The 111657-nt window shown below is 49.1% G+C and overlaps 1 protein-coding gene and 1 long non-coding RNA gene across 5 annotated transcripts; one reads left to right on the top strand and one right to left on the bottom strand.

Moving 5' to 3' along the window:
* The first annotated feature begins 713 nt into the window (after nucleotides 1–713).
* On the top strand, nucleotides 714–98238 carry PID1 (phosphotyrosine interaction domain containing 1). 4 transcript variants are annotated; one of them, XM_064165092.1, is made up of 3 exons: nucleotides 714–736; nucleotides 40206–40352; nucleotides 96650–98238. In XM_064165092.1, the coding sequence occupies exons 2-3, from the start codon at nucleotides 40218–40220 to the stop codon at nucleotides 97124–97126; spliced, it is 612 nt and encodes a 203-aa protein (XP_064021162.1). In that variant the 5' UTR covers nucleotides 714–736; nucleotides 40206–40217; the 3' UTR covers nucleotides 97127–98238. The 4 variants fall into 4 exon arrangements, with proteins under 4 accessions (XP_064021162.1, XP_064021161.1, XP_064021163.1 ...); XM_064165091.1 differs by lacking the exon at nucleotides 714–736 and adding an exon at nucleotides 2336–2426; XM_064165093.1 differs by lacking the exon at nucleotides 714–736 and adding an exon at nucleotides 2445–2767.
* A 61-nt stretch (nucleotides 98239–98299) lies between these two features.
* LOC135186915 (uncharacterized) lies at nucleotides 98300–111429 on the bottom strand. The gene is made up of 3 exons (XR_010307145.1): nucleotides 111300–111429; nucleotides 106039–106165; nucleotides 98300–98539 (listed from the first exon to the last, which is right to left on the bottom strand). It is a non-coding gene; the product is annotated as an uncharacterized LOC135186915 (long non-coding RNA).
* Nucleotides 111430–111657: the final 228 nt, after the last annotated feature.

The following is a 111657-nucleotide window of genomic DNA, read 5'->3' as shown; positions in this document are numbered from 1 at the left end:
CTGGACCTTCTGCAGCAGATCCCTGTCCCTCTTAAACTGGGGAACCCAAACCTGAACACAGTATTCAAGATGAGTTCTCAGCAGGGCAGAGTAGAAGGGAAGGAGAATCTCCCTTGATCTGCTGGACACACTCTTCCTAATACACCCCAGGATCCCATTGCCCTTCTTGGCCACAAGGGCACATTGCTGTGCCATGGGTAACTTGTTCTCCACCAGCACCCCCAGGACCCTCTCCACAGGACTGCTCTCCAGCAGATCACCTCCCGCCCTGTCCTGGTGCAGTTTATTATTCCTCCCCAGGTGCAGGACTCTGCACTTGTCCTTGTTGAACCTCATTTGGTTCCTCTGTGCCCAGCTCTCCAGTCTGTTGTTCCAATACCCTGTCACCCATCTTCCAGCACACACAGATTTTCCCCTACGTGTTTCAGTGTGTATTGAAGTTGTGTAACGAGAGAAGCAGCCATCAGCTCTACAGTTGCTCTCCTTCTCCTAACTGCAGATCCTAATCTTCCCCCGTGCACCATGGCTACTGGCAGCTGGACTGTGCCTGTGCCCAGCAGGGCCTGGTGGTAATGGTGGCTGGATTTATCCATGTGGGAAGGATGAGGGACACTGCTCCGGCGGTCACTTCAGGACAAGCAAGGCTCTCGCAAAATGCCTTCATGCAAGAGTGTAAACTTCAGCTGGGAAGAAACAAGAGGCTGGAAGGGACACAGGACAAGTGGAGAAAGCTCTGGTCAGTGCCTCTTAAAGCAACAACATTGCTTAGATATTTTGGGATGTTTTGTCTTTAACCTCCTCAAGAATAGAAGAGGGCTCAGGTCTGGAGTTTTGCCTTTTACTGCTCCGAGGCACGTCCTGTGGTGGTGCAGGGTGCTGTTAGGCAACAGCTTGTTTGAGGCCAGTGACAGCGTTGTCCACTTGCCAAGCAGGTGCTGTGGAGCAGGTCCGTTTAAGGAGATGGAAACATCAGATAATTGTGAGGGTGATGTGAATGTTGCAATTCATATGTTATTTTCATAGCAGTGACGTTTTCCCCTACACATCTGTGTGGCAGTAGGAGCTGAGAGCGGTGCTGTAGCCATGTTGTGGCTGGGGAAGGCTGCAGTGTGGGTCTGCCTCAGCAGGTCCAGGTGTGGGGTGTGTGTGCTGTGGAACCGAAGGAGATGAGCGTTTGCACATGGGTGTTTGAAGACAAGCCTGTCAACTGCAAGTGCTGTGCTTAGTCTACTGCTCCTTAGGCTGCCCGGGTTAGAGGCTGAGAACGGTGGTGTTTTGGGTGCTGCTGCGGCCCAGGCCTTGCACAGGGCAGAGAGATGGAGGAGCTAAAGCTTGCAAAGATGAACACCATGCTGCTTGCTGCAGCTTCAGCTGGGCTGGGGCAGCTCCCCATAGCACTGTGACCCTGCTGCTCCTTCTGCACCCAAATGCAGCATCAGACGTGCAAGCTGCTTTTGGAGAAGGGTGTTTGAGAAAGTGGTTCTCTCTACAGCTACCTGACAAGAGGCTGCAGTTGAGGTCGGGGTTGGGCTCTTTTCCCTAGGTGATGGAACAAGAGGAAATGGCCTGAAATTGTGCCACGGGAGGTTTAGGTCGGGTACTAGTTTACCATTTATTTCGTGCAAGAGCGGCCAGGGAATGGCACAGGCTGCCCAGGGAGGCGGTGCAGTCACTGTCCCTGGAGTTGTTCAAGAACCATGCGAACGTGGCACATCAGGACATGGTTTCATGGCCGTGGTAGCGTTAGATCGACGTTTGGACTCGATGACCTTTGAGGTCTCTTCCATGGGGTACGGAGGAAGAGGTAGATCCCAAAGTCTCTCTTTTTCCTGCCAGAGCTGCCCGCTGAGCGTGGCCTTGTGGCTAGCGATGTGAGAAACTCTCAGTCACCCCAGAGGACCAACAAGGCAGGAGACACCCTGGCCCGGCCGGTGGCTCCTTGTGCTCCATGTCCCTTCAGTGGCAGCAGCAGCCTCTGCAGCGACAGGGCCTTAAGGACCAGGGTAGCGTCCTGCCGCCTTGGCAGCAGCCTGGCAGAACGGGGAGGGGGGAAGAAGTTTCAGCTGCTGCGACGGAGGCGGCCTCTGGGGACGGCTCACCGGAGGAGCTCTCTATCCTCCCAGGGGCGAACGACGCCGGCGACCGGCCAGCTGGGCTGGGCTGTAAGCCAGGGCGCGCTGCGCCACTCCCCTCCGCGAGGAGCGGCCGCAGGTGCCGGCAATAACGAGCCAGGGAGGCAGCGCAGCAGAGGCTGCCGCGCCGGAGGGTGTCCCCGGGCAGCCCCCGCCCCGCCGCGGCGGCGGTGGGTGGGCGGGGCGCCGGGCGGGGCGCGCGGCCGGCGGAGAGCGAGCGGCGCAGCTGGGCCGCTCGGCAGCGCCTCCCGCCGCTGCGGCACCATGTGGCAGCCGGCCACGGAGCGCCTGCAGGTAACGGGCGCGGGGGGGCCGGCGCGGGAGGCAGCGGAGCTGCGCTGCGGCGGGGGGAGCCTGGCCGGCCGGCCGGCTACCGGGAGTTTGTTGCAACTTCTTCGCCGCCTTGCCCCCGCGGTTGGGTATTCGGGAGAGACACGGGACACGCAGTGCTGGGGGAAGGGAGACGCTGCCCTGGCGGTGTCCCGGCTGCCGCTGCCCGGTGGCTCCGACGCTCCCCGCGGAGCTTAGGTTGCCAGCCGGAGAGGTCGGCTGCGGCCACCTGGGTCCCGCGGGGCGGCTCGGCTTGGTCCAGGGGGAGCGCTCTGGTTGGGGGCCTCTCGCCGCGCACCCCTCAGGTGAGGAGATCCCTGCCTGCCTGGCCGGCTGCCGCTTGCGCTGCGTTACGGGAGGGTCCGTCCGGGATGTGTGGGGTCACAGTATCCCTACTGGAGCCCTTTGCCACCCCCGAATCCAGGGGTCCGGGCGATCGGTGGGAGCTTGCTCCTCCCCCGTCCCTGCGCCGCCTCTTCGCACCCTGCGGGCGGTGAGTCGTGCTCCGTTAGCCCCGGCTCGGTCCTTTGGTGTGTGCTGCTGGGCGCGTTTCGTGCTCTGGGCCACACCGGCACAAGCGGAGCGCACAGCGAAACCAAACTCGCTTAGTAGTTTGGCAAGAAAAGGTTATTATTGTTTTTGAGAGTCAAATCGAGGGTTTGCTTCTCTCTCATCGAGCTTTGGTCTGAGTTGATAGTAGAGGCAAGCTGAGCACATCAGAGAACTACGGAATGGTAGGGGCTGGAAGTGACCTCCAGAGATCATCGACTCCAACTGCCTCTGCCACAGCAGGATCACCTAGGGCGGGCGAGGCCCGAACGCATCCAGGCGGGTGTTGAAAGTCTCCAGAGGAGGCTCCACGGCCTCTCTGGGTACCCTGTTCCTAGGCTCCATGGCTCTTACAGTAGAGAAGTTTTTCCTCACGTTGAGGTGGAACTTCGTGTATTGCAGTTTGTGTTCAGTGCCCCTCGTGTTATCAGGACGCAGGTCTGAGAGCTTTAATCTGCATCAGCCAGCAACAGGACTCTTTACTTCTCTTGACAAGATCTCTTTTTTTCCTGCATTAAGAATCTGGATTCTGAGTGGGTAGGAAGGATGTGCCACATCCATAGTTAGTGGACTCCAGGCTGATAACTCTCTGAGTATACTGTTATTTGTTTGCCAGTGTTAGCTGGAAACTGAACTGCAAATAGCAAGGACTACCCAATTTCCCTGGGGGATGTTTCTCCAGGGGGAGAATCTGAGGTGAAGCTGCACCCAATAGTTAGGAAGAAAAAGAGGAGGTGAGGGAAGGCAAGGAGAAGGAGAGAGCTGAGATTAGCAGTGTTGTGCTGGTCTGAATTATAAAGGCCCCCTTGGTGTAATTTCGAGGTGTTAAGAATAACAAGATGCAGCTGTCACAAATACTTGATGATGCCTGCAAGAGCGTGCAGGGCTAAGAGAACTAAGCGCCTGTGTTTTGCAGGGTAGGGTTGAGTGTGTGCCGTTATTTGGGTGTCTCAGGTACCACTCACACTGGTGGGGTCTGGATGTTAATGCCTGTGTGCTGTGGGGAGCTTGGGCTGTCTGGAGAGGGAGTGCTCCTGGGGCCTCTCACTTACCTTCTGCAGCACAGCCAGGGGAGGCCATGCTCCTGTGGTCTGCTGGAGGGCAGCCACGAGCACCAAAGTTCTCAGCTGTGGCCACTGACGTTGTTCATCCTACTACTGATTGCTTTCAGCTGGAGGCTCCAGGCATCCTGAGCCCTTCAAAATTCTGAGAGCCTGTAAATGCAGTCATTGCCCACGGGAGTTGCTGTGGAAGTATATGAAGAGCTGTAGCTACTCTTTAAAACAAAACAAGCCAGAGTGATCCAAAACTGCAGAATGAAATTGCCTCACACCCTAAAACGGGGAGAAGTGGAAAGCCTTAGAAAAGTCACAAGGAGCCTATAATAATTCTGTGTATAATGGCACAGTGAACAGTGGGTGAAACAAATGCAGTGAACACAAGGATGCTGAGAAGTAATCGCATCGCAAGGATGTGATCCTGAAATTGGAAGCTGGATCCTCTGCATCCATATACAGAAGCCAGAGTTGCATGGGCAACAGGTTACCTAATATCCTCAGCCACACTGGGGTTTTTGTTTGCTTTTGCCAAAGAAATACCCACTTTGAATCCTCCTCACTTCAGGAGCCATTGATCTTCTGTCTTCCAAGAACCACTTGTTGTGCATTGCCACCTGGGCCAGAGCTGCTGGCTGTGCTGCCCAGCTCCTCCTGAGGAGAGTTTGGGCAAGGTAACAAATGCATATTGTTTTTCCCCCGTACTTCTAGAGAACCTCAACATCTTGATTCCATTTCAGACATCCCATGTTGTTGTCTTTGTCCCATACTCACTCTCTCCTGGCACCCAGCTGCTGTCAAAGAAATCTTAGTGCTGTTGAGGAGTTGAAAGGTGGCACTCTGCTTGTCCCTGGCATCACAAGTGGTCACCATGGCTGGCAAGCATGTTTTGGGAGGGTGCTGAGCATGGGATTTTGATTGTAGCAGGGAAGTACTTAGTCATGAAGTAGAGCAGATGAAGTTTTATGGTCTGTATTTGTGCATTGTGCAATTGCAGCTTATGCCAAGTGACTGGAGTCTTCATCTCTGGAGACATTTAAAACCCTCCTGGATGTGTTCCTGTGTCACTTTTTCTGGGTGAACTTCCCTTGGCAGGGAGGTTGGACTTGATCTCCAGATGTCCCTTCCAACCCCTACCATGCTGTGGTTTGGGGATTATATAATGGCTGGTCCAGCCCTGCCTTCTGTAGGTTGGGCTTTGAGCAGATGTGTGGGTGCAGAAGGTGTGGAGCTGGCACAACTGTCTTGGTGTTTTAATGTACAAGTTGTATGTGGCATAATTTTGACCTGAACATGTCTTGCCCTGACTCCAGCTGTGGCAAAGTGCAGGTCTGTTGATAGTCCATGCAATACCTCTGTGCTGAGGAAAACGGCAGAGAAAATATTCTGCTCTTTCGTGTGTGTGCCTGGCCTTGTTCAGCAAGGGAAAGTATGGGCTGAGTTTTGGAAGCAGATGCCCCTTGGTAAGGGTCAGTCCTGCCTGCATTGCTAAGGCGAGCTGTGGGTGTTTATGGCAGCAAGCATCGCGGTGTAAAGGCTCCTGTTGTGTTCTGACCGAGCGTGCAGTGGTCATCTGTTTCTTGCAGGTCTCCCTTCCTAGTCCCATGCGTTGTAAGACAAGGCTGCACATTCCTGGTCTGTGGCCACTTGTCTAAAAGCTACTTCTGTTCCAAATGGGCTCAGTCCTGTCAAGTGTCACAGTTTGTACTGAAGTTTTTGGTGTTGGCTAGACAGTACGATTGCGGTGGTGAGCTCAGCAGCAGAGCTCATGCATACGCAATGGCAATGAGGAGCTGTCATCAGCTGCTCCATTATGAAACTGGTGAGCTGGGCCATGAGCTGGGCTGGTCCCTGCTGCTGTCGTGGCCATGCACTGCTGAGAAGTGCTGCCCTTCCTGTGCTTTTGCTGGAATTATCTGTTATCACTTGTTCACTGATTTAGATTCGTGGGTTTTGGTCACTCTGTTTCATACTCTTTGGTGGGAGCTTTTCCTGTTATCCCTGTTCCTGTGAGTTACGTTGAGCTGAGTTAAATGGAATAGAAAAATGAACTAGAAAAAGTGTAAATATCCATATTTCTGGAATTCCCTTGGAAGTATAGTGAAGCATGCTTTTGCTTCTGCTGTTCCTTTCACTGTGGTTCTTTCACCTGTAGTGACTTGGCAATTAGGTGTGTTTTCTCCAGAGCTAGTGGGACAGTGAGATACGTGGGAAGCTGCAGAGCTGGGCCCCTGCAGGAATGTACCAGAGGGATCACCGAGTCTCTGTTGTGGTGCTTGAGAAAACTGTGATTTGGCAGGTAATGCAGGCATTAGCCTTATTCACACTTAATATAAGAGAGATGGGCGAGGAGTGGCCTGAGAGCAGTCTTGAGGAGAAGGGCTTAGGGGTGTCAGCTGATGAAAAACTCTGCATCAGGTGGCAGTGTGCACCAGCTGTGCTGCATCAAAAGGAATGTGATCAACAGGATGCAGGTGATTCTCCCCCTCTACTCTGGCGAGACCCTGCCTGGAGCATTGCATCCAATTCTGGGGCCCCCAGCACAAGAAGGATGAGGAACTGTTGGAGCAGGTCCACGGGAGGCGATCAGAGGGCTGGAACACCTTCCCTATGAGGACAGGCTGCAAGAATTGGATGTGTTCAGCATGGAGAAGAGAAGGCTTTGGGAAGAACCTATAGCAGGCTTCCAGTGCCTGAAGTGGGCCTGCAAGAAAGCTTGTAGTGGTTTGTAGTGCTGGGATGAATAGGAATGGCTTTAAGATGGAAAAGGATAGATTTTGTCTGGAGATTAAAGTGAGGAGGGGAAAGACACTGGAACAGGTTGTCCAGAGGTCTGGAAAACAAGATCTATGAGGAGCAGCTGAGAGAATTGGGGTTGTTTAGTCTGGAGAAGAGGAGGCTGAGAGGGGACCTTATTGCCCTCTACAACTACCTAAAAGGAGGTTGTAGTGAGGCTGGGGCTGGTCTCTTCTCCCTAATTACTAATGATAGGACAAGAGGAAATGGCCTCAAGTTGCATCAGGGGAGGCTTAGGTTGGCTGTTCAGAGGAAATTCTTTACTGAGTGAGTGGTCAGGCACTGGAACAGGCTGCCCAGGGAGGTGGTGGAGTCCCCATCCCTGGAGGTGTTTAAAAGGAGAGTGGATGTGGTGCTTGAGGCTGTGGTCCAGTGCTGAAGGATGCTGGGATGAAGGTTGGACTGGCTAATCCTGGTGGTCCTTTCCAACCACAGTGATTCATAGTGCTTAGATGTTGTGCTGAGGGATTTGGTTTAGTCATGGACTTGTCAGTGTGAAACTAATGATTGGACTCAATGGTCTTGAAGGGCTTTTCCAATCTAAGAAATTCTGTGTTCAATGCCAGGCTGGACAGAGCTTTGAGCAACTTATTCTAGAAGGTGTCCCTACAGAGGGTTGTAACTAGATGATCTTTAATGTTCCTTCCAACCCAAACCATTCTTTGATTCTAAGATTTGAGACTGTGTCTTATTTGAAGACTTTTTCTTCTCTGGTTTCTGTGGCAGTGTTCCTGGTTCACATCCAGTAAGATGTGGGTTTAGATACTGAACATGCATGTGCCTCCCTGTCTCCTCTGCTGGAGCATTGCCTCGGGGAGCTCCAGGGGTTTCAGGGTTATTCTCCCTGCAGCAGGGCTTGCTTTGCTTTATAGGTGTGGTTTGTGTTGCTGTGCTTGCAGCAGGATCTTATTGATGGTTGTAAGTAGTGCTCAGACTTCTGGCTTGGCATTGGTGGCAGCAACACTGATTGAAATGATGCTGAAAATCTTCTGAAGTCTTTTCAAGAAAGAGTTTCTAGATGTACCTCCTGTGCCTGGCAGTGCAGCTGAGACTTGAGAGCTGCCAGCCTCAGCAGTGCTCATGTGAGGACTGTGAGGTGTTTTCTGGAAACAGGCTAGATCTGCCCGTGCTTCTGTGTGCCTGCCTGAGAGATGACTGCTGTTTGCTGTGAAACCCAAGCTTCCCTGAAGCTCCATGACAGCCACTGTTTCTGGATAATGAATCCCAGGGGGGGCACAGTTTGCGAGGTCATGCTGTTTATCAGTTTGCCTGCCTTTCTTAACATGTGTGGGGGACAGGGATCGCTGCCCCCGAGTATGTTTTCCCCTGGAGTGGGACAGTGGTGCTGGTGCTGCTTGGCCTCATTCTGCAGTGCATCTCAGACATGCGTGTTCATGAGCCCTCCTTCTGGAGAAGCTCATGGTGTTCTGCAGGTGGTACACTAGTGGTGTTCCCCAGGGATCAGTGCTGGGCCCAGTCCTGTTCAATATCTTTACTGATGACCTGGACGAGGGGATTGAGTCCAGCATCAGTAAGTTTGCAGATGACACCAAGCTAGGAGCAGGTGTTGATCTGTTGGAAGGTAGGAGAGCCCTGCAGAGAGGGATCTGGACAGGCTGGATGGGTGGGCAGAGGCCAGCAGGATGAGATTGAACAAGGCCAAGTGCAGGGTTCTGCACTTTGGCCACAACAACCCCAAGCAGCACTACAGGCTGGGGACTGAGTGGCTGGAGAGCAGCCAGGAGGAAAGGGACCTTGGGGTACTGATAGATAGTAAGCTGAAGATGAGGCAGCAGTGTGCCCAGGTGGCCAAGAGAGCCAGTGGCATCCTGGCCTGCATCAGGAACAGTGTGGCCAGTAGGACAAGGGAGGTTATTCTGCCCCTGTACTCAGCACTGCTCAGGCCACACCTTGAGTGCTGTGTCCAGTTCTGGGCTCCTCAATTCAAGAGAGATGTTGAGGTGCTGGAATGTGTCCAGAGAATGGCAACAAAGCTGGTGAGGGGCCTGGAACACAAATCCTATGAGGAGAGGCTGAGGGAACTGGGGGTGTGCAGCCTGTAGAAGAGGAAGCTCAGGGGTGATCTTATTACTGTCTACAAGTACCTGAAGGGACATTTTAGCCAGGTGGGGGGTGGCCTCTTCTCTCAGACAACCAGCAATAGAACAAGGGGACACAGGCTCAAGTTGTGCCAGGGTAGGTATAGGCTGGATATTAGGAGGAAGTTCTCAGAGAGAGTGATTGGCATTGGAATGGGCTGCCCAGGGAGGTGGTGGAGGCACCATCCCCTGAAGGTCTTCAAGAAAAGACTGGCTGGGGCACTTAGTGCCATGGTCTGGTTGATTGGATAGGGCTGGGTGCTAGGTTGGACTGGATGATCTTGGAGGTCTCTTCCAACCTGGTTGGTTGATTCTATGATTCTACAGCTGCTGAGCTCCCGTGAGCAGGGAGCAGAATGAGGGTGCTGTGTCCCGGAGCTGGCTCTGTCCCTGTCTGCAGTCCTGGGTGGGACCATGCAGTTGCTTCAGATGCTTTTCTTGGGCACCCAGTTGTCTCTGGCTCAGCCTCTGTGGTTGGAATGTGTTTCTGTGCTTTGTAACTACTTCTTGAATCTGCTGATACTTTGACTTTGGGATGAGAGACAGTGTTGATAAATTGCATCCTGGCCTGGATCAGGAATAGCTAATGTGGCCAGCAGAAGGGGGGAAGTGATTGTGCCCCTGTGCTTGGCAATGGTGAGGCCACACCTCGAATACCAGGTTCAGTTTTGGGTCCCTCACTACAAGAAGAACACTGAGGTGCTGGAGCATGTCTAGAGAAGGGCAACAAAGCTGGCAAAGGGTCTACAAGAACAGGTCTTGTAAGGAGTGGCTGAGAGAACAGGGGTTGTTTAGTCTGGAGAGGAGGCAGCTGAGGGTAGAATCATAGAATGGTTTAGGTTGGAAGGGACCTCAAAGATCATCTAGTTCCAACCCCAGGCCATAGACAGGGACACCTCCCACTAGAACAGGTCACTCATTGCTCTCTACAACTCCCTGACAGGAGGTTGGAGTGAGGTGAGGGTTGGATTCTCCTCCTGTTCAGGTGATAGCACAAGAGGAGATGGCCTGAAACTGTGCTAGGGAGGCTAGTTTGGATATCAGGAAGTATTTTTTTTGCTGCAAGGGTAATGAGGCATTGGAACAGGCTGCCTAGGGAGGTGGTGGAGTCACTGTCCCTGGAAGCGTTCGCAAAACCTGTGGACGTGGCACTGTGGGACATGGTTTAATGACCATGGTGGTCTTGGGTTGAAGGTTGGACTTGATGATCTTTGAGTTTCTTTCCAATCAAACCAGTTCTGTGATATTTTGTGCATCCACTACCACCTAGTACAGACAGCAACTGTGTTTCCCATGATGGGAACACTGAAACTGTCCCCTAAAGCAAGGCAGCTGTGGGCAGGCGTACATGCGTGCCTGCTTCCAAGCAGCCATGGGCGCAGCGTGCCTTCAGATGTCGTGTGCATTTAGGTGCAGATGCTGCTGGATGCACAATCCACTTCTCTCTGTTACACAGAACCCTGTGCATGTATCACAGTATCATCAGGGTTGGAAGAGACCTCACAGATCATCAGGTCCAACCCTTTACCACAGAGCTCAAGGCTAGACCATGGCACCAAGTGCCACGTCCAGTCCTGCCTTGAACAGCTCCAGGGACGGCGACTCCACCACCTCCCCGGGCAGCCCATTCCGGTGTCCAGTGACTCTCTCAGTGAAGAACTTTCTCCTCACCTCCAGCCTAAATCTCCCCTGGCACAGCCTGAGGCTATGTCCTCTCGTTCTGGTGCTGGCCACCTGAGAGAAGAGAGCAACCTCCTCCTGGCCACAACCACCCTTCAGGTAGTTGTAGACAGCAATAAGGTCACCCCTGAGCCTCCTCTTCTCCAGGCTAACCAATCCCAGCTCCCTCAGCCTCTCCTCGTAGGGCTGTGCTCAAGGCCTCTCCCCAGCCTCATCGCCCTTCTCTGGACACGCTCAAGCATCTCAATGTCCCTCCTAAACTGGGGGGCCCAGAACTGAACACAGCACTCAAGGTGTGGTCTAACCAGTGCAGAGTACAGGGGCAGAATGACCTCCCTGCTCCTGCTGACCACACCATTCCTGATGCAGGCCAGGATGCCACTGGCTCTCTTGGCCACCTGGGCACACTGCTGGCTCATGTTCAGGTGGGTATCAATCAGCACCCCCAGATCCCTCTCTGTCTGGCTGCTCTCCAGCCACTCTGACCCCAGCCTGTATCTCTGCATGGGGTTGCTGTGGCCGAAGTGCAGCACCCTGCACTTGGAGCTATTGAACTCCATCCCATTGGACTCTGCCCATCTGTCCAGGCAGTGAAGGTCCTGCTGCAGAGCCCTTCTGCCCTCCAACCCAGCCACATCTGCCCCCAGCTTAGTGTCATCTGCAAACTTGCAGTCATCTGCAAACTTGCAAACTTAGTGTCATCTGCAAACTTGCAAAAAATGCAGTGTACAGCCAGCTGAAGGAATAGTTTCCCAGTTGTTAAAAGCATGTGGAAAAGCTCCTTTGTAAAACCCTCACACCAAGATGTTGTCAGCGCAAGGCACACAAAGGGCTGTCTAGGCAGAATCTGCTGCAGGACGTGCGTAGCAGGGCCGGTACTACTGCTGAGCTCTGGTTTCATTAAATGTTGTGTCAGAAGGAAAAAGTGAAAAGTATTTGAAATTTAAGCTTAAGTCATGTGGATGCAAATGTCTGGGAAGTCTTACAGCCCGGAGTTTTGGCAGGGTATAGCTTCAAGTATCTTTCAAGGCATCAAAGTTCTTGCCCAAGTTTGCTGCTATGACTTTACAGCAGTCAAAGATCTTTATAGCAAAGCTCTGTGATTCCAGCAAGCTCATCTGGCACTACTTAGCTTGGGCAGTTCCTTTTTTTTTCCCCCTCTCTGTGTTATTTATTCTTCATACAAAATGAATGGCTGGAAAAATGGTAACTTTGGGAAGCATTCTATGACCAAAAGAAAATGAAAATCAGTGACTGCCTTGTGGAAGGTCCCCTGGGAAATGATCTGAAGGGTTCATTTGTAGTGTACTACGACAGCCTGTTTGACCAAGAAAAATAAAACAAAAAGAATAAAGCAGTGATTTCCTTGAAGGAAAACAAACCCAAGTGTTGAGTCTGAGTGGTCCAGCACTTTAACTGCCTGTTTCTCATTCTTTCTGTCACTTGTGGCAGCCAGCAGTGCTGTGCCCAGCGCTTTGCACTTCCTTCCCAGTGCAATGTGTTTACAGCACAGACCTTCAGCATGGGGACGAGAGGTGTGCTGTACTGGACAGGCTTTGGGCCAGTATCCTGCATGCCCAGAGGGCAGCACAGTGCTGTCTTCCTTTGTGATTTGACTCTTTGTGCAAGCAAGATGAGAGTAAATGTGTCACTGAGAGGTCCTTTTAAGTAAGTGTGCCCCCCCCTTCCCCCCCACACACTTTTTTTTCCTTGGTTGGTTGTTTTTTTTTCCCTCCACGGTGCTTTCCTGTATAATAATTGAACTTATTTGCACTTCAAATAATAGCTGGAAAAAATGCAGGTGACAGTAGTGTTACTTTTCTGGACTGTTTCCGAGTAAGTACATCAAAGCTCTTTCACTGAAGATTTTAGACGTGGGTGGTTGTAAATGTGACCTGAGAAGACCTACTATGGCTTTTCTTAGTTCACAGCATCACAGAATTTCCCAGATTGGAAAAGCTCTTCAAGACCATCGAGTCCAATCATTAGTTTCACACTGACAAGTCCTTGACTAAACCAAATCCCTCAGCACAACATCTAATCGCTGTGGTTGGAAAGGACCACCAGGATCATCCAGTCCAGCCTTCACCCCAGCATCCTTCATCATGAAAATGAAGTGATGAATACAAATCTTTGATGCATAGAGACATAAGGGGTAAAAAAACAACCCAAACCCAACACGAGGCTGTGTCTTGCTGGAGTTTACTCTTTTAATGACAGCACTTCAGAATTATTGTTGATCCTGCTGCACTGACCCTATCTCAGCAGTTCAGCAGTGGCTTCTGAAGTGTTGTTTCTGAAGAACCTCCATACATATTTTCATTAAATGGTAACAGCTTTTGTGAGAAAATGACTATGAGCAGTAATAATTTCAGCGTTGGTTTAGAGATGTAAATTTTTTGCCATTCCAGCTGTTTGCCTCTGTTCCCTCCCACTCTTCCCTTGCTCTGGTGTGCTGAGTGCTTTAAAGGAGTGGGTGGGAGGTCTGAAGCAGGTTGATGTCCTTTTTTTGAGCTGTTTTACTCCTGTTCCAGCTTCATGTCTGGCTGTGCTTCGCAGCAATCTTAAGAGCTACATTTCTGACCTGAGTTACTGATAGTGAGCTTTACTGACTGAGCTGTGCTGCGAGTGCAGTGCTGTGGGGTCTGGGGTCTCTGTGCTGTAGCACCAGTACAGTTGCTGCTCTTATGTGGCCCTTCGATGTCTTCAGCCTGTGTCATGCTGGATAATTTTAAGAAGTCTTTTCATGTGTGTAGCCAGGTGGGGGGTGGTCTCTTCTCCCAGGTAACCAGCAATAGAACAAGGGGACACAGTCTCAAGTTGTGCCAGGGTAGGTATAGGCTGGATGTTAGGAAGAAGTTCTTCACAGAGAGAGTGATTGGCATTGGAATGGGCTGCCCAGGGAGGTGGTGGAGGCACTGTCCCTGGGGGTCTTCAAGCAAAGCCTGGATGAGGCACTTAGTGCCATGGTCTGGTTGACTGGATAGGGCTGGGTGCTAGGTTGGACTGGCTGATCTTGGAGGTCTCTTCCAACCTGGTTGATTCTATGTGGAAACATTTTCTGCAAGTATGTTTGATGGGGAACTGCTAAGGACATTGAAAGCAAGTGGAAACTTTGTGAAGTGTCCTGAAGCTAACATTTTATGGCCACTTCTTTCTTCTTTTGGGGTTTGGGAGATGTTTATTCCTTAGGCTTTTTGCAAAGCTTTCAGACTGACCCTAGAGTAAGTTGCCAAGTGTTTTCAAACCCTCCATTTAACGTTAGGCTTTTCCAGAGAGTGTTTTGCTTGGTGGGCATCTCTTCCAAAAACTTGCCCACTCATTCAGTACCTGGAGAGGATAAATTATGTTCAGAGTGTGGTTCCACCAGTGGAATAGCTGCCCCTGAAGATCTTCTTGTGGAATCTGGTCCAAGCTCCACTGGGGTCAGCACCAGCTTTGAGCCATCCTGTATTGTAGAGCAGGGCAGCAATCCTGCCTACTGAGATGTTAGAGAAGATCTAGGAGGTTTGCATACTCTCACTTAAAGCATTTCTCTGTGGTATTGAGCTTCTTTCTGAGAGAGTCTGGTGGCTGCAGGTCAGGACCATGGAGTTTGACATCTGCAGGGTGCTGAGGACAAGGGACCTCCGTGGTGGTGGTGGTAGCAACATCAACGTAATCATCTGAACCTGCACATTTCTGTCTCTCCATTCCCTCACTGAGCCTGAGTTTTGACAGAATGAGTGGTTGGACACAGCATTTCTCTCTCCAGAATGAATCTCAGCTGCTCTGCAGCTTTTCTGTAGCTGGAGATGAGCTTTCTTGCTGTCAGAATTAATTTGTGCCAGTCCAGATTAATAGGCTAAACTCAGTTTCTAGTGTTATGTTGAGAAACACTGTCCTTAGTTTGCTAAGTTACTTCCTTCTACTGGGGAGAGGAACAGCATGAGGAGAGTTGTGTCATGGTGTGCTGGTTCTTCTGGCTCCAGGCTGGAGCTGGAGAGCATGAAGACAAACACCAAAACTGTTAGAAAAGAATGTCAGACTTCAAAACAAGGGATTTAGTATTTGTTTTTCTGGTTGGAAAGTATTTAACAGAACCTTTTGCCCATTTTTAGCTTTACCAGGTGTATAGTTTTTAACCAGAAAAGTATTTTTTGGAGCTTAGACAAACAACAAACTGCAGCTCCTCAGGCTGTCTGGGTTTTGGGGCACTGTGAGTAGCTCTGCCCCAGCTCTCTGCACAGTGCATCAGCAGGAAGATGGCAGTGAATTTCTCCTCTTTTAGAAAACTGTCAGCTTAAGCATCTTTTGCTTTTCCCCTAATCCATGGGAATTTTGTGTGCCTGACTATATATTTTGATCAGAAAATGTAGAAGCTTGAGTCTTGTCTCCTAGTGCTTTTAGGGAGAAGCACAGATCTGCACAGGTTTCAGTTTTTGCAGCTGTGTTCTGATCTTTGGATAGAAGCAGGAAGAAGAGTGTTTCAACATTTTTGTCTTCTTCCTCTTTAGAGTTTGAGCTTGGTGCTGTCTGTTTGAGAACATCCCAACAGAAGAGATGGTTTCGGTTCGCCTGCTAAAATGAGCTGCTGGAAGGACATGCAGAGCTGTAGAGAGCGATGAGTGGTTAACTTTTTGGTAGGCAGCTAAGGGCAAACTCAGCTGTGATTCATAGAATCAACCAGGTTGGAAGAGACCTCCAAGATCATCCAGTCCAACCCATCCCCCAGCCCTATCCAGTCAACTAGACCATGGCACTAAGTGCCCCAGCCAGGCTTTGCTTCAACACCTCCAGGGACGGTGCCTCCACCACCTCCCTGGGCAGCCCATTCCTGAGACCCCAAAGCCTGGTGATCCTCCAGCTGAGGAGAAGGCTCTGAACTGGGACTCTGTGCAGGCCAGGCTGCCCCAGAAACTGTGCATCTGTGTTTTGGCTCCCTCCTGGTTGTGCCACATGGCCACCATGACAGCTGCATGTTGGGATAACTGCAGAAGCGAAGCCTTCTCTGTCCCCTTCTTGTTGATGGAGCGTCAGTGTCTGCAGAAGGGATGTTATTTTCTGGGAGCTTGGACAGTTTGCTTTGATAAAGGTGTGTTAAGTCAGAATGCAGTCTAATCTCCATGCCTTTGAACCCACTAACTTTTATCTTGCCGTTCATGATGGCAGTGTTAACTTCTCAGTAGCTTATAAGGAATGTTCAGAAGCGTTTCTTCACGGCTGCTTTGGTTTGATTTGGTGTTTAGAGGCTTTCCCTTTCATTGGAGCCCCTGAAGCTTTGTGCTAGAATGTGCCACGTTTTCAAAGGGCAATGTTTTAATCTTCTACCACTAAAATACAGAGTTGCTGTAGAACAAAGAGTTTGAAAGGCTGCAAGAGCTAAGGTAGGTCCTGCTGTTGCCTTTTCCTGCAGATCAGTGGTGCCCAGTGGCAGGACAAGTGGTAATGGGCGCAGGTTTGAACGTAAGAAGCTCCATCTAAACACAAGGAGGATCTTCTTTAATTTAAAGTTGGTGGAGCCCTGCAGTAGCCTGCCCAGAGGGGTGGTAGAATGTCCATCTCTGAAGTCATTCAAAACCCTCCTGGATGTGTTCTTGCGTGACCTTCTGTAGGTGAATGTGCCTTGGCAGAGGGGTTGGACTCGATCTCCAACCACTGCCCTACCATGACATTGTGATTTAATGTCTAACAGAGCTGACCTGAGTGTTTCTGTGTGACTTTTTTTGGAGAGCACATGCTTTTGAAGACATTCTGGCCCAGGTCCTGTTGCTGTTTGGCTAAGGGGCTGCTACATACCCAACAGAGGAATGTCAGTGCTACACTCATCTTCTTCTTGCCTTGGGGTGGGGGGAAAACCATTTAATTGTGGAAGTGTTGAATAGCCTCGCAGGCACATGGTTGCTCCCCTCTGCGAGGGGGAAAAGGTGATGCCTTCTGGGGCAGAAGCTCAGAGCACCATGAAATGGTTTAGGTTGGAAGGAACCTCAAAGCTCATCCAGTTCCAACCTCTTGCCATAGGCAGGGACACCTCTTGATGCTTGAGCCTGTCCAGAGAAGGGCGACGAGGCTGGTGATGCCAGCGAGGACCGAGACAAAAAAGTTGTTGAGAATCTCAGCCTTCTTCTTGTCTGTTCTTACTAGTTCACCACTGCTGCATCTGCAGCCTGCAGGTGTCTTGCCAAGGGCCTGCTTTCTTTTTTCCCCATCTAAAAATCAAAGCTCTGTCTCCCTTGACCACTTAACCAACAGAAAGATGTTATTTAGACAATGTGTGGGGATTATCTGTGTCCTGAGCTACCACAGTAAACAAGGAATTAATTCTTTTCAAAATGTACACAGTGCTCTGTCTGTTGACTGATGTGTTGTTTTTTTTTATGGAGTAGTCTGGAAAACAAAATGTTTTTCTGTCTGAAAAGCATTTCCTACCCAGTGACCAGTGGTGAAAGAAACTCCAGCGTTTCCTGTCTGAGGGTTGGTGCATACCTTTGGTTTGCCACTGTGGTTAGCTTCACTATGTGCTTTTGTAGCACTGTCTAATTCCCCCCCTGCCCCCAGTTTTATGTACTTAGTGTCAGTAAACATAGGCACAGAAATAACTCTCTGTCCGAGCCAACCAGTTGGTGCTTTTCTTCTGGTGCTGGGATTTTGCAGAGGATAAGCTGAGGATTCACTTTTGGCTTTGTGCCTGCTCAAAATAGAACTGTAGGATGGTTTGGGTTGGAAGGGACCGTAAAGATCATCTAGTTCCAACCCCACAGTCACAGGCTCAATGGTCTTAGAGGTCTTTTCCAGCTGAAACAGCTCTGTGCTTGTGTTCTGTGACGTGCAGCAGCTGGTTTGTGGAGCTTAGATGGTTTTTATACTGTCACAGGCCAGGAAAGGGAATTCCAAATTTGGCAATACTGATATTTCCAGAACATGAGAAATCAAAGGTGGGCAAACACCTGTCCTCAGGAGTTTTGCTGAGCCTCCCTGTCAGTACAGGGGTTTTGCTGTAGTCCTCTGGCTTCTCCAGTTGCAGTTCTCCATGGGCCAGTGTTGGGTCTTCTGACATTGCTCCCTCTCAGCAAGCTGCCCTGCAGGCCACCCAGCTACCTGGAGCTCAGAAGGATGAAATTGCTCCAGACTGAGTGGGCTTTTTTGGTCTGACTTTCCCAGGTTTCCTTGGCTCCTTCTACTTCTGCCCTGTCCTGGCCAGGGCTTGGCAAAGCTGGGCAAGGCTGTGCTGGGTATATTTCCCAGCTCTCTGCTTTTGGGGCAGCTCTGCAGTGTGGCTGTTTCCTGAGGTGTCCTGACACTAAGGTTTAGATCTCACTTTGTTTTTGTGTTTTACTGGAAGTGACTGCTTAACTCCTTGTCTGATTTCCTTGCTTATTCCTGGCAGAGCTGTTTGCCTTCTTCCAAACCATGCATTGCCATAGCCTGGTCTTCATAGTCTGAGTTTTCTGTAGTGCCTCATTAGTGTGTGATTAAATTGCTGTTCCTTTTTTTAGTTGGCTTTTATCTGTCACTGTCACAGACAGCATCTAAAACTGTGATTTTGAGGTGCTTATAAACTTGGAGGCAAATGAGAAGATTCCTAAAGTTATTCATCCCTTGCACTCCTTTGATTTCTGTACTAATGGATATAACATCTTGAATACTGTGTTCAGTTTTGGGCTCCCCCGTTGAAGAGGGTCAGGGATCTGCTGGAGAGGGTCCAGTGGAGAGCTACAAGGGTGATGAGGAGACTGGAGGGCATGGTTTAGGAGGAGAGGCTGAGGGACCTGGGGCTGTTTAGTCTGAGAAAGAGAAGACTGAGAGGAGATTTGATAAATGTTTATAAACTTCTGAGGGCTGCTCAGGAGGGAGGAATAGGCTGTGCTCACTGCTCCCCAGGATAGGACAAGGAGCAATGGGTGTAAGTTGCAGCACAAGAGGTTCCACCTCAACACAAGGGGGAACTTCTTGACTGTAAGGGTCACAGAGCACTGGCACAGGCTCTCCAGAGAGGTTGTGGAGTCTCCTTCTCTGGAGCCTTTCAAGGCCTGTCTGGATGTGTTCCTGTGTGATCTGTGTTAGATAGCATTGTCCTGCTCTGGCAGGGGGGTTGGACTCGATGATCTTCTTGGGTCCCTTCCAACCCCTAACATCCTGTGAGCCTGTGAACATTGGGAGAGTCAGGTGAAAGCAGGAACTGTTAGGGATGGTGACCTCTGTAGTACCAAAAGGCAAGCTAGACAGTCACAGTGGTCCTTGGGTAGCTGCATTCTTTGTCAAAAATAAGATTTGAAATGTTTTTGAAGGCCACAAACAGAGTAAGAGCCACAAATACATCCTGTAAGCTTGCCCCGAAGACACATCTGAGTGGAATGAACTTAAAACCCACGAGCTGTTCGTGCCGTACGTAGTCGTACGTGAGCATACCGCAGTGAAATGCTCCCAAAGCTGGAACTAAAGCAAGCTGTGAGTGGAAGAACTCTGCCAATCAAAATACTGAAAAGAGAGGACGTGCCCCTAACGAGATCTATGAAGTGTTCATGTATTTACAATAACCAGAATGTCATCTCTGCAGCACTTCAGCCGCGTGTCTCTTGTGAGCTGACCCCAGCGCCCGGAGCCGTGCATGGCGGGCAGGGAGGCAGCGATTTCCCGCAGGACGCCTTGCCGAGTGCTCGGCCTTCCAATGCACAGGGGTTTTCTCCGGAATTGAAAACATCTTTTATTCCCTGGGCTGAGTTGGCAGCCAGCACAGAAGGCAGTTTGCTTGCTGTTCATCGATCGAGGCACAAGTCTGGCTTTCCTGAGCCAAGCGCATCAGTAGAAAGTGGAACTGTCTTCCACTCTCCCTTTTTCAGTCAAATATTGCCCTTTGGGGAGGTGTTTAATTCTTGCCATAGGATGAGAAATGGGTTGAAGGCTTCATCCCTGAATTTCCAAGGCTTTGCTGGCAGTCGCTGCAGTTAGTGGCTGGATGTGTGAATTGCAGCATCATAGAATTGTTTGGGTTGGAAGGGAGCTGTAAGATTGAATCCAACCTTCAACCTAAGACCACCACGGCCGTTACACTGTGTCCCAAAGTGGCATGTCCAGGTGCTTCTTGAACACCTTCAGGAAAGGTGGCTCCAACCCCTAGGCAGCCTATTCCAGGGTCTGACCACTCTTGCAGGGAAAAAAAGTTTTCCTAATCATAGAATAGAATCACAGAATCAACCAGGTTGGAAGAGACCTCCAAGACCATCCAGTCCAACCTAGCACCCAGCCCTCTCATCCAACCTAAGCTTCATCTGGCACAATTTTAGACTATTTCCTCTTGTTCTATCACCACCATCTCTGGAGGTGTTCAAGAAATGTGCAGACGTGATACTTTGGAACGTGGTTTAATGGCCAAGGTGATCTTAGGTTGGCAGTTGGACTTGATGATCTTAGAGCTCTTTTCCAACCAAAGCAATTCTCTCATTCTGTGGTTCTATGTGTGTAAAATTTGGCCTTGATTGTTTTGAGGGTTGGCTGAAACCCAGCAGGTACAGGGCTGTAAATAAACACCTGGCAGTGCACACATGCCAGAGAGTCTTTCCAGGTGATCCTTGTGCCCATGTTCGGAGGAACAGGAACGTGTGGAAGATTTCTCTTCCAGCTGAGGCCATTTTACAAGTCTGTAGTAACTCATTTTGCTATCAGCATTTCTCAATGACTGGAGTTCTAGCAGGCAAATCTCTTTCATAGATTGTGGCAGCCCGTTTCGCTCCTTCCCAGCAGGTTTATCACGATGTGAATGTGATAATTAGTTTGTCATCCGTGCGTGGGCGTTTTATCCTCACTGAGAATAATTTGTCTTTTGAGGGTGGGGGTGGTTGTGGGTTTGGTTTTTTTTCAAACAGAACTCCCATTCATGATGGGAACAGCAAATGTAGTAAAACACTGTCATAGCTGGGATTAGTTGTATGCTATGGATTTATGTCAAGAATGTTAATGATTTGTTTATGAATAAGTAAGCCTGTAGTATTGTGAAACAGGATCTGGCAGGGCTGCTGAATGGACATTTCAAAAGCAGAGAATTCTTGAACTGAATAAGCTGTGGATACTTGTGTGCCTCAAACTGGTCAGGAGTAGGTTTATGGGTTTTAAACAGAAGTGTTTCTTTAGTGCATTACCATCATCTGCAGCTCTCGTCTGGCGTATGCATGGTCCACTCTGATAACAGGCAAGGAGGTTGTTAAGGATTTTTTTAAGGTCAGTTAATTTCCTTCTGATGGGCTCTAGTTTAAAAATAAGGTGGTCTTGGGAAAGCAACACACATCCTTAGGCAGAGCAGTGTGATGTTTGCTGAGTCAGTGTGAACCTGGAAGGTACTTTGGGTCTACAGTATCTTGTCTCATCCCAGGTAAGGATTCTGTGCTTTGCTTGTTATGGTTTGCATGGTCAGGGTGTGGGGGTCTGGTCCCTGGGCTATCAAATTGATAGACCAACAACCAATATCCATCAGCACAAAGTATGAGCTCTTTCACTGTTCTGGGCTCAGCTGTTCAATCCAGCCAATGTGTGCCTTTTTGTACATCATAAAGCTTTGGTATTTGTCTTCTCTTCGACCATCCTTCCTGTAATGAGCTTTTCAACTGGTTAAACAGGTGATAATTCTTAACCTGAAGAAGAGATTGTCACCTTAATGGGATTCATGCATTTTTAAACCTCTTGAAAGACTGCAGGTAGAAGATGATGCATTTGTCACTGTAGCAGAAAGCTTTGCCATCTAACTTCATGCACCGTAGGCAGCAGAGCCCAAACCTGAGGGACTTGAGAGCTGTGTTCAGGAACTGTCAGAGGCAGTTGGTGCTGCGCATCCAGGCTGCTGTGTGGAGCGTGACCAAACTCTGCCTGATGAATTATGGCACCTCTTGAAATAGCACCGTGTACCTTTTAATGAGTTCTGCATCAGTGCACGGCTGAAATGAAGCAAGAATTGCTTCAGCATTAAAACTGTGCCTGGAGGAGTTCTCTGAGCAATTGCTTGTGATTATTAAGTGAATATAACATGTCAGGTCTACCTTACTGCTTTGCTGTGCTGCCTTTTAAAAGGCTGATTGCCGTTTTGAAAGCTGAAACCTGTGCAGATGGGAAGTAATGTTCAAATGGGAATGGTTTTGGAAGCCGTGCTGTGCTCCCCTCCTTTGAACGTGGGTAGGGAAGAGAGGTAAACACCATTTATTGAGATGCAACTTTTATAGCAGAATTGGCTTTCCTCTAAACACAGCTTGATTGCCTGCCAAATGGGAAAGAGGCCAAAGCCAAAGTACTTCGTGTGCCAAACTGGAGAAGGATCTTTTCCAAATCGAATGAGCTGGGGGGAAAATGAGCCTCATACTGCTGGTTCCTTCTCTTGTGTATGCACACGTGCAGTGAAATACACTGAGAGATAGCCACCCTCTGTGACAGCTCTGTAGCAGCCATGGGGAGCAGTCACACTAACAGCAACTTAACTTACCATGGGGCAGCAACCCCCTGGCGGTGTTTTGCACAGCTGAAGACAGGTGATGTGGGTTGCTCTAGGTATGTCTGCTAAGTTGCCTCAGGGATTAACTCTGATCCTGTGCATGCTGTTTTTTTCAGTGGTGTATTTGTTGCTTAACATGTTTTCATAGACTCACAGAATTGTTTCAGTTGGAAAAGGAGCAGTTGCCATCCCTGGAGGTGTTCATGCAAAGCCTGGATGAGGCACTTGGTGCCATGGTCTGGTTGATTGGACAGGGCTGGCTGCTAGGTTGGACTGGATGGACTTGGAGGTCTTTTCCAACGTGGTTGATTCTGTGATCCTAAGACCACTATGGTCATTAAGCCATTCCCCAAAGTGCCATGTGCAGATGTTTTTTGATCACCTTCTGGGACAGTGACTCCCCTGGGCAGCCTATTCCAACGCCAGACAAGACATTGTCTGGTCTGTTTCTTCCCCAGAATTGTTTCCTGTAAGGTGATACTACAGCAAATAAACAAACCACAAGCTGCAAGTTACTGCCATTCCCCAGTACAGCAGCATGTGTCTGGAGGGGAAACTGTACTATAGCTGATGAAGCAATTTATTCTCTAGATGGATGCTTGCATCCTTTCCCCATTCAGGAACATGCTGCACCATTGAACACTATTAAATATTGTCAGCTTCACAGCAAGCTGCCTTTGTGATTTGTCTACTGTATAAGCAGAGCAGGCAATCCCAGATCTGCTTCAGGAATGGATTTACTCTGCCAGGTTAGCAATATCAGTGATAGTCACCAGTGTGTTAATTTCTGATTGTAATGGTGACAAAACATGAAAGTGGGAGCACTCATGTCATAGGGCAGGAGCTGGAACTAATCACTTCTCTACAGATGCCACATGGAGAATAGATTATAACCACAGCCTTGTTTTATGTGCTGGTTGAAGCTGGCTCCCTTTTAATCTTCATGCTAGTGCTGGAGTGCTGCATGGAATATCACTGCTTTCAAATGATTCCTAGCTTTTCTTTCTAAAACTTAATTCTTAACACTCTTTAAGCAGGCTTTCCGAATACAGGTTGGTGTTCTTTTTTGTTGTTGTGGTGCCACAGTTAAAACTTGTGGTCATTCTTAGTGGATAAAGACTGCACCACTTGCCTGGCTGAACAACAGAAAACGTTGGTAGCTTGTGTTTCTAGATCTGTGGGGAGATGCTGTAGCTCTTCAGCCTCTGATTTTCTTTGTTGTGCTTGTGATGCTGTGAGATGCACATGGTAGCAGCTTGTGCTTCAAAACAAATCAAAACTTAGCAGACTTTGCTAAGTGGTTGCTGGATTGTACCTGGGAGGGAACAGACTTTCTTGAACTGAACAATCAGTTGTGTGAAGTTTAACAAGGCCAAGTGCTGAGTCTTGCATATGGGTCACAGCAACTCCAGGCAATGCTACAGACTTGGCATGTAGGGGCTAGAAAGTTGCCCAGCAGAAAAAAGACCTGGGATGCTGGTTGACAGCCAGATGAACATGAGCCAGCAGTGTGCTCAGGTGGCCAAGAAGGCCAACAGCAGCCTAGCCTGGATCAGGACTAGTGTAGCCAGCAGGACCAGGGAAGTGATCATGCCCCTGTTCTCAGCATTGATGAGGCTGCACCTCAGGTACTGAGAACAGTTTTGGATCCCTCACTACAGATAAGACATTGAGGTGCTGAAGCATGTCCAGAGAACAGCAGCAAAGCTGTTGAAGGGACTGGAGAACAAGTGGCTGAGAGAACTGCATAGTTTAGTCTGGAGAAGAGGAGGCTGAGGGGAGACCTTATTGCTCTCTACAGTTCCCTGAAAGGAGGTTGGAGTGAGGTGGGGGTCAGTGTCCTTTCCCTACTATCAGGTGATAGAATAAAAGGAAATGATCTGAAATTGCACCAGTGGAGGTTTGGGTTGGTTATTAGGAAAGATTGATTTCCTGCAAGAGTGGTCAGGCATTGGAGCAGGCTGCCCAGGGAGGTGGTGGAGTCACCATCCCTGGTTCAAAAACTGTGTGGACATGGCGCTTTGGGACATGGTTTAATGGCCACAGCAGTGTTAGGTTGCCTGTTGGACTTGATGATCTTTGAGGTGTCTTCCAGCTGAAAAGAATGGTATGATTCTTTGTGCAAGCAGTCACATAAGCATAGCTGAGAAGCTGTCGTGAGGGCTGCAGCTTGATCAGTTTCAAGTATTAAAAACAATAAATGGTAAGATTGATAACCTTTGTGCTTAGTGGTCAGAAAGAAAACAACAAAAGCTGCAGATCTGGGCAGAAAGTCGTGGTATAAAAATCATTATTGCAAGAGTAAGGTGTAGAGGACACATTTTTGCATGGTAGTCTCCTGGATTTATCGTGACCTTTATTTGTGGTGGCTGTGAGAGTGGAACAGTCTTGCTGTAATTACAGGGGACTGAATTTCTAAAGCTCCTCAAAGATTTTTGCCCTCACAGTTGTGTGGGGCTTTCTTCAGACAAATACTTGCCTTTAATTTAAAAAGGAAATCATACAATCATTAAGGCCTGAAAAGACTTACAAGATCATCAAGTCCAACCTTCATCCCAACGCCTCCAGTGCCACTAGGCCATGTCCCAAAGTGCCACATCTACTTGTTTCTTGCACACCTCCAGGGATGGCGACTACCACCTCCCTGAGCAGCCTGTTCCAATGCCTGACCACTCTTCCAGTAAAGAATTTCTTCCTAATATCCAACCTAAGCCTCCCTGGCACAATTTCAAGCCATTTCTTCCTGTTGTTAGTGACTTGGATGAAGAGGCCAATGCCAGCCTCAGTTTTTGTCTTGAAACTTTTTCCCCAGAGAAATGATTAATTGATATTTGCAACATTCAGTGCTTTACAGATTTATCAGAGGCTGCCAAATTCTTTACCTCTTCTCTTGCAGAGTAAATAATTTAGATTTCAGGTGCATCAAATTTGATAAGCCACCTCGTTAGCATCTTCTGTAGAATTGAAGTTCAGTGTGCTTTGAAGGATGCTGCAGTAACTACATCATTAATTCTTCTAAGCTAAATCAAATGGGCTGAAGGAAGAAGAAAGTGGGGAAATGCTGGCTAGACACTTCACTTACTTGAGTTTTGCTTGTTCTTTCACATCTTTTTGACTGGCTGCCTGACACAGGTACACTGGAGACTGTAAATGTCAAGTGTATTTAGAGTACTTCCATTGACCTGTTCAACATCTTTGTCAGTGCCATGGATAGAGGCACTGAGTGCAGGCTCAGCAAGTTTGCTGATGACACCAAGCTGTGTGGTGCAGCAGACAGGCTGGAGGGCAGGGATCCATCCAGAGGGACCTGGACAGGCTGCAGAGGTGGGCACAAGCCAACCTCAGGAGGTTCAACAAGACCAAGTGCAAGATCCTGCATCTGGGTCAAGACAATGCCAAGCACAAATCCAGGCTGGGCAGCGAGTGGCTGGAGAGCAGCCCTGAGGAGAGGAACTTGGGGGTGCTGGTGGAGGAGAAGCTCAACATGAGCCAGCAGTGTGCACTTGCAGCCCAGAAAGCCAAGCAGAGCCTGGGCTGCAGCTGAAGTGTGGCCAGCAGGGCCAAGGAGGTGATTCTCCCCCTCTACTCCCCTCTACTGAGACCTCACCTGGAGCACTGCATCCAGTTCTGCAGCCCCTATTACAAAAAAGATGTGGATGTGCTGGAGTGTGTCCAGAGCAGGGCCAAGAGGATGCTCAGAGGGCTGCAGCAGCTCTGCTGTGAGCACAGACTGAAAGAGTTGGGGCTGTGCAGTCTGGAGAAGAGGAGGCTCCCAGGTGACCTTCTTGTGGCCTTCCAGGGTCTGAAGGTGCCTACAAAAAAGCTGGGGAGGAACTTTTTAGGCTGTCAGGGAGTGACAGGACTGGGGGGAATGGAGCAAAGCTGGAGGTGAGGAGGAAGTTGTTCATCATGAGAGTGGTGAGAGCCTGGAATGGGTTGCCCAGGGAGGTGGTTGTGGCCCCATCCCTGGAGGTGTTTAAGGCCAGGCTGGCTGAGGCTGTGGGCAGCCTGCTCTAGGGTAGGGTGTCCCTGGGCATGGCAGGGGGGTTGGAACTGGCTGATCCTTGTGGTCCCTTTCAACCCTGACTGATTCTACGATGTGCCTGAGACATCTTACAACTGGATGCAGTACTTGGTGTGGTATTATCAGTGCTCAGTACAGAGGCACAGCAATTCAGTAATAGAAAACAAACAAGCAAAACAAAAAACCAAACCCACAAAAACCAAACTAAAAAAAAAAACAACCAAACAACAAAAATCCCCAAAATCTCTCATTTACATCCCTTCTGCAACTTAATTTCTCCAAGTTGAGACAGCTTGCAGATTCAAACTCGACTGACTTTTAGCAATGTGAAGTGGCTGAGAAGGGATGGTGTTTCAGTGGCCAGCAGTCAGTAGAGGTGAGAAGAGAACTGAGGCTGTACTTAGCATGAGGATGTTCTTAATTGCAGGATTGTTTATTCTGCAGCTGTATGGAAAACTTGCAAATCATTGCTGTGAACAAAGTTTGGAGTGATTTGGGTGAAAGTGAGAGTATAATTACTGGAAGAATCATAGAATGAACCAGGTTGGAAGAGACCTCCAAGATCATCCAGGCCAACCTATCACCCAGCCCTATCCAATCAACCAGACCATGGCACTAAGTGCCTCATCCAGGCTTTTCTTGAAGACCCCCAGGGACGGTGCCTCCACCACCTCCCTGGGCAGCCCATTCCAATGCCAATCACTCTCTCTAAGAACTTATTCCTAACATCCAGCCTATACCTACCCTGGCACAACTTGAGACTGTGTCCCCTTGTTCTATTGCTGGTTACCTGGGAGAAGAGGCCACCCCCCCACCTGGCTACAATGCCCCTTCAGGTAGTTGTAGACAGTAATAAGATCACCCCTGAGCCTCCTCTTCTCCAGGCTAAAGAGACCTTCATAGTGCAAAGAGGAAGGAACCATGGGTAGTGTTTTAGCTGCTCCTATATTCATAGTGAATTCAATACTTCCATTGTTCAGTGCTCTTCATTTCATTGCCAATGTAGAATTATAAAGCTGAAATAGCAGTTTATTTACTACCCTACAAAGCAGTAATAGTTCCTCATGCAGGTGTGTAGTAGTCCAGCAGTAAAGATGTGGGTAGTTCTGTCCAGTGCAGCTTCAAATTTGTTTTGTCACAGATCTCTGTGGAAGCAGAGAGATTTTTTTTTTTTCTCTCATGGTGTTTGAGATTCCTAAAGACTGGAACTTGGGTATCAATGAGCACATGGTTCCAGAATGGAATTACTTGCATTTGTTTATCAGGTTTGGGTTCCTCCGGAGTGATGTGGCAGTGCCTGTGTGAGGAGTTAATGTTTTACAATTGGTCCCATATGTCCTGGCAGGCAATATATGAACCATTGCTTTGGGGAGGTGTGGGCATCTAGCTCAATCTCCTGGGGCATGTTTTATTTCTTCTCCTGAGGGATTTACTTCTTCCTTTGTTTCCTCCACGTTTGTTCTAACAGCAACAGGTGTGTAGGTATGTGTCTAGCCACCAGCATTTTCATAGAATCAGCCAGCTTGGAAGAGACCTCCAAGCTCACCCAGTCCAGCCTATCCCCCAGCCCTATCCAGTCATCTACACTGTGGCACTAAGTGCCTCATCCAGGCTTTTCATCAACACCTCCAGGGATGGCAACACCACCACCTCCCTGGGCAGCTCATTCCAATGCCAATCACTCTCTCTGGCAACAACTCCCTCCTAACATCCAGCCTAAATCTCCCCTAGCACAAGTAGAAACTGTGTCCCCTTGTTCTATTGCTGGTTGTCTGGCAGAGGAGACCAACCCCACCTGGCTACAGCCTCCCTTCAGGTAGTTGTAGACAGCAATGAGGTCTGCCCTGAGCCTCCTCTTGTCCAGGCTGCACACCCCCAGCTCCCTCAGCCTCTCCTCACAGGGCTGTGCTCCAGGCCCCTCACCAGCTTTGTTGCCCTTCTCTGGACACATTCCAGCACCTCAACATCTCTCTTGAATTGAGGGGCCCAGAACTGGGCACAGCTCTCAAGGTGTGGCCTGAGCAGTGCTGAGTCCAGGGGCAGAATAACCTCCCTTGTCCTGCTGGCCACACTGTCCCTGAGCCAGCCCAGGATGCCATTAATATTCAGTTAAGTGGTTAGTTAAGCTTCTGCAAAGTTATCTGAACTTGGACAAGAAGAAGAAACAAAGGTCTTACAGAGAGGGTGGAGTTTCTGAGAATCTCTGGATTTGGGCAGTGAAATGGCAAGAATTTGAGCCTTAATCTCCTGCCTGAAGCACTAAGGCCTTGTCCTTTAATATCAGGGAGGGGAAAAAAAGGAGACATCAGAAGAAGCTAATTTCATTTTGCAAGCCTTGAAAACACCATGCAGATTTAACCTTCATCTCTGGAGGATGTGGATACAAGAGGGCTGTCCTGTCCTTGGGTGACATAGGTTAGTCCCAGGAAAGGGGAGTGCCATCCTCAGCTGCTTAACTTGACTCCTCTTGCACTGGAAAAGCAGAGGCATTTTACAGCTGGCTGTTCTGGCTCAGCTCAATCTGTGAAGTAGCTGCAGGAGAAAGAGGAATGGCAATGACTTGGTTCAGTTTTCTTTTGTAAAGGTTTGGTGCAAGTCCTCTCAATCATCCAACTCTAAACTTTGCTGTGTGAATGAGACATGTTGTAGAAAGGTATGTTTGAGCACTTCCTCTGGATTCTGTTATTCCTGATGTGGGGCTCTTGGTGTGCTACTCATATTTGTGGTCTTAAGGAGTGGGAAGGCCTGCTGTGTGAAGTCCCTGTGCAGATAGGGGTTACTGACTTGCACTACAGCAGGGCCAAACTTTGTCTACATTCTGCATCATCTGCTCAGAGGTTTGTGCAGCCATAAATCCTGACTGAGTTTCCCCACGGTGAGTAATTTGCTGGTGGAGGCAAGAAAGGAGATAAAATGCCTGTGAGTGCACTTTGCCCCTGGAAAGTCTCGTTGGGAACATGTATTTGATGGGAGGGCAGTGCTGGCCAGACTGGGTTCCTCTAGGGATGCTCTGGGGTGTGTACTGATGGTGCTTATGGGGGTATGTTGGGAGGGAAGGAAGGGTAAAGGCGTCAGGCTGCTTTCTTTGCCCTCTACAAGGTCCAGTGCACCCTGATGGAAGCCTTCCAAAAAGGCTGGCTTGCTGCAGGAGCAGATTTGCTCACTTGGAAGTGGATTGTGTCCATGGGACACAATCTGAGAGGGCCCCCTCTCAGCCTCAGGAGTGCCAGGCTCAGATCCTGGACTTGTTTCAGACCTGGAGTGGTCAGTGCCAAAAACCAGCATCAAAGGAGTCAGTGATCAAATGGATGGCCTTAGAGGAAAGAATGGATTCTCATTATCCTGTAGCTGTAAATACAAGAATTCATTAGACCAGAAGTTCTTTTGGTTTATATTTAAGCAATACCTGAACTTTTTCAGCAAGAATTTATACCCTTTGCTCCTGCACAGTATTAGGCACAAGGTTACCTCTAGCAAGCCATCTGGGCAAATTCCCTGCTTGTAACAGGCACCTGTGTCACCTAGACCATATCCCTGCCTTGGGCAGCAAGCTTTGGAAAGGGAGGAGAGAGTTCACCAAGCTGCATGGCTGCTTCACAAGTTACAGATCTGCTGTGAAAAACCAAGAGTGAGGAAGTGGACTCTGCTTTGCAGTGGGCTGTGCTGGGGAACACACTGGCAGGTATTGCATGAGATGGGCTTGCTCTGCCAGGCACAGTGGGTGGAGAAAGACCTTTTTAGAGCATCCTCTGACACAGAAATTACTGGAAGCCTTCCAAGAGCAAATTGAAGAAGCAACGTCTGCCTTCATGCTGCAGGATTCCATTGTTTTAATACTGGGCCAACCACACCAAATAATACATCTACTGGAGACTGATGTTAGGGGAAAAATATGCTGGAGAGCAGCTAAGGGCTCAGCTCAAAATCAGTGAATGGACTTGACAGATCTATGCTGCTGCAAGGGGCTCGGCAGGACTGTGCTGCTGCCTGTCCTCTTTTGGTCGTTCCCTTCTTGTCAGCTCTTATCTCTTATTTCCCCCTCCTATTTTTTAATTAGTTTAGGCTTTGGGCTTGGGTCTCTCTCTTTTTGGGCTTGGGTCTCTCTCTTTTTGGGCTTGGGTCTCTCTCTTTTTGGGCTTGGGTCTCTCTCTTTTTGGGCTTGGGTCTCTCTTTTTTGGGTTTGGGTCTCTCTTTTTTGGGTTTGGGTCTCTCTTTTTTGGGTTTGGGTCTCTCTTTTTTGGGTTTGGGTCTCTCTTTTTTGGGTTTGGGTCTCTCTTTTTTGGGTTTGGGTCTCTCTTTTTTGGGTTTGGGTCTCTCTTTTTTGGGTTTGGGTCTCTCTTTTTTGGGTTTGGGTCTCTCTTTTTTGGGTTTGGGTCTCTCTTTTTTGGGTTTGGGTCTCTCTTTTTGGGTTTGGGTCTCTCTTTTTTTGTTTTTTTTTTCCTTTTGTCTGCCATTTGTCCTGAAAAAATACTGATACTAATAAATACCTCAGCTTGCACAGAGCCGTTCTATTCTACTGGTAATTTTGAAGCTGTTAATTAGTTTAAAATTCCAGACTTGCACACAGATGAGGTGTTTTTGGGGAGGTGCAGTGGCTCTCTTGCTGAGAAGATGAACAGCAGATAACAAGGCTGAGTTTTTTGCTTTCCCTCAGTGCTGTGTAATGGAGCAGTGCTTCCCTGAGTAGTTTTGTTTTTTGGACTCCTAAGCATAGCTCGAAGACCAGCATCAGGGACAGGATGGGAGAAAAAGACAGATCTGTTACTGCAGGTGTAAATACTATTCACAGTGACTACATTTTAATAAGTACCCAACAAAGCTGCCTGTTAATTTGGTTTGGGTGATGTGAGAGCCAGCTCATTTGTTGCGGAGAGTTGATGTCTGGCCACAGAAATCACTGTTTGGGAAGCAGTTGTTTGTGAGCAGCTCAGCTGATAGATTGGTGAAAGCCATTATGTTTTATTTCTATTGATGTTAAAAATACATTGATCTCATATTAAAATATGTGCCTTGAGCACCAGGCATTGGAAACTACGGCTCACTGCAAAATAAGTTTAGCAGCCGTCAGTAATAGACTGGAAAGGCTGAAATCCAAGCAGACGTATTTAGATGTTCATCTTTCATCCCTGTGCCTAATTTCCACTGAAAGAACGAACTGGGGAGTTTGGTACTGTAATCACAGAACTGTTTTGGTTGGAAGAGATCTCCAAGATCATTTGAGTCCAACCATCAACCTACGACCACCACGGCCATTAAACCATATCCTAAAGTGCCATGTCCGCATGTTTCTTCAACACCTCCAGGGACAGGTGTGGAGACTGATGAAAGGAATGTTTTACTGTAGTGCTGTGACCTCTTTTACCTCTTTCACTGGCATTTTGGGAAGGTTTTATTTTGTTTTCATGAGTGTTCTGAAGTATTGTCTGTAGTCTTGTTGTATAGGGTTAACACTCCTGGGGGAGTAACCCTGAACCTGACCTTGGGGGTCTTGGCCCCTCCCCAGGGGTGGGCCACACTCCAGGTGATGGTTAGCCCACTCCCCCCACTTCCTGTGGTATAAAAGAGGAGCACTTCCTTCTCCTCATCCTCTTTTGCCTTGGCTCCCTCTTGACCCACACACTCATACTGCATACCAGCACACCACGTGGCAGCCACGAAGCAGAGACACCATCACATTGCTCGGGTTGTATCCATCCCTGTTTGTATTTTGCTGTTTTCCCTTCCTTATCCTTTGTAAACTTCCCTACCTCCAATACCTTTTCTAAGTTATTGTTAAACTTTTCCTTTTTAACTTCCAAATCGAGTGAGATTGATTTATTTGGGTGTCCCTACCTTTCTCTCTCTCCCTGTCTTTTGAGAAAAGGAGGGGGAAAAGGGGAGGGCACTCTATAAATTCTATAAATTGTCATTGGGTCTATTAAATTTATTAGAGTCTCTGGGAACCTGCATTTTGAACCCAAGACACTTGTTTTCATGAGTGTCTTGATATATTGATTCCTTCTTTCTCTGGTGTGGATCTCCATAGAGGACCTAAAAATTTGAGCTATTGTGGTTGAACCGAGAGCATAGTCTCTGAATATCCTGCATGTTTAGATTTGCTTAGGTGGGGGGTTTAGTTTGGCTGAGCATAGAGAGATGTTAGAGGATCAGTCATGAAATTCTCATCTGGCTCTGAAGCTCCCTGTAGTTTGGAGGGTGTTTGTATCTGGGATTGTGTTTTGTTTGGGCGGCAATCCTGCTGATTGGAATAGCATAAGCTTGGCAGTGGAGCAGAGGCATCTAGCCAGAGCAAACTCCAAGTACACAGGGTCTGAGAACAAAACGTTTCACATGAATTAAATTATGAGGAAACAGCAATTCTTTATGCTCGTAAGAAAACAAGGCGCTCGTAAGAAATCAGGGCTGTCCATGTGGGTTGCAAGTTGTGTGTATGAAATGTGGGCAGTTGTGTGTTTTTAAGAGATGTGTTTTGCCACCACAGCAAAAAAAAAAGGGTATTATGTCCCAGAGAAACTGGTATGAAAGCGAGGTGGAATAACTGTTGGTGCTCACAGGCAAAGATCTAGTAGCATCTTTCTGAAAGGCTTTTTGATGCTCAGTCGATTCTGATTTCCACTGCAGCTGGGCTTGCCACCCTGTAAAGGTTCCTTGTGTCCTTGTTCTGCCTCTGTATCTGCAGTCTTGTGTCCCTCCTTCCTGTCATTCCTCCGTTTTCCCTGTGTATTAGACGTTTATCTGTCTGTCCATGCTGTGCTCAGGAGGGGCAGGAGGAGGCCAGGGGGCTGCTGTGCCCGGCAGCACTGCTTGCAGCTTGCTGGGTCCTGGCATTGCCCTGTCTCCAGTCTTGAGCCTCGCTTGCTTTGGTGCCATCATCTGCTTGGCATTTGGTCACACGGAGTAGAGTTTACTCTGGCAATGCAGATTGCCTTTTTAATGTGCCAAATCAGTCTCTTCTACCCCTGCCTCTCCTCTGTGATACCTGATGGGAAGAGGAAGAAGCACAGGGACCTTAGGAGGGGAATCATAGAATTCTAGAGTGGTTTTGGTTGGAAGGAAGGGACCTTAAAGAGCATCTACTTCCAGTCCTCACACCATGGGCAGGGACACCTCCCACTAGACCATGTTGCTCAAGATCATAGAATCAACCAGGTTGGAAGAGACCTCCAAGATCACCCAGTCCAACCTATCACCCAGCCCTATCCAATCAACCAGACCATGGCACTAAGTGCCTCCTCCAGTCTTTTCTTGAAGATCCCCAGGGACGGTGCCTCCACCACCTCCCTGGGCAGCCCATTCCAATGCCAATCACTCTCTCTGTGAAGAACTTCTTCCTAATATCCAGCCTATACCTACCCTGGCACAACTTGAGACTGTGTCCCCTTGTTCTATTGCTGGTTGCCTGGGGTCCCATCCAGCTTGGCCTTGAATACCTCCAGGCAGGGAGCAGCCAGACCCTGGGTGGCTGTGGTAGGTTCTGTGGCACTGGTTGAGTTTCTCGTGTGTAATTTTGCAGGGTGGCATTGAGCACATGCAGAGGTGACAAAAGTTTGGGGGTTTGGTTGTTTGGGTGCATTTTATTTAGTTGTGGTACACTTCCCAGATTCTTTGCCCCCAGATCCCTGGGAGTGCCATGCCCCCAGATCCCTGGGAGTGCCATGCTCCCAGCACACTGAGTCACACTGGGTTCTACCTTAGGTCTGCTCAAGCTCCTCTGCTCGCAGGATGCATCACAGGGTGCCCACAGGCAAGCCTGTCTTACTCAGGTGCCTGCTACTATTCCTTTGCAATTGAGAGGTGTAAATTCAGACACAAGTATCTGCTTTTGCTTCTGTTAGCTGAAATAGATTGAAATACTTGGTTTGATAGGCTGGCAAAGTAGAGCTGTTGCCATGCTAGATGAGATGGGCTTTCAATAACAAGTATCTGGAGCTGAACTGGTTTCACAGATGTGCTTGAGTCTAAAGAGTCATGACATGAGCTTGGATTTCTGCGTGCCAGCCAGTTTTGTGTTACAGAGCAGGCTGCTTATAGGATGAATTCTGACTTTGATAAGTGCCTCCATCCCCTCTGCACAGGGTTTTATTTTAGTGTTTCAGTACAATGTTTATATGAACTGCTAGTGAAGGATAAATAAATACAGCACAGCAAAGTTTAAGATGGGAGAAGGGGAAGTGTTTAAACTGTGTTAGCAATATTTGCTTAACAAGTAATGTATCAGATGTGACATTTATCTGTACTGGACAGTATTTGCTTTGAACAAAAAGCCTTGAAATGGGTCAGCTTTCACATGTAGGGGCACAGTCTCAAGATGTCTCAAGTTGTTTCAAGCTGGGGGAGGTCTAGGCTGGATGTTAGGAGGAAGTTGTTGGCAGAGAGAGTGGTTGGCATTGGAATGGGCTGCCCAGGGAGGTGGTGGAGTCACTGTCCCTGGAGGTATTGAAGCAAAGCCTGGATGAGGCACTTAGTGCCATGGTCTGGTTGACTGGACAGGGCTGGGTGCTAGGTTGGCCTGGATGATCTTGGAAGTCTCTTCCCACCTGGTTGATTCTGTGTATCAGTTCTTTTCAGCAAGAAAAGTTGGAGGCTTAGAGTGGGGTAGTCCTGGGGTTTCAGTTCTGCTCGTGTCACTGGTGGTTGCTAAAGGACTGCAGGACTCCTGTGTTGTCCTCTTATTTGATTGTTAGTAAGAGAATGGAGTTTTGTATCTACAGATCGGATATGTTGGTAGTCAGAGTTTTTTGGACCTTCTAAAACTCACAGTTTGTAGCACTTCGTTGTGCCTTTCTCCTCCTAGGCTGCTGTGTGATGCTATTGAAAAGTTTTAGTTTCATTCCAGAAGTCAGTGGACCTCAAAGGAAGTGGAAGGACTTAACACTGAAGTAATAAATTCCAAAGATTGTTTTTTTAATTTCTCAGGAATTAATCTTTTGCTGATGGTCTTAGGTGGATTTCATCTGAGAATTCCACTGCAATTGCTAGTTGCCTGGAGGATTGCTTCTCATTCTGGGAACCCCTTTTTTAGAGTCTCTGAGCTTCTGGAATAACTCCTTCACAGGTTAAGATCTTGCCATTAGGGCATTTGCACTCAATGCATGTCTTTAGCAAAATCTGGCCAGATTTTGCACCACCTGGAAACAAGGTGCCAGGTGATGCTGTTGAGTGTTGGTTCCAGTGCTGACATTAAGAGACAATGGGGGCTGAAGGCTTTCATAGAATCAACCAGGTTGGAAGAGACCTCCAAGATCAGCCAGTCCAACCTAGCACCCAGCCCTGTCCAATCAACTGGACCATGGCACCAAGTGTCTCATCCAGGCTTTGCTTCAACACCTCCAGGGACAGCAACTCCACCACCTCCCTGGGCAGCCCATTCCAATGCCAATCACTCTCTCTGCCAACAACTTCCTCATAACATCCAGCCTAGACCTCCCCTGGCACAACTTGAGACTGTGTCCCCTTCTTCTGTTCCTGGCTGACAGGGAGACCAACCCCACCTGGCTACAGCCTCCCTTCAGGTAGTTGTAGACAGCAATGAGATGTGCCCTGAGCCTCCTCTTCTGCAGGCTGCACACCCCCAGCTCCCTCAAGCCTCTCCTCACAGGGCTGTGCTCCAGGCCCCTCACCAGCTTCATTGCCCTTCTCTGGACACCTTCCAGTGCCTCAACATCTCTCTTGAATTGAGGAGCCCAGAACTGGCCACACATCACAAAACAATTAGCCTACAAATTGTGTTCTTTTCTGCTCATGCCTGGCTACAGGACTACAGATTGCAACAAGTTGGAGTCCCCTCTTCCTCGATGTATTTTTATAATCACATCCAGTGTATCACCCCTTTCTGAGCTTTATTGAATCTTGAGTTTTTGTTTTATTTGTGGCAGCATGAAAATGAAGAGCTGCAGTAGCCCAAGGCTGCTTGCTGAGTAGTCAGGGCTGAGAAGAGCGGTGTCTGCTTTGTTTAGAACCTGAAGAGGAAGAGTTGTGCACAAGTATTAAGCATTATGATTACAAATTGCCAGTGTGTACTTCCCACAGAATGCCAGGTTGGAAGAGACCCCGAGGGTTATCTGCTCCAACCTGAGACTTTTCTCCTGCAAGACCTGTTTGGTTGTGTAGAGTCACAAAGGTTTTCTCCAAGACATTTAGCCTGAGCCGTGAAAGTGACTGTATTGGTGCTGACAAACTAAACCAAAACCCAAATACTGTTAACTTTTAGTTCTTAACAGCATCATGAATTGTGCTCTGACAAAATACACAACACCTAAAGTCTGCAGATTGAATGCTGTGAAATAGTCTAGAGCTGATACGAGACTGTTGAGCTGATAACAAAATATATGTTGGAAAACCATTAGGAAGTTCTTGATTCTTCTGTTCAATTAAACTGTAGCTAAGGGGATTAGTGACAGGAGGATTTCTTCCAGGTAGCACTTTAAAGGTCACCAAGGAGGCAAGTATATATTGTACCTCTGTAGTGACAATCTTGGCCTGCTGTGGGTTTGGGCTATCTTCAATTTTCTTCTCTAGGGATGCCATTAAGACTGGTAAATTAAGCAACAGAAACTCATGGAGCCTAAATCCTTGCATAAGCAAAGCTATGGTTTTGTGTTAAGATAATTTCCCAACCTTATTAGAGGGTTTGCTTAAGCTTTGCTCTGAATGATTTGATTTTCAGCAAATGAGAAAATAGAAAGCTAATTACAGCTCTGATCCTGTCTTTGGCAATTGGTGTATTCTGTTTGCTCAAGGAATTGTTAAGTTTCTTACTGGTGTGTTGCCACTTGCATTTCTTGCAGGCGTAAGGTCTGTATCAGCAGCACCATCAGAATGGATGAAGGATGAATGCTGTGCTGTTTTGAGCAGTGGTTACAGCCATGCCAGTGAACTTCCTGGGATAATTTTCAGTTATTGTGGTGGTTTGGGTGTTCCCTATCCCTCCACACTTTGGAAATCACCCAGACTAGACTCAGATGGCTCTGGAAATTGGAATGAAGCTTATATTTACAGCTTAGCTCAATACACAAGCAGGTATTTACAGTATATACAGTTATACACAGAAGTAAAAGGTAATACAGAAGCACAACAGCCCTCCCAGAAACCTGAGTCCCCAGGAGGAGCTCCCAACTGCCCTTCCTCCTTCCCCCCTCAACCTTACCCCAGTCCCAAGGAAGAATGGAGGTTCAGCCAGGGGCTTAGGAAGCAAAGTGGATTAGTCGGAGAGACGGCAGAGAGGCTAGAGAGAAGTGCAGCTCAGAGCTCCTAAGCAGAAGTGCTTGGATTCTTGTTCTTATACCTCTTAGCAAGCCTATGAGTGAAGTAGTCATCAGCACTGTTTCTCTCTCACAGCCTGTGCTCTAATCCTCCTCACCAAAACGTTCTAGCTAGCTTCAAAGCAGCACAATTATAGAGCTTCCAGATGAACCTGGTGCTTCTGGCATGTGCAACGTGGGGGCTGTAATGTTCCCTGAACCTTCATTCCCTGTGTTGCCTAGGTTATGCTTTTCAAGAACTTAAAGCACTTTAAAGAAACACTCTGGGTTGACAGCAGTGGAGAACTGATCTTTGTTCTCAAGAAATACGTTGGCTACTGTCACAGGTCGGCGTTTGCCGACAGTTTCCACAGGCTGTGCCAGCTTGGAGTGGAAACTAAGGAATGGGTTCAGTGAAGCACATTATCCCATTCTTGGCTGAAAGCACCTGAATAATCTCACTGACTACCCACGTGTGCTTTGCTGGGACTGCTCACATAGGGAACGTTAGGCATGCTTATGTGGGGGCTTGCTGCGTGATGTCTCCTGGCAGGGACTTGGTTTTCCTGTGGCAGCCACCATAGGAGCTGTGTGTATGCGTGCAGGAAGCACAGCAGTGTCTGTGTGGGCAGTGCAGTCCACAGCAAAAAGCTATTTCTGTGTCCACCCCTAAGCTGTCTTGCACTTCTCTGGCAACTGATTGTGTGGTTGCTGCCAACTCCGCTCTGGTGTTTTTGGCACCTAACGGCTCCATCTTGCTGCTCATGCAAGTGTTGAATTGCCTTTGTGAGGCAGAGAGTAGTCTTTTCTGCCTCGAAGACTCTGGATGTGGTTGTTACAACGTGAAAAGAAAGGAAATCGTTGTCATAGTTCTCCTCATTTTGGTCAAATTGGGCTCTCTGTCAGTAGTCCCACTGGTGTTGACAGAGATGCTAGCAGAGAAGCACCATTGCAGAGGTCCCAGCTCAGTACCCAGAGGGGCTAAATGGAGTTTTTCATCTATGGAGCAGGTGAAGCACACTTAAGTGAGACCCTCTGTAAATGACTCCTCTGTGGAAATGGAGCTCTTCCAGCACACCAGAAGGGAGAAGTTAAATGCTAGCCCAGGATCTTCTCCAACCTGCTATTTCACAACCATTATCATTGGAATGGGCTGCACAGGGAGGTGATGGAGTCACCATCCCTGGAGGTGTTCAAGCAAAGCCTGGCTGAGGCACTTAGTACCATGGTCTGGTTGACTGGCTAGGGCTGGGTGCTAGGTTGGCCTGGATGATCTTGGAGGTCTTTTCCAACCTGGTTGATTCTGTTCTAAAAGGGAGGTTGAGGAAAGGTGTGAGGGCAAAACAACTGAACAATCTCCTGTCAAAAGTCAGAACAAATGGTTTGATTCTGATGAAAGTAATCTGCAGTCATTGCACATGCACCTAATAAGTGCTGAGTTGTGAGTTAGCTATGAAGCTTTACTAAACACATATTTCTTTAGACAGTCTGCAGCATGTTACCAGCTGGAAGGTACTACACTGATCTGTTTCACATCTGCGTATTTTCCCCCTTAGATATGCAGTAGCAAGTGAAAACATCCAATTTCTCAGATGAAGGTCAGGTCAAAGAAGCATAGAATCATAGAATCAACCAGGTTGGAAGCATCTAAATATTGAAAGATTTCTGTAACTCCACTGATTCCACAGAACTGATTTGAAGTCTTTCAGGTGGTGGCTTTCTTCCCTCTAAGCAACTGCTGAGAAACTTTTCCTCCAACACTATTGCTGTCTACCTAGGTGATTCTTCACCCAAGCATGGGGAGTTATTTCCTGCCTGCTATGGCAAGAGACAAGTTTTGAATTGTGTCTGTTTGTCAGTACAGGAGTGACTTCTAGACTGGAGCCTGGAGAAACTGTTGCTTACAAAGGGAGAGAATTCAGAATTCACATGCTAAAAGCAAACCAGTGAGGTGTTCAGCTCAGTGGGAACAGTACCCTCTGCAAAAGTTGAAGGGATGAGATTTAAGTACAGAAGAAAGAAAACAAGAATGCATGAATCCATAGTTCTTTGGATGGTCTCTTGATTCCCTTGATTCTCACCTCCATAGCATCTGCAGAGAAGTGTCTGTGAACAGTTTTATAATACACCTGGAAGTGATCAGAGGTTGAATTTAGACCCTTTTGGGGACATATGGATTATAATGAATCCTCTCATTTTGTGTGTGTGTTTGCTTGTGGGTTTTTGTTTTGTTGGTTTGGTTTAATTAAAAACAGTCTTCACATTGCTAATAGTAATAATGAATGTTTGCTGCCTTACCTTCTGAAACTGCTTAACTCTGCCCATGAAAAATTCCAGGGAACACAGCCCTGTGAGGAGAGGCTGAGGGAGCTGGGGGTGTGTAGCCTGCAGAAGAGGAGGCTCAGGGCAGACCTCATTGCTGTCTACAGCTACCTGAGGGGAGGCTGTAGCCAGGTGGGGTTGGGCTCTTCTGCCAGGCAAGCAGCAACAGAACAAGGGGACACAGTCTCAAGTTGTGCCAGGGTAGGTCTAGGCTGGATGTTAGGAGGAAGTTGTTGGCAGAGAGAGTGATTGGCATTGGAATGGGCTGCCCAGGGAGGTGGTGGAGTCACCGTCCCTGGAGGTGTTGAAGCAAAGCCTGGATGAGGCACTTAGTGCCATGGTCTGGTTGACTGGCTAGGGCTGGGTGCTAGGTTGGCCTGGATGATCTCGGAGGTCTCTTCCAACCTGTTTGATTCTGTGATTCTAAGGCAGTGAGCAGCATGTAAAACATGCAGACACAGCCAGCTGTTACCTCTCATTTTTCTGCACTACAACTGGAGATAATTGCCTTTCTCTCTCTGTGTAGCACTTTCAGACCATGTTAAAGACTAAGTTGAATGTCCTAACTCTTCGGAAGGAGCCTCTCCCGACAGTGATCTTCCACGAACCTGAAGCCATTGAGCTGTGCACCACAACGCCGCACTCCAAGACCCGGACTCACGCTGGATGCAAGGTACTTGGGGGTAGAAGTGTGAGAAATGAGGCCACTGAGGAGGTGTCTTGTGTGTGTATGAGGACTCTAAAGAGCCCAAAGTAACCAACAAGCATATTGTCATCCTGGAAAACCCCTTTAATTGCTGTCGTTTCTATCCATTTTCTTCAAATGAAACCCCAACCCTTTGAGTGTTTCTGACCAGAAATGTTGAACTTCAGTGGTAAAGAAAAACTGGGTAATGCAGTACAATGCAAATCGTGGAGGATTTGTAACAGCCTTCAGTGAAGGTGGCTGGTTGGAAGCACTGCTCTTGAGGGCTAGTGCAGAAGTGGGAGGTGAAGGGGCAAACGCTTGTGTGTTTGCATTTATCTGGCTGTACTAGCAGAAGTAAATAGCTGCTGAAGTAAGGCTGAAGTGTGAAACTAGAAGTTAGGGGGTTTTGGTTGTCCTTGATTTTGTGGAGTTTTTTTGTATGTTTTTCTTTTTAAAGAGACAAAAATTCCCACAAAACCAGCAGCACAGGAAGGAGACTTAGACCTTGATTTGGTTAAGCAACAAGATGAGTTTTCCTGCCTATGTCAAAGCACAGCTTCTGAAAAAGCTCCTTTTCTTTAACATTTAATGGCTTAAGAGCTTTGAGTGTGTTCTGCTGTGGTAAGAAACCATATAAAATAGCAAACCAATCTACTTGGCTTGCATCTTCTGTTGGAGCATTTTACCCTGGTTGCAGAGCCATAGGCAGCCTCGCAAGAGCCACAGGCAGGCTTGCAGATGGAGCTGGGTGCTGATTTGACCTATGCTGCCAGTGGGGGCTTGGCAGCCAAGTCTCCTTCACCCAGCCCGCCCAGCAGTTACAGGGGGAGCATCCATTCACCCTCGAGGGTCTTGGTGACAGTGTGGAGCACTAGGCTTTAGCCTGCACTGCTCTGTAAAGTGTTCTAGAAGAGCCATTGCCTGATGTTACATGTACTGGTGCAGTTAAGTGTCTTAACTGCCTTCTGGGCCAGAGTGTGTACACAATGTGTGTGTGTGGATGCTCTTCTTCCTTGGAGGATCTGATGTGAGACAGAGGAGGTTGGAAGAAATTGCTTCCCAGTGTGTTCCCCAGCTCCTCTTGGCATACCATGTGTGGATTACACAGGCTTTGGGTATGCTGTGAAGGGCTTTGCTGGGACACCTCCAGGCCTGGCAGTTCCTCAGCAGAGTTTCTTCTTGGGCAGTGCCATTTTTGTTTGACTTTTTGACTGTCACAGTAGCCAAGAAACAAGAGCAGTGCTGGGTGCTGAAGCAGTGCTGCCCTGTGCTGATGCAGTAGAGTGCAGGGCGAGTGACCCTAATAAGCTTTGTATGGTGGGTGGTAGCATCTGCTTTTCCACAGTGATGTCTTCTGTTCTTTGTGTTGATATCTCATGAGTTTTTTAGCTATCATCAGAATGGCTTGCAAAGTGTCTGACTTCCAGCCCTAGCAAGAGAGAGTTTAGACATCACAATGTTTTTCTTGAAACCAGCTTCTTTCTCTGAATCTGTGATGAATTTAAATGAACCTTTTTACTTAACTTACAATCCTTCAACTGGAGAAAGTAGATTGCAAAGAGATGTTGAACCCCTCAGTGAGGACAATCTCATTCTATATTTAGACATCTTTTATTTATTCTTGTTTGTGTGTGTGCAATGTAATATAGTAGTGGTGGTGTGGGAACATTATCACAGTGCTCCCCTTTCCCTGCTGGCACTGTGTCTCCTTCCCTGTTTCCCCCTGTATCTAGTTCACCTCCTGCCAGTGCTGAAGTCTTACAGTGATGGTTTTGGGGTGGAAGCCAATCCACTCATCAGGTGTTTCAACAGCTGCAATTTCACAGAATCACAGAATGCATTGGGTTGGAAAGGGTCCTTGAAAGTCAACCTTTCTGTAGTCATCAGGGACATATCCAACTAGACCAGGTTTCTCAGGGCCCCATCAAGCCTGACCTTGAATGTCTCCAGGAATGGAGCCTCCAGCACATCTCTGGGCAGCCTGTTCCAGTATTTTGCCACTCTTATAATAACTTCCTCCTACTGTTCAGTCTGAATCTATCCTACTCCAGTTTTACAACCATTGCCCTTTGTCCTATCACTACAAGCTCTTCTAAAAAAGGCTCTCCCAGTCTTCCTGTAGGTCCCTTTCAGACACTGAAATACTGCTGTAATTTCCCCTACCCTCCTTGAGAAGATTCTACATATACCTTGTTCCTGTGGATGAGAAATCCTCTCCAGTCATTAACTGAAAGGCTCTGATTTTACCCAGTCTCTCCAGACACAATCTCTTTCTTCACTACCACCCCCCACACCCCTTTTTTTCCCCCCTGACTAAATGCATTTTCTTTCATGGAGCTTATATCCTCCATCTGTTTATAAGTAATTAGCCTGGCTCTCTTCTTTCTCCTTTGATTATTAGTTCCTTGCTGAGTGACACCACGATAGTGTTGCCAAAACAAAGCCAGTATTTGATAACAGATGTTTTTGTTCTGTGGGGTGTGATCTGTCACTGTTGTTGCAGGTGTAAGGGGAAGATGCTGCAGTGTGGCTAGTACCACTGAGCCTCTCCACTTCTGAGATCTGGACTTTTCCAGCAGGAGCACAGCATCCAGTTTTTCTCTCTTTCATGAGTCACACTCTTGTGAGCCTTGATTTTTTTTCTTTCCTCTTGACTGAAATCTCTCACTTTTTTCTCTGTAATCCCATTAATGGAGTAGCATCATTCTGCTGATGGAGGCTCCACACCTTTTATGGTGCAATTTTAACTTATGCCTTAACTGGCACCATCTTGTTAGGGAAACTCGACACATGGAATTGCTTTGCTTATGTTTTCTTACACAGTTGTTCTTTTAACCTTGTCCTTTGATTGCAAGACAGGTTTCTCTCTTCCCTATGGCATTAGCTGCTGAATCCTGGAGGAACAAAACCTTTCTACTGAGATACAGTCTCATTCAGTAATTGAATGGGATGCTTTTAAGAATGACAGAGAAATGTCTTAGTAGCTAGGGGAACCCTTCCAAAATTGGGAAGTTAAATAATTGACCCAATTCAGAGAGCTTCTGTTTCTTGCCTAATCCTAGATCTGATGCAGCTTTGTTTCTATTGTATTTCCTAAAATACATTTTTTCACTTGCAGCAGAAGGCTGAAGACTCATTCCTTCTGCTCCTGCACGTCCACACTTGCCTGCTTGGGCTGGCTGTGCTGTCACCTGTTTCCACCCTTCACGGTCGTGGGAGTGATTTCCCACACTGGAGAAACTGAGTATTTGCACTGATGTGCAGTGCAGAGCTTTAAGCACACACGGTGCAGAGTTTGTGGTGCTGGCTGCTCAGTGAGACAAGGGTGGACTCAGAGGCTCTCGTTACCAAAAGGCACCTTCTTGCCCCTCTTCCCTTCTGTCCCCCACCACTCCTCTTTGCAAATGGGTAGCGACAGCCCTGTGCCCTGGGGTTTGACTGTCGCAGACCCACTCAGCAGACAGCCTAAAACACAGCAGCACTTCTAGGTACAATAAAGCACTCAGGCTCTGCAGTTCTCCTGGGGAGTTGTTTGCTTTAGTTTGAGCCATGACATATGTTAGGTGAGAAGCAGGTCTTTGGCCCCAGAGCAAACACAACTTCTTGTCCTCCTGCAGCTGAGACTACCAAGGCAGAGTAGTGGGATGCAACATCTAGGGGGGTTGTCATATCTGGCAGCTGCAGTTGTGCATCCTTACTGCTAGCAATGTGGCTTTTGTGGATGCTGGGTTACCAAGAGTTAAGGCCAGTAGGAACACCAAATAATAAACCCAGCTAGTGTACTGTCCACCTGTAAATGGCAAGTCTAGCTGAAGCTAAATCAGTGATTGCTGAGGAAGAACACAAGAGAGTGAAACTAAGCCTTTATTTCTGCTTCTAGCCGGACCACACTTTCAATCACAAGTTCCTTATTTGCTGTTATTCCAATAGAATCATAGAATTATTGAATGGTTTGTGATGGAAGGAACCTTAAAGATCATATAGTTCCAGAGTCAAGGACACTTTCCACTAGACCAGGTTGCCCAAGGCCCTGTCCAACCTCTCCCTGGAAAGAGTTTTTTCTTATTATGCAGTCTAAATCTCCTTTTTTACAGCTTAAAGCCATTGTCCCTATGAGACCTTGTAAAACATCCCTTCCCAGCTTTCTTGTAGGCTTCCTTCAGGATATTGCAATGTGTTTGGCCACTGCCATGGCTGACCTGATGAAGGTGGGACATGAGTGGCAGAGGTTGCAAAGGACAGAAATGTTGAGTGAAACAAATTGGGAAAGTTTGATCCAGAGGGAAAAAATCTGAACACCCAATCCAAAACCTCCTAAACCAAGGCAAAACAAGACAGAAACCATGACCAAACAAACCATCCCAGCAACAAAAGAATGAGTCTGTGTTTTAAAAGTGTGATGACCAAGGGCCTGGAGCACAGCCCTGTGAGGAGAGGCTGAGGGAGCTGGGGTTGTTTAGCCAGGAGAAGAGGAGGCTCAGGGGAGATCTCCTTGCTGTCTACAACTGCCTGAAGGGAGGCTGTAGCCAGGTGGAGGTTGGTCTCTTCTGCCAGGCAACCAGCAATAGAACAAGGGGGCACAGTCTCAAGCTGTGTGAGGGGAGGTCTAGGCTGGATGTTGGCAGAGAGAGTGATTGGCATTGGAATGGGCTGCCCAGGGAGGTGGTGGAGTTGCCATCCCTGGAGATGTTCAGGAAAAGCCTGGATGCCATGGTCTGGTTGATTGGCTAGGGCTGGGTGCTAGGTTGGCCTGGATGATCTTGGAGGTTTCTTCCAACCTGGTTGATTCTATGATTCTGAAGTCAGCATTACAGCATTAATAGCCTTGCTGTAGAGGCACCTAGGGTAGAGTAGAAATGGGGTGTTTTGCAAGCATGTGGTAAGAGACAGCCCTGCTGCAAGGCCTTTGCAGTCAAAATTAACAAGTCAAAAAAACCAAAACCAGGCAGTACTGTCTGGGCAAGCTTCACTTCTAAATGTTCCTTTCACACAAGGAATGAGAAACAGGCCTGGCAGATGTCATTGGTTGAGTCAAATCTGCTGATATTCAGTGCCATGCTGGCTTCAAAATTAAAGTGCTGGCTGGAGCAAAAATATCAAGGGGCTTAAAGTTCAGAGTGCAACTGAGTGGCTTCCTGTTCTGGTTGTTGCTTTTGGGTTCTGGGGTTTTGGGTGTTGACTGTGCCCCACTGGGATGGTGGCACAAGGGGGAAGGATGTGGGTGTTCAGCTCGCTAGCTTTCTGCTTACTGCTGCTGCTTTTCTGCTGTGCTTTTCCTGCAGACAGGCTAAGGTAATTGTGCACTATGTTATCTCATTTATATTGAACTCTTATCTCAACTCCTTATCTCAACACAGAGGTTTTTTTTGGTGCTACTTTTCCCTCACTCCTGTGTTGGGGGAAACAGAGAGGTTAACCCATTCAGGATGCTTTAACATGCTTCAGCAGGACAGTTTGAACACAATGATTTATTTAGTAAGTATCCCAACGAGGAGCATTTTATTTCCCTGGATAATAACTGACTCTCAATCAGTGTTACTCACTATTCATCCAGTAAACTCCTTCTGAACACTTCCCTTGCAGGTGAGCTTCCAGGCAGGTGCTACACTGCTGTGAATCTTGTTGCTCAGAACATACTGAGACAGTTTCACATGCACAGATTTATTGGTAGGGCCCAGTGCTGATGGTGTGTGTTGTTTCTGGTGGTGAAAGCTACTTGTGAGAAAAGAAGAAAAATGGGAGAAAGACAGAGAGATAAAAGCTGCAGCAGAAAAGAGAGTCACTTAGGCAGCTCCCTTCATGTCAGCACCGTAACTCAAAGGGACAGAAATCAAGAAATGTTAGAATCAGTGTAAGCTGATTAAGACATGAAGAAAGACTAAAACATGCAGAATCTAAACAGAGAGTGACAAAAGGCACAGAGAAAGTGTGCACTTCCTGAGGAGAGGGCAGCTTAGTTTCTGGAGCTAGGCTAGATTTTCAGTTTCCAGCTGGTGGTACTTAATGCCATGGTAAGGGGAGTTTCCAGCTGAAACACAAGAGTGCACAACAATTAGCATTGAAGACTGAGAAGCAGGACAGCAACAGTCTCACCAAAATCCTTTGGATCTGAAGAAGGAAAGGCACAGTTTTATATATATGCACTTAAATCAGGTTCATGCCTGCATAGAGAAGCCTGCTCTATGGCATGCTTGTAGCGGGGCTTACAAGCAGGCTGGGGAGGAACTCGTTTTACAAGATCTTGTAGTGATAGGAGGAGAGGGAATGGCTTTAAGATGGAAGAAGGGAGAGTGATGAGACACTGGAAAATGTTGCCTAGGGAGGCTGTGAATGCCCCCTCCCTGGAGGTGTTCAAGGCCAGATTGGACAGGGCTTTGAGCAACCTGATCTAGTGGAAAGTGTCCCTGCTCGTGGTGGTGGGGGTGAAACTAGATGATCTTCAAGGTCTCTTCCAACCCAAACCATTCTATGAATCTAATTTACCTTGTCTTGGACATTTATTGCTAGTTTGGGTACTAAAAGCATAGCTGTTTGGAAGCTGCAGATACTCTCAAAACCACCTCACTTTATCCTCGTGAAGCCTAATGAAAATGTTCTCCTCGCAGTTACAGCGTGGTCAGGAATGATTGTCTGAGTGCAGATTTATCCAGCCTTAAATACAAGTCCAGCAAGCTGCCTGGTCTTCATTACCATGTTTTAAGGCTGCAGTCTGAAGATGACCATTGACTCTAATAAAGAAACAAATCAAGAGACAAGCTATACTGTGCCATCACTCCACAGCCTGCTGTTTACCACCATGTGTGAGTGTGAAGCACAGACCTTTTTCTTCCTTGAGGGCCTTCTGTTGTTATCTTTCAGCACTACATTTTCAGTGCTGTGAATTGAGAGCTTGTTTTTCTGCCTCTCTTTCCCCTCAAATGAACCCACAAGATGCATATGAATTCTTACATAGGGCACATCCTAATAGCTTCAGTTCATAACAACCCCATGCAGTGCTACAGGCTTGGGACAGAGGAGCTGGAAAGCTGCCCAGCAAAAAAGGACCTGGGGGTGTTGGTTGACAGATGGCTTGAACATGCTGACAGCAGTGTGCCCAGGTAGCCAAGAAGGCCAACAGCATCCTGGCTTAGATCAGAATGGTGTGGCCAGCATGACCAGGGCAGTGACTGTCCTGTCAACTCAGTACTGGTGAGGCCACACCGTGAATACTGGGTTCAGTTTTGGGCCCCTAACTAGAATAAGAGAGAGGCAATGAAGCCATTGAAGAGTCTAGAGAACAAAGATTGTGAGGAGTGGCTGAGGGAACTGGGGTGGCTTAGACTGGAGGAGAGGAGGCTCTCTATGTCTCTGTGAAAGGAGGTTGTAGTGAGGTGGGGGCCAGTCTGTTCTCCCCAGTATCCAGGTGATAGAATGAGAGGAAGTGGCCTGAAATTGTGCCAGTAGAGATTTAGATTGGCTATTAGGAAAAATGTCTTTCCAGCAAGAGTGGTCAGGCAGTGGAACAGGCTGCCCAGGGAGGTGTGCTCAGCAGTACTCAGCACTGGTCAGGCAACACCTTGAGTCCTGTGTCCAGTTCTGGGCACCTCAGTTCAAGAGAGATGTTGAGGTGCTGGAAGGTGTCCAGAGAAGGGCACCAAAGCTGGTGAGGGGCCTGGAGCACAGCCCTGTGAGGAGAGGCTGAGGGAGCTGGGGTTGTTTAGCCTGGAGAAGAGGAGGCTCAGGGGTGACCTCATTGCTGTCTACAACTACCTGAAGGGACATTGTAGCCAGGTGGAGGTGGCCTCTTCTCCCAGGCACCCAGCAACAGAACAAGGGGACACAGTCTCAAGTTGTGCCGGGGAAAGTACAGGCTGGATGTTAGGAGGAAGTTGTTGGCAGAGAGAGTGATTGGCATTGGAATGGGCTGCCCAGGGAGGTGAGGTCTTCAAGAAAAGATTGGATGAGGCACTTAGTGCCATGGTCTAGTTGACTGGATAGGGCTGGTGGATAGGTTGGCCTGGATGATCTTGGAGGTCTCTTCCAACTTGGTTGATTCTGTGATTCTAAGTTAGGGAAGAGTAAACTGCTTGCAGAAGTCTTAAGGCATGGCTGTATTCCAGACTGCTGTAGAGAGGTTAGCTAAGTCTTGTTCTAACATTGGAAATAGAGTTGCATATGCTCATTTCTTCTTTGAAACGTGGCCATGTGGTGAGCCTTGCCCTGCACCTGTGAAGTTAATGAGAGCTTTGCCGTGGGCTCCACGGTGAGTGTGGGGGGATGTCCCCATGCAGGACAGCAGCCACCTTCAGGCTGCACACACAGCATAGTGTTTGGCACTGACTGCTTTCAGGTGCATTGAGGATTTCTTTTGCATGTATATATAGAAATTACATGCATGGAAAGCCCATTTATGTTGGGGATTATTTATGCTTTAAATGAGTGCAGGGGAGCTAAGAAAAATATGAAGGGAAGATGCAGGTGGAGAATGTTGTTAAAGTGTCATCACAGAACTAACCAGGTTGGAAAAGACCTGTGAGATCATCTCCAGCCTACCACCTAACCCTTCTAATTAACTAAACCATGGCACCAAGTACCTCATCCAGCCTCCTCTTAAACATCTCCAGGGATGATGACTCCACCACCTCCCTGGGCAGCCCATTCCAATGCCAATCACTCTTGCTGTGAAGATGATCTTCCTAACATCCAGCCTGAACCTGCCCTGGCACAGCTTGAGGCTGTGTCCTCTTGTTCTGTGCCTGGTGGAATAGCCTAACCCCACCTGCCTCCATCCTCCCTTCAGGTAGTTGTAGAGACCAATGAGGTCACTCCTGAGCCGCTTCATTTCCTGAAGTCCAGGAGTTTTAGATGGAGAAGAGAAATTGTCCAAAGCAATTGAACTGCTCTGAAACTGGGCCTGCTTTTAATAGCAGCATCTTCAGCATTCAGTTTCACTGTGTATTTTGGCACAGTTTCATTTGCTTACTGTTAAAATGGCACTGCAAGACTAATGCATTCTGAGAGCGGTGGAGCTTATGTCCTGTCAGATATGTTGCTGTGGGTTGGGTTTTTCACTTAGCATTTGTACCTGTGACATTTTTCAAGCCATGGGTCAAGTAAAGGGCATCTTGTTATTCAGGAAACTTTTGCATCCCATCTGAAAACGGTTCAGGTATTTCAGTCGGTTTCGTGTTGCTTCTTTAACAACCTTCAGAGGAGAATCATAGAATTGACCAGGTTGGAAGAGACCTCCAAGATCATCCAGTCCAACCTAGCACCCAGCCCTAGCCAGTCAACTAGACCATGGCACTGAGTGCCTCATCCAGGCTCTTCTTGAAGACTTCCAGGGACGGTGCCTCCACCACCTCCCTGGGCAGCCCATTCCAATGCCAATCACTCTCTCTGCCAACAACTTCCTCCTAACATCCAGCCTAGACCTACCCCAGCACAACTTGAGACTGTGTCCCCTTGTTCTGTTGGTGGTTGCCTGGGAGAAGAGACCAACCCCACCTGGCTACAGCCTCCCTTCAGGTACTTGTAGACAGTAATAAGATCACCCCTGAGCCTCCTCTTCTCCAGGCTAAACAACCCCAGCTCCCTCAGCCTCTCCTCATAGGGTTTATGTTCCAGACCCCTCACCAGCCTTGTTGCCCTTCTCTGGACACATTCCAGCACCTCAACATCTCTCTTGAATTGAGGAGCCCAGAACTGGACACAGCACTCAAGGTGTGGCCTGATCAGTGCTGAGTACAGGGGCAGAATAATCTCCCTTGTCCTACTGGCCACACTGTTCCTGATCCAGGCCAGGATGCCATTGGCTCTCTTGGCCACCTGGGCACACTGCTGGCTCATCTTCAGCTACTATCTACCAGTACCCCCAGGTCCCTTTCCTCCTGGCTGCTCTCCAGCCACTCGGTTCCCAGCCTGTAGCGCTGCTTGGGGTTCTTGTGGCCAAAGTGCAGCCAGGTATATGGATGTTTTCTGCCTTCAGTGGAGGAACCTTCCTCTGAATATACATACATTAATTAAAGGAAAAGCCTTGATGAAAAGACAAGACACCAGTGTAAAGCAGAGTGGCAACTGCAAGGTCCTAGATAACTGCAGCTGTGTGCAGATACTTGGGTTTCACGCTGTTTAAAATACTGTGCTCATCACAATTGCTCAGGCAAAGCCTTCTGGTCATAGGAGCTAATTGCTTCCATAATGATTAAAGCTCAGATATCTAAGCCCTAATAGCTTTTGATGTATAAAAATTAAAATGAGATTGAAATTTATTATGGTGGTTACATGGAGCAGATGCTGCAGTCACTGTCACTTGTTCTGTTCCAGTGTGTCCTTGAGAAATGTTTCTCTCTTAGAATTGTAGAATCAGTCAGGGTTGGAAGGGACCACAAGAGTCACAGTATCACAGTATCAACAAGGTTTGAAGAGACCTCACAGACCATCAAGTCCAACCCTTTACCACAGAGCTCAAGGCTAGACCATGGCACCAAGTGCCACGTCCAATCCTGCCTTGAACAGCTCCAGGGACGGCGACTCCACCACCTCCCCGGGCAGCCCATTCCAGTGTCCGATGACTCTACCTCCAACCTCCTTGCCATGCCCAGGGACACTCTACCCTACATCAGGCTGGCCACAGCCTCAGCCAGCCTGGCCTTAAACACCTCCAGCCATGGGGCCTCAGCCACCTCCCTGGGCAACCCATTCCAGCCTCTCACCACTCTCCTGCTCAACAACTTCCTCCTCACCTCCAGGCTGAATCTCCCCACCTCCAGCTTTGCTCCATTGCCCCCAGTCCTGTCACTCCCTGAGAGCCTAAAAAGTCCCTCCCCAGCTTTTTTGTAGTCCCCTTCAGATACTGGAAGGCCACAAGAAGGTCACCTGGGAGCCTCCTCCTCTGCAGCCTGCACAGCCCCAACTCTCTCAGTCTGTGCTCACCGCAGAGCTGCTGCAGCCCTCTGAGCATCCTGGTGGGGCATTGCAGCGTGCGGATGGAGTGTCTGCTGGAGAGCAGAGGGGAGCTGGGGCCTCGCTGTGAGCTGGCTGTTAGGAGCAGGCTGCATCCTGCCTTCCTGGCGTGTGGAGCTACTCTTGAGCAGACTCAAAGGGTTTCTGGCTCTGCAGTTGTTGCTGCGGAGGGCACCTCCCGGTTGAGCAGCATGGACGGTGCTGGGAGAGCTGTTGGCAGTTCTTTGTAGCTTGCGTTTTCACAGCCAAGCCAGCGAGTGTGTTCTGTGAAGGTATTCTGTGTGCCACTTCCCCTGAAGCCTTGGCTGTTGTTCCTTCGATTTCCATTAGAATGCTGCAGGATTTGCATTTGGCACTGGGTACCTGCTGCTCACTCTAGTTCCAGCCAACATGAGCCTTCTCAGGAATTGGTAATCTCTCTTTACAGCTGTGCTATGCCCAATCCATCAGTTCTTCTTTGGGAGGTGATCCTGTGGCGCTGAAAGCTTCCCACTGGAGCGAATGACACTGGCAAAAAAAAAGGGGAGGCTGAAAATGGATTGCAGATGCATTCCTCTGTGGATGAGGTACTGCTGGTCATGCTCATCAACACACAGCCTGCTGGAACACAGATTAACCTTGCAATGACATCCTCACTATATCATCACAGAAAAGAAGGGCCTGTGTGTGCCAGCCTAGGAGCAAACCTGCTTTGCCTGTGCTGTTCCAGTCTTCAAGGCAGTGCCACAGAACAAGGGGACACAGTCTCAAGTTGTGCCAGGGGAGGTCTAGGCTGGATGTTAGCAAGTTCTTCCCAAAGAGAGTGGTTGGCATTGGAATGGGCTGCCCAGGGAGGTGGTGGAGTCACTGTCCCTGGAGGTGTTGAAGAAAAGCCTGGATGAGGCACTCAGTGCCATGGTCTGGTTGACTGGCTAGGGTTGGGTGCTGGGTTGGACTGGCTGAGCTTGGAGGTCTCTTCCAACCTGGTTGATTCTGTGAATACATTAGCTGAGAAGAGGAGAGAATGTTTTCCATAGTCTATATCTGAGGCCAATAACAGTTTTCTTTTGTTTCATTCAAAGCTGGTGTTGAGTAGTTAAAGTTCATTGCAATAAACATCTGTGGGCAATACTGACAGGCAACGTTAAGGCTTAATGCATGGTCTCTATTTCTGATCTTTTTTGTAATCTACTCTGAGTGTTTGACTTGAGGCTTGTAGTAATTCAGTAGGGTTCTGAGTTGTATAGGAGTACCAAGTGCAGCAGAGGTGTGATTCTTTCATTTATTTACTTTTAAATGGGTCTGTCTCCTTTCTTTGAGTTTGAATTCTAGTTTGGAAGACTATTAGAACTATTAGAATCAACCAGGTTAGAAGAGATCTCCAAGCCCATCCAGTCCAACCTAGCACCCAGCCCTATCCAATCAACCAGACCATGGCACTAAGTGCCTCATCCAGGCTTTTCTTCAACACCTCCAGGGACGGTGCCTCCACCACCTCCCTGGGCAACCCATTCCAATGCCAATCACTCTCTCTGCCAACAACTTCCTCCTGACATCCAGCCTAGACTTCCCCTGGCACAACTTGAGACTGTGTCCCCTTGTTCTGTTGCTGGTTGCCTGGCAGAAGAGACCAACCTCACCTGGCTACAGTGTCCCTTCAGGTAGTTGTAGACAGTCATCCACTCATCATCTTCTGCTGTGTGACTTGGTAGAGCAGGGCTGTGGCTGTGTGCTGGGATGGGTGAGGAGCAGCAAGGGAGGGGCAGGCTGGCGATGGTCGAGAGCTCTGCTGGATGTTTCTGCTGCCTGCCAAACAGCCAAGGGAGGTGCATCTTTTCCTTTAAAATGCTACTTTGCAACACATGTCATGAGATTACTTTTATTCCAGTTAGTTCCTCAGTAAGTGATGAACTTTACTTTGAAGGGAGACTTAGAGATGATCATTACAGAGACCCTTCTGTAGCCCTCCCAGCCGTTGGATCGGGTTGCATGCTTGTTCCCCGTTAGCAATTACTTTTATGTCAGCATGAGTGCAAGAGGTTATGGAAGTGCATGATGTTTCTCACATTGTAGCAGCTTTCTGCATACCAACCCCTTTGCCCTTTTTACTACGTGGAGAACTATAAATGTGTCACAGAGGAAGATTTAAATGAGTACTGTTGAGGTCCCGTTCCACAGCTGCAATCTCTTAAGAGCAATGGGAGCTTTACCTTGCGTGCAGCCATCACAGTCGTGCTGAATGAAGTCCTGCTAATTACTTAAGAGACATTTGTGTATGCTGTGGCTTGAGAAGAAGGATTGGGGAGTCTGTGAAACAGATGAAATGAAAATTCCTCTGGCATCTGTCCGCAGACGTAAGCAGGTGGAGTGCATCCAGATTTCTGCAGCTGAGGGAGGGGCTCCAGAAAACGTGGTTGTTTGCAGCACTGAGGGAAAAGCAACATCAAAATAATCATTTGTATATCTTAATTTGGTGATGCTTATGTCATATAAGGCCAGTCCAGGAACAGAAGCTTTCTGCTTTGTTTCAAGGGCTGTTGTAACTCGATTGTCAGGCTTTTACAGGAACTGAACAGGATTCTGCAGACCTTCCAAGATGTACACCACAGGCACCAAAGAGTACTGGTAGAGAGTAGCTGAACATGAGCCAGCAGTGTGCCCAGGTGGGCAGCAGAGCCAATGGCATCCTGGCCTGAATCAGGAACAGTGTGGCCAGCAGGACAAGGGAGGTTAATCCTCCTCTGAAGTCAGCGCTGATCAGGCCACACCTTGAGTACTATGTCCATTTCTGGGCTCCTCAGTTCAAGAGAGATGTTGAGGTACTGGAAGGTGTCCAGAAAAGGGCAACAAAGCTGGTGAGGGGTCTGGAGCACAGCCCTGTGAGGAGAGGAAGACTCAGAGGTAACCTCATTGCTGTCTACAACTACCTGAAGGGAGGTTGTAGCCAGGTGGGGTTGATCTCTTCTGCCAGGCACCCAGCAACAGAACAAGGGGACACAGTCCCAAGTTGTGCCAGGGGAGGTCTAGGCTGGATGTTAGGAGGAAGTTGTTGGCAGAGAGAGTGATTGGCATTGGAATGGGCTGCCTAGGGAGGTGGTGGAGTCACTGTCACTGGAGGTGGCACTTAGTGCCATGGTCTAGTTGACTGGATAGGGCTGGGTGCTAGGTTGGACTGGATGATCTCGAAGGTCTCTTTCAACCAGGCTGATTCTATGATTCTACTGCTCAATTTGAAGGATGTTAGAACATTTGTGCTTCTTACCTGGTGCAGGATTAATCAAGGTAATCACTGGAATGCATATCTGCATCAATATCCTAAATGTAGCATTCCTGAGAATTGTTTGAATGTTTGAGGTCAAACAGCAGGAATTCAGAAATGGAAGGAAAAAAGGGCTGCTGGTGCACACCAAAGGAGATGTGTGTGGGAAGAAGCTGGGTTTGCTCCCAGGATGAAAGGCCAGATGGCATTGATTAGCTGACATCAGTTAGCAATTCATGCATATGCACTTGGAATAATTTTTACTGAGCAGGTCTCAAAGCCTTTCAGTGTTCATAGAATCATGGAGTGGTTTGAGTTGGAAGGGACCTAGAAGATCATCTAGTTTCACCCCCACCCCCTCTGCCATGAGCAGGGACACCTTCCACTAGAACCAGGTTGCTCAAGGCACTGTTTCTCCTGGCCTTGAACACCTCCAGGGAGGGGGCATCCACAACCTCCCTGGGCAATCTTTTCCAGGGTCTCCCCACCCTCCCTGTAAAGAATTTCTTCCTAAACTCCAGTCTAAATCTCCTCTCTTCCAGCTCAAAGCTGTTGCCTCTCATCCTGTCATTATGAGCCTCTGTAAAAAGTCCCTCCCCAGCTTACTTGTAAAGGCCCAGTTCAGCTACCAAAAGGGCTGCTCTGGGGTGTCCCTGGAGCCTTCTCTTCACCAGCCCAGCCACAACTCCTGCAGCCTGTCCTCACAGGGAGGTGCTGCACCACTCTGACCATCTTTGTGGCCTCCTCTGCACCCGCTCCAACAGTTCGATCACAGCGTTTCCAGATGTGCTGCTTGTCTGATCCTCATGACAGTCTTGTGCACAGCTGCACCTTTATACACATGGGCAGGCTGGCAATCTGGAAGGGTTAGTGACTAATATGTGGCTGCAGGACGAATCAGTTCTGTCCTGTCTTGTCTTTGCAAGGCAGCACTACCTTGGTTGAGGAAGGAAAGCAGAATAGAATCATAGACTCATAGAATCAACCAGGTTGGAAGAGACCTCCAAGATCATCCAGTCCAACCTAGCACCCAGCCCTAGCCAGTCAACCAGACCATGGCACTAAGTGCCTCATCCAGGCTTTTCTTGAACACCTCCAGGGACAGCGACTCCACCACCTCCTGGGGCAGCCCATTCCAATGCCAATCACTCTCTCTGCCAACAACTTCCTCCTAACAGCCAGCCTAGACCTCCCCTGGCACAACTTGAGACTGTGTCCCCTTGTTCTGTTGCTGGTTGCCTGGGAGAAGAGACCAACCCCACCTGGCTACAGTCTCCCTTCAGGTAGTTGTAGACAGCAATAAGATCACTCCTGAGCCTCCTCTTCTGCAGGCTGCTCAACCCCATCTCCCTCAGCCTCTCCTCATAGGGTTTGTGTTCCAGGCCCTTCACCAGCTTCATTGCCCTTCTCTGGACACCTTCCAGCACCTCAACATCTCTCTCAAATTGAGGGGCCCAGAACTGGACACAGCACTCAAGGTGTGGCCTGACCAGTGCTGAGTACAGGGGAAGAAAAACCTGCTTTGTCCTACTGTCCACACTGTTCCTGATGCAGGCCAGGATGCCATTGGCTCTCTTGGCCACCTGGGCACACTGCTGGCTTACCTGCAGCCTACTATCTATCAGCACCCCCAGGTCCCTTTCCTCTTGGCTGCTCTCCAGCCACTCAGTCCCCAGCCTGTAGTGCAGCTTGGGGTTGTTGTGGCCAAAGTGCAGAACCCTGCACTTGGCCTTAAATACAACGCAAGGCAGTGGTTGCATGGTATGCTTTAGCATCTGCCACAAAGCAGTGTCTTTAAACAAGGGATGGAATGGCACTAAGATTTGTTTATTACATGAAGGACAACTATAAAGCATGAAGTAATACTTGGATAATTAACATAGACAAAGAGTAACATTTCCCAGTACATGGAAGTAAGCCTTGCCTCCTCAAGAAAAAAGAGAGACTGCAATTTTAGTGTATTTTTTAAGTGTTTAATTCTTCTAAGGAGATGACTGTGCAAAAATGCAGGTGTGCCAAATTCAGCCTTGTGTGTGAAATTAGCAAATGCCCTTCACTAATTTCCCTGAAGTTTGCAGCCTGTTTCCACAGTAGTCTTTAAAGACCAAGAAACCACAATTATAATATGCAAATAGGTGGCCAACTCAGGAATGCCTCAGGGGCACAATATGAGTGATTGGCACTGGAATGGGCTGCCCAGGGAGGTGGTGGAGTCACCATCCCTGGAGGTGTTCAAGAAAAGACTGGATGAGGCACTTAGTGCCATGGTCTGGTTGACTGAATAGGGCTGGGTGCTAGGTTGGACTGGATGATCTTGGAGGTCTCTTCCAATCTGATTGATTCTATGACCTATGGATGAGAGTTCCCTAACGTGCTTTAGGGCTCTCTGGTACTTGGGTTGTCTGTTTCAGTAGAATCCTTAAGGCTGAAAAAGACCTTTGAAATCATCAAGTCCCACCATAACCCAATTACTAACATGACCAGTAAACTGTGTCCTGAAGCACCACAACTGCATGCTTCTTGAACACCTCCAGGGGTGGTGACTCTACCACCTCCCTGGGCAGCCTGTTCCAATGCCTGAACACTTTCAGCAAAGAAATTTCTCCTCATATCCAATGTAAATCTCCCCTGGCACAACTGAAACCCACTTTTTCTTGTCCCACCTGTAGTTTATAGAATCATAGAATCAACCAGGTTGGAAGAGACCTCCAAGCTCATCCAGTCCAACCTAGCACCCAGCCCTAGCCAATCAAGTCATTCAGGCTTTTCTTAAGCACCTCCAGGGACAGTGACTCCACCACCTCCCTGGGCAGCCCATTCCAATGCCAATCACTCTCTCTGCCAACAGCTTCCTCCTAACATCCAGCCTAGACCTCCCCTGGCACAGCTTGAGACTGTGTCCCCTTGTTCTGTTGCTGGTTGCCTGGCAGAAGAGACCAACCCCACCTGGCTACAGCCTCCCTTCAGGTAGTTGTAGACAGCAATGAGGTCAGCCCTGAGCCTTCTCTTCTCCAGGTTAAACACCCTCAGCCTCTCCTCACAGGGCTGTGCTCCAGGCCCCTCATCATCTTTGTCACCCTTCTCTGGACACGTTCCAGTATCTCAACATCTCTCTTGAATTGAGGAGCCCAGAGCTGGACACAGTACTCAAGGTGTGGCCTGACCAGTGTTGAGTACAGGATTTGCATCTCCCATAGTTACTTGGGAGCTGAGACAAACACCAGACTCACCACAACCTCCTTTCAAGTAGTTGTAGAGAGCAGTAAGATCTCCCCATAGCCTTCTCTTCTCCAGAGTTATCAACCCCAGCTCCTTGTATGCTGCTCAGCTGCTCCTTGTATGCCATGCTCTCCAAACCCCTCACCAGGCTCATTGCTCTTCTCTGGGCAGACTCCAGGACCTCTGTCATCCTCATACTGTGATGCCCAAAACTGAACAGAGTACTCAAGCTGTGGCCTTAGGAGGGCTGAGTACAAGGGCACTGCAGGCTGTGTCAGAGCTGCCATCCCTTAAGTACAGGGCTTTGCTCTAAAGCGATTCAGGGTGGTAAGGAGGAGTTTGCCTGGTTGCCCAGTACCTTGTACTCCTGTTGAAATCAGATAGCATATAGATACATTGGCTGGTAGTCATGCCAGATTGTGTCCTCAGGATACAAACAGTGTTTATTTCTAGCTGATGGAAGATGTGACTGATGGTCTAAATGAGGATCATCATCCTGAACGAGCTGGAGACACCTGTGCTTTAACCCTAGGGTTTGATTCAGCTGATGTGTTTGGTTCACATTTCAGGGCTATCTATCCAACTAATTCACCCACATCTGAAGAGCTAAATAACATGAAATGTGTTGGTGTGATGGTGAGAGTGCTGCCTGAGTGCATGGATATGAAAACATGTTTGTAATAGAGCCCTGTATATTCATGAGCCAACTCCCAATTCATTTTATAGCTGTGTAACTGCACAGCAACTGCACTAAACCTGTAGAATTGCTCTCCTGTCCCCCACTGCAATATAAAGCACTGGTGCAAGTTCCTCTGAGATGAGAAGAGGGTTATGTAAAGAGTCCCTTTGTGTTGTGTAACGTAGGAGACACGTTGCTCGTGTTCTACCCAGTGAAATCTGGTTTGTATTTCTTCTGCTGGCTGTCCAGATCATATAAATGATTGTGACCATTGCTGCAGAGCACAAAGCAAGACATGGTCTTTTCATGTCTGGAATGGTTTAACATAGTCAACATGGATCTTAAGATATTCAAGATGCTTATTCAGCATCTAAAGCTTTGCCTCAGGCTGCTATTCCCAGTTGTAAAATTCAAGGATCATTAGCAGAAAATGAAACTTCCCTTAAAAAGCCAGGCATTCCTCACGGATAATATGCATCCACTTCACCCAGAGTTTCATCCTCCCTCTCCTAAGCACAAAGGAATGGTGAGAGAGAAAGGAAGGGTAAGATAGAAAGGAAGGGTAAGATAGAAAGGAAGGGTAAGATAGAAAGGAAGGGTAAGATAGAAAGGAAGGGTAAGAGAGAATATTTAGACTGCAGAGTAGGAAGAAATTCTTTACAATGAGGGCAGTGAGACACTGGAACAGGTTGCCCAGGGAGGTTGTGGATTTCCCTTCCCTGGAAATGTTCAAGGGCAGGTTGGACAGGGCCTTGAACAGCCTGGTCCAGTGGAATGTGTCCCTGCCCATGGTGAGGGTGGGGAATTGGATGATGGTGAGTGGATGATGAGGGGTGGTTGTGGCCAGGAGGAGGTTGCTCTCTTCTCTCAGGTGGCCAGCACCAGAACAAGAGGACACAGCCTCAGGCTGCGCCAGGGGAGATTTAGGCTGGAGGCGAGGAGAAAGTTCTTCCCTGAGAGAGTCATTGGACACTGGAATGGGCTGCCCGGGGAGGTGGTGGAGTCGCCGTCCCTGGAGCTGTTCAAGGCAGGTTTGGACGTGGCACTTGGTGCCATGGTCTAGCCTTGAGCTCTGTGGTAAAGGGTTGGACCTGATGATCTATGAGGTCTCTTCCAACCCTGATGATACTGTGATACTGTGATCTTTACGGTCCCAGGCAAAGCCTGTCTGTGATCGGCCACTCTTGTCCTGATCCCATATCAAGTGTAAGTAATACCTAGATCCCTGACTCCTCCCTGTGTCCTGTTACCTTGCACACCCAGTGGATGGACTGAAGCAGGAGATGCATCTGAGGTAATTTCAGGTTTCAAGAACATCTTGAGTTTACTACATGATTTTTTTAGCATCCTTCAAGACAACTAAAATGGGCAACTGCCTCAGAGCAGATCAAGGCAGGTTTAGAGCACTGTGAGCAATATGGGTTTGTCTTGGCCAAGCAGCATTAGCTGAAGACATTACATTTACAAACAGTCCTTTAACAAATCCTCTGAAAATGTGGCTCAGACAAACAATTTCCCAATTTATTTTGTTTCTTTAAAGGTCCCTCCCTGCCTGGCTGCTCTCAGCCACTCTGTCCCCAGCCTGTAGTGCTGCTTGGGGTTGTTGTGGCCAAAGTGCAGAACCTTGCACTTGGCCTTGTTAAATCTCATCCCACTGGCCTCTGCCCACCCATCCAGCCTATCAAGGTCCTTCTGCAGGACTCTCCTACCCTCCAACAGATCCACAGCTGCTCCTGGCTTGGTGTCATCTGCAAACTTACTGGTGCTGGACTCAATCCCCTCGTCCAGATCATCAATAAAGATATTGAACAGGACTGGCCCAGCACTGATCCCTGGGGCACACCACTAGTGCCAGCTGCCAGCTGGCTATGGCACCATTCACCACCACTCTCTGGGCCTGGCCCTTCAGGCCTTCTTGCCCCATATCAGAATGAATCTGTTCAAGCCAGGAGCTGCCAGCTGTGCCAGGAGCTTGTTGCGGCAGATGGTGTCAAAGGCTTTGCTACATCCACAGCCTGCCCCACATTCACCAGGCAGGTAACTTGATCATGAAAGGAGATCAGTTTGGTCAGGCAGGACCTGCCCTTCCTAAACCCATGCTGGCTGGGCCTGGTCCCTTGGCCATCCTGTAGGTGCTGTGTGATGGCACTCAAGATGACCTGTTCTGTGACCTTGCCTGGCACTGAGGTCAGGCTCACAGGTTTGGAATTTCCTGGTTCCTCTTTCCAGCCATTCTTGTGGATGGGTATCACACTGGCAGCTTCCAGTCTTCAGAGACCTCTCCAGTGAGCCAGGGCTGTTGATAAATGATGGAGAGTGGCTTGGCCATCTCACCTGCCAGCTCTCTCAGCACCCTAGGATGGATCCCATCTGGTCCCATGGACTTGTGAGGATCCAAGTGGCTCAGCAGGTCCCTTACTGCTTCCTCATGGGTTAGAGGGGGACTATATGGGTCCCTGACTCCAGCCAGGGAGGGCAGTTGTCCTGGAGACAACCTGTCCCACTATTGAAGATTGAGGCAAAGAAGGTGTTAAGCACCTCTGCCTTTTCCTCATCTTTTGTTGCTATGTTCCCCTTTGCATCTAATAAGGGGTTGAGGTTGTCCTTGCCCCAAGTGCTGTCTTGAGGGCCCTTTGTTCCTCTGCACAGTGCCACGAAGAACATTGGTTATTGCTGGCTTTTTCTCTGTCATTTCCTTCAGCTTGAATAAAGATTCACTGCTCCTCAGGGATGAGAAAAACCAGGCTGCCTCACTCTAAGCACTGTTCTACACTAGCAACAGTGGAGACTTTGAAGTGAGCAGTTCAGTGATGATTGTGATTATCAATGAATGCAGATTTAATTAAGTCCATTTGCTTATACAATTTCCTGTTTGTGCAGTCAGCTCTCTAATTATAGTCCTGTTTGAAGTGGTGTGGGGAGTAGCTAGATTAGGCTGGACAATACTATTGGATCTTGTGGCTCCTGCTTGCTTTTCCCTTCTCTGCCCATTAGGCAGCATACCTTTGACAGGCAGAGGCTGGCTGTTTGTAGATACATGGATGCTAGAAGAAGCCAAATAAATTGCTTGTTAAAGCTATTGACAGAAGCAGCTGCTGAGCAGAGGATTCACTGTGATCAGACACTTCTTGTGTCTAGTTTGGTGTTTGCATAGACAGAGAGGCCCAACAGGCACAGCACTGGAAATGCTCTCTTTTAGCCATGTTGGGGTAACTCTGCACAGGCAGGCAGAACCCACTGAGGTATGTCCTGAGTGGTCTCTAGAGCAGAAGATACAGCCCAATACAGAAATATTCCTCACATTGTCTCCATTTGCTGGATTTATGCTACCACAAAGTGAACCCAAATCTCAACCTAGTGTTTAAGTGCAAGGCAAGATTGGACGTGGCACTTGGTGCCATGGTCCAGCCTTGAGCTCTGTGGTAAAGGGTTGGACTTGATGATATATGAGGTCTCTTCCAACCTTGGTGATACTGTGAAATAAATCACTTAATTGTGATCCCCATACCTTTCTTCTCCAACTCACTGCATACTCAACTCCCTAATTCATTGAAGTGCCTTTTTTCAGCCTCACAACTTTTACTGGCTTGTGGGCAGGACAGAGGAGCAGACACTTTTGAGGAGAAACATTGGAAGTTATACCTAAGTTTGTGTGAGGTCAGTCTATTCTTGAATATTTTAGAAACCTTCTATAAATTATTACATCCTTTATAAACAATCCCAGTGGTCTTTGAATGGGAAACTTCTTAGCAGTTTGCTTCCAGCAGCTTTTTTCACTCCACCGAGATAGTTTTGCTCCTTTGTTACATGTTTTTATCCTTGCTTGCTTCCTGGCATTTAATTCCTCATAAAATCAACAGCTGTGTTTACAAATATGTTTTAAAGGGAAGCCATCATGAAGTGGAGTCAGTCATCAGCAAGTTTGCAGATGACACTAAGCTGGGGGCAGATGTGGCTGGGTTGGAGGGCAGAAGGGCTCTGCAGCAGGACCTTGACTGCCTGGACAGATGGGCAGAGTCCAATGGGATGGGGTTCAGTAAGTCCAAATGCCGGGTGCTGCACTTTGGCCACAACAACCCCATGCAGAGATACAGGCTGGGGTCGGAGTGGCTGGAGAGCAGCCAGACAGAGAGGGATCTGGGGGTGCTGATTGATACCCACCTGAACATGAGCCAGCAGTGTGCCCAGGTGGCCAAGAGAGCCAGTGGCATCCTGGCCTGCATCAGGAATGGTGTGGTCAGCAGGAGCAGGGAGGTCATTCTGCCCCTGTACTCTGCACTGGTTAGACCACACCTTGAGTACTGTGTTCAGTTCTGGGCCCCCCAGTTTAGGAGGGACATTGAGATGCTTGAGCATGTCCAGAGAAGGGCGACGAGGCTGGGGAGAGGCCTTGAGCACAGCCCTACGAGGAGAGGCTGAGGGAGCTGGGATTGGTTAGCCTGGAGAAGAGGAGGCTCAGGGGTGACCTTATTGCTGTCTACAACTACCTGAAGGGTGGTTGTGGCCAGGAGGAGGTTGCTCTCTTCTCTCAGGTGGCCAGCACCAGAACGAGAGGACACAGCCTCAGGCTGTGCCAGGGGAGATTTAGGCTGGAGGTGAGGAGAAAGTTCTTCCCTGAGAGAGTCATTGGACACTGGAATGGGCTGCCTGGGGAGGTGGTGGAGTCGCCGTCCCTGGAGCTGTTCAAGGCAGGATTGGACGTGGCACTTGGTGCCATGGTCTGGCCTTGAGCTCTGTGGTAAAGGGTTGGACTTGATGATCTGTGAGGTCTCTTCCAATCCTAATAATACTGTGATACTGTGCACATGGATGTGATGGCACTGATTTAAAACCACACCTTGTAAAAGCCCTACAGAGGTGAACACATTTGAGGAGCAGTCTGCCTCCGTACCACACATGTTCACCTACAGGATCGTAGAATCAACCAGGGTGGAAGAGACCTCCAGGATCATCCAGTCCAACCTAGCACCCAGCCCTATCCAGTCAACCAGACCATGGCACTAAGTGCCTCAGCCAGGCTTTATCTTGAACACCACCAGGGACAGCAACTCCACCACCTCCCTGGGCAGCCCATATTGCCAGAGAGAGAGGCAGCCAAATTAAAGCACGTTTGGAGGGATGATTCTAGTTTCATGTAAACCTGTGATACATGTTTGCTGTATGTAGATGGAGAATACAAGTGTTCTGCACCGTCCAGGCTTGCCTCCCCACTATCTCTGTGTGCTGAGATAGTTGTGTCTCATCTGTGCCTTGCTTATCTGGGGTGAAACAAATGGACCTGGATTATCATCTTGTTCTGCGTTTGACCTCCAGCAGTGGATGTCTTGAACAAGAAACTGCAAAGTGAAGGAGATGACAGTGCCTGCACCTGGCCAATTATTCAGAGTTTAAAAGAGGGTGTGGGGTGAAGGAGCTTGTGCCTGATCTCAGCTGGTGATCATCTTATGGGACATTCTTCTCCTTCAAGCATGAGATTTGATTAGCACAGGTCTTTGCTTACATAGCTGTAAGCAGAACACCTGCTGTGTTACCTAACTTTGTAAAATTGCCCAGTTTTATAACCCTCTACACTGGGTTAAGAGAGGGAGCCTCACCCAGCAGTGACTGCATTTGCCTTGCACCCCTCCTCAGGTGCAGATGTCCTCCTGCTCTGCCCCTGCTGTCCCCAGTATAGGATATAATATGTAGATCTAGGGTAGGGTTTCCCTGCCCATGGCAGGGGGGTTGGAACTAGATGATCCTTGTGGTCCCTTCCAACCCTGACTGATTCTATGGTAATACAAATGTGTTCAAAGCTCAACAGACCAAAATAACAGGGCCTGCTGGTGGGTTATAAATGGTTCAGTCATGCAGTCTGGCAGGTGAGCCTAGATGTGGAGGTGCCTTCAGATCAGGGCTGGGATGCTGGAAATGTCACTGAATGCTCCACACGAAGGAGAACATTTGGAAGGGTATTGTTAGCCAAGAGAAATACCTCCAGGTTCTTAGCAAGTGCTTAGTTTATGGGCTACAAAATAAACATCAACTCCTGTGCATTTAAAACCTCATTCTCTGGATCTCTCCCTGGTGTAATACCTACAGAAAATGCCACAGGCTCACAGGATGTTATGGGTTGGAAGGGACCCAAGGAGATCATAGAGATCCTGCCAGAGCAGGACAATCCTATCTAACACAGATCACAGAGGAGCACCTCCAGACAGGTCTTGAAAGTATCCATAGAAGGAGACTCCACAACCTCTCTGGGGAGCCTGTGCCAGTGCTCTGGGACCCTTCCAGTAAAGAAGTTCCCCCTTGTGTTGAGGCAGAACCTCTTGTGCTGCAACTTACACCCATTGCTCCTTGTCCTATCCCAGGGAGCAGTGAGCAGAGCCTGACTCCCCCCATGCTCCTGGCCAGCCCTCAGGTACTTATAAACATTTATCAACTCCCCTCTAAGTCTTCTCTTCTCCAGACTAAACAGCCCCAGGTCCCTCAGCCTCTCCTCATAAGCCATGCCCTCCTGTCCCCTAATCATCCTCACAGCCCTCTGCTGGACCCTCTCCAGCAGATCCCTGTCCCTCTTCAACTGGGGAGCCCAAAACTGAACACAGTATTCCAGATGAGATCTCCCCAGGGCAGAGTAGAGGGAGAGGAGAACCTCCCTTGATCTGCTGGACACACTCTTCCTAATACACCCCAGGATCCCATTGCCCTTCTTGGCCCCAAGGGCACATTGCTGTGCCATGGGTAACTTGTTAGCCACCAGCACCCCCAGGTCCCTCTCCACAGGGCTGCTTAATACCTACAGAAAATGTCATTCGAGGTGCAAAGGCAGTTCACAAGTTCTGCTCACAGAAGGGAATATTGTAAATTATTGATGATTGCCTGTGCCACAGGCAGCCCAGTGCCAATCCTGAAATGCAGCAGCACAGCACAGTTCTATTCTGCAGTAAATGTATGCAAATTAATTGCCTTTTGTACTGATGAGAGCTGTTTTCACTCTGGGCTGAGTGCAATAGCTCTGATGTCTCATCCTGTTTTTTCCTCCTCTCCACCCTAATTTCTGGGCATGCACTCTGATTGTTGGTTTTGTTTTTCCTGCAGTTCCTCTCTGTCTTCCAGATGAGGAACCTGGTTTTAATTTTCATGTGTCATGTCTGTTTCATAAAGCACACACACACACAGAGTGGGTCATATGATTGTTGTGCAATGTTAAGAGCACTGCTGAAATGAGTAGCAGATAGATAGGAGGATTTGTAGTCATCTTGAAATAAAATGTGCCTAGTTCCACATTTGAAAAGGGATCATTCCATGCAGATGGCAGAAGTAAAGAGACACTGGCCACAGATATCAAGTACACTTTAAAATGGTCCTTGTGGCTTCAGCCCCAGCTGCTTGCACAGCAGCTGCCCCATTAGCCTTGCTGAGCATAGGCAGGTGGGAGGAGGCATGGTCTCAGCCTGGAGTGGGACGTGGTGGGACTGTTCTCATGGGCTGCCTCAGAGCTGTGAGCAGCACAGTGGTGACCTTTGCATGCAAGCTGCATGCAAGAATCGACCAGCCACTGTGAAACCAAAGCAACATCTCTCAATCAGTCAGTCTCCAGTTGGGAAACAGCTACAAGTTCCTCAGTCATGCTCTAAGGCTCTTGGTGACTAACAGCTTAATAAGGTTTTACTCTGCACTTGCAGGCATAGCTCTTTACCCTGTGTAGGAATTCCAGAAGAGTTTCAGGAAGTCTGTGGGAATTGGGCAAGTGGAGAATGTCCATGATGGATGGATGTGGGCTCTGGACTTCGGTGACTGGTTTCTCTGTGACACTTGTGAACCAGGGACATCACCATGTGTTCATTCTGTTTTGTGCTGCAGGACTTTTGAATGGGTGGAAGCAGGAATGATTAGAGGAGCTTTAAAGTAAGAAATACAGGTGGAAGCACCTTTTTATTCCTGGTTGTTCAGGCAATGCAATGGAATTGTTTCAGTTGGAAAAGACCTTTGAGATTGAAATCTAGTTGATTGGATGGGGCTGGGTGCTAGGTTGGACTGGATGATCTTGGAGGTCTCTTCCAACCTGGTTGATTCTGTGATTGAGTCCAATTAGGGCTGGGTGCTAGGTTGGACTGGATGATCTTGGAGGTCTCTTCCTACCTGGTTGATTCTGTGATTGAGTCCAATTAGGGCTGGGTGCTAGGTTGGACTGGATGATCTTGGAGGTCTCTTCCAACCTGGTTGATTCTGTGATTGAGTCCAATTAGGGCTGGGTGCTAGGTTGGACTGGATGATCTTGGAGGTCTCTTCCTACCTGGTTGATTCTATGATTGAGTCCAGTTGTCTTCCTGCCACCACCATGTGCAACCTCAACCTTCCCTGACACAGCTTGAGGCCATCACCTCTTGTCCTCTCAATAGTTACTTGGGAGAAGAGGCCAACACTGGCCTCACCACAACCCCCTTTCAAGTAGGCTTTACATGATGCAAAACAGGAGAAGCTTTTGAGTGCTCATGTGGAGGGGAAGGGCTGTGCAGCTATGTGACGACTGACAGGACATGATCATTTTGGGATGGCTGCTCACTTCAGGGTAATTTTGTATTCATGTCTTACAGAAGTATGAGTAGGGGCAGGAAGGAAAGCAGTTCATGGAGACGTCTGTTCAGCTGGAGAACTCAGCGACAGTCTCATCCTGTTACTGCTGCTGTTACACACATCTGTTGTCTCTGAGAAAATGGCCTTGGCTTTTCTGCTCTGCTGTTTTCTGCTTTGCTGTCATCTGGCTGTGCTGAATTATGGATAGCTTTCATGCACAGAATAACAAGGCATGGTCAGCAAGGACACACACGCCGGCACGCTGCTTCGCTGCCTTCCCCGAGTGAGCCTGAAAACCTGGAGCTCTGAAACCATTTTTGGTAGCTCTTGCAGGGCAATCTCCTCAGAGAAAAACAATGCTCCGTGAAAAATACTGTCTGGGCAGAAACTGCTGGTTGAATTATGGCTTGCAGCAGACAGTCCTCCATCAGAGAATCACAGAATTGTTTTGGTTGGAAGAGAGCTCTCAGATGATGGAGCCTGACCTTCAGTATGCTACAGACTGGAAGCAGTCACTTGTGTTTTTTTTAGCCAGGCTGTAGTTGGTGTACTTCTCCCTGAAAAGCCAAAAGCAACAAGAAAGGTCATGGCTTTGTCTTCTCCCTGCCCTCCAGGTTGAGGAGAGTAGGATGGCAGAAGGATGGTATGCAGCATGCAGGTTTCCAACCAACCAGACCAGGGTATGGCAGCAGCTGCCAGCGCTTCGCTGTCGGGTGCAGAGGTAATGTCAGCACTTCTGTCTGCTGATGTTCAGCAGACTGCAGACCTCTCAGAGGCACTTTTTCCACATGTGCATACTTGGACAAAAGCAAAATATTTTTTCTTGGGATTCTGGATTCCCCTTTGTGACTTTCTCACCGTGCAGAAATTCCTGGAGTTCTTCAGGCTTTTTTATAGAGTTGCTTTGCGCTGACTCAGAGGAAGGCTTCACATATGTGGTGGCAGTTTGTAGTCTGACAGGCTGGTGTAAACCTGGGGCTCTTCCAGGGCAGTAACCAAATCAAAATCTGGCTCAGAATCACACTGCTGCTTCTAGATCCTGAACTTTCCATGATTGTGTTCTAATTGGCTTTATCTAGCAGCGCATTATGCTTATGTGCCCAGGTGGCCAAGAGAGCCAATGGCATCCTGGCCTGGATCAGGAGCAGTGTGGCCAGTAGGACAAGGGAGGTTATTCTGCCCCTGGACTCAGCACTGCTCAGGCCACACCTTGAGTCCTGTGTCCAGTTCTGGGCTCCTCAGTTCAAGAGAGATGTTGAGGTACTGGAAGGTGTCCAGAGAAGGGCAATGAAGGTGGTGAGGGGCCTGGAACACAAACCCTATGAGGAGAGGCAAAGGGAGCTGGGGGTGTGCAGCCTGCAGAAAAGGAGGCTCAGGGCTGACCTCATTGCTGTCTACAACTCCCTGAAGGGAGGCTGCAGCCAGGTGGGGTTGGTCTCTTCTACCAGGCAACCAGCAACAGAACGAGGGGACACAGCCTCCAGTTGTGGCAGGGGAGGTCTAGGCTGGATGTTAGGAGGAAGCTGTTGGCAGAGAGAGTGATTGGCATTGGAATGGGCTGCCCAGGGAGGTGGTGGAGTCACCACCCCTGGAGGTGTTGAAGCAAAGCCTGGATGAGGCACTTAGTGCCATGGTCTGGTTGACTGGCCAGGACTGGCTGATCTCGGAGGTCTCTTCCAACCTGGTCTCTGCCAACAACTTCCTCCTAACATCCAGCCTAGACCTCCCCTGGCACAACTTGAGACTGTGTCCCCTTATTCTGTTGCTGGTTGCCTGGGGAAGAGACTGACCCCCACCTGGCTACAACCTCCCTTCAAGTAGTTGCAGAGAATGGTGAGGTCCCCCCTGAGCCTCCTCTTCTGCAGGCTAAACAACCTCAGCTTGGTAGAAGAAATCAAGGAGAAGCTTCAGAGCATTCTTGAGTCAACTGCTGGGTTTCTAACCCTTCTAGCAGTAGAGCTTCTTCTGATTCACACTAAATGACACTTAACTGTTTGAAAGAGAAATCTGTTATTTACGTTAAGAACTGATGGTTATCACATAGGCATCCCTGATAAAAGACTACACTTCAAGGAGCTCATCTCCAGCAGCTTAGCAGTGAAGTATCTTTTGTCCCTGGAGCCAGAGAGGATGGAGGATGTCCCTGAGAGCACTTCATCTCTGCTGTACTAAGGAAGTCCCTGAATTTTCCACCTTTGCCAGTGAAACCAATTACTCTTGCTGCCTGTGTAAACCCAGAGCTGTTTGAAGGGTGCTTGTAAGATTTGTGAAGCATTCTGGTAATTGCAAGGATGAATTGCTCTCCTGTTTCAGCCAGGGAAGCCTTTCATTATGCTGTCCGGGGCTTTTGTGGCAAGGGCAGAGCATCAAAGGTGAGCAGAGCTTCGGCCGGTTGCCTGGGAGGAGGAAGGAACACACTGTCTTCTCTGTGCTCATCTGCAGTGGATGTTGTGGGTAGGGAGTCACAGTAGGTGGTGGGGAAGGCCCTAACTGTGGCCAGCTTTTAGGAGTGCAGGAAGAAATCTTGACTCAGGCAGCTTCGTGTGTCAAACCCAAGTTCAGTATTGCCCAGCGAGTGCGGGTGGTGCATCGGAAATGCCGTGCCTCTGATCTGGCTCTGGGCTTTGCATGCTGACTTGTCCCAGCTCCCTACTTTGCACCACCCTGAGGAAGAGGAGAAAGGGCTGGAGCTGATCTTGGCAGTGCATTTCCTGCAGCAGCTCACCAAGCCTGCAAACAGCGAGCCTGGCAATGTGCTGCTGCAGTCAGTCCGCAGATTGCCTGTCCTGTGCGCTTCTGTCTAAAGCCACTGTCCTCGGGGCACAGCTGGCACCTCGCAGGAGGAGGCAGGATTTTCCTGCCACTTTTTCAGTCTGGTGAGGAAGACAGAAAACATGGGGAATGTTTTTTACCACTCTCTGCAGAGTTTCTTTCAGCGTGCAGCTCTCCAAACGGTTTTCCTGCAGCTTGCTAGCTGGCAAGTGTGCCACTGCCCAGGGCAGGGAGGTGGCAGAGAGGTGGCACTGCTGTCAGCCACCAGTGAGCACCCTGCAGACACACCTGTGGACAGCCAGCCAGCGCCAACACATGCCCAGTGCTGCAGGGCATGTGTCCAAACAAGGGCAGCGCAGGGAGCTGCCCAGGCACAGGGCTGTGAGGTGGGTGGTGGTGGGCAGGAGGGGAGGGTTTGACCTGCTCGGAGCACTTGTCTTGGCTGGGTGTCAAAAGCTATGCAGAGCTGGGCAAAGAGATGAGCCAGGCCTATTTCACAAGGAGTTTGTGGTGTTCTCTAGCTACAGTGTGTGTTCTACTGAATTATAGCAGTGCTGTGGTCTAAATTAACTCACCTGCCCGCTTGGAAAATGCCCTGGTATTGGTTTTACAGTATCTCCTGTTTTAAAATTCTCAGCCATAACTCTCCAGGGCAATCCAGAGGAGTCTGTGCAAGCCCAGTTGTGAAATCATGTGGGGTTTATTGATTTCCACAGGATGAATCTCTGCTTTCTCATTGCGTGTGCTGTGTAAGACATCTTCACTTCCCCGTGCTGTCAGGGATGTTGGCCAGCAGTGAGATAAATACACACTTGTGGGAACAGAGATTTATTACTAACAGTTCTGAGAGCAGGAGGCAACTGTTACATTGCTCTGATATAAACCAGGCTGTACTGAAATGCTGGGGACTGCTGGGGGATGGATGGAAGTGAAGAGCTGGGCTTAACGGCAGCTTTCTTCAGGAGTTACACCCTGGGTCATCTTTAACCAAGGTGAATCAAATAACCTGGAATGATGAAAGAAGGATAGGACCATTTGTGGCAGTTACAGCTTTAGTTTGACAGATTATCAGGCATGAAATTAGTAAAATAACTGCCACATCTGGAACTGCTGGAGCGAGCCCAGAGGAGGCCCACAAAGATGCTCAGAGGGCTGCAGCAGCTCTGCTATGAGGACAGGCTACAAGAGTTGGGGCTCTGCAGCCTGGAGAAGAGAAGGCTTTGAGGAGACCTCACAGTGGCCTTCCAGTATCTGAAGGGGGCTACAGGAAGGCTGGGGAGGGACTATTGCCAAGGACTTGTAATGACAGGACAAGGGGTAATGGGTTTAAACTGGCAGAGGGGAGACTCAAACTAGATGTTAGGAGGAAGTTCTTTGCAGTGAGGGTGGTGAGACACTGGCACAGGTTGCCCAGGGAGGTTGTGGCTGCTCCCTCCCTGGAGATGTTCAAGGCCAGGTTGGGTGAGGCCTTGAGCAACCTGTTCTAGTGGGAGGTGTCCCTGCCTGTGGCAGGGGGTTGGAACTGAATGATCCTTGAGGTGCCTTCCAACCTAACCCATTCTGTGATTGTATGATTCTATCTCATTGTGCTCTTTCTGCCTTGCAAGCTCTTGGCTTTAGCTCAAAATAAGATGTACTTTCCCTCTGACAATCAGTTGAATTTTCCAGCTACCAAGTCACAAAATGAGCTCATTGCAGACCTCAGATTTCTGGCCATGAATCCAGAGTAGTTCAGCTGCTTTCACAGAACTTCTCTCTTACATGCCTGCAGATACATCTGATAGAAAAATTCATCCTATCACCCCATGCCAAGGGATCTGTCCATCTCCCCATCCCTGGTTCTGTAGGGGCTAATCTTGGCAAGCAAAGTTTTATCTCTTTCAGTGCAAACTTAGGAAATGATGACTCTCACTCTTTTTCTGGTAGTTATCTTTCTCTCTGACTTTCCCTCAGGCATATAAGTACTGTCTCTAGGGAGACTTCAGCAGCAGAGATTAGGAATGGGGAAAGAATTGCATGATATGGGTCATTAAATGCAATAAAGAAGAGGATAAACTGGAGCTGTCTCACAATAGGAACCAAAAAATAGTGGATTTTCATGATATTTGTTTGCCTTTTGGTAAATGTCTGCTTCTGTCTCTAAAAGGAAAGCTAAAAATGGCTGTTGTGCAGCAATGTGCAGCATCTGAGATCACAGAATCACAGAGTGCATTGGGTTGGGACCCTCAAAGGGCATCTTGTGCATCTTCCTGCAGTGTGCAGGGACATCTTCAACTAGATTGGGTTGCTCAGTGCTCCACTGAGTTTAACCTTGAATGTGTTTAGGGACAGAGGCTCAACCACATTGGTGGGAAACCTGTTCCAGTATTTTACCACTCTGCCTGAGAAGAACTTCCTCCTGATGTCCAACCTCAATCTACCCTGCTCCAGTGTCAAACCATTGCCCTTCATCCTGTCACAGTGTCTTCTACACACTCCCTCAATATCCTTCCTGTAGGTCCCCTTCAGATACTGAAATTCTGCTGTAAGTCTCCCTGAAGCCTTCTCTTCTCCAGACTGAACAACCCAAATTCTTTCAGTCTGTCCTTGTAGGAGAGGTGCTCCAACCCTCTGATCATCTTTGTGGCCCTTCTCTGGACCCGCTTCAGCAGATCCATGTTCTTCTTGTGTTGTGGACCATAGGGCTGGACATAGCACTCCAAATGAAGTCTCACTAAAGCAGAGCAGAGTGGCTGAACTGTGCCTGGGGAGTTAAAAATGAAGTTGGCTGATTTGCAGATGAACTTGAGAAACAGTTGAGGCAGGAGCTGGCTCATGGCAGCCTGCTTTACAGAGCCAGATGCAGAGCAGCCGTGTGCTGTGTGTGTGCTCTCCGGCCAGCATGGCCCCCAGCAGCCTTGGCAGCAAACACTCATTGCTGCACATGCAGCCCCTAGAATGGCAGTGTTTAGGGGGTCCTGCTGGACAGTAAGGTCTTTAAAGAGCTTTCTGTTTATAACCAGTCTGTAGCGAAGAGTCTTCGTGGAAGACATTTGCTTATGCTCTCCATTCCAGTGTGTCCTTGAGGAGCTGGCAGCTGTCACTAGTGGTGTCCCTCAGGGATCAGTGCTGGGCCCTATCCTCTTTAACATCTTCATAGATGATCTGGATGAGGGCATGGAGTCAGTCATCAGCAAGTTTGCAGATGACACCAAGCTGGGGGCAGATGTGGCTAGGTTGGAGGGCAGAAGGGCTCTGCAGTGGGACCTTGACCACCTGGACAGATGGGCAGAGTCCAATGGGATGGCATTCAATAGTTCCAAGTGCAGGGTGCTGCACTTTGGCCACAACAACCCCAAGCAGCACTACAGGCTGGGGACAGAGTGGCTGAGAGCAGCCAGGCAGAGAGGGACCTGGGGGTGCTGGTAGAGAGTAGCTGAAGATGAGCCAGCAGTGTGCCCAGGTGGCCAGGAGAGCCAATGGCATCCTGGCCTGCATCAGGAGCAGTGTGGCCAGTAGGACAAGGGAGGTTATTCTGCTCCTGTGCCCAGCACTGGTCAGGCCACACCTTGAGTGCTGTGTCCAGTTCTGGGCTCCTCAATTCAAGAGAGATGTTGAGGTGCTGGAAGGTGTCCAGAGAAGGGCAACAAAGCTGGTGAGGGGCCTGGAGCACAGCCCTGTGAGGAGAGGCTGAGGGAGCTGGGGCTGTGCAGCCTGCAGAAGAGGAGGCTCAGGGCTGACTTCATTGCTGTCTACAGCTACCTGAAGGGAGGCTGTAGTCAGGTGGGGTTGGTCTCTTCTCCCAGGCAAGCAGCAGCAGAACAAGGGGACACAGTCTCAAGTTGTGCCAGGGGAGATTTAGGCTGGATGTTAGGAGGAAGTTGTTGGCAGAGAGAGTGATTGGCATTGGAATGGGCTGCCCAGGGAGGTGGTGGAGGCACCATCCCTGGAGGTGTTGAAGCAAAGCCTGAATGAGGCACTTAGTGCCATGGTCTGTTTGACTGGACAGGGCTGGCTGCTAGGTTGGGCTGGATGATCTTGGAGGTCACTTCCAACCTGATTTATTCTATGATTATTTCACTTGAAAGAGACCTCTAAGATCATCAAATCCAGCTGTGAACCTAAGACCACCACAGCCATTAAACCTTCTCCCCAAGGGCCATGTCCACACATTTTGTGAACACCTCCAGGGATGGTGACTCCACCACCTCCCTGGGCAGCCCATTCCAATGTCTGACCACTCTCAGTAAGGAGATGTTAGCTGCTACAGGAGCATTTGTATTTGGCCAGCGAGTGGCACTCCAGACCCAGCAATCCAAGAGGGGAAGGGTCTGTTTCTGCCATCAGTCGGTAGGGATCTAAACCACAACTATTTGCAAGCATGTAGACACCATTGAATCAAACTGAGTCGCTGAAGGCTAAATTGCTATCTTCAGAAATGTATTTATAATATCCAACTTGACATTTTATTATCCCAGTGTAATGTAAATACTGAAATTGATTAGCTGTCAGCAGCCACAAAAGAAATAGCAGGAGGAATCATACAAAATAAATGGTTGCCAAAGGGGAATTAAAGCCTCAAAGTATCCACTGAAAACATGATTTTTGTTGGGTCACTGGAATATTTATTTCCCAGAATCATAGAATCAAGAGGTTGGAGGAGACCTCCAAGCTCATCCAGTCCAACCTAGCACCCAGCCCTATCCAGTCAACCAGACCATGGCACTAAGTGCCTCATCCAGGCTTTGCTTCAACACCTCCAGGGATGGTGACTCCACCACCTCCCTGGGCAGCCCATTCCAGACTCTCATCCCTCTCATGCTCAACAACTTCCTCCTCACGTCCAGCCTGAATCTCCCCATCTCCAGCTTTGCTCCATTCCCCCCAGTCCTGGCACTCCCTGACAGCCTAAAAAGTCCCTCCCCAGCTTTTTAGTAGGCCCCTTCAGATCCTGGAAGGCCACAAGAAGGTCACCTGGGAGCCTCCTGCACAGCTCTTCCAGTCTATCCTCACAGCAGAGCTGCTCCAGCCCTCTGAGCATTCTCATGGCCCTTCTCTGGACACACTCCAGCATCTCCACATCCCTCTTTTAATGGAGGCTCCAGAACTGGATGCAGTATTCCAGGTGGAGTCTGACCAGAGAGGAGTAGAGGAGGAGAATCACCTCCCTGGCCCTGCTGCCCACACTTCTCCTGATGCAGCCCAGGCTCTGCTTGGCTTTCTGGGCTGCAAGTGCACACTGCTGGCTCATGTTGAGCTTCTCCTCCACCAGCACCCCCAAGTCCCTCTCCTCAGGGCTGCTCTCCAGCCACTCACTGCCCAGCCTGGATTTGTGCTTGGCATTGCCTCGACCCAGCTGCAGGACCTTGCACTTGGTCTTGTTGAACCTCCTGAGGTTGGCTTGTGCCCACCTCTGCAGCCTGTCCAGGTCCCTCTGGGTGGCATCCCTGCCCTCCATCCTGTCTGCTGCACCACACAGCTTGGTGTCATCAGCAAACTTGCTGAGAGTGCACTCAGTGCCTCTGTCCATGTCAGCAACAAAGATGTTGAACAAGACTGGATGTGACCTATTGTGGTCTGGGCAGTGCTGTGTTTTGTTTCATCCACCTTTATTGCTGCTTCCAATACTAATGTTTGACCCTTTGAGATTGCCTTGTGCTTCTAGGGCCAAAACCTTCTGTAGCTTGCCCAAGGCTTCTTTAAATGAAGCAAAATTAGAGTGAAAGGTCACATTTGATGATCTTTTCTGCCAACACCCTTTGTGGCTCTGCATCCATCTCTCTCAATTAAGATAGCATGGGCCAGGCAAACCCCTGGTGTGAATTGAATTCGAGTCACCCTAGCTTTGAATGTGCTGCTGTGTGCTGGGATTCAGGCAGTGCAATATTTAAGCTATTATTCAGTGTCATAACAAATCATCCATCGTGCTCTGTGAATCTAGGATTGTTTATAACCAGTTTTATTACCCTGAACAGTTTCTAGCTCATAGTAGAATTGCTACTCAAACTCTGTGACAACAGTCTGATTCCCTTTTGGAAGATTAATGGGTATCTGCAGCCCACTGGTTTGCATATGTAGCTGTGAAGGCAGCTGTCAGGTGTGGCAATATTGCTGAATAAATGCACTTGGTAGAGCTGCAGTCCCTAAGGAAGGTAGGTGAGCTCTGCAGCAAAGTGAGAGCTGCCATTCCCTCTGGGGTGTGTCTGGCACAAAGTTGTTGAGGGTAATGAGGAGAGGCTGAGGGAACTAGGGATGTGCAGCCTGCAGAAGAGGAGGCTCAGGGGGTCCTCTGAGCTGTCTACTCTCATGGCTGTCTACAACTACCTGAAGGGAGGATGTAGCCAGGTGGGGTTGGTCTCTTCTGCCAGGCAACCAGCAACAGAACAAGGGGACACAGTCTCAAGTTGTGCCAGGGGAGGTCTAGGCTGGATGTTAGGAGGAAGTTGTTGGCAGAGAGAGTGATTGGCATTGGAATGGGCTGCCCAGGGAGGTGGTGGAGTCACTGTCCCTGGAGGTGTTGAAGCAAAGCCTGGATGAGGCACTTAGTGCCATGGTCTGGTTGACTGGACAGGGTTGGGTGATAGGTTGGATTGGATGATCATAGAATCATAGAACAGTTTAGGTTGGAAGAGACCTCAAGGATCATCCAGTTTCAACCCCCTGCCATAGTCAGGGACATCTCCCACTAGAACAGGTTGCTCAAGGACTCTTGGAAGTCTCTTCCAACCTGGTTGATTCTATGATTCTATGACTGTGGTTGAAAAAGAGGGAAGAGTTGGTCCTACGCACTGCAGGTTGTTTCACAGACCACCTGTGCAGTAGTCACACATCCCTGGCTGGGAGAAGAGGCTGCAGCTTCACTGGCATGTGTGGGTACAGATGTGCCTTGGGCACATGTAGGTTATGAAGTGCTGGGCTGGTACAGCACCATGCTGGACCTGGGGGGTTTGTTGTTCTATTGTTTGGTTTTAAATCAAACCGAATGTCTGATTCCTTGGCACTGGTCTGAAGAGATGCTCAGACCTCAGGAGCACCTCTGAAGGAGCACTGCTGCTCCAGCCTGTGTCCTGGTGACTGAGGAGGGGCTCTGCCAGCCAGCTGTTGCAGGGGGGTGGGACAGCTATGTCTCAACTCCATCTTTGCTGCTTGAGTGAGCAACCTGCTCACCATCCAGGAGACAAGGTGCACATGAGGCCAGTCTTGTCTAGTTTGGGTGGAGATGGCTGTGATGGTTTGGGAGTTACCCGCCCCCCTGCACAATGAAATCACCCAGACTAGCCTCAGCTGGCTGGGAGTTAAGGAATGAAGCTGTACTTACAGCTTAGCACAATTTACAAGCAGACATACACAAATATTTACAGTTATATACAAGTTAAAAGTAATACAGAAACACAGACCCCTGCCAGAAGATCAGAGTCTCCAGGAGGCTCCCAACCCAAACCTCCTACCCCCTCCCTCTTTCCTTCCCTTCACAAATAACCAGATCAACCCAAGTTGTGTAGGCTGGATGTTAGGAGGAAGATCTTCCCAGAGAGAGTGATTGGCATTGGAATGGGCTGCCCAGGGAGGTGGTGGAGGCACCATCCCTGGAGGTGTTGAAGCAAAGCCCCTGGATGAGGCACTTAGTGCCATGGTCTAGTTGACTGGACAGGGCTGGGTGCTAGGTTGGACTGGATGAGCTTGGAGATCTCTTCCAACCTGGTTGAGATTCTATGATTCTAAGTATATCTCAACGTGGTAAATCTGGAGAGATCTGGGGTGAGATATCAAAAAGACAACAAGGAGGGTAGAGGAAAAAGAGTTAGGTCAGATTAAAGAGTCAAGGCAGAGGCAACCACCAGACTGCCAGGAAGAAGGAGCAGAAGTGAGATCTGAGCAGTGAGAAGTGTCTTACCTGTTTTGGCTGGTTGCATCTCTCAGCAGGAGGATGAGTGATACAGAGTGTTGTTGGCTGTTTTCCTTTCTTCTCACAGCTAAGCATTTAATTTCTCTCAGTAAAATATTCCAGTTAGCCTCCAACCAGCACAATGGCAGCAGTGTTAGCTGCTGGAGAGGGTGTAGGTGATCAGGGTTGGGCTCCTCACTGCCATTTCTGCCCGGGGTAGTGCTTCCATCATCCTCCCCGGACAAGCCTGCTCCTGGTGGTTAGAAATATTTTGTAGTGTGTGACTGGGAGCTGGGAAGGACACACTTGTCTTGGAGCTGTCCCAGTGCTTTGGTGATGATAAGCACTTTATCTGGTCTCTTGGGACTTCCTGATGGTGGTTGCTGTGTGTACAATGGCCTCTTCTCTTCCTTCTCCTCCTTGGTCAGCCTAGGCAGATCACCTATGCCTTGCACAGGGGTTCTCTAATCTAACTTGTCCAAGCAAGTGTGTCATCTCCACGTGACCGTGAGCTTTTCTCCTTACTTCTGATCATGCTGGGAGATTTGTAAGCCAGCAGAATGGATTTTGATCCCTTTCTGCTTTGGTTTTGATGTAACACAGCTGTTACAACAGTGCTTCAGCTCCACCAGGGACCAGCAGAGTGTTTATCTTGGCTTCTGGTTCTTACTCAACATACGGCACCACAATTTCACACTCATCTGTCCTGGGAGGTGCTGTGGTAGTCCCCAGTTTCCCTGTGTGATATTCCTCTAGTGCCACGCTGTGCATAAACCTGGTGTGTGGGGCATCTAGTTGTATCTGCTAAGCATAGATTTCTGCACTGAAGACTCACTTTGTGAAGCCTTTTCTAGTTGTTTTTGCTTTGGGGGGTTGTGGGTGTTTGCAGTGGTTTAAAGCATACCCAACATTGGTTAGCCTGGAGAAGAGGAGGCTCAGGGGTGACCTTATTGCTGTCTACAACTACCTGAGGGGAGGTTGTGGCCAGGAGGAGGTTGCTCTCTTCTCTCAGGTGGCCAGCACCAGAACGAGAGGACACAGCCTCAGGCTGTGCCAGGGGAGATTTAGGCTGGAGGTGAGGAGAAAGTTCTTCACTGAGAGAGTCATTGGACACTGGAATGGGCTGCCCGGGGAGGTGGTGGAGTCGCCGTCCCTGGGGCACTTCAAGGCAAGGTTGGACGTGGCACTTGGTGCCATGGTCTAGCCTTGAGCTCTGTGGTAAAGGGTTGGACTTGATGATCTGTGAGGTCTCTTCCAACCTAGGTGATACTGTGATACTGTGATAACCTGCCTGCTGCCCCAGCACAGAAGGGAGGGAAAAGGAACACACCAAAGCCTGGGGTTGAGATAAAGAAATAAGAGTTGCCCCAAGAAATGAGAGAACATAAATGCACAATTACCTCAGCTAATAATCTGGTAATCCAGTGCAGGATTAGCTTAGTTTAGCCTGATTGCAGAGGAAGCACAGCTAAGTGGAGGAGAACCCCAGCAGGTGCTCCACTCCCACTCACCTTGCCACCATCCCTGTGGAGAAAAACCCAACACCCACAAAAGCCTGGAGCCCAAAAGCAGCAACCAGGACAGGAAGCCTCTCATGTTGCAACCTCAACTTCAAGCCCCATAATACTTTGCTCCAGCCAACACTTTCATTTTGCAGCTGGCATGAGGCAGGATGGTCTGAACAACAGCAGCAAATATTCAACTTAACTCAGGAGAACTTTGTTTGTTAGTTTGGGCTTCTTAATTTATCTCTTATCAGGTCTCTGTGAGCTTTCCAGTTTAGCATTGCAGTCCAAGTCCACTAATGGGAGTGGCTACAGACTGTGCAGCTGAAGCAGGTGAGAAGGAGCAGACATCAGAAAAGGCTTCATTACAAGTCACAGAGGTCCATGTACAAGAGGCTGTGCTGGCTGCCACGTTTCTGCTCTCTGTGCTCTGGGGCTGGAACCCTGTTTGCTTTTTCCACCTCACAAATGCTGGTGACTGAGTGCAGAGAGGATCAAAGCCCAAATCCCTTCCTCTTAGGCAATGCCTAGAAGTAACTTTAGGGTAGTGTGAGCAGCTTCAGACAGATGTCCATGTGACAACTTGGTATTCAAGCCATCAGCCAGAGCCAGCGCTTCACAACTGCTTCAAGCTGTTTTACTGCCTGTCTTATCTTGGTTGTGATAGATGGAGCAAAACCCTATCATAGGACTCAGAGGTTTTGGAGGAGCAATCCGACGCTGTTGCTGAGGAGAGACTGTTTGTTTCCCTTTTGCAGTGTTTGCTAGCAGGAATTACCTCATGTGTGTTGCCAGGCTCCTCAGCTCCCTCCTTGCTTTTCTCCCTGGTTGGATCTCCTGACCAGCTTTTGCTTTTTCCCCTGTATTGTTCAAGCTTGTGACAAATCACATTTTGCTCTGCTTTGCATCACGGCATTGTGAGGGGAGCAGGGCACAGCACTCCTGTGCTCTGCTGCCAGGACACCCATTGAATTCCTATGGGCTGACACCAAGCCCTGCAGAGTCTAAGGCCACCTCTGCTCCGTGACCTTGGTGAGTTTCTGCTGCCTGCTGCTTTGCTGCCAGAGCTGGACACCTCTCTGTCTTTTTTCATTGTTAAAGAACTATAAATACATTCATTTCTTACTAGCTTAAAGCTAATCATTTGTTGGAAGAGTGATAGCAGGAATTGACTGGGTCCTCAAAACAGGAGATGTTTGTGGTTTGTAGAATCACAGAATCAGTCAGGGTTGGAATGGACCACAAAGATCAGCCAGTTCCAACCCCCCTGCCATGCCCAGGGACACCCTACCCTAAAGCAGGCTGCACACAGCCTCAGCCAGCCTGGCCTTAAACACCTCCAGGGATGGGGCCTCAACCATCTCCCTGGGCAACCCATTCCAGGCTCTCACCACTCTCTTGCTAAACAACTTCTTCCTCACCTCCAGGCTGAATCTCCCCACCTCCAGCTTTGCTCCATTCCCCCCAGTCCTGTCACTCCCTGAGAGCCTGAAAAGTCCCTCCCCAGCTTTTTTTGTAGGCCCCCTTCAGATCCTGGAAAGCCACAAGAAGGTCACCTGGGAGCCTCCTCTTCTGCAGACTGCACAGCCCCAACTCTTTCAGTCTGTCCTCACAGCAGAGCTGCTGCAGCCCTCTGAGCATCCTCATAGTCCTTCTCTGAACATTCTCCAGCATCTCCACATCCCTCTTGTAATGGGGGCTCCAGAACTGGATGCAGTACTCCAGGTGGGGTCTGACCAGAGCAGAGGAGGAGAATCACCTCCCTGGCCCTGCTGGCCACACTTCTCCTGATGCAGCCCAGGCTCTGGTTGGCTTTCTGGGCTGCAGGTGCACACTGCTGGCTCATGTTGATCTTCTTGTTCACCAGCACCCCCAGGTCCCTCTCCTCAGGGCTGCTCTCCAGCCACTCACTGCCCAGACTGGATTTGTGCTTGGCATTGCCTCGACACAGGTGCAGGACCTTGCCCTTGGTCTTGTTGAACCTCCTGAGGTTGGCTTGTGCCCACCTCTCCAGCCTGTCCAGGTCCCTCTGGGTGGATCCCTTCCCTCCAGCCTGTCTGCTGCACCACACAGCTTGGTGTCATCAGCAAACTTGCTGAGGCTGCACTCAGTGCCTCTATCCATGGCACCATGTTTCTGGCAGTGCCATGCATTCAGTAATGTCCTTCAGGTGTGATCAGAGCTTTGTACATCTGACTATCATCTGCTGGGTAGTGCATATGAAGCAGAAAAAAAATGGAATTCACAGAACCACAGACCTGCTTCAGTTGAAAAAGACCTCTAAGATCATTGAAACCAACCTTCAGCCATCTGTTTCCACCTTGGTGGCCACTAAACCATGTCCCAAAGTGCCATGCCCACAGGTTTCTTGGAGCTGCAGGAGTCTGCATTCTCCAACAGGCTACAAAGGCAATCAAGCAGGGTGACTTTGCATGTACCAAAGTCAAGGTCCTTAAGTGTTGTGAAAGCTGCTGTGTGTGGCTTCAGCCATCTGCGTGGAAGGGTTTGTGTTAGTATTATGTTGATTCTGAGATGGTGCTCCTGCCATCTGGCAAGGCCCAGAGCTTTATCTCCTTTTCCACACTGGCAGGACACCCTTGGATACAAATTTGTTTTCTGTTCTTTCACAGCCTGTGTATTTACTTCATTTTCATTTCAAATAGAAGTAAGTCCCTGAAGGTGACAGCTTAGTTGCTGGAATTGGAGACAAACCCAAGCAAGATGAAACCTGTTCTTGCCATTGCACCCTTGATTTAATTAGTTTGAATGCAAGAGCTTGGTGATACCAGACATTGTGCTGTGCAAGACCTTCAAGTGTTAGTCAGGAAGTGTGATGGACGTTGTCTCCTTTGCCTAAGGCCATTTTCCTTCTAAAAATCAACTCCAGAGCAGTTTGTGCTCTGTATGAAAGAGATGGTTGGTTTCCCTATTGCTTCCAGGCAGTTCATAAAGCCATAGAATGGTAGGAGTCGTTAGTGACCTCTGGAGGTCATTGAGTCCACTGCCAAAGAGTCACTTAGGGCAGGTCACACAGGAACACATCCTGAAAGTCTGCAGAGAAGAAGACTCCACAACTCCAGGGCTCTGTCACCCTTACAGTAGGAAGATTTTCCTGATGTTGAACTTCCTGTGTTTGTCTGGGCAGGGGGGTGTGGAGTCTTCTGCTTGGATACTGGGGAGCATTTCTTTACTGAAGGAATGGCCAGGCATTGGAACTAGCTGCCTAGGGAGGTGGTGGAGTCACCATCCCTGGAGGTGTTCCAGCAAAGACTGGATGAGGCACTTAGTGCCATGGTCTGGTTGGTTGGCTAGGGCTGGGTGTAAGGTTGGACTGGATGATCTTGGAGGTCTCTTCCAACCTAGTTGATTCTATGATTCTATGTGGTGCTTTGGGACATGGTTTAGTGGTAGTGGTGGGATTTTGAGCTCAAGGTGAGCAGTCAGATGTGATGATCTCAAAGGACTCTTCCAACCTCGACAGCTGTACCATTCTGTGATTCTGTTCATCACCTCCTCTTCTCAGCCCTGGGTCTGAGGCATACAGGGACATATAGGCAGCTGCTGTTTATGTTTTAGTGACAGCTTGCCAAGTGCTTCTTTGAGAAGAAAGGTGTTGCTCATTGGGATTGTTCCATATGTCTGTCACAGCCTGTTAGAACAGCATAGCATCACTTCATGCATGCAGGCAGGAAGGAGGCTCTGTGCACTGATGAACAATCTGGCATCAAACTGGGATCAAAAAGGCTGTTGCAGGTATTACAATGTGCTGCATTAATGCTGTTTCTCAGTGTTAGCAAGTTCATCTCCAGCAGGGTTGTGCTCCCACTAGTGCATGTTGTCTGATCCCACTAGTGCATGTTGAGGGAGCTGGGATTGTTTAGCCTGCAGAAGAGGAGGCTCAGGGGTGACCTTATTGCTGTCTACAACTACCTGAGGGGTGGTTGTGGCCAGGAGGAGGTTGCTCTCTTCTCTCAGGTGGCCAGCACCAGAACGAGAGGACACAGCCTCAGGCTGTGCCAGGGGAGATTTAGGCTGGAGGTGAGGAGAAAGTTCTTCACTGAGAGAGTCATTGGACACTGGAATGGGCTGCCCGGGGAGGTGGTGGAGTCGCCGTCCCTGGAGCTGTTCAAGGCAGGATTGGACATGGCACTTGGTGCCATGGTCTGGCCTTGAGCTCTGTGGTAAAGGGTTGGACTTGATGAGGTCTCTTCCAACCTTGGTGATACTGTGATACTGTGATCCTGGAGGGATTGCCCTGCCGTGGCTGCTGGTTGCCCAGGGAAGTTGTGCACACCTTGCCCTTGGATGTATTTAAGACCAAGCTTTGAGCAGCCCAGTCTAGTGGGAGGTGTCCCTGCCCACAGCAGGGGGGTTGGAACTAGCTGATCTTTAAGGTCCCCCGAACTCCAGTCGTTCCTATGATTTCTATCACCTCTCTTGGTGCTTTTGTGAGGAGGGAGCTGCATTTGGTTTGTCTCCATGCTCACCCTGCTGATGACAAAACATGGAGACACTGTTAATGTGTATTGCCTGCTGTAGAGCTTGGTTTTGTCACCTGGGGGCTTACCTCTCAAATTCAGCTTTTTCTCCTTACAAAAGCTAAACCAGATCATAGAATCTTAGAATTGTTTTGATTGGAAAAGACCTCCAAGATCATTGAGTCCAACCTTCAACAGGAGGCCACCATGGCTATCAAACCATGTCCTGAAGTGCAGAGGATACCCCACAGAGTAAGACACACAGGCAGAGGTGTTTGTTGGGGTTTTTTTTTCTGCTGGGTTGGTTTTTTTGGATGAGTTTCTTTTGAAAGCAGGATGTATTCTCCTCAGTGAGATCCCCCTCCCTCCAGGAGTAGCTAGACTGGCCTGTTCAGGCTTGATCTTTGTGTATAGGGAGGTTGGACTAGATGGACTTTTGAAGTCCCTTCCAGCCCCTAACATTCTGTGAACCTTGATGGTGTGTGTGGATTTGCACTGGTCTTGACCCAACAAGAGGCACATTAGTTTATTGTGGAGAGGAAGGCAGTGGAAGGCTAAAGATAGGGGACAAACAACATAGTGTGTGCTTTTACTGTAAGTGTCTACCTTTTCAGCATAGAGCAAACCTAAAGGAAGTTCTCTGCTACCCAGAAGTCTGTTTTCTCTCTCTCTTGCCCTGTTGTATCAAGCTCATGCATAATGAATGCTAAAAAGCATGCTGTATTCAACCAAAGCAACAACAGCTTTGGGAGGAAACCAGACTGTTAGGAGAGACTTAGCAAGGGCTCCAGTCCTGTGCGTGAAGTAAAGCTCAGCCTCCTACCAGGCTCCCCAGGAGCAGCAGCATTTCCATTTTGCCTGCTCCAGCCTGGCTGGGGAAGGCTGCAGGATGCTAAGAGGAGTAATGTCCTGCTTTGTTAGCGCACACGCCCACCTCTGCTGCCAAACTCTGCTGTGTCTCCAGAAACTGAAAGAGCACTCAGCTGGCCTTGAAATGCTCCACACGTGTTGCTGTCTGTGCTCTTTGGAAAACGGCCCGTCGGTGTCTGACAGCAGAGGGAGAGAGCACACAGCCTGTGCTTGTGTTTGGGTGTCCCCAGTTTAAGGGGGACCTGGGATCCCTCAAACTACCACTCTGGGATTGCCCCAACTCAGGTGCAGGACTTTGTTGAACCTCATGAGGTTGGCTTGGGCTCACCTCTCCAGGCTATCCAAGTCCCTTCCCTCCAGCATGGCAGCCAGACCACAGAGCTTGGTGCCAGCTGCAGATTTGCTGGAAGGGCACACAGTGCAAGTGCCCATATTGCTGGCAAAGGTTTGAACTAGCACTGGTCCCAGTACCAGCTCCTGAGAGATGCCACTTGTCACCAGTCTGCATTTAGCCATGGAGCCGCTGGCAGCAGCTCTGAAAGCACAACCACCCAGACAATTCCTTATCACAGTATCATCAGGGTTGGAAGAGACCTCACAGATCATCAAGTCCAACCCTTTACCACAGAGCTCAAGGCCAGACCATGGCACCAAGTGCCACGTCCAATCCTGCCTTGAACAGCCCCAGGGACGGCGACTCCACCACCTCCCCGGGCAGCCCATTCCAGTGTCCAATGACTCTCTCAGGGAAGAACTTTCTCCTCACCTCCAGCCTAAATTTCCCCTGGCACAGCCTGAGGCTGTGTCCTCTCGTTCTGGTGCTGGCCACCTGAGAGAAGAGAGCAACCTCCTCCTGGCCACAACCACCCCTCAGGTAGTTGTAGACTTATCCAGCAAGTGGTCCACCCCTCAGCTCCATGTTTTGCCAATCCCATGGTCAGGATGTCACATGGGACAGTGAAGATGCTAAAAGTTGTGAGAGCTGGAAAAATCTCTGAGAGTTTTGCTGAGTCCTGGAACTCCTTTCACTTAGTGATACATGAAGGAGATGAACAACCAAGCACCTTAGTAGGAGGCTTTGCAGCTGTGGGTTTAGGTACCCACAGAGGAGGGGTGATGAGCCTGAGTTCCACTGGTTTCTCCAGGGAATGCAGTTCAGTCAGTGGTGTGTGGAGGCCAGCAGGGCTAAGTGCTGCCCTTCCTGAGAGTCTCTCACAGCTGTGGTTTGTTTAATTTTGTTTTTTTTTGGTTGTCTTTTTTTGGAATGTTGTTGGCTTTAGTGAAGGATTATGCAGAATTAATAATCTGTATTAGTTTTGATACCCAGGGGATGATTGTTAATAACTGAGAAAACTGTTCCTTAATGTTAAAACTCACCAGAAAACTTACTCACAGGTTCAGAAATGCACAGGTTGGAAATTTATACAGGCAGGCTGCAGGCAAAATTAGAGCACTTATTTCTTAAAGGGGTAAATGCAAATATTATACTGGAAGAGGTTTTTAAGTACTCACAAAGTACGAATCAGCACCCAAAGCACGTGGAACTGTCTTGTTGCCTGCTGAGACTTGATTCTTCCCAGGCTTCTAGGGAGAGGAGGAGGCAGACAGTCTCTGACCTTGTCTCCTGGCTCCTCTGGATGATCTGTGTATCTCCAGGACTTCCAGGCTTAGCAGGAAGACTTTCAGGGGCAGGCAGGATGTCTTGCCATGTGCAGTCTCAGCATGGTGTCAGGCTGGCTATCGCCGATCGCCTGCAAGCATTTGGAGCCTGTTCCTGGTGAGCTCTCCAGGCAAATTCAGGATGCAAAATGAGGCAGCAGCAGCCTTGTGCTACCTCCTTGTCCCTTCTATCAATATCCAGCCCATGACTAGTGGGACACTGGACTCAGATTGGCCAATCAGAATGGCACTTTGCCAGGCCTCACCATATTAGGTGAAGCCAGGGCTTTCCCCCTCCTCTTCCATGGTTGCCTCTGCCAGCACAGGAGGAGCAGGGGAACAGGGGAACATGGCTGGGCAAGCCAACATGGATAAGCCCATGTTTGCTCTATCAGGCCTACCACCACACTTTACAGCAGTCATGGGTAGGAAGAGCTGAAATGGGTTAGTTGTCATTGTTTTCCTTTGGTTCTTCCTGCAGTGTAGGCCTGACACTTCCTTTGAAATACAAACTCAATTTGTAGTCATCTTCACAGTATCACAGTATCACACAGTATCATCAGGGTTGGAAGAGACCTCACAGATCATCAAGTCCAACCCTTTACCACAGAGCTCAAGGCTAGACCATGTGCCATGGTCTAATTGATTGAACAGGGCTGGGTGCTAGGTTGGACTGGATGATGTTGGAGGTCTCTTCCTGGTTCTGTGAACATTGCTCCCTTCCCTTCTGCTCTTAGTTTCAGCTGTTGTCAAGTTACACCAGAAAGCAAGCACGGTGGAGATGTGCGTTCTCCAGAACCGAACGCCTTAGTGACACAGGCTAAGGAACTAAAGGAGAACTAGAAGGCTCTCCTGGGGGTGCTCAGAGAAGGGAGCCTTGGGCCACAGAAGGTCCTGACAAGCGTGTGCTCTGTGGCTCCCTGGGAGCACTGCCGTGCCCCGAGCCTTGCAGCGCATGCAGGCTGCACGTGCCTCAGCGGAGCGCTGGCCCAAGTGGCAGAGCCATTCCGGTGCTCAGCCTCTGCATGCTCCCTTAAGTACAGCTGCAGAAGTTTTTGTAGGACTGGTGCCAAAGTGAGCTTTCTGTGGGTTGGAAAGGAAGGGGAACAAAGCAAGCTGCCTGCTGCCCTCTCTGCTAGGAGGCAGCAGCCACGAGGAGCACCGAGCCAATAACCTCTCTGAAACACGGGGAGGTGTTGAATCAGATCTCCATGCTCGGTCGCAACCTTGTGTAAAGACTGAACGTGCAGGAAAAACACTTGTGTGTGACCTGAACAGAAATGTTAGGGTAGATGTATCAGGGAGAGCAAGGCTCTACAAGCAGGCCACTTGCTCAAAGTGAAAGCTTTGAGGTGGCAGAGCAGAAATTTTGGAAGGGCTGTGCGAGGGAAACTTGAAGTAACCACAGCGAGTGCCTGCTGGGTGGGTTTGGTTGTCTTCTCATTCCCACATCTCTCCTCACCCTAGGAAGGCTTCTGAAGGACAATGGCAAATGAACTGCCTTAGCCAAGAATTAACTTCATCCCAGTGGTAACTGGGCACAGAGAAAGGAAGTTATGTGAGGCAGTGAAAGGAGACACAGGAGGAAAGTCATCTAAGGAGCAATATAAAGGACATATTGGAGAAGCAAAGTAATCATCAACTCGTTAGAGTAGTGTCAGGGGCAGCCCTGCCAAGGATGCGATCGGTGTAGTTCTTCTTTCAGTTGTCTCACACTACAACACTTTAGAGTTGCTGTTAGAATGAAATTAATGTCTTGAGTTTTAAACAGTGCAGTGTAAATCTTCCAGCAGCTCCAGGACCAAGCATCTCACAGTATCACAGTATCACCTAGGTTGGAAGAGACCTCACAGACCATCAAGTCCAACCCTTTACCACAGAGCTCAAGGCCAGACCATGGCACCAAGTGCCACGTCCAATCCTGCCTTGAACAGCCCCAGGGACGGCGACTCCACCACCTCCCCGGGCAGCCCATTCCAGTGCCCAATGACTCTCTCAGTGAAGAACTTTCTCCTCACCTCCAGCCTAAATCTCCCCTGGCGCAGCCTGAGGCTGTGTCCTCTGGTTCTGGTGCTGGCCACCTGAGAGAAGAGAGCAACCTCCTCCTGGCCACAACCACCCCTCAGGTAGTTGTAGACAGCAATGAGGTCTCCCCTGAGCCTCCTCTTCTCCAGGCTAACCAATCCCAGCTCCCTCAGCCTCTCCTCGTAGGGCTGTGCTCGAGGCCTCTCCCCAGCCTCGTTGTCCTCCTCTGCCTGCAGTTTACCAGTTCCACTTGATTTTGTCTCAGACTCATCCCTGCAAGCCAAACCACAAAAAGAGCTTCTTGCCCGGTGGAAAATGAAGTGCAGGAGGCTGCCCTTGTGCTGCTAACAGGAGGCTGCAGGGAGCAGAGTTGGCTGTGGCTGAGGTTCTCTTTGGGCTCAGCTACCCATCTTGCCAGTTAGGCAGAGACTCCTGGTCCCTGGGTGTGAGTTAGATGATCCTGTGTACATCTAACCGAGGACAGTAGTTCTGTGCCTTGGGCAGTTTATAAAGAGCCCTATTGAGCAGCAACCTGCTGTAATGAGAGATAAGGAGAGCTCTGCTCCTGTGGGCACTCTGCAGAGGTTTCTGGCCTCTGCTCTCCTGCACAAGCACCATCAGCTTCAGGCCTAGCAGAGCTCTGCTCTGGAAGGACTAGGGTTTTATGTGGCCAGGAAGAGGAACTCTGGGGTGTCTGTGTGCTCTGGAATGTCTCACTCCAAGCTGGAACACTACCTCAGAGATCTGCTCTATGCTTTGCATCCACTGTCTGCAGTCCCTGGAGTCTGTCCTGCTCAGTGTCTGAGGAATGAGAGGCCCTCTATGGATGAGCCCTGGCCTCCATCAGAAGAGTTCCATGCCTGAGATGCTGCCCCTGGCAGATGTGGGTGTGGACATTGGGGCACCCACCCTGGGCCATGGTAGCACATCTACTCCGCCTGCTAAAGGGCTGCTAAAGGGCTCTCCCAGGCTACCTCAGAAGCAGCAGTGACACTGGTACTATGTCTTTCTTTCTGCTGGGGATGAGTGTTTTCCAAGAAGCAGCATTTGCACAGTGGCCCAGCTCTTTCTCTTCTCTTCTCTCACCCACTACAGCTACCTGCACGCAAAAAAAGCTGGAAGAGAAAGGGTGAGTTAACAGAGCTCTTATGTTCATCAGAGAGGTGTAGTTGGAGGATTGGCTTAAATCCAAAGTGACTGTCCTGCTCTGTCACTTTACACCACACTTCCATGGCGAACCCTTCCTAGGGTGGAGCTAAGGCAGGGTCTGCTGCAGGGTCACAGCTCAGGGACACATGGGAAAATGAAGGCACCTGTGAGCAGCTGCTGTGAGTGTGGCTGTGGGGACAGCTGGATGGGTGGACAGAGGGAAGGAGGAGCTGCTGCTCAGCAGTTATTTCTCCCAAGGAGTGCTGAAGGTGTAGAGTGCTGAATGCATTTCAGACTGGGCTTGGTTATTGCTTTTGTTTTCCAGAGGGAATTTTAGCATTGTTTGAAGACTTAGGTTCTGCTTTGTTCCCACTGAGGAAATCAGATCCTGGCTGTGGTCTTAACTGCTGAAGAGGTGCTGAAGCCTCCAGCTCTTTCTGGAGCTGCTCTTTGATTCTTTGCCCAGCTCAGGCAGTTCTCTCTCTGAATTTGGTCTCCTCAACAGAACAGCTCTTCAGGTATTGCTGTAAGCCACGTTACTGCCTTCACTGGCTACCTCTGTGTGCTGAGCTTCCCACACAGACCCTTGTCTCTGTGCCCTGACGGCTCGGGCTGGAGAGCAGGCGGTGTGGGTGAGGAAAGAGTGACAAGCAGAGGCAAACTGCAGCCTTTTTCCCCAGCCGAGTTCGTTTGTTGGGTCTCACTTGCGCAAACAGCGCTTGAATGCAGTTCACAGTACTTGCTCAGTGACCCAGTGGAATGTCTGGGATATTTCTGGTTTTCCTCCAGAGCCAAAAAGCAGATTCTGGCTCTAAATCCCAAAGCTGCCAGCCTGAGGCAGTCTGCACTGGAGGTTGAAGAGAGACGAGCTGCTCTGGCTGGCAGGGAGCTTCCTCCGTCCCAGAAGCTGGGGCTGGTAATCGTTGCAGCTGAGTCTGTAGCTCTGTGTGCTCTCTGGTAATCGTTGCAGCTGAGTCTGTAGCTCTGTGTGCTCTGACACGAAGAGTGTTCCAAGCCTGGCAGAGCTGCGGGCAGCCTGCTGCAGCTACCCAGCACTGGAAGCACTGCTCTCACGACCGTGAAGCTCCTTACCAGCCACCCTCTTTCCTGGCAAGCTCTCCAGATGCTGCACTGAGGGACCAGCAGACATCCTGCCAGCTGCCCAGGGCTCCTCTCAGAGAACGTTGCCACAGCTTTGTGACCAGGGACAGGAGGCTGCCGTGCTGTGTGAAGGGGAGGTGTCCCAGGCAGCAGTGGCCAGAGGGAAACACGCCCTTTTAATCTTAGTTTTTCTGATATTTACTTACTTCTTTGCTTGTTTTTGTCTCTGAACTGAAAAGGATACTGTTTGGGATACACCACCATCACATCTCATCCAATCTTCTGATGCCTTCTGGAGGCGCTGGAGGATATGGCTTTGTACCCAGAGAGCTTTGGACTTCGCCGAGCCCAGTGCCTGGTGGCATGCCCAGCTGCTGGAGCACAGGAAAGCCCAAGCAGAGGGTCTCTGAGCAGCAGCTTCTTGCAGTATTTTGCAGAGCTGGTAACGATGTGAAGCTGGAGCTTGCTTTGCTCTGGCCTGAACAGCGTGTGCATAGGGGCTGGAGGGGGCTGGGGCTTTCTGGTGCTGCATGTGCACTGGGGTAGGTGACTGAGAGAACATCTGCACAGTTATCTCTGTGCCAGTGGCAACTCATGACAAGACATGCAGTGTTCTCTCAGACCTGCTTTGGGCTGCTGCTTTCTTCAAGCCTTAAATATTTTGGCAGGTTTACTGAGTCCTTAGCCTGCTGCTTCTTGTCTGACAGTTTACTTGCTGACTGGAGGGTCAAGACATCCGCAGCCTGACACAGACCTTCCAGTCGTGTTTTCATTAGCTCTTGCCCTAAAGCTGCCACAGAAGCAATCCCCCTAATTTCAGGAATAAGATGAATTACTACCTCAGATTGCCTCAGCTTCAAGAGAGGAATGTGTTACTGTCTCAGATCACGCATCACCAGTGGCTGCAGACCAGACTGGAGACTAAAAGAATGTTTCTTTTCAAACCCAGAGGGACAAAAGAGACAGTCATCTGTTACCAAGATCTGCATCAGGCTCAAGATCCTCTTGAGCATTCTCTGGTGACTGCAGATCTGCTGAGTGGACACCTGCTGGCTCAAAGGCAGTGCTCTGTTTGGTTTAAATGTTAAAGCTTTTGTTGGTCACTGGGTTGACAGAAACCTCCATTACCTGGTGTGGGAGAAATGCTGGTACTAAAGACATAATGAAGTAGTTAATCTTCCATCTGGTCCTGCTGTCAAGGTGTTGCACAGTGAGAGAGCCTACAGTCTTCTGTGCATATGTGTTCCTGTGCCAGACTCCTGTGCCAAGAGAGCATCTGCCCCTTGTAATGTAATAATTGTGCATCTTTACTGCTTGGATCTGCTCTCTTGGAAGAGAGAGGGACCAGGGATAGGGACCAGAGGGAGAAAAAGGCAGCAAGCTGCCTGGCTTTAGGCACCCAACTGAGGCTCCTGGGTTAGGATTAGTATGGACTTTAGGGTCCATAGGGGAGTACGATTGATGTCAGATCAGCACATGCAGGATCTAAGCTGTTCTTTGTTTCCTGTGAGCTGCAAGAAGACTCTGGACCCCTGGAACTGAAGGGTGGACCGCTCACTGGAAAAGGAACTGCCTGGCCTCATTCACAGAGCTGCAGTCAATGGCTGACTCAGTGTCTAAAAGGAGATGAGTGACAAGTGGCTCCCTCAGGGGTCAGCACTGGGCCTAGTGCTGTTTAACATCTTTGTCAGAGACATGGACAGTGGCAGTGAGTGCACTTTCAGCAGGTGGCTGTGACACCAAGCTGTGTGGGCTGGTTGACACACTGGAGGGAAAGGATCCATTCAGAGTGACTTGGACAAGCTGCAAAGGTGAGCCCAAGCCAACTTCATGAAGTTCAGCAAGGCCAAGTGCTAGATCCTGCACCTGGGTTGGGGCAGTCCCAAGCACAAATACATGTTGTATGTGGAGTGGCTCAAGAGCAGTCTTGAGAAGGGCTTTAGGGTATTGGTTAATGAAAAAAATCAGTATGAGCCAGCAATAGTTGCTGGCAGCCCAGAAGACAGCAGTGTCTGCATCAAAAGTGTAAGCAGCAGGATGAGGGAGGCGATTCTCCCCCTCTGCTCTCAGGACACCCCATCTGGAGTACTGCATCCAGTTCTGGTATGCCCAGCATAAGGAGTGGGAGCTGGGGTGGGTGGGCACAAAGATGATCAGAGGGCTGGAACACCTCCCCTGAGGGACAGGCTGAGAGAGCTGGGGCTATTCAGCCTGGAGAAGGCTCCAGGGAGACCTTAGAGCAGCCTTCCAGTACCTGAAGTGGAAAGGGACTTTTTACAGGCACTTGTACTGACAGGACAAAGGGGGATGGGTTGAAGCTTGAAGAGGGCAGATTTAGACTGGACATTAGGAAGACAGTAAGGGTGGTGAGAAACGGAACAGGCTGCCCAGGGAAGTCATAGATGCCTCCTTCCTGCAGATCAGATGAGGCCTTGAGCAACCTGGTCTAGTGTAAAGTGGCCCTGCCAATGCCAGGGGACTTGGAACTCGCTGACCTTTAAAGTCCTTTCCAACCCAAATCATTCTATGAATCTATGAATCACTATGAGGTCAATGAGAAAGAAAGGAATTGAGTATGGGAAGTGAAAGATCCCTTACTGCTCTGACAAGTCATGCTGTGCTAGCAGTGAAAATGTCTCTGGCAGCTGCTGCATGGGGCTGGGCAATGCTATGGTCTTGAGCCCAGTCGTTAAAGTCTATTTTCACCTCCTGCCCACTGACTGAAGGGGTGAAAAGAGCCATGTCAAAACTCTCCAGTGTTGCATGTGTCCAGGACAGTACATAAAAGCTGACAGCCATTAATCCTCATGTCCTTTGACAAGAGACATCTCAACACATCAGGTGGCTGCAGCTGGGCTATGAAGGGACAAAAACCACAGCAAGGGTCAGATGCTGACACTGGTGTTGGCAAGGCTCTAGAATGAAATAAGCATCTTGGCTTTTGCTGTAAAGGCCCAAATATTTGCAACCCACAAGTGGATTTTATGTCATGTTGAGTGACAGTGGCTTGCCAGGGAGCAAAGGCTCAGAAGGGAAATGAAAGTTTGCCATGGAAAGGCTGGGAAGAATCCTTCCAGAGCAGTGTGACTTTGGAGCTGTGTTGAAATACTCCCTGGTATGTTGCAGACATCTTCCACTTTGGCCTTGTGTGAGTGCTTTGTGTCTGCTGAGTCGGCACTGGGAGCTCTGAGCTTTCCTTCTAAGTTATTCTACAGCACATAAAGGAGCTCAGCTTTCATCACTAAGAAAGCAAAGCAGCCCTGTGCCCTGTTAACTGCTCTAGAGGTTGTGTTGGCCACTGTTAAAAAGAACAGCAAGCTCTAACATCTAAGATTTAACATATTCCCAGTGCAAAGCATGAGTATTTATAGCCAAAGGATGATACTGACTTGCCATGTGCAACAGCATTGCTATGGAATAGCTTTTCTGGCAGGTGTAATTAAGCCACATGGACTTCCAATAATGCTCCCTAAGCTTTCTCCTTAATTGTGGCTTCATTTAGATCTTGGAGTTTAACAAAACTTTCCTTGTGGAAAATCCTGTTTACATGGAGTACAAATCCTGTGTTCCTTGTGGGCATGAGCTTTTTTTTTCTTTAAGGGTGTTTAAATGTGGAAATTCTGGTGGAGGTTTTTTCCCTTTGCATTTCTTAATATAGTGTTAAATGCAGACTTTTGGAAAAGCTAGTCTGAAAAGTGAGTTTCTTCTTCAACTGCTTGGAGGAAAGCCCACAGGAGGTTGTAAAACATGAAGGAGGAGGCACAAGATTCTGTCTCAAGCAGTTGCTGCTGCAAGAGATTGTGCTAGTTTGAAGCTAGATGGAGAAGACTTAGAGGGGATCTGATAAATGTTTGTAAGTATCTGAGGAGGGGGGGACAGGCTCTGCTTACTGCTTCCTGGGATAAGACAAGGAGCAATGGGTGTAAGTTGCAGCACAAGAGGTTCTGCCTCAACACAAGGGGGAACTTCTTTACTGTAAGGGTCACAGAGCACTGGCACAGGCTCCCCAGAGAGGTTGTGGGGTCTCCTTCTATGGATACTTTCAAGGCCTGCCTGGATGTGTTCCTCTGTGATCTGTGTTAGATAGGACTGTCCTGCTCTGGCAGGGGGGTTGGACTCAGTGATCTCCTTGTGTCCCTTCCAACCCCTAACATCCTGTGAGCCTGTAATATTTTGGGGAGAAGAATCAGATGATAGATAGGCTGTGCAAAGGAAGCAGTGGTGATGTCTGCTGCACTTGTAGGCTTGCTGATATGTGTGAGAACAAGAACACAAACATAGATAAGGCAGCTGTTTGCTCTGTGTCTTTGGGGCTGCACCTTTTCTCTCTAGCCTGCCGTCTGTGTGACTAATCCTTCTGCTTCCTAACCCCCCTGGCCAACCCTCCAAACTCACCTGAAGGGTAAGGCAAAGCCTGGAGTGAGGTAGAGGGGTGGGAGAAGGCAGAAGGGTGGCTGGGAGCCCCTCCTGGGGACTCAGGTTTCTGGGAGGGCTGCTGTGTTTCTGTATTACTTTTTAACTTGTCTATTTCTGTCTCTAGCTGTATTTAGGCTTGAGGTGAGGAGAAAGTTCTTCACTGAGAGAGTCATTGGACACTGGAATGGGCTGCCCAGGGAGGTGGTGGAGTCGCCGTCCCTGGGGCTGTTCAAGGCAAGGTTGGACGTGGCACTTGGTGCCATGGTCTGGCCTTGAGCTCTGTGGTAAAGGGTTGGACTTGATGATCTGTGAGGTCTCTTCCAACCCTGATGATACTGTGATACTGTGATATTGTCAATATATCATGCTAAGCTGTGGATATAAAGCTTTGTTCAATTTCCCAGAGCCACTGAGCCTAGGCTGGGTGATTTTCCAGAGTGAGGGGTGGGGAACACCCAAACCATCACAGAGACAAATAAGAAACCATTTATGCCTCTGTATCTTTGTTCTTAACTGCACCCTTGCGATAGCAGCAGCAAGCAGAATAACCTGCCTGATTGTGTTGATGTGGTGCTGACCTGTCTTGTCTAGGGAAAATCCCTGTTCCCAGGTAAACTGACCTTCTCTTGGTAAGTGGGAGAAAGCCTCTTTAGCAGCTGCACACACTTACTGGAATGTTCTTGCACAGGCTTAATGCTGGGTTTTGGTAAAGACCTCTCAGTGAGCCTGATTCCCGGTGAACAGGATACTGTCAGGCCACCAAAACCACTTTGCTTGCCTGTGCAGATATTTGCTCAGAAGAGCTAGACAGAAAAACACCGAGGTGGTGTGATTAAACCAAAGTAGAGCTATTACTACCTATTTTAAAATGCATATTTTCTAAATTGATGTAATAACCATCTCAGCCCTGCTCAGAGAGAGCTTTCAACAGTTTTGAGCTATTCCTCACTTAATACTCAACTAGAAACAGCAGAAGTGGTGGAAAAACAGAGTCATTTGGGGAGAAAAACATCCCAACAGTTTAGAATCATCAGCTGTGATCACACTTTTCTGACCCCCTGCAGCTTTGCATTACCCAGCCATGAACGTCTCAGTCTCCCTCATATCAGTGTTTGAGATGGAATACAAATAAGTCATCTGAGTAAGCCAGGAAGGGGAAAAAAAAGTGGTTATCATCAGGGCTACCTGGGGCTGGCAGTGGGGAGCATGAGCTTAGAGGGGTGGTCTGGGTTTTCAAAGCTGGGCTTTCCAGGGGAGCTGCAGGGAGCAAGATCACTTCAGACTTGGAGAGGCTGAATGGTGAAGTCAGCATCAGGAGAAGCAAGTGTCTGGAAAGGAGCCTGTAAGCTGCTTTACTGACTGTGATGGGGAAATGGCAGCTTTTGCAGGAGCAGGGTGCTTTGTTTTCTGGATAAAGGAGAGTTCCCTGGGATGGCAGACAGCAAGGAGGGCACAGCGAGGCCAGTCTTGGTCTCTTCTCCCAAGTAACTAGCGATAGAACGAGAGGGAATGGGCTTCAGTCGTGCCAGGGGAGGTCTAGGTTGGAGATCAGGGAAAAATTCCTTCCTGCAAGAGTGGTCAGGCTTTGGAAGATGCTGCCCAGGGAGGTGCTGGGGTCACCATCCCTGCAGGTGTTTAGGAAGTGTGTGGATGTGGCACACCAGGGTATAGTTTAGTGGTCATGGTAGCTGGGTTACAGTTGGGCTCAATGATCTTAAAGGCCTTTTCCAACCTTAGTGATTCTGTGAGTCTGAGCCCTGCCTGCTGCCTGTATTTCACCTGTCTTTGCTCTCTGTTGCAGGTTACCTACTTGGGTAAGATTTCCACAACAGGGATGCAGTTTTTGTCAGGCTGCACGGAGAAACCAGTCATCGAGTTGTGGAAGAAGCACACGCTGGCCAGGGAGGGTGTGTACCCAGCCAACGCCCTGCTGGAGATCCGCCCTTTCCAAGTCTGGCTGCACCACCTGGACCTCAAAGGCGAGGCCACAGTGCACATGGATACCTTCCAGGTAGCACGGATAGCCTACTGCACTGCTGACCACAACGTCAGCCCAAACATCTTCGCTTGGGTCTATCGGGAGATCAACGACGACCTGTCCTACCAGATGGACTGCCACGCTGTCGAGTGTGAGAGCAAGCTGGAGGCCAAGAAGCTGGCCCACGCCATGATGGAGGCCTTTAGGAAGACTTTTCACAGCATGAAAAGCGACGGGCGGATCCGCAGGAGCAGCTCGGCCCAGGAGGTGTCGCACGGGTTTGAGTCTGACGACGGCTGAGCGAACTCGGTCGTGGTTCAGCAAGGGCAGGAGCAGCCTGGGGAACGTGAGCTGATAGATGAATAAGCACCAACTGGAAGCGGGGAACCGAAGGACTGCCGAACACTTGTCTGACCAGCGTTTTAAGGCTAAAGAGGACTCCAGCACCTACAGCTAGCCAGCATTACAGCCATTATAGTCCAGTGAAATCAGCTGCTGTTACAAAAGTCAGAAAAAAGCTCCCTCCTCTCCCTCACCCACCCATCACGGGCTCTCTTGTCACTGTAGTTCAGGTAAATACCACCAACGAGAGCCATTCCCCTTTGTCTTAGAAGCTCGGTCAGGTTTCTGAATTGCTCCTCTGGCATTCCTAGCTAGGAGCTGATGCACAAGAGTGAGTAGATCCAGAAAGCCCTAATGGTCCCTGAAGGATCTTTTTCCAGGAAGCATCACAAAAATCCTTTGACCATCCGTAGGCTGGGAGAGCCATTCATAAGCCTTTTAGACTAATGGCCTGGCATTCTGCAGTTAATTTACATGTCACAGGTAGAAAAGCAAAGCAGTTGCTTGTATGTACACATTATATAATATGCTAGCCTTTCTTTTATTCATTGTACCCATTTCCTTAGCACACCTCCTGCCACGGCTGTCACCCAACACCACTAGTTGCCGTTTCAGACTATCTACTGCAGGATACCAAAAAGGGGTAGGCAAAAGTACTCCTCAGGTACGGGCTAGAGGCAGGGGAAGCCAATCTGTGCGTTTCCGACCCTGCAGGAGTGGACCCACAGGTGAGAGTGGAGGGACACTTGGGTCTGTCAGTGTTTGAACTGTGACTTCGCATCCACCTCAGGTCTGCAGTGACAGGAGCACAGTAGCCTCCACTCCCCATCTCCACACTGCCGGTCTGGTGGCCCTGATGGGATGGAGCTGGTGGTGCCTGGTGGCACGGCCAGGGCTGCGCAACTATAAGGATCAAAGGAAACAGGTCCTTAGGAGGCAGGTTTGAGTGTCTGTTCTGGTTGAGAAGCTCACAGCAGGAGTCCTGTATCTTTCCTCGTTGGCAGGTACACAGAGTCATGCCTTCCTTCCTTAAATGCAGATGTTTAATAAAACTCAAGTAAAAGGAAAAACTGGTTTCACGTTATGTTTTTTAAGGCTGAGAGCAGGTCAGTAGTGTGCAAGTCAGGCTGGTGCTGTACAAGACTTTGTTGGTGATGATGGCAGCATGAGAGACACCAAGGCACCATACAGAATCACTGAGAGCAAGCTAGCCTGAAGCAAACAGCTCCGTGTCAGTGTTCCGCAGGTCTGGATCTTCATATGTGAGAGGGTCTGGCTGAGTCCTGCCTGGGCATGGAGAGAGACTGAGGAAGGACCATACCATTGCTTTACAATGTCTGGAAACTGTTCTCCAGTGAAAATGCAGGCAGACTGTAATGACAAAAGGAAACACCAACATTTCCAGTTCAAGCTTGGGAGGTTTACGCTGTCTTGCCAATGCAGACTCTGTGGTTTTGTTTTATGTGTGTGGCTTCTGTGTTCAGTTTGCTTACTGGAAGGGAAATGTTAATTTATTTCCATGTAGTATGACCTCAGCCTCCATGGGAATTGCCTTTCATGTTTTTTTAATGGATCTCTTTCTTTTAAATATTTAGGCACATCATTGCCCTGAGGTGGGTTTGGTTGGTTGGTTGGTTGAACCTTGCTCTGCGTGGACCCAATTTGTACTTTCTGCTGTGCAGGAGGTGGCAGACAAACCACACCACCCTAGACCTGACCAGCTGGATTGGGCTCTGCTGAGGGGGAGAAGGCTGTGTCCTGCTTAAGAGGATCACAGAGTGGCTCTGGTGCAGCGTAAGGTGGTGAGATAGAGGCTGGCATCAAAAACTGGGAGGAGTGGCTGACACTCTGTCAGGCTGTGCTGCCATCCAGTGTGACCTGGACAGGCTGGAGAGGAGGGCAGGGACAAGTCCAGTGAAATCCAACAAGGGCAAGTGCAGAGTCTTGCATCTGGGGAGGAACAACCCCATGGATCAGTACAGAGAGGGGCTGACCTGTTGGAGAGCTGCTCACCTGTTGGAGAGCTGCTCACTTGTTGGAGAGCTGCTCTGGGGAAAAGGACCTTGGGTCCTGGTGGAGAACAGGATGACCATCAGCCATCAACCTGCCCTCATGGCCAAGAAGGCCAGTGGCATCCTGAGGTGCATCAAGAAGCCAGCAGGTCTCCACCTCCTCTACTCTGCCCCGGTGCAGCCACATGTGGAATACTGTGTCCAGCTCTGGGGTCCCCAGGGGGTCGCCAAGAAGAACAGAGACTTGCTGGATAGAGTACAGCAAAGGGCTACAAAGATGATGAGGGGACTGGAACATCTCTCTGAGGCTGAGAGAATTTGAGCTTTTTAGTCTGGAAAAGAAAAGTCTGAGGAGGGATCTCATCAATGCTTAAACTACTTAGAGGGTGGGTGTCAGGAGGATGGTAATGGGCACAAATTGAACACAGGAAGTTCCATCTAAACATGAGGAGGAACTTTAAGGGTGCTGGAGCACTGGGACAGGCTGCCCAGAGAGTGGTGGAGTCCTCATCTCTGGAGACATTCCAAACCTGCCTGGACATGTTCCTGTGTGACCTCCTGTAGGTGAACTTGCCTTGGCAGTAGGGTTAGACTCAGTGATCTCCAGAGGTGCCTTCCAATGCCTACCATTTGCTAACTGTGTGATTGTGGCAGCTTTCAGGCATGTTTCTCTGGATGCTCCCGTGTCTCCAAGTGTGTCTCTGAAAAAGATGAGTATTTTTCTTCCCTTCATGCCCATGCCCATTTGGAAAGGAGCTGTACACCAGGCCAAAAAACCAAACCAGTCCTGCCACGTACACCCCTGTCTTTGGGAGCAAAGGGGAAAAACAGGCAACTTGCTAAGTTATCTTCTTTTGCTCAGAGCTGTAGGCATGTGTTAGTTCCTTGACTTGTTTGGGTGCTCTGCCAGCAGAGCTGCTGTGAGTCAGCTGCCAAGGATGCCCAAGGACAACAGATGCTGTAGCCCCATGAAAGTCAGTAAAAGCAGGTTTAACAATGCCTTTGCTGCTTTGCCAAACTGAAAGTACAAAATAGCTGTAAATCTTGAGGTAATTCTGAGATTTCCAAAGAACAGCCACAATGAGCCTCTTCCACTCAACTGTTATACCCTGGAAACCCACTCAATACCTTAAGTTTTACCAGAAATACAGAAGAGAAATGCTGTGACTGCTAGCACAGAGCTCACAGCCAACCTGGGCAGCCCCTCACAGTGATACCTGAGCAAGCAGGTCTCCTATGAGTCTATGATACTTCTATCACTGCTAGAACTAAAACTTGCCACTTACAAACTTGCCCCAAGATTCCTGGTAAGCTTCTGAAGGTTCCTGTTAAGTCTCTTCCAACCTGACCCATTCTAGGATTCTATCCAACACCTTTAAGACCACAAAAAAACCTTTCAGGGGTGAAATGTGATTTAAGATAGAAGCAACCTCGAGCCTCTTCCATTGCCAGTGCAGCCACAAGCACAAAACCTGACACCTTAGAATCTGCTTTAAAAAGCAAGGGGAGAGAAAACGTTTCTCTAGAACAGAAAGATTGGACCAGATGATGCTTGGGGTCCCTTCCAACATGAACCATGCTGTGATGATTCCATGTCTCTTGAGGCAGTGGTTACCTCTAATGCAAGGAGGTTTATGCAGGGCAAAAGCAGGTGTGGAAGCTGTGCTCCACTGTTCCCCAAAGCAGCTCACAGAGTTTCCACAGATGACATGGTTTAAGGGTTACCAGACCCCACTGCAAGTCTGCCTCTTCTGATTTCCTGTCCAGTTCAAGCCTCATCCCTGTTGCCAACAGAATGCCAGTTAATTCACAGAATGCATCAGGCAGGAAGGGACCCTCAAAGGTCATCTTGTCCAACCTCCCTGCAGTGAGAAGGGACATAAACTAGATTAGGTTGCTCAGGGCTCCATCAGGTTTGACCTTAAATGTTTCCAGGGTTGGAGCCTCAACCAATCCAGCAGCTTTGAAAAGCCTGTGATGACAATGTGAGGCCTGCAGCAGCACAGGGAGAAGGATCAGGGCTGGCAGAGCAGTCCTCCTTCCTTACAACTTCACAAGTATTTGATGCTGAAGTGGGAAGAACAACGCTGCAGACCCAAAGCACCACCAGGAAATAAAGGCACAGCACTTTGCTCTGTTTAGCTGTTCAGTGGCTGTAGGGCTTCTTCCGTTCTTCCTCAACTGGGGAACCCCTCAACTGGTGTTGTTCAGTCTGGAGAAGAGGAGGCTGAGAGGGGACCTTATTGCCCTCTGCAACTACCTAAAAGGAGGCTGTAGTGAGGCTGGAGCTGGTCTCTTCTCCCCGATTACTAATGACAGGACAAGAGGAAATGGCCTCAAGTTGCATCAGGGGAGGTTTAGGTTGGCTGTTGGGAGGAAGTTCTTTCCTGAGCAGGTGGTCAGGCACTGGAACAGGCTGCCCAGGGAGGTGGTGGAGTCACCATCCCTGGAGGTGTTTAAAAGGAGAGTGGATGTGGTGCTTGAAGCTATGGCCTAGTGCTGAAGGATGCTGGGATGAAGGTTGGGCTGGCTGATCCTGGTGGTCCTTTCCAACCACAGTGATTCATAGTGCTTAGATGTTGTGCTGAGGGATTTGGGTTAGTCAAGCACTTGTCAGTGTGAAACTAATGATTGGACTCAATGGTCTTGAAGGGCTTTTCCAATCTGGGAAATTCTGTGATTCAGTGCATCTTTATGTATGACAGCTGAGGCCATCTTGATTTCCACCTGCATGACAGTGACACACATCTTGCATGGTCAGACATCACTTACTCTTCTGGATTGAAGTTAACAGCCAATGAGAAGCAGGCAGGAGTTGGCAAGGTGCACTTGCAGCCCAGAGGGTTGCATCAACAGAAGCATGCCCAGCAGATTCAAAGAGGTAACTCTGCTACCCTGCTGGTGAGAGTGACCTCTGGTAAGACTTCACCTGCAGTGTCCACCTACAGGGCCTCCAATACAAGGAGGACATGGACCTGCTGGAACAGGTCCAGAGGAGGGCCACAAAGATGATCAGAAGGCTGGAGCACCTCTTGTACATGGACAGGCTGAGAGAGCTGGGGTGTTCAACCTGGAGAAGAGAAGGCTCTGGGGAAACCTTAGAGTAACGTTTTGGTATCTGAGGGGGGCCTACAAAAAAGCTGGGGAAGGACTGTTTAGAAGGGCTTGTAGTGATAGAACGAGGGGCAGTGGCTTGAAACAAAGTAGATATAGGTTGGCCATCAGGAGGAAGTTCTTCACAATGAGAGTGGTGAAATACTGGAACAGGTTTGCCCAGAGATGTGGATGAGGCCCCATCCCTGGAGACGTTCGAGGTCAAACTTGACCGGAGCCCTGAGCAACCTGATCTAGTTGGACATGTCCTTGCTCACTGCAGGAGGTGGTTGAACAAAATGACCTATGAGGGTCCCTTCCCAAGCAATGCATTCTGTGATTCTAATTCCCTGTTTTGCCTAAGCAACTCCACTGGACTGATCAGACTTAGTGCTCTCTCTGGCCACGACGCACACAGCTGCTCGCCTAGCACACAGGCATTAGCTCATAGCCCAGCTATGCTGCTGACACAGGGTCAGGGAAAACGTGCCAGCAAAATAGAATCCCCATCACTCCAGCAGACAACAACAAACCTGGAATCTCATTGTATCTTGGCAGTTGAGTCAGAGGAAATTCCTTAGGAGAGGAGCCGTTCTCCAGGATTCTGAGCAGAACAAACTGCTGCTGCTGAATTAGCTGAGCCCCACTCAGGCAGAACGTGAGCCGTGAGGCGTTCCTGGTGCTTTGAGAGGCACACATCAGGTCCTCAGGACGTTATGCATGGGGCATGCAGCCCCCTGCTGAGCTCAACCCAATGCAGCATTGCTTCACAGAATCACAGACTCGTCCCAGCTGCAAAAGACCTCCCAGATCGTGGAGTCCAGCAGCAACCTACCACCATCCTGGCCACTGCCATTACCCAAAGCACCACAGCTATATGCTTCTTGAACACCTCCAGGGACAGTGACTTCTCCACCTCTCTGGGCAACCTCTTTGTGTTGCCAGCAAAGTACTGTCAGACTGCTGGGCACCCTTGCTGTGGCTTGGCTGTGAGTGCTCTCCACAGCCAGCAGCACTGGGACTCTCCTGGCCCCATGTGCCCACCTGTGTTGGTTCTAGAGACTCAAAATATAGCTGACAGAACGAACAGAACAATAGGATGCCTTCCCCTCTCCCCTCCCACCCCCTCTGGAAAGAAAGGAATGAGATGTGGCAAGGCAGAGGGCAAAACAGCACACCCAAATAAAGTCCTGCTTCCACTTGGGAGTTAAAAGAAAAACCCTTAATAAATAAAAGGTATTTAAAGGAGGGGAGTTACAAAGAGGTATAGGGAAGGAAAACAAGATGCAAATATATATATATATATATATATATGTATATATATACAACCAGATTGATGGCAATGGATGGAGGTAGGATCATGAAGGTAGGTCATCCTGCAGGAAGGAGACCTTGGCCTTTCTGGTCATCCTGCACACTGCAGGAAGGAGACCTTGGCCTTTCTGGTCATCCTGCTCACTGCAGGAAGGAGACCTTGGCCTTTCTGGTCGTCCTGCTCACTGCAGGAAGGAGACCTTGGCCTTTCTGGTCGTCCTGCTCACTGCAGGCCTTTCATGCCCTGCTCAGCACAGACTAACACATTGCCATACAAACACCTCCACAACATCAGTAAGAAAAGGAGCATCTTTCTGACAGGTCACACAAATTCAGTCAGAGCTGCTACCTGTGGAAGGAGGTGCAGTGGCCCAGGGAGCAGAGCAGGGCTCACTGGAAGCTACAGTAACCTCCCTGGGATGTCAAGAGCAGGATGGCAGAGGAATGGTGCAGGGACTGATTGCACAGCTCCTCTCACATCAGACCTAGTTCCAGTTCTTCCAGGGTCTTTCCTTTGCTACTGAACAGCCAGACCAGAGAAAGAGGAAGGGAGATGCAAGTGCCTTATCTCAGTGTGGCCAGAGCTAACTGGAAAAAAACCCCACAGAAAATCCACCTGCAAATCACCTCCCAAGCGATTTAGGAGTGCCTGGGTAGATGCAAAGCAGAGTCTATGAGTCAGGCACTGTTTCAGTCTCCACCTGTTTCTGCACTGGGATAGGTCTGGCATCTTTTATGTGCATAAAAATATCCCCCAGTTGACAATATCATCATTTTAGCTCTCTTTTTTTCCTCTCTAGAGAACTTTCCTTTGAACTTCCTCTGTGTACTTCATTACTTTCTTGGGACCTGAGAAAGCTGTTACTTGAAACCACCAGCTCTGGAATCCATTAAAGATGAGATTGAGCCAAGCAGCACTGGCATGGTACTAAGCACTCAGCCCTCAACAGTTTAACTCAACTGTGCAATAAAATCTCAATTAGCTATATCCTCAGTGATCATGTCTGCAACTCTTTCTCTTACCTCCAAATGAGAGGTAGCTGATTGGAGATAGCAATAACTTTTTCATGTGCATTGTAGAAAATCCTTTGCTTTCTGAGAGTGAAATTCACTTCTGGCTGCCCTTGTTAGAACATCTCTGCTGCCCACAGACAAGCACAGCAGCCTCGTTCTGCATCGTTCACAGGACGATCTCTTTCCAAGAACAATGACAGCAATTACAAGTGACAGGGAAAGAACAGGGAATGTAGTGCACAGTGCAAATCATGGAATTGTTTTGCCTGGCAGAGACCTCTAAGATTGTCAAGTCCAACCTTCAAGCTAACATCACTATGGTCATTAAACCGTGTCCCAGAGTGCCATCCCCACACATCTCTTGAACACCTCCAGGGATAGTGACTGCAGCACCTCCCTGGGCAGCCTGTTCCAATGCCTGACTACTCTTGCAGCACAGAAATTGTTCCTAATCTCCAAACTAAACCTCCCCTGGCACAATTTTAGGACGTTTCCTCTCATTCTATCACTTGATGCTAGTGAGAAGAGATTAACTCCCATCTCACTCCAACCTCCTTTCAGGGAGTTGGAGCAAGCCAGGTCTCCCTTCAGCCTTCTCTTTTCCAGTCTAAACAAAATCCCAGTTCACTTAGCTGCTCCATGTAAGACTTGTTCTCAAGTCTCAAGTCCTCATTAAGCTTCTCTTAGGAGCCTTCTGAGTTTGAAAGATGAAAGCAGTTACACTCTGCTTTCCTCCTTCCCTGGATGCAGCTGGAGGAACCCCAAACCCCACAGCACAAATGCTGCTGAGCTCCACCCCTTCACTCAGAGCTCCACAGAAGACAGTATGAGCAGAAGATGTTTAGCCTTCAGAGTCTGAAAACCAAACAAACTTACTCCACATCCAGTAAGACTTTTCTTAAGGTGGTTAGAAAAACTCTTACACTCACCTTGACTGGCAATGCTGCATATTCATGCTGATGTATCACAGTATCACAGTTTCACCAAGGTTGGAAGAGACCTCACAGATCATCAAGTCCAACCCTTTACCACAGAGCTCAAGGCCAGACCATGGCACCAAGTGCCACGTCCAATCCTGCCTTGAACAGCCCCAGGGACGGCGACTCCACCACCTCCCCAGGCAGCCCATTCCAGTGTCCAATGACTCTCTCAGGGAAGAACTTTCTCCTCACCTCCAGCCTAAATTTCCCCTGGCACAGCCTGAGGCTGTGTCCTCTTGTTCTGGCGCTGGCCACCTGAGAGAAGAGAGCAACCTCCCCCTGGCCACAACCACCCCTCAGGTAGTTGTAGACAGCAAGAAGTGTAGTGACCTAAAAGCTCTCCACTTTTTCTGCAGTCCTAGAAACAGTTATTGGACTTTTTCCTACTCTGGCTTGCAAAGAGAAGAGGGAAAGACATTCCTCACATGTTTTCCTGGCTGACACCAAAGAAACTCACCATTCCACAGAGGGATGCAGCCAGATCCAGACCTGGGCCCTTTGTAGTTAAACAGCAAAGTCTTTAGCCAAGTGGAAGTAATTTCTGGTGGAAACTTCTTCATGGTTTTTCTTTTCCAACGGATTACCTGAAGGGAAAGTTCAAACTGATGTTAGATTCCACTCTCTGTCAGCAGCTGATATTCAGGTGATAACTGATACGCTCCAAATCTAGGCATAAAACCTTTTTTCCTTCAGGCAAACAGCATCACACATTTGGTACTGATAAGGCAGAGGGACTTGGCTGAACTCCAAATGATCTAAGGGTCCAAGCTCATGAGGTGATTACTTTTCGAAGCTTGTGTTTTCTAAGACCAACTGAATCCACATTCCCTCACACATGCCTTGCATGTCTGGAGACTTAGGAACCAGCTGGTTTGCGTTTCAAAAGGTCTGGTTTTTCTGATCACAAGGACTAGAACTCTTCTCCTTTGTGTTTGATTTGCAGCATTTAAGTTCCTCAGCCTCCAAATCATGTCAGACACCACGATATGAAAAAAACCTTTGTGAGAACTCCCCAGGCAGTGCAAAATCCCCTAAATCTGGAAATCCCAATCCCAAACCATCTGCTGTGCTTGTCTGTGGCCTGGCAGGAGACACCTCAGCTGCCATGTGTGAGAAGGGCTAGACTCTTTCTTCTTGCACTCCCACACCTGAGCAGCTCTTGGTAACAAGCAGGGACTCACGAGCAGGGAGCTCCAGCCTAGCAGGTGACACAAGCTGACTGCTTCTGTGGAAGAAGATTGAAACCACCAAAAAGCTGCTCTAGTATCTTAGAACAGGGGAATTACTGCAACTGGGAGTGTGCCACCTCTCCAGGTCCTGGTGCTGCATGCTCCCAGGAGAGAGTGACCTGATGGGGGATGCCACAGGTTCTCTTCATGCCAGAGATCACAGAATCATAGAATTGTTTCAGCTGGAAAAGACCTTTAAGGTCAAGTTCAGCCATCAGCCTAACACCACGTCACAAATTGTCATGTCCATGTGTTTCTTGAACATCTCCAGGGACAGCGACGTTACCACTGGGGAGGAACTTTTTAAGCTCTCAGGGAGTGCCAGGACTGGGGGGAATGGAGCAAAGCTGGAGGTGGGGAGAGTCAGAGTGGATGTGAGGAGGAAGCTGTTGAGCATGAGAGTGGTGAGAGCCTGGAATGGGTTGCCCAGGGAGGTGGTTGAGGCCCCATCCCTGGAGGTGTTTAAGACCAGGCTGGATGAGGCTGTGTGCAGCCTGCTCTAGGGTAGGGTGTCCCTGGGCATGGCAGGGGGGTTGGAACTGGCTGCTCCTTGTGGTCCCTTCCAACCCTGACTGATTCTGTGGTTCTATGACTCTGGGCAGCCTGTTCCAACGCCTGACCACTTTTTCAGGAAAAGAAATGCTTCCTAATATCCAACCTAAACCTCCCACGGCACAATTTCAGGCCCTAACCTCTTCTATCACCTGACACTGGGGAGAAGACAGCAACCCCTCACTGTAGAGAGCAATGAGATCTCCTCTCAGCCTCCTCTTCTCCAGGCTAAACAAATCCAGTTCCCTCAGCTCCTCCTCCTCAGCAATACTAAACCAGTTCTGTCATTAGCTCAGCTACAACACGACATAAATGCATTCAGAATCCACAATGAATAAATGCATTCAGAAATTCCTTTTAAAATCTGAATGTGTAGGGACCTCAAGAGATCACTGAGTCCCCACTCCTTGCCAGAGCAGGATCCCACAGAAATGCATCCAGATGGGTCTTGGAAGGCTCCAGAGAAGCAGGCTCCACAAGCCCTCCCTCCGCGCAGCCTTCGCCAGTGCTCTGTCATCCCCGCAGGACATTTTTGGCCAGGCTGAGGTGGAATTTCCAGTGTTGAAGTTTGTGTTTGTCCTGCCACAGGATGCCACTGAAAAGAGGCTGGCAGCTTCTGCCTGATTCCCCCCCTTCAGGTATTTATAAGCATTAATGAGATCTCCTCTCAGCCTTCTCTTCTCCAGGACACTTAAATCCCGATTACCGGCTTTGAAAGGCGTCATGGCAAAGGCTTTTAATTTGCAGTCACAGTCCCCTTGCTTTCAAACACAGCTTCTTGCAGTTCCTGCTCAGAAGAGGAAAAAGGAGGAATGTGAGTAATTTGGGGCAAAGCTGCAGCGCCTGCTCCTGCTCTGACAAACGTTTCCCTGGAGGAGAGGCAGCTCTCCGGGAACATCTGGCTTTCATCGCGGGCAAACGCGGCTCCTCGCTCAAACGCGCAGGCGAGAGAGTGGGAAAAGCTGACTCCTCCAGCACGTGGAGCAGCCAGAAGGGCTCGTTAGCAGAAATAATACCTGGCACACAATGCTGCTCCACAACCTGGCATGTAGAAAACAGTCACAGAATGCCAGCTTGGGAAGGGCTCCAAGGATCATCTGGTCCAACTTTTCTAGGTAACTGTCTGGTTGGAATGAGCTGGCCCAGCGCCCTCGCAGGCTGAGTCTTAGAAGAGTCCAGTGGAGGAGAAGCCACTGCTTGCCTTGGGAGATGATTCCAAGGTCTGACTGCTCTCATGGGGAAGCATTTTCTTGTGGAGTTCAGTGGGAACCTCCCCAGCAGCAACTGGTCCTCCATCAGCCCTTGCTTTTCCAGGGGACTCCTTGCAAAAAGGGAGTCTCCATCCTCTGGTAGCCGCGCTTTGTGTACTGCTCCATGCAGGCTTCACCTCAAGGTTCTCATCCCTTTAGAGTGCAGATATTGAGACTGAATCTCAGAGTTTAGAGGACAAGTAGAGAAGACAGTTAGCCATCTTAGACTTCTATCACTTAAAAAGAAGGTGGGGGGGAAGCTAAACCAAATAGAATGCACAAAAAGCCCTCTAGAAAACCAGTGAGGAAGGCAGAGATATGGTAGGCATCCCAGATGTGTTGAGTTGCTGTGAGGTCATGAACATCTGCACGTGCTCCTGATGGAGGTGTGAGCTCAAATCAGCATTTCTCAGTGAGGAATCTCTCTCCAAACAGACCCCAGTTCATGTTTCTTGTCCTGCTTTCCCGTGGGGAGTGCATTGATGCACCTGTGTCCATCCAGTGAGCCTTGTGAGAGGGCTGCAGCTGGTTCTTTATCAGCTGTGATTTGTGCAGGTCGGGGGTGTGTGGGGTGGTGGTTGGGGGACTGCTGATCTGCTGGAACAGCAGCAGTGTGGGGATGCTGCCACTGGAACTTTGTTGCAGCTTAGGAAATCACTGCAGCTGTGAGCTGGAGCCTGGGTGCAGCTTGTGAGGATGCAGACAGAATCAGAGAATGGTTTCAGTTGGAAAAGACCTTTAAGATCCTTGAGTCCAACTGTCAGCCTAGCACCACCATGGCCATTGAGCCAAGATGGCAGGAGGGCATCTCCCTTCTGCCTGAGCTCTGCTGCAGGGTTTTGATTGGAAAGCTCTGATAATATAGAGGTTTTTAATTTAATTGTATGGCTCAAGTGACTTTTCATTGGACCTGCTGGAGCAGGTCAATGTCCTCCTCCTGATGAGGGCTCCAGATTTAGACACAATGCTCCAGATGAGGTCTCACCAGAGCAGATCAGAGTGGCATAATCACCCCTGTCCATGTCCTGGCCACACGTCTTTTGATGTGATCAGCTTTCTGGCCTACAGGTGCATATTGCTGGCTCCTGTCCAGCTGCACCCAACCAGTACAGCCAAGTCCTTTTCTGCAGGGATGCTCACTCATCATAGAATCAACCAGGTTGGAAGAGACCTTCAAGATCATCCAGTCCAACCTAGCACCCAGCCCTGTCCAATCAACCAGACCATGGCACTAAGTGCCTCATCCAGGCTTTTCTTCAACACCTCCAGGGGTGGTGACTCCACCACCTCCCTGGACAGCCCATTCCAATGCCAATCACTCTCTCTGCCAACAACTTCCTCCTAGCATCCAGCCTAGACCTCCCCTGCCACAACTGCAGACTGTGTCCCCTTGTTCTGTTGCTGGTTGCCTGGCAGAAGAGACCAACCCTACCTGGCTACAGCCTCCCTTTAGGTAGTTGTAGACAGCAATGAGGTCTGCCCTGAGCCTCCTCTTTTGCAGGCTGCACACCCCCAGCTCCCTCAGCCTCTCCTCAAGGGCTGTGCTCCAGGCCCCTCACCAGCTTTGTCACCCTTCTCTGGACACATTCCAGAACCTGAACATCCCTCTTAATCCTTCATTCTGCGAGGGCTCAGTGGGCAAGAAGAAAACACTTAATATTCCTTGATATCAGCAGATACCATCAGTGTCATTTATTTCCAGCCAAGCCCTGCCTCCTATATTTCTGATAGAGCACAGAAAAATGGCATTTAATGTGCAGCATTTTATCTGAAGGCCTCTTCAAAATGACACCATTATGTGTTATCCATCGAGGCATGTTAGAAGCCAGAGCCAAAACAAGCAGATTTCTAGGAGCTGGCTTCTTTCTGTCCCAAAGTGATGCAGGCTGGAGGACAAGCCAGACAACATGATAAGGCTTAAAATGCACTCTCTTAATGTACACACACAGATATATGGCCTGAAATTGCACCAGAGGAACTTAAGGACAAAATTCTTTCCTGAAAGAGTGGTGATGCATTGGAAGGGGCTGCCTGGGGAGGTGGTGGAGTCACCATCCCTGGAGGTGTTCCAGAAACTTGTGGCCATGACACTCTAGGACACAGTGTAATGGCCAGGGTAGTGTTGACAGTTAACTGGATGAACCAGGAGGCCTTTTCCAACCAAAGCAACCCTCTGATACCATTCTGTGGAAAGAATGGGGTGGTTTGTCTCGCCTGTCTTGGCTTCTGTAGCAGAGAACTTGGCCCATCTCTTCCTCCCCAGGCCAATTACAACTGTAAGTCAATCGTACATTGCTATCAGGAATGGCTATCTCCAGGGAGCTCTGGAAGGAATGAAGAAGATGAGTGCCAGTGGGATAATAACCAGCATTACTTCTGGTGTCCAGCTGGGATTGCAGGCTGCAGCTTCCCAGTCAGATGGTGAAGCCACGAGGCTTGGTAAGCAAAGCAGCATGAAGGAGCCTTTAATTACGTAGGAATGCTGAATAACAAAGCTTTTCATGCACTAATGCTCCCAAGCCCTTTCCCCTAAGCCACAAGTACCCCCAAGTCCTTTTTTCTGCACTTAGCTTTAGTGAACCTCAGCAGACTCTCCTCAGCCCATTTCACCAGCCTGTCTTGGTCCCTCTGATCTCATGCAACCCTTCTCAGATTAGGGACACTCTTTGTGACTTATTGGTATTCACTGGTGATGTGACCCTTAGCATTGGCACCTTCTGGCTCTGTTTGACAAATGACTCCTCTTCTCAGAAGGTCTTGAGAAGTGAGCAGAACACTCATGCTCCACCTCTGTGTACAAGGCTGAGTAACCGAGAGCCACTCCTAGATTTGTTAAGAGGGGAAACAGCAATGTGGGAATCTGTGATCTGAGGGCATGTGGTGCACTGAGTGTCATCTGAAAACAAGCACATCTCAAATCCAACACAACCCAACTGACAGAAGCTGCAGATGCACAATGTACCTAGCAGATGGTATTTACTGAAAGAATCACAGAATCAACCAGGTTGGAAGAGACCTCCAAGAACATCCAGTCCCACTTAGCAC

This window comes from Pogoniulus pusillus, chromosome 26, assembly GCF_015220805.1.
Source record: "Pogoniulus pusillus isolate bPogPus1 chromosome 26, bPogPus1.pri, whole genome shotgun sequence".
NCBI lineage: Eukaryota > Metazoa > Chordata > Aves > Piciformes > Lybiidae > Pogoniulus > Pogoniulus pusillus.
This window is presented reverse-complemented; position numbering and strand designations above follow the sequence as displayed.

Excerpts from the sequence above, each read along its gene's own strand:
- PID1 (XM_064165091.1), top strand. The coding sequence starts at position 2,397 with ATGTGGCAGCCGGCCACGGAGCGCCTGCAG. Across the intron at positions 2,427-40,205 it reads CGGCCACGGAGCGCCTGCAG|CACTTTCAGACCATGTTAAA; the intron begins GTAACGGGCGCG and ends CTCTCTGTGTAG. Across the intron at positions 40,353-96,649 it reads GGACTCACGCTGGATGCAAG|GTTACCTACTTGGGTAAGAT; the intron begins GTACTTGGGGGT and ends TCTCTGTTGCAG.